The 121,896-nt window shown below is 53.0% G+C and overlaps 3 protein-coding genes across 12 annotated transcripts; all 3 read left to right on the forward strand.

The window, feature by feature from the left end:
* Positions 1–42,201: 42,201 nt before the first annotated feature.
* Positions 42,202–46,584, forward strand: RPL38 (ribosomal protein L38). 3 transcript variants are annotated; one of them, XM_082371336.1, is made up of 5 exons: positions 42,202–42,297; positions 42,509–42,542; positions 42,706–42,766; positions 45,640–45,762; positions 45,852–46,584. In XM_082371336.1, exons 2-5 carry the CDS (start codon positions 42,540–42,542, stop codon positions 45,854–45,856), a joined length of 192 nt encoding a protein of 63 aa, XP_082227462.1. In that variant the 5' UTR covers positions 42,202–42,297; positions 42,509–42,539; the 3' UTR covers positions 45,857–46,584. The 3 variants fall into 3 exon arrangements, with proteins under 3 accessions (XP_082227462.1, XP_082227460.1, XP_082227461.1); XM_082371334.1 differs by having other exon boundaries at positions 42,204–42,297; positions 46,510–46,584; XM_082371335.1 differs by lacking the exon at positions 42,202–42,297 and adding an exon at positions 42,320–42,391 and having other exon boundaries at positions 46,510–46,584.
* A 5,309-nt stretch (positions 46,585–51,893) lies between these two features.
* TTYH2 (tweety family member 2) lies at positions 51,894–90,549 on the forward strand. Of its 5 annotated transcripts, none has more exons than XM_082372510.1 (14): positions 51,894–52,071; positions 59,575–59,747; positions 65,147–65,258; positions 69,590–69,810; positions 74,472–74,567; positions 75,062–75,134; positions 79,499–79,568; positions 79,837–79,892; positions 80,382–80,474; positions 80,692–80,784; positions 82,373–82,515; positions 83,160–83,342; positions 83,808–83,886; positions 86,725–90,549. In XM_082372510.1, the coding sequence occupies exons 1-14, from the start codon at positions 51,943–51,945 to the stop codon at positions 86,755–86,757; spliced, it is 1,554 nt and encodes a 517-aa protein (XP_082228636.1). In that variant the 5' UTR covers positions 51,894–51,942; the 3' UTR covers positions 86,758–90,549. The 5 variants fall into 5 exon arrangements, with proteins under 5 accessions (XP_082228636.1, XP_082228635.1, XP_082228638.1 ...); XM_082372509.1 differs by having other exon boundaries at positions 88,762–90,549; XM_082372511.1 differs by lacking the exon at positions 59,575–59,747 and having other exon boundaries at positions 51,916–52,071; positions 88,762–90,549.
* Positions 90,550–94,859: 4,310 nt separating this feature from the next.
* Positions 94,860–121,469, forward strand: DNAI2 (dynein axonemal intermediate chain 2). 4 transcript variants are annotated; one of them, XM_082373083.1, is made up of 13 exons: positions 94,861–94,960; positions 99,986–100,179; positions 101,681–101,842; positions 102,822–102,943; positions 105,830–105,972; positions 106,965–107,078; positions 110,920–111,059; positions 111,961–112,083; positions 115,245–115,468; positions 116,907–117,042; positions 117,715–117,861; positions 118,675–118,902; positions 120,728–121,469. In XM_082373083.1, the coding sequence occupies exons 2-13, from the start codon at positions 99,997–99,999 to the stop codon at positions 120,830–120,832; spliced, it is 1,827 nt and encodes a 608-aa protein (XP_082229209.1). In that variant the 5' UTR covers positions 94,861–94,960; positions 99,986–99,996; the 3' UTR covers positions 120,833–121,469. The 4 variants fall into 4 exon arrangements, with proteins under 4 accessions (XP_082229212.1, XP_082229209.1, XP_082229211.1 ...); XM_082373085.1 differs by having other exon boundaries at positions 117,751–117,861; XM_082373084.1 differs by having other exon boundaries at positions 94,878–94,960; positions 99,989–100,179.
* The last annotated feature ends 427 nt before the right edge of the window (positions 121,470–121,896 follow it).

Raw genomic sequence — 121,896 nt, forward strand, 5'->3', positions numbered from 1 at the left:
CACAGGACTGTTTGTGCATCCTCATGACATGGCAGCTGGCTTCTCCCAGACTGAGTCATCTAAGAGAGAGAGAGAAAGAGAGAGGGAAGGAAGCTTCAGTGTCTTTTGTGACATAGCTTGGGAAATCACACACCATCATTTCCACGACATCCTATTGGTTACACCCATATTCAGTGTGGGAGGGACTATACAAGGATGTGAATACCAGGAGGTGGGGATCACTGGCTCATCTTGAAGGCCAGCTACCACACCACCTATTAACTCTACAGATCTTGAAAACCACTAACCCGGAAGCTACTCCTTGGGGATTAAAATAGACCTGAGAAAGGTGTGACTATCCCAGATCCTCAACCTGTTGTAACTAAGATGAGATGCCATGGATGGCTTTGCCTGGCCCCACTTTCTAAGGACCAGACCCCAGCCCTGTGCTTCAGCCTTCAGTGTCGTCTGGTTCCACCCTTCAAGGAGACTCTCTTCTTTCTCCCTGCTGGTCCAGGCAGACACCAGGGCCTGGAGCCTAAAGTGAGCCAGTGACCTCCAGCCTCCAAGGCAAGGCCCAAGGCCAACATTCTCTCTACCCAAGGTGGGCTCCCAGCCTCGGCTAAGGCAAGACTGACTCCTGTTTTCCATGTGGAGAGCCTCTCACTAAGTTCCTGGTTCCAGTGTGAAGGCAGCTCCAATTATTTTTCTTTAAGAAGAATAAAAATTGTGAACACTTATTAAGTGCTTATGGTTTGCTAGGGACTGTGCCAACTGGTTTACATACGCTGTATTATTTAATTCTCAGTGACCTCAAGAGGTAGTTTCTACATCCCCACTGGATAGATAAGAAAATTGAGGCTCTGACCAGTCAAGAAATATGGCCAACGACAGAGCTGAAATCGGCATAGCTGAGGCTGAGCTGGGACTATCTGGTTCCAGAGCCCAAGCTGCTGACTATCAAAGCTATATTACCGGGACTTCCCCGGTGGCGCAGTGGTTAAGAATCCACCTGCCAATGCAGGGGACACAGGTTTGAGCCCTGGTCCAGGAAGATCCCACACGCCGCGGAGCAACTAAGCTCGTGCGCCACAACTACTGAGCCTGCGCTCTAGAGCCCATGAGCTACAACTACTGAGCCCGCAAGCCACAACTATTGAGCCCGTGTGCCACAACTACTGAAGCCCATGTGCCTAGAGCCCGTGCTCCACAACAAGAGAAGCCACCGCAATGAGAAGCCTGCGCACCACAAAGAAGAGTAGCCCCCGCTCGTCGCAACTAGAGAAAGCCCGCGTGCAGCAATGTTGACCCAATGCAGCCAAAAATAAATAAATTTCTTTTAAAAAAAAAGACAAACTCATGTCCTGAAAGACTAATTGTTTGAAGTAAAAATGTTAGCATTGTAAGTTGGTATGCGTTATAAATGTAGTTGTAATATATGTAATAACAGTAGGACAAAGGAGTAAGTATAATTTTCATGTTGTAAGATTTTTTTTACATTTCATGTTAAGTGTTATAATATTAACTCTAAATATACTATGATAATTTAAGGATGCACAAAACAACCACCCCCGTGCCTGGCATGGTGGGTAAGGAGATGGAGCCTTTTCCAAAGAGTGTTGACCTGCCAGGTGGGAGCCAGGGTGTAAACCCAGTTTTTCTCTCCTCCCTCCCTCCAGACTCAGCCAGTGCTCCCCACTGACAGACTCATCAGCACTCAAAGGGCAAAGGAGCCCTTTGCTGCAGGCCAGCCCCCTGGACAAGGGTGGAAAAAGAATCTGGGGGAGCAAACGATATCCAGCATAAACACTGTTGCTGGCTTCTGACTTAAACAGACACTCTGTCACATTCCCACCCACTCCCTTTTTTTTTTTTTGGCCACGCCACACGGCATGTGGGATCTTAGTTCCCCCCCATGTGGAATCTTAGTTCCCCGACCAGGGATCGAACCCACGACCCCTGCATTAGAAGCGTGGAGTCTTAACCACAGGACCACCAGGGAAGTACCCACATTCCCTCTTTAATTTCTCCATGGAACATATCACCATCTAAACGCATCTTCTTTACGTATTTGGTTACATGCTTGTTGCCAAATTACTCCCCTCTGAATGTAAGCTCCAGAAACGCAAGGACCATGTCTGATTTATTACTGTATCCCTAGAGCCTAGAACAGAGCTTCCTATTAAAACAGATGCAGAGTGGTCCCATAAATACTTCAATATTCCCAAGAAAGTAGGTGAGTATGTCACAGACGCCCCCACCAGGCTGGAAGAGCCTTGTAGGCAGGTACATTCTCACTGTCATTTGTTTTTTTTAACTAATGGACTTTCCTTTTTTTAGAGCAGTTTTAGGTTTGCAGAAAAATTGATGGAAAAATACAGAGCATTCCCAAATACCTTTTCTATCCGCCCCACAGTCTCCTTTATTATTTCTCTTTTGCATTAGTGTTGTATATTTGTTTCAAGTGATGAACCAATATTGATACATTATTGTTAACTAACATCTCTAGTTTACATTAGGGTTCACTCTTTGTGACAAATGTATAATAACAGGTATCCATCATTACTGTATCACACAGGATAGTTTCACTGCCCTGGCAACCACTGATCTTTTTACTGCCTCCATTGTTTTGCCTTTTCCAGAAAGTCATATAGTTGAAATCATACAGCATCGCCATTGTTTTTGATCCCTGTGGCCTGGCACTACAGATGTCCCGCAAAGATTTGCCAAATACAGAAATGAATGGATGTAAGGACTTAGCGATGCCCACATCCTATGGGGCTTTGAGTACATCAGGAAGGAGTGAGCCCAGGCCCCTTTCCTATTTGGGATGAGAAACCTTCATTCCATTCCGTTTTTTGCTGTCCTCTCCCCCAGCCTCACTCACGTTCCTTATTCCCTTTAAATTATACGAGATTTCCTCATATGAAACCTAATTTAGGCGCCATAACAGAGACTGTATTTAATGTAAATGGAAGAAATAGAAGCAGAAGGATTTATGGTAATAATATCCTTCTTGTAGTAACACAGAGTGGGTCACCTGCTTACGAAACAGTAGATTAAAGAGAAGGAAATTTACCTTCCAAAAGAATGTGGTGTCACCAGAAATTTGCCGTCGCATCAAGGCTTGGATGATCTTATTAAATCCCATAGATCTTATTGTGCTTTCCTATGGGAAGAGGGCTACTGCTTTCCCTGGCTCATAAGAATGACCTTAGTGAGACCTGGAGCAGAAGTGAGGGAGGACGGTAGAGGGCAGTTCCCCTAAAGGTCAGTGCCTGTTGGGCTGAGGGCCCCTGTCTATACAGAGCCCCGCGTGGGACCACATGTTGTCGGGCACAGCGTGGAGTTCTGAAGGTGGGAGGGAGATTCCTGCTGGAAGGAGATGGGAGAGTAGAGAAGGATTCAGGAAGCAGAAAGCTGTCCGCTTGTGAGGGATGGCTCTGACGTCACTGATCCGACCTTGTACTGGTGTGGGTAGCAGGGAATCTTTCAGAATGCTAGGATGCAACAAACGCCATGCCTCAGATGGCAGTTAGCAGTGGCAGGAGGTTCTGATGAACTGGGGAGTTTGCACATTTAGAGAGACCTGGGTTCAAATTCCAGCCCCACTACTCACAACCCACATGATATTGAGCAAATTGTAAAACTTGACTTCATGCATTGAGAAGCACTGAGTTGATTCTCAATCTGGGTTTATTCCCTTAGGAAATTGGCCCCAGAATCCAAGTTGCCCTAGCGAGGAGGAGGGAAGCCTCCTTGCTGGTGGCCAGATTCAGAGCCTGGATGTCCTCTCGGTGATAGAGGGACCAGTAGACCCCCTCCTTGCCTCATCAAGAGACGCCAGCTGCCCAGCTCTTGCCTCCACCCCAACTTGTAGAAGCAGGAGAGGATGAAGAACCATGTCTGCGGTTAGCTTGAGCTCTGCGGCTGGTTGCCCCCTCCTCAGCTCCCCTCCCTCCCCCTTCCCTCCTCCCCTCCCCACCTCCTTTCTATGTTAATGGTTTGTTAGGAAATGGGTAATCTGGGGAGGATCATTAATGCAGTGAACAGAGATATTGCACAAAAGGATTAAGGCAGCTTCCCTGGTGCACTGCGGCTTTTTTAACGTGTTTGCATGAAATCACCTCATTATGAGAATGTCCTCATCGGGGGAGATGGAAGGAAGGGGCACCATGCCTGGAATGAAGGCAAAGCCACTCGTGCTGAGGGAAAGGGTTGTCTTCCAAGAGTCCGCAGGAGCCCCGTCTGGGACCCCTTAAACGATGATGTCTGCTCTGAGGTCTCAGACCAAGGTGGATGCTGCGACGTCCAGGACAGAAGACCAGTCACCTCGCCGCAGGGAAAGGATCCGAACCTGAGTTCCTCTTCCCGGGGCCTGGGGCCGGGGCTGTGAGGTATCATTTGCCAGGAAAAAGCAAAGGATACGCCAGCTCCAGAGCTTCACAACAAATCACCACTCACCTCCTCCAAGTCTTTGCTCATTTCTCACCTTCCCACTGGGTCCTCCCCTGATGACCGTATTTAATCTGCAAGCTACTTGCCCCCCATCCCACCCAACCATCCCATTCCTCTTAGTTTCCATTCTTTCTTTTTTTCAGTAGCACTTACGGCCTCCTAACAACCACAAAACTTACTAAGTTATTACGATCTTTATTAGGTTCAGGTCCCCACTAGAATGCAAGCCCCACGAGGGCAGTGACAGCTGTCTGTTTGTTTTTTTTAATAAATTTCTTTCTTTATTTATTTTTTTGGCTGCGTTGGGTTTTCCTTGCTGTGCGTGGGCTTCCTCTAGTTGTGGTGAGCGGGGGCTACTCTTCATTGTGGTGCGCGGGCTTCTCATTGCAGTGGCTTCTCTTGTTGCGGAGCATGGGCTCTGAGCACGTGGGCTTCAGTAGTTGTGGCACGTGGGCTTCAGTAGTTGTGGTGCACGTGCTTAGCTGCTCCGTGGCATGTGGGATCTTCCCGGACCAGGGCTTGAACCCGTGCCCCTTGCATTGGCAGGCGGATGCTTAACCATTGCGCCACCAGCTGTCTGTTTTGTTCACTGATGTATCCCAACAACTAGAGCGGTTTCAGACAGTAGATGCTCAATAAATGCTTCTTGAATGAAGGAACAAATTTTAGCCTTTAAGGAAAGAGTTGGGCTTTGTCCCACCTCTGAGGGTGACTCTGGGGCACCCACACACTCAGAGGCCCTCTCGGGATGCCTGCAGTCCTAGGGTGACCCCGCAGGCAGCCCAGCCCTGGTTCCCTCATTCCACTGACGGAGGCCCAGCTTCTCCTCCTGCAGTTTTCCCATCATCCCAGATTTCTTTGCACTTGTTAATTAACATTAGCCTTGGAAGAGCTCCTTTTCACCAGGGCCTCCTAATGAAGCCATTGTTCCCAGCACCACACACAGCCCCCACCCACACCTGCCGCCCTGTGCTGTGGGAATTGGCTTCTATCTGGGCTCTCGGGCTGTAATGGGGTTCCCGCTGGAGCCAGAGAAAATGATACAGAGCTCCAACGACGAAGTCACATGGACAGGACTCCACATGTACCCGTGCTTGTCCCGGCCAGAGCGCTGCCTTTCCCCAGAGTCTCGTCTTGTCCAGCTTCAAGGGACCAGGTCATGGACCACCCTCTGTCACCACTGAGCCCAGGTCCACTGCCACATCCTCTCTGCCTCCTCCCAACCCAAACTAGAAGAGGCAAGTAAGGTCACCCTGCAGGTTTTTCATCTCCTGCTTGCCCCGTTGCCCCCAGGACTGAGACCTGACCTGGGACCTCAAAACCTTATTTTCCTGTTCCCCTTGGGGGGTCCTCTGCTACATGGGTGTCTTAGCCTGGGTTCTCCCCAGAGCAGAGCCTGAAATGAAGAAAAGTGACTCCAGGGAACAGGAATGAAAGAGAGGGCAAGGCGAGCCAGGGACAGAATGAAGTCAACACAAGGCAGGCTATGGAGAATCTTGGGACCCATTTCCTCCAGGACCTCCTGAGAATAGAGGAGAAATGCCTCCTGGGATCAGATCCTGGCAGAATGAGGGGCAAAAGCCTGACCCACTGCTCTGGCATTCCGCCTGCACTTCCCAGCCGGAAACCAGCGCCTGCAAAGCTCTGCTGGCATCTTTCATGGCAAAGAAGCAGCCGTGGGGCAGAAGTGAGGATGCATGCATGCCCCTGCCTGAGGCACCACCTTATGAACACAGAGGAGGCCTGCAGGCAACTGTCTCCGGCTGGCCCGGATCAGAGGTGGGGAGAACCGATATGGGTCAGGCACCAGACTGCCTGCTCAGTAGATAAATCTTCCTGCAGAACTTTGAGGAATGACTCATCACTTATACCCAGGTGGGGAGTTTGCCTTCTCCTTCCAAGTCTGAGTAAAGAAAGAAAGAGAGAGTGGTACATGTCTGAGCATTTTTATATTTTTTCCCTGTGTTACAAACCCAGTGGCCAGTCGGCTTGCATAGGGACAGCAGGAGAGCGACCAGGAGACCACGGTCCGCTTCAGCGGGGGCTGGAGCAGGGAACCCATCACCAGGGTTGGCCGGAAGGAGACAGGTGATACGGACATCCCCGCTCGCCTCTACCTGTGTGTCTTTCTGAGCCCAGAAACCAGTACAGGCTCTCTGTCCCCAGCCTGCAAATAGGCTGGGCTCCAAAAGTGCTTTGAAAAGTCCGCTGTTTAGAGCTGGAAAGCTGGGAATGCCTCGTCTCGTTGAAACAATACTGTGCATGGCTCCTCCGGTCCCAGCCCAGCCCACGGGAAGCTCAGTGAGCGGGCCAGAGCGCAGCACCATGGACAGGGTCAGAGCATCAGGGTCCCCGCAGGAAACACAGTGAGGTCAGGGAGCGCCCCTCCTCCCACCCCCTCACCCACTGGGCAGTGGAACCAGGTGATTCCTAGAGCCAGATCAAGGGCTTTAGCAAACTGGGAGGCACGGTGGGGAGAGACTCAGGCGAGGGTGACATCGTGGCTGTGGCCTGGGCTGATGGGGGTGGGCCCTGCCCGAGGACTTGTGGTCACTGCACACTCAGCAGCTCCCTGTGGCTGTTGCTGATTCCTGGGCCTCCTGGGGTCTCCACCTTGCTTGCTCGGCTCTCGGTTCCTGAAAGCTCCTCCTTCGAGATCCGTGTGCTCCGCTGGGATTCGATCCCTGCCCTCCTTACCTCCCCAAGCCCCCAGCACAGCCTCCATTTTTCAGATGGCCAAACTGAGGGTCAGAATCAGCCAGCAAGTCGGTGGCAAGATCTAAACCAGGACACACAACTCCCAGCCAATCTACCTACTCGCCAAGAAGGGGAAAGGGAACCCTGGGGTTATGGGGTAATGAAGGCTACTGAGCCTCTGCCCCGGGATGGGAGACTGGAGTGCATCTTGGGGGAAATTATAGGCATCACTTTATTTTCCAGGGGAAAAAATAGCCATGGAAAACGTCTGCAATTACAGCACATCGCTGCTGACTGTGTAACTGCAGTCTAAACACCTGGTAATCAGAAGACCAGAGACAATGAGATTTTGGCTTTATTTAGCACCTTTCCACTCCCCTACCTCAAGCCTTCCTGGCTGATGTCACAGTGGGAGCCAGGTTCGCAAGCACTCAAGGCAGACTTTTCCCAGTTTTTCTGTACAAAGATCAGGCCACTCACCCTTGGCAGGCCACAAAAATATCTACTTCTTTTTTTTTTTTCTCCAGAGGTCAGGCTGAGTATCGTTGGGCTACCTGACCCTTCTCAGCCCCTCTGTCTTTCCCATTAATCTCTTACTCAACATTTATTGAGTGCCACCCATATGTCAGTCATGGAAAGAGGAGTAGGATACCCAGCTGTGGGCAAGTCAGGCAACGCCCTGTCCTCATAGAGATTATGTTCGAGTCTAGGAGACAGACGACAAACAAACCAACGTATGAATAAAAGAATGACAGCATGTCACAAAAGTGAGAAGTGATGAGACAGAGAGCAACACCGGGAGGGCACTTTAGGGTAGTCCACAAAGGCATCTCGGAAAAGGTGACATGTCAGCTGAGACCTGAAGGATGAGAAGGAGCTGGTTATGATAAAAGGCGAGGGAGCAGCAGGTGCAAAGGCCCTGGGGCAAGAAAGACTCTGCCTGGTTCTAAGGAGTGTGGGAAGGCCAGTAAGTGCCTGGAACGCCGTGAGAGAGGAAGGAAATGGCATAAATGGGCTTGAACATGCAGTAGAAAAGGGGCCATGTCAGACAAAGGAGCTTGGATTTGAAGGCCATGGATGGGTTTTTATCAAAGGAATGACACGATCTGATTTCAATTTGCAAAATATCATTCTGGCTGCTGGGTGCAGAATGGAGGGGAAAAAGACAAGTGTGGAAGCAGGGTGACAATCTGGGAGCTGCTGCAGTGACCCAGGTGGTGACAAAGGAAATGACAGGACAAGAAAGATATTTATGCAAATAGAATCTGGAGGTAGAACTCCTGGGAATGGCTGATGAAGTAGACGTGGGGATGTGGCAGAGAATGGAAAAGATGCCTCCCAGGTTTCTGGCTGAGCAGCTGGGTGGGTGAGCAGGCAATTTACCAACACAGGCAGGTTGGCCAACAGCATACACGAATAAGAAGTGCTGGTCTGCAGCCTGTTTGCCCTCAGACCCATTCCTCGTCCTTCCCCGACCTTCTCTGTATCACAGGGCTTCTGACCCTGGCAGACCCCAGGGTCTGGGTCAGCTGGGTTCAGCCAATGGGAGACACAGGCTGGAGGGCAGGAGGAAGTGAGGAGCTGGGGCGTGTCTCTCCCTCTCTCTGTGCCTTGGGCAGAGTCTCAAGGAAGTTGCAGAAGCAGCTGCATCTCCTCTGAGGCTCCAGCTCCCACCAGGCAGCCCTCCACGACTGCAGCTTTCACTGAGTCACCCCAGCCCTGGGTTAACCCTGCCTCTCTCCCTTGTCCCTCCATCCCACAAACAGTCCAGCTTCCTGCTCAGCTGATGCCTGGGTTGCCTCACCATCTTTTACTCAACTTCTCAGATCTTCTGTGGCCTGTGCAACCGAAGTCGTATAAAAATATTCCCTCTGTATTAAAGGTTTAGAGTGGCTTATGGGCTCCTGATGGGACCCTGACTGGTACATGAAATGCCTGGCTGAGGTGGGAGGTGCAGTGCTGGTCCACGTCAAGCTTAGAATTTTATTCTTTTATTGATTCTATTCCCTAGGATTCCAGCCTCAAATAAGCAGAGTTAACCACAACTCCCATTGGAACATAAAACCAGAGAATCTAAAAGCTCAAAGACACCTTAAAGATATTCTAGTCCTAACACCGGCCTAATGCTGGCATCCCCTTTATAATGTCCAACCAAATGGTCTTAAGCCTAGGCTGATTGCCTTCAGGGATGATGTATGAGTTAGCTATTACACCAATAATGCTGTGTAACAAACCAACCCCAAAATTCAGTGGCTTAAAAATAACAAGCTTTTATTTTTGGATGGTTCTGCTTCAGGCTAAGGGTCGGTTAAACTTGGCTCCAATTGGGTTCAAGTCTGCTCTATATGTCTATACGTTCTCCTTGGACCAGATTCTACCCTGAGCATTCTTCTAAGAGCAGACCACAGGAGCTCAGGAAGGTAAACCAAACCAAACGAGCATATAACAGGCCTCTGTTTAAATCATGTCTGCCAGAGTTCCATTTACCAAAGCAAGTCAGATGGCCAAGAGCAACAGCAGTGGGGCAGGAAAATATACTCCAGAAGATCACACAGCAGAAGGAAGGCATGAAGAAGTGAGGACAATAATCCAATCCACTGGAAATCTTACTCTTGCCTCTTTTGAGCTGAAATCTATGTTGGGCCAAGTTTTCCCATTAGAGACACAGGAAATGTGTCTTTCTTCCATGTGATGGATAACCTTCCAAGTGTCTGGAGCTAACTAGTTGCCCCTTTGGGTTCTCCTTCTCATGAACCTCTCTGATTCCTTCAAAGACTTGATTTTCATTCCATTCATCCTGGTTGCTTCCCTCTGAACATGGTCCAATTTTATTTTTATTACACCTCATAGCTAATGTCTATAAGTGCCCTTGATGTTTTCTGACCACAGCAAAGTGGATTCTTTTCCCCTCTGGCAGGGAATCCACACCAGTGGACACTCAGCCCACATAAGCAAGAGAAGCCAGGCTCCTCCAAATCATTGCCTCCAGAGAGTTTTTCTTACTTTTTGTCACCCACCCAAGTAGTTTCCCCTCTTACCCTGAACCCCTCAGTCCTCATGTATGTTCTAGGCCTGTGTTTGTTGACAAGTTCGTTCTGGTCCCCAGCCTTTGGTCCATGGATGGAGGTCATATCTCTATTTGGACCATGAGAACCTGGAAAACAGAGTGTCTGTCATCTCTGCCCTTTGGATCTTTCCAGGGATCACAGTACCCGGTACCAGGTTCTGGGAGCCCCTCAGTCCATGTCTGGTTGTGACTGAGGGGCTCAAGCAGCTTTGCCCACACACACTCAACCCCTCTTTAAGGGGCAAGGTCTGAGCTTTTCCTAAAACAGCCCCACCTGCACACAAAGCTGGGTGAGGAACCCTGGCACCAATTTGAGATTGCAGGATAGGTTTACAGGGGCTGTCCTCACTGATGTGGGCTGACCAGCTAGAGGGCCTCCCAGATACACACACACACACACACACACACACACACACACACACACACACAAGAATGCAACAGGATTTCCAGGGCCTTAAGCAAAGCTGATAGCTGATCTGCAGCCTCCTGTAACTGACCTGGTAATCCTCATATCCAGGGAGGGAAGAGGCAGCTGTATCTGGGAAACAGCATGGGGAGTGTTTCATTAAGAGAAGAATGGAATTGGGAGTTCACTGGTTGCCTAGTGGTTAGGGCCTAGGGTTCCACGCTTTCACTGCCATGGCCCGGGTTCACTCCCTGGTCGGGGAACTGAGATTCTGCAAGCCATGCAATGGGGCCAAAAAAAAGAGAGAGAGAGAGAGAGAGAAGAATGGAATAGCAGCCACTAAAATCAAAGCAGGACTTTCCTCCACAATGTTCATGGAACCCCTGGCCAGACAGCTTCTCCAGCTTATTAGTCAAGATAGCACAGGATAGGCTGCAGTAACAAAATTCCCCAATATCTCTCTCACTCACAAGACACAAGCAGCACAGATCGGCAGCCCCTTCCTTCTCATCGTGGTCTCTCAGGAGCCCAGGCTGATGAAGGTGTCAACTTGTACTTCCCACAGCAGTGGGAAGGGCATATGTAACAAACCATGTATCAGCTCTTAAAGTCACTGCCCAGAAGTGACATATGTCAATTCTGTTCATATCGAATTGCTTGGAGTGAGTCTCACAGCCACTCCTACCTTCCAAGGAGGTGGGGAAGTGCATCCTCCGTGAGCCCAGAGGCCAACAACACCAATAAGGTCAGGGAGGGGTTTGGCCCAGGGACACAGCCTCCATGGGGGTATAGCCACGCAGGGTCCCAGATCCTCTCCATCAGGCCTCTTCTTAGCCCCTTCTTGCTCACTCGCTCTCCCCCTTGTTCTCTTTTTCCATTCATTCATTCATTTAACAAATATTAATTGAGACCCTACTGTACACCCGGCCTTGGGACTACAGCAGACCCAGCTCTGAGTTCATGGGCTCTCAGGCTACCAGAGGAAATCAACAACCAAGCAAACCCACGTCCACCCAGTCTCTCAAGGCACAGCCCCACAGGTCCTCCTTCATCCCTCCCTCACTGCCCACACCTAAGCCACAAGCACCTCTCATCAAGTCGACTCCGAAATCATCCTGAATTAGGCTCCACCCTCCATCTCCACTGATGATCCCAGACCATCATCCATCGCCTGGACTCTTACAGGGACCCCCTAGCTGCTCTCACCTACCCCACCCTTCCCACCTGAAGCCTGTTCTCCACGCAGCAGCCAAAGTGATCTCCTTAAAAAGCCAATATGAGTGGGGAAGGCAAATTTAAAAATCAGTGAACAAATGTAAAATAAATACAAATTGGTTAGGACTTCCCTAGTGGTGCAGAGGTTAAGAATCCGCCTGCCAATGCAGGGGACACGGGTTCAAGCCCTGGTCCGGGAAGATCCCACATGCCTCGGAGCAACTAAGCCCGTGCGCCACAGCTGCTGAGCCCACGCACCTAGAGCCCGTGTTCCGCAATAAGAGAAGCCACCGCGATGAGAAACCCGCGCACCACAACGAAGAGTAGCCCCCGCTCGCCGCAGCTAGAGAAATTCCGCACACAGCAACGAAGACCCAACACAGCCAAAAATAAATAAATAAATTTATTTTTTAAAAAATACAAATCCGTTAAGTGTTATGTGGGAAGTGAGTGAGGTGCTGAGATAGTGGGTAATCACAGGGACCATGTGGAGACATGTGTCAGGGAAGGTGTTTCCTGCACCTGCCGGGCACTACTTTGTTCTTACCTCCAACTCCATCACCTGTTGCCACTACTGGTTCTGCACAGACCAGCCTTTTGAAGGTCCAACATGGCAGTGCATCTCACCTCAGCCTATGCTGTGACTCCTAGCTTCCTGCTCCAAGGCTCCTCTGTCACCGTGGAGGGGACACCTGAGGGCTTGCAGTCCCAGAGGGCAGAGGACTTCACGTCCAGGAGCCAATAGATCAATGCTTTCCCCCTCCATCCCCCGGGCGGACAGGTCTGAGACACACATCCTACCGTCCACGACACCGAGGACCAGCACCTGTGGCTGTGACCACCCACTCCCATTGGTTTCCCCTCCTTCCCTGTTTCACTACTTCTTCCTCACTCCTGCTCCCAAGGACCACTTTCCCAAGTAAACAACCTACTCACAAGCCCTGGTCTCAGGACCTGCTGTGAGGAGGATGAGAGGAGAGGGAGGAACGTGAGGCAGAGGGAACAGACACCCAAGGGATGAGAGAGGTTGGTGCGTCTGAAGAATCAAAGAGGGATAGTAAGACTGGAGTCTTGGGTGAGGAAGACAGTAGCCCGAGAAGAGGGTGGAGAGGTGGCAGGACCCACAGGACCTTCCACCAGAAGATGAGAGAGTTTGGACTTCATCCCAAGGAAAGTGGGACGCCATCTGGGGGTTGATTCAAGTGAATTCACGTGACCAAATTTGTCTTTTGGTTGAGATCAAAGAGAAAACCAAGGCCAGAGAGTTTGGACTTCATCCCAAGGAAAGTGGGACGCCATCCAGGGGTTGATTCACGTGAATTCACGTGACCAAATTTGTCGTTCGGTTGGGATCAAAGAGACGACCATTGCCTGTGTTTGTTCAATTGAGTCTCTCTGCATCTTTCCCTTCTTGTCTTCTTTCTTAACCTGGCTCCCCTCCACCTTCTTCTCTCTTTGCTCCCACCAACCTCTCACACCTCTCACTCTGCCTTCAGACTTCAGCCTCAGTTAAGGAGACAGTGAAGAATGGAGCAATAATTCGAGGCCGTGGAGTGAGGGTGACCATAATTTCCTAGCTCGTTCAGGGCAAAGGTCTGAGAAGTTCAAGTGCACTTGCAGGGGTGATGGGGCAAGTTTTGAAATTGGGGTTGTCGGGAGAGTTCTGAGATGAAAGTTTGCCATGACTGTGCCAACTCGGCTTTGCAGCCAACACACCTGGCTCTCTCCAAGTTGCACCTCCCCTCACTGAGTGACCACGGGCAAGTTACTCAGTGTCTCCAAAACTCAGATCCATCATTTGGAAAAATGAGACAATAATAACAAAATTCACATGAGCGAGGACTCTTGGTTGCAAGTAACAGAAACACACACAAACTAGCTGAAAAACACAGAGGGGAATTTATTCTCACAGAACACAAGGAGGGAGATTTGGCAGTTTCCAGAAAGAATAGGACAAGGGCTCATTTCCCTTTTGCTCCCTCCAGGCCAGCAACATCTTCTTCTTCCCAGCTGCATTGGGGAAAAGCCAGAACACTGAGGGAGCTCCTGGGTTTATAGGTTAAGATCTGGCTTCCTGGGAGAGACTGGTGATGGCTGTCTCCTGCCCCAGTTCCAAAATCTCAGACGGCATCTGGCCCAGAGCAGGTCATGTGACACTCGCAGACCAATCATCATTGGTGAAAGTATCATCATCTCCAGAAGGAATCTGGGTGACTCAATTCAACTCAGATCAGCCTGAACCAAGAAACTCCAGCCGTGAGTGAGTTTCTGATGTGCTGACTTCACTGTAAGATCCCTACTCTGGAACTGTGTGTGCACATACTGTGTGTGTGTGGTGTGTGTGTGTGTGTGTGTGTGTGTGTGTGTGTGTGTGTGTGTGTGTGGTGTGTTGGGGTGGAAGAGGGAGAAGAAACATTCTTCCCAGAAAGGGGGGGATTGGGCACTTAACCAACAGGTGCCCACCACGTAAACCTAATCCCAGAAATGGGGTTACTGCTCCAAGTGGGCTGAAACCACACCTCTGAGATTGTGGTCAGCAAAGCTCTTCTGGTTCTCCACATCGCCAAGCTCAGAGGGACTTCTTCTGTACTTGCCCACTTTGCCCTTCTTGAGATCCTGCCTTCATTGGTCTTTGTGATGCTACCTTCTCCTGGTTTTCCTCCCGCTCTCCTGGTCTGTATTTCTCTGTCTCCTTTACTGGTTCTCCTTGACCTCTCAAGATTGCTTAAATGGCTTCCTTTAACACTCAGAATAATATGCAAACTCCTAACTTGAACTGGCAGGGCCCCAGATGATCTGGCCACTGCCGACCTCCTGTGCTACCTCACACCATTCTCCCCTCACCTGCTCGGCTCCTGGCCTTCTTTCTGTTTCTCTAAATCATCAAGCTTCTTCCTGCCTTTGCAGTCACTGTTTCCTGTGCGGGGACTGCTCCTCTCCCACCCCACCCTGTACCACATCCTCCAACCCTGACTTCATGTGACTGGCTCCTCCTGTCTTCCAACTCATGGCTGAAAAGCCACATCCTTGGGGAGGACTTCCCCGACTGCTCTTTCTGAAAGAAGCTGTTCAGTTGCTCCATACCCATCACCTCCTTATTTCTCTGCAGAGAACTTATCACCATCGGTGCTTTTTACATTTTCAACTGCTTACTTGTTTATAGTTTAACTCTCACCAAAATTTTACCAACTCTATGCTAAGCCAAACTATCCTTGAAGGAAAAATAACACCTTGGACACCCAAAAACTCGGAACATTTACCTCCCTTTCTAAAGAAATTACTAGAGGAGGTACTCTAACACAATGAACAAGATACTGAGAAAGAAACTTGGATTCAAGAAGAAACAAAACTCCCAGTGCAAAGGAAATCCCAAGATGATGGCTGGTTAGGAGATGAAATCAGTGGACTTCACGCACAAGATCTTTAAGAAGAGCTCGATGTAGTCTAAGCAATAGAGGGACTTTTAATAAGAAACTGGAAGATATTTGTGAAATGATGAGGAAGGTAATTTTTCTTCTCCCCAAAAGAATTTAAAATATGTACTTAAACACTCCAAGAAAAAAAATTGTACCAAACAATTGTGATCTCAATAGAAGCATAATTTTGAAGAACTGATGGAGAATACAAAAAGATAATCTATTTGATTTTTTTTTAATAAATTTATTTATTTTTGGCTGCGTTGGGTCTTCTTTGCTGTGCACGGGCTTTTCTCTAGTTGCGGCGAGCGAGGGCTACTCTTCATTGCAGTGGCTTCTCTTGTTGCAGAGCACAGGCTCTAGGCACACAGGCTTCAGTAGTTGTGGCACGTGGGCTCAGTAGTTGTGGCTTGCGGGCTCTAGAGCACAGGCTCAGTAGTTTTGGTGCACGGGCTTAGTTGTTCCGCGGCATGTGGAATCTTCCCGGACCAGGGCTCAAACCCGTGTCCCCTGCATTGGCAGGCGGATTCTTAACCACTGCGCCACCAGGGAAGTCCAATCTATTTGATTTTGATGTGAGTCTCCTTTAAATTTTTGTACAAGTGTTGTGTACAAGAGTGAGAGAAAAGGAAACATAATCCCTCTATATTACCTAGTTCCCTGGGGAAATCAATATTTACATCATCATCAACATGTAAAGGCTGTTGATTGGATTTCAACTTTTAAGATGAATCTATAGATAAAACAAGGGTGACAGATGTGGTTAAAGAACAGAATGTAAATGTCATCAATTTTGACAATGTAAAAGTAAAAAAGCCGGCAGAAGTTGGGAAGTTAAAAGGGGTGGAGAGAAGAGGAGACCGGAAGGGTAGGAGATATAATAATACCCTCATCTTACAGAGTAAGCACTTGAGAATTTCTGTCTCATATTAAGGGAATAAGAACTGGATATTTTAAGTGTATTACAGGTTACTAGTTAAGGTAACTAGTATAAGAAGTAAATATAATTCCCAAAAATAGGAGGATATGGATGGGGGAAGTAAGCTACATCTTTCACAACAGGAAGTCAATACAGGTTTAAAATTAATAAATTGAAAAATAGAAATATTACAATATTAGAGACCAACAAAGACCACAAAAAGTAAAAACATGGTGGTTGCCTTTGAAGGATAAAACTACATATGTGGATTCCTAGGAAGTTCTTTATCACCAGTTGACTGAAAAGGAAAGAAATCAGATCAGTTTACAGATGATTCTGCATAATATGTTGGCACCAACCAGAAGTGAACTGCTACATGGCAACCCCAATCAACAGTGTCTCTGAAAGACAGTGGTTAAGGGAAATCCTCCCAATGGGCAGAAGTTCAAGCAGTACCTTTGGTTTTCCAGTTTGGCTGAACTGAAAGATAGCCAGAAGTAAAGATCTACAGTATTTTGTGGGCTGTGGTCAATTGTTTCACTAAGATGGTCCAGGATTTGAAAAAAACAAGATTGGAAGATGGTGACAAGGAAGATGGTGGATGGACCTCCTGGAGTGGGTACAGGGTACAAATACCCTTCTGAACGCTCACCAAAGGGTAGTCACTCTGGAGGAGGTTTTGAATAATCCCATGGAAAAGAGAACACATTTTGTAGCAGTCCATCTGCTTTTTCCCAGCCATCCAGTGGTTGCGCAATACAATTCTGCACCGAATGGCCATGGTGGTGGAGATGGAGCCTGTGTGTGGCCTTAACAAGGTGGACCACCTCTCACAAAATCCACCTGGCTACCTCTGCTGCATGCCTAAGCTAACAGCAGAGACCAATGCTGAGCCCTCAATGTAGCGCAATGGCCCAGGAGGATCATCCAGACATCTGATGGCAGGTTGGTTATATCGAAGGAGCAGCAATTTGCTCTCCCTAGATTTGCCTTCCCTGCCTACAAAGCTTCGCTGGCCCTACCATCCATGAACTCACAGAATGTCTTATCCACCAGTCGTGACATCCATGTAACAATGCTCCTGATCAAGGAATTCATGTTGCAGAAGAAAGGCGATGGGCTCATGCCCGTGTTAATCAGTGGTCTTCCCAGACCACCCAGAAGCAGATGGTCTGATAGAAAAGGGAAATGGCCCACTGAAAACTCAGGTATGATGCCAGCCAGACAACAGCATCCCAAAAGGTTGGTTTTACAGGATGCTGGACATGATGTGACTCAACGGCCAATATATGGTGATGCCTTTTTCTAGGACCAGATTACACAGACCAGGGAAACAAGGATTGGAAGTGGGAGTTCCACCTTCACTATTATAGCTCACAGCTCTCACGGAACTTTTAATTCCTGTCCCCACAAACATTACTGGTTTCAAGGTCTTAGGAACCAAGAAAGAAATGCTTCCACCAGGACTCAATAATGATTCCTCTGAACTAGAAGTTGAGACTGACACATGGTCATTCTAGGCTCTTTATGCACTGAATAAACAGTCAAAGAAGAGAGTTACTCTCCTAATTACCAAGGAGAAACTAGACTTCCGCTACATGAGGGGGACAGGGAACCCAAGAAATTCTCCAGTTTACTACCTAGTACTTCCATGTCCAGGAGAAGTACCATGGATATGGAATGGGCAGTGGGAGACAGAAGTTACAAATATCAACTATGGCCTCACAGAAACAAGAACTATAGAAATGGGACTTCCCTGGTGGTCCAGTGGTTAAGATTCTGCACTTCCACTGCAGGGGGCACGGGTTCAATCCCTGGTTGGGGAACTAAGATCCCACATGTCATACGGCCAAAAAAAAAAAAAAAGAACTGTAGAAACCATGAATCTTTTCTTCCTTGATTGTTACTTATGTACCATATACGTATTTGTGGAGATAAACTAATTTCTTTTCTCTCTCCTTCCTCTTTTTGATTTTCTATAAGGAAGACGGTGATTCACTTTTTATTTGGTCTCTAAGTTATAGAATATTCCGATGGGACTGTGACCAAATGTGAGGGGTAATCAACCTCACTCAGAAATGGATACCATGACTGTCACCCAAAGATGGATGTAATGGCTGTTGGGATTTTGTGTCTCCTCTTTTTGAGAACAAGATGAGAGTCTGTACAAAGGTTGCACCTGGTAAAGTAAAAGCATAAGTCTGGTGTTGTTATCATGAGATGGAGTTCAGATATATGTGGAAGGGTGTATATGGAAGCTAATTAGCCAAAGGGGTGGACTGCATCAGTCATTAAGCTATTATCTCTCAACTCCAAGTTCATCCTTCTAAACTTGGTTTTGCACTGGGGCTCGGGCTGGGACTTTGCAAATCCTTTGTCAGCTGGCTCCCTGTTAGGTTTGCCAGCAACAGGACTAGACAGAAGCTGGAAGGCTGGAGGGATGAGAATGGACACACTCTTCCTATTTGCTCACTCTCCTTTTCCACGTCACTCCAGCAACAGATCTGTACCCCAGCAGTAGCAGGTCACACCAATATCCAGTTTTTTATGCCACCACGTCATCATGAGCCTTCAAACACATCAGCACTAGTCAGCCGGTGCCCCTTAGTGGAAATCTGAGCCCAGCTCCACGCAGCCTCTTCTTCAAGCTTCTAGGGTAAGACAATCCCAACCTCTCCCTTTTATTCTGCCAGCCCTAGAAGTGATGGCTTCTTACCGCAGTTACTATATCTTTGTTACTTCAGTGTTTTCTTTTTGCCTTTTCAGTCTTCCAGTTCATGTTTAGCTAATACTCTATATTAAATTCTCTCTGTTAAAATAAATGATGCAGTTTCTATTTCCTTGGCTGATGCAGGCAGACAACTGTAACTTTTTATTATGAGCCTCTGGAATTGTTTTAACTCTGCACAGGTACTACTTCTTATTAATCTCTTAAAATTCTGTGATATATATGAGAGTGCAGCAATAGAGAGCTGCAGGATCATCTAGAGGAAAACCTCCTCTACATTGGGTGGATCATGGAGGACTTACCGGAGGAAGTGACATCCAAGCTGAATTTGCATAATTAATTGGGATTAACCAGGTAGAGTGTGGGATAGTGAATCAAGCATAGAGAACAAACAGCAAGTGCAAAGGGAAGAGGCAATAAAGGTCTCATTTTACACTCAAGGAAGAGTTTGGCTGAAGCTTCTAGAATGTCAAGACCAGAGAAAGACAAATATCGCCTATATGTGGAATCAAAAAAAAACGATACAAATGAACTTATTTACAAAACAGAAACAGACTCATAGACACAGAAGACAAACTTACGGTTACCAAAGGGGAAAGGGGGTGGGGAGGGATAAGTTAGGAGGTTGGGATTAACAGATACACACTACTATATATAAAATAGATAAACAACAAGGGCCTGCTGTATAGCACAGGGAACTTTATTCAATATCTTGTAATAACCTATAATGGAAAAGAATCTGAAAAAGAATTATGGAAAATTCTGAACGAAATTTTTGGCCAACACAATATATATATTATATATATATAACTGAATCACTTTGCTGTACAACTGAAAATAACACAACAGAGTAACTGAACTATACTTCAATTAAAAAATAAATAAAGGAAAAAAATAGAATATCAAGACCTGAGGCTGGAGGGGTGAGACCAGGCCCAATCAGGAGGCCTCTGTAACCCTGGTGAGGAGTTGGGACATTTTCTTGAGGACCACGGAGATTGTTAAAGATTTGTCAACAGAGGTGGGTCACGATAACATTTGTTGGCTGCAGACACCCCCAATGTCCTTGGGCTGACCTTGAGCCTGCTCTCGGCCAAGTCCCAGCCTCCCCGGGCACGTGCCTGAATTCCAAACCTCCTTGTCTCCCCAGGCAGGTCCTCAAAACACATCTGTGCTGCATTTCTTCCCCTCAGAAACCTTGTGAGGGCACTAGTTAGCGTGTTAAACTAATTCACAGCAAAGTGTTAGGAAATGCAAATGGTTGATCCCTCCTCGGGGTATTTCCATTTTAATGGAAGCGCAGTTGACAAATATTTACTGAATGCTCTATTACATGCAAGAAACTATGGGACGCTCCTAGGGGGAGTCATGGCTTGACTTAAACAAATCAGTCTCTAATGATAAAATTTTAGTTCATCGGAAATATACTGTAGGCAGCAGATAACCTTTCTTATCTCTGATTAAACCACAGAAGCACCTATCTCGGTCTGCCCCAAGATGCTCCAATCACCCTAAGCCCCACCCCTTCCCTCCAATGGAGGGGCGCAGAGGCTGTTTAACTATAGCCACCCTAAGTGGGGCTCAGAATCCAATCCCTGCTCTATATTCTGGGATCCCTAGGTCTCCCCACATACTAGGGAGCTCCAGCCCCCTCCTCTATCACTCAGTCTCCGAGAACTCCTCCCAGGCACACAGATCGAGGGTCTCCTGGGCTCCCGGCACCGTGCCAGGGCTGCAGGACATAGGAGAAGGGGGCGAGGAAGGGCGAACTCCAGACAGGAATGACACACAGCCTGCGCTTCAATTCGGTGTCAGACGGGTCTCCTTTGAGAAGCGGAGCCTCTCAGCCTGGCTGGTTCTCTTGTCCTGTCTCTCCTGCTGCCTTCTTGGACAGCAGAGCCAAAACAGAGGAGGATGAGAGGCAGGAAAGAAAGGAGGAATGCCAGGAAGGATGAACAGGGTTTTTCCAGCCGTGGCCCCTCCAAGCCTTCTGTCTCACCCCCTTCATTGTCAGGCCGCCCTCACCCCTCCCAGGGTGGATTCTCCAGTACCCCTCCCACCCCCGCCCCGCACCTTCGCTCTCACCTGTCTGCAGCTCCCCTCCTGGGCACCCCAGGAGAGGCAGATCCTGAAGAGGCTGAACCAGGGAATAGGGAGTCAGAACCTGGGAGGTCTTTCGACTGATTCACTACGTATTACCCTGTGGAATCCTTACCTAAGCCTTAGCTATGTTCCCTGGACTCACTGTTCCCATCTCTAAAACGGGCACGATCCAGGCACTTTCATCCCCTCTCCATCACCGCGGCTCCAGACTCCACTTTCCATCCATTAAGAAACACCGCCATCTAGTGGTGCCGTAAGGAACGTGCAGCACAGACTCACCCTCCAAGGAGAGGAACCATAGAAGTATCTAGAAACAGAAATCCCCCCCCATTCCATGCTTCCCTTTGCAGTTTCCCTCCCTCTCCCCCGAAGTGCCCCCAAGACTCCCCAGACAGCCTGAGAATCAAGAACCAATGTTGAAATGGCCATGGGGTGCCTGGTTCTCGGTAAAGATGGCCCGGAAGCATCCTCGGTGGCAAGGGGAGAGAGACCTTGGGTAAAACACACCATGGGTAATCCACATAGTGAGTCAGAAGAGCTGGGTACAAGACCAGATTCCAGGAACCAGGCAGGGCCACCCCCCGCCCAGCACTGCCACATCTGGGAGGGCCCCAGACAGCAACATGGATGGAGGTAGCTTTCTGCCAATCATTCATCCACCAGCCACTCCATCATGTGGACCACAGGTGCTTACTCAGCTCTCCCAGATGCCCAGCGTCATATCCGGCAGCTGACTCTGTGTGTGTGTGTGTGTGTGTGTGTGTGTGTGTGTGTGTGTGTGTGCACGCGCACCCGCTCACTGGCTGGAGGGCAGGTGTGCAAAGGAAGGAGGGGATGTACACAGCGTGAATCGCTGGCAGACACAAGCAGGGGAACCATCAAATAATCTAAACTCACTTATTCAACAAATACTTCCTAAATACCTGTGGTGCACCAAACATAGGGAGCCCCTCCAGGGCTGCAGGGGGGGCCCCCATCGACCACCTGGCAGCTGCCTGAGCCTCGCCTCCCCCTCACCCCATCCTCTAATTGACCTACTCTGCACTGATGCAAGACAACTTCACCATTGTCTTTCATCTCTATACCCCCAGTACCTAGCATACAGGAGGTGCCTAATATGTGCTTATCAAAACAGTTAATCCAGTCCAGCCCCCTGCCCAAAGCAAACAATTAATCCAGTCCAGCCCCCTGCCCAGAGCAAACAATTAATCCAGCCCAGCCCCCTGCCCAAAGCATGACTCCCTCCTAATAGTGTCGCGGATGGTTGCTCACCCAGCCATCCTCAACACCGCCGCTGACAGCTGCTCATCGTCCTTTGATATGCTGCTGTGTTAGAGCTCCGTGGCAAGTGGCAGAAACAGAACTCAGACTTACTTGAGCAGAGAAGGGGAGTCGGTGGTCCCTATGACTGTGTAGGGAAAGGGAGTTGATGTGGGCAGCCTGGATTCCGGGATGCTGGCGTCTGGTTTTTCCCGCTTTCACTCAGTCTGTTTTTCTTAATCCTGACCATCACATCCCCGTCTCCAGGTTCTGCTTCTTTTTGCCACTGGCCTTGTTCTGTCCTTCTGCAGCCAAGCTTCCTCCACGCGGCAAGAGGGAAAGAGACGGCCAAGGCCCCTCCAGACATGCGTGATCCTAGCTCGGGGGCCCAGAGGGCTCTCTCCCTCTCCCACTGAAGGGGTGCTGAGGAATGTCTGAATCTCCAGGACGCCTGACAGCTCAGACCACTTGCCCCCCGGATCCATTCCCACAGCCTGGGAGACAGGTATAATTTCCCAGGGGTCTCAGGTCTGCCTCTGTGGCCAGGCAGATGGAAAAGGATATTGTCATTGCCCACCCGAATTATGGGCAAAGATGGGGGGGTGGGACAGAAGAGTTTTCCAAATAAAGGAGGGTACATTACCAGGGAAAGGAAGGGAGAGAGGCTGGAGGGGTGCAGTTTATTGAATGGTGTCTCCCAAAACATTTGGTTCCACCCAGAACCTCAGAGTGTAACCTTATTTGGAAATAGAGTCTTTGCAGATGTAGTTAAGGTAAGGATTTGAGATGACATCATACTGGATTAGGGTAGGCCCTAAATCCAGTGAGACTGTCCTATAAGAGACAGAAAAGGACACACACAGACACAGAGGGAACGAGGCCATGTGAAGACAGAGGCAGAGATTGGAGTGATGGGGCCACAAGCCAAGGGATTCCAGAGCCCCCAGAAACTGGAAGAGGTAAGGAAGGATTCTCCCCTAGAGCTTTCAGAGGGAACAGGGCCCCTGGCCTCCAGATCTGCAAGAGAATCCATTTCTGCTGTTTTAAGCTGCCCAGTTCGTGGTCATTTGTCAGGGCAGCTCTAGGGAACTAATACAGGAAGCAAGGCCAAGAGGTGCCCACCGCCATCTGCTGGGTGGTACATGGGGCTGCGGGTTGGAAGGTGCTCGATGAAGAGCCCAGACCACTTCCCAAATCCACAGCCACTGATTACAGTTCTGCTGCCTGCCGGAGCCACGGGTCCAGGGACCCCTTCCTCAGCCGTGTGTACAGGACGAGGACACAAGGGTGCCATGCAGAGGTTCCTAGAGGTTTTCAAGTTTAAGGCCCCCATCACCACCCCCGCACCCCACTACACATAAACAGACCCAGGAGGCTGAGTAAGGGGAGGATCCTTCCGTAAGACTGATAAATGATCTATTTCTTCTTTTTCTAATCTGATTAATTAGGAAAAACTGGAGCGTTTAGTAGGCATTGCTGAAAACATTGGAATTGTCAGGAAGCTAGGTGATTCTGGATACATGCGAAGCGCTGGAGACACAGCTGCCGGGTTTTTGGTCCAAAATTATGACAGGGTCAGGAGGATGTAAAACCCCTACAAGGCCTTCATCTTCCTCCTCATTGAATGTGATTGTTTGGAAGTTAGAAAATGCAGTCACCCTCTGGTTTTTTCTTCTCCAGCCTGAAATTTCCAGTCCTTGACACAGCTTTCTTTCCTTGCTATGGTGTCCGGAACCTCCAAACGCTAGTTGGCAATCTGTACACCCTCACTGTGGCCGGCAGGGCAGGACAGCACCCCGAGGCATGGGGGAGGGGGTGTGCTGAGGTCAGACCCCTCCTCCATCCTCTCCATTGGCCCCCAGCCCCAGGAGCAGATGTGACCATTGCTTGTGCAAGCCCAGCCTCGGCCCTCACCCCTGCCAGCGGCATCCCCCATCTCAGCCATCCTGGCATCCTGCTAGATAGAAATTCGAAACCACTGGCCCTGCAGGAGGAGTTGGATTCAGGACCTCTGATCTGGGCCCAGTTCCCAGTTCCCGGGACTTTGATGTGCTGACTCCTGTGTCCCCTCCACCCCCCCCCACCCCCCCCCCCCCGCCTGGGAAGCTAGGAAGAGGGCGGCCCTGTGGAGCCGGCCTCTCTCCTTGTTCTCAGACATGGCAGAGTCCAGCCTGCTTTTCAGATGATTTGGGAGCCTTCCTGGGAAACACTTTGAAGTCTCTACAAAGCCGGCAGCATTGTGTACAGTCACCAAGTGGCAGAGAGGCTTTGCGCCCCTGGGCCACCTCCAATTACCAAGCCCCACGGAGGAAGAGCTGCCGCTCGCCCCCACACTGACCCAAGTGCGGGGCCCAAGCGCGGGATCAGTCCATCGGGGACAGAGCCGGGGCTGGGAGGCCCCAGATTCAGGAAAGCACGTCCATGGCAGCCTCTGAAGCCAAGCTCCCCATCAACCCCCATCCCCAGCCACCACCCCTGCAGAGCAGGAAGAGCGGAGGGGCCCTGTGCAGGGAACTTCTTCCAAATCACAAGGAGCTTCAAAAGGAACTGCTCCCAAGGAGTTCCCGTCTGGAGCCACACTGGAGCTTGGGGCCAAGAAAACCGAGGCGGGATCTGATCTTTATTAAGCACCGGCGGTGACCACATGCCGCTGGAGCCCCGCACAGCATGGGATGCAAACATGCTAGGCACAACCTCCGCTCTCCCAGCTTCTCTCTTCTGTGCTTCAGCCTCCCGGCCGCTGAGCCCCCTCCCGAGGTGGCCTCTGGTTCCCGCAGCCCGGGGGAGGGGCTCAGCTCAGTGATTCCCCACCGCAGGCCCGCGCAGCTCTCTCCCCTCCCCGCCTCCTGTCTCTGCCTCATTCCCCCAGATCCTTAGTTAAGATGCTAAGGCTTCTTCTCCACTAGTAGAATAATTTCAACAGATGCCTGCAGGGCAAGGGCCCCCAGGCCTCCTCCCCGCCCACCCACCCCCCTCCCCGGCCTGCAGATTTTACTTTGCCCCTCACCCCATTCCCCAGCTGTGACAGCAAAGACTGGTGTGAGGCACTGGGCCAGCGAGGGGACATCCAAGGCAGCCAGGAGCCCTGGAGCGATAGCCCCCCCTTAAGAACCCAAGCCCCCTCCCCACCTTCCGGGCTGGTGTCTTCAGAGCAGGGGTTGAATCTCATCAACAAGAAATTTGAAGCCATTAAAAAACACAATAAAAGAGAAATTAAGTATAATCGCTCTGTAAATTATAACTAATTGAAACATCAATTGTAATTTTTATGATCTGCATTCAGAGTGAGTGATGCCTGCAGTTACAAAATGAAAGTTAAATGACAGTGGAGGTGTCCTGGAATGCCCCCTGCCCCCAGCCTCTACCCCCTCCACCAGCTGGCTTCCTTCCCTTCTCTTCCAGACCCCACCCCAAAGTGCTGTCTTCTAGAAGCTTCGCCCATGGAGCCTCGGCTCAGGCCCTTGGAGGTCTCAGCTTGCTCTCGTTGGCAGTGCTTTCTTTATAGGGCCTCCACGTGCCCTCACGTTTCCCTGAAAACCCCGAGAAGATCTGGGTCTCCTACATCTTTCCTGGTTCGCCACGGTTGGACCAAGACACCAGGTCCACCCAACACGTGTCTGGTAGCCAGACTGCAAGCATGGAAACGTCAGGAGAGAGCGCCTGAAAGCCCAGATTCTGGGATGCTCGCAGAACTTCCCTTGTGTCAGCCACACAACGTTAGACTCAAGGACTGTAGGTCATCTCGCCCATCCCCCTGTCTCCCTCCCAGCTGGGCCCCGCGGTTGTTCAGCACCAGGGCCAGCTTTCCGCCATCCATCTACCCAAGCAGGGCTGTGACAGGGAAGATGTGGGTGATCCCCCACCAGCGAGGGAACCCCGCCACGTTCAGGTGGCTCCTCCCACCTCGCTCTTCACCTCTGCAGGCTTCACTCCTCTCCGTCAGCTGCTCCATCCACCCGGCGTGCGGGCACCGGGAGGGCACGGTGGGTGCAGGGGTGAAGGCAAGCAGATCTACATTCAAGGCCCCTCCACAAAGTAGCCGTGGGGCCCTGGACAAGCCACTTAGCTTCTCTCGAAGATTCCTTTTTGTCAGTAGTAACTTAGAGACAATAACAACACCCAAAGAGGCTTGGGGACATCTGGTGACAGCATTTGTAAAGCTCTTAGCATAGAGCCAAGCGTGGAGGGGGCGTCCGTTACTCTGGCAATGATCGCTGTTCTGCTTGTCAGGATGCACCCTGGCTCCAGACAGCTTCTGCTTTGCTCGCGGCCCAGCGGGCCAGGTTCTCATCAGGCAGGTGGCCCTGGCTGTCAGCTCTGCCCACAATTCATGGCTGCAGGCCCCTCGGATTTGGCAGGAATCAGGGCAGGAAAACAAGCCTCCTCTGGTCTCCGCTTCTGCTGGCAGAGGCAGGCTGGCCCCAGATCCCAGCAGACCAGCACACCTTCTGCCTGATGGTGGGGACCGTGTCTCTGGGGTGGCAACTCCCAGCTGAAGTGGGAGTAGAGACAAGGTCAGGAAAGCCGGTCCACCCACCCTCCCCCAGAAAAAGTCTTTTCTTGTAGAAGTTTTATTTCCAGGTGTTGGGGGACTGACTTTCAGGGCTGTCGGGACGCTCCCAGTGCCCCGTTTCTCATGAACTGACCAATGCCCAGAACTGCCCATCACAGAGCGTAAGGGATGCTCGCTTGATTATCCTAATGCTGAGCTGCTGGCTGGGAGGCGGGGCCCTGGGCTCCCTGCTGTTACAGCCACGGGAATGAATCTGGGTCCCTCCTGCCCTTGACTGGAACTCAGTTCCCTCCTCTGAAGTGATTCTCAGTGATTCTCAGCTACCTGCACTGCAGGACCAGTGCTTTATTAGTTTCCAATTAGTAATAGATCAATACTTTAGAAAAAGTTTTAAGATATAATTCACACACGATAAAGTTCACTCTTTACAAATGTGTGATTCAGTGGGTTTTAGTATATTTGCAGGGTTGTGCAACCATCACCACGATCTAATTCCAGAACATTTTCATCACCCCAAAAAGAAACCCTGCATTCATTAGCTGTCACTCCTCCCCCCCCACCCCAGCTCCTGGCAATCACTAATCTACTTTCTGCCTCTATGGATTTGCTAGTTCTGGACATTTTATCAACTTGGAATCATACACCTTTTGAGTCTGACTTCTTTCACTTGGCATGACATTTTCTAGATTCATCCATGCTGTAGCACGTGTCCGTACTGTATTCCTTTTCATGGCTGAAGAATATTCCATTGTAGGACTAGATCACATTTTGTTCATCCAGTTCTCAGTGGATGGACACTTAAGTTGTTTCCTTTTTTTTTTTTTTTTGGTTACTGTGAATAATGCTGCAATGAACTTTCATGTACAATGTATATTTTCAATTTTCTTGGGTATATAAATATAAATATGTATATATATATACCTAGAATTGCTGGGTCATATGGTAACTTTAAACATAGGGATCATATGTTCTACTTTTTTAGAAACTCCCAAACTCTTTTCCCAAATGGGTATACCATTAATATTCTGTAAAAGTAATATAAAAAGGAATTATTAGAAAAATGAAATTTAACTAACTCACCAAAAGAAGCCTCATTTTTATTACAATTAAATCATCAGCCATAAAATGTCTTTGTCAGTTGCTATGAAAGTTTCTAAATGCATCCTCTCAAGGTCTGCAGTTACTTGCTGGTGGACAAGTAAGTTACCATTCTCAAACTGGCACCAGCCACAGACCACCCCCTCCACCATGGTCTCTCCAGCCTTGTCTCGTGGCCACGCTGTCCCCAGGTGTCCTCATGGCCCCCCTCCCATGTAATTGAAGGTCTAAGTCAGAATATCTTTTAGCACGAAAGGGGGAGGCTTTAATTATCATGCCAGGACATGAGGCATAAACCTGGCCAATGAGGATATATGGTCCCTCAATCAAGGGACCTCAGTCACAGGGAGGATCTACAGAAAGGACGCGGGAAAAGGGAGAGACAGGAAGATGGCAGGCACCAGAGAGGGTGAGAGCAATGGGTCCCCTCCCTTGGGGCCCAGCTGCTCCTCTACAGGCCCTTGTTCTGGTCACTCCCCTGGGAAACTGCGCTGGTGCCACTTTCTTTAAGGGTGGGACGTGTTGCCCTGCTGAACGGAGTCACCTCCTGGGCAGGTGACCTTCCTCAAGTCTCATCTGCACGGTTCTTTGGCTGGGATGTTGGCCCGGGGTTCCAACAGTCTTGGCCAGTTTTCTGAACCATGGAGAACACAACGCGAGCAAAGAGGGGACCCCAGAGACCCCTCATTTCAGATGGGGACAGGATTGGACCACGCACTTAAGAGTCTTGCAGACTCTCTGCTAGAACTGAGTTACTCTTTGTACCCCCAGCACCCAACCTGGCAAACACTCCATGAGACAAAGATTCGTGGCTTCTCACGGGCTGGGGGGAGTTAGGCGGACAGCCAGGGAGTCATCTTTCCCTGCTAAAAACTGGAGAAAGGAGCCGTGAGAAGCAGAAACTGTAAAGATAGTGGCTCCCCGTGTTCCTGGGTTACAGAGTGGCAGGGTCTCTCGGGGACTGAGATTTGTGATTCCTAGTTAAATGCCAGGTTTAATGGGCTTGCTAGGGAAAAATGTTTTCAGTGAGCAGTGTATGTCTCCCTGGTGCCTGCAGCGGTAATTACTTCAGTGGGACAATCTCTCCTTTACATGCTCCTGGCCAAAAGTGGGAGGGGCTCTGGACAGGGGTCGGATAAGTGGATAGACTGTCACAAGTTATTTTAGCGTAAGGGTCCAATAAGCATCCTGAGTTTCTGGCAGATGGTCTGGGTTGACTTCATCGTGTCAAAAGGTCAGACTCCAGCCAGGCTGAGACGTGCGTAAGTCACACCTCCTGGATGGCCTCCCTGCTCCATTTCAGAGAGCTCTCTTAGCAATACTGACTTCATTTTGATTTTCCTTTCCCAACCTCCACACTATTTATTCACATTCGGGGCCAGATCATCCTGTGTGCTGGGGCCCATCCTGTACCCTGAAGGGTGTTGAGCAGCGCCCCTGGCCTCCACTCACTAGATGCCAGTGGAAATTCTCCTCCCGGCTTGTAATACCCGAAATGTCTCCTGTCACCACCCAATATTCCTGGGGGAGGGGGACAGATCCGCCCACCCCCTCCTCGAGAACCAGTGGGTTAGCTGATAAGGAGAACTGCTCGGTGGCCAACAAGAGCAGAGAATAAAGGATTCAGTGTGTTTGCCCAGGGATCCTGGCAGAGACTGGCCTAAATCATACCTGGAGGCAGGGGGATACGTTTAGCTCAGCAGATCCCAGCACCTGCCGGCATCTCCCAGGACTAAAAGGGAACCCAGGAACTCGCAGGGGGTCAGCCCCAGAAAGCAAATGTCCCTGAGCAGCCCCAAGCCAAGGACAGGATTCACCTCCTGCTCCGCCACTCAGAGAAGCCTTCCCGCTGCTGAGATTGGTTTTCAATTAAAGTGATTAGCACCATTTATTTAGACTTCACCGCTGCCTACGAACTACCGTGCATTACTGTGAGTTTGAAGAAATCAAGGGGGGGCGTGGGGGGGAGGGGAGGAAATTCAGCCCAAATTGAAAAAGTCCACCTGTAATTACGAGACTGGAGAATATCCACTGAGGAGATCAATAATGGGAAATCTAAGTGCCACTGTGTGCCGAGATTACAGTTTTTGAATCGCTCCATCTTGGATTTTAATTTTCTCTCTCATTATCACATCGCCATGAGCAGTGATCGCAGCCCCACATCCCAGCTTGAGAGAGGCAGGCGGTGAGGCTGGACCAAAGCAGGGTCAGTCCAGACATACTGGACCCTATGTATGAAATTTTTACTGCCGCATAACAAATTACCCCAAATGCCGTGGCTTAGAACAAGACACATTTATGATATTAAAGCTTCCATGGGTCAGGGGTCTGATCACGGTCTAGCTGGGGCCTCTGCTGGGGTCTCACCAGGCTGCACTCAAGGTGTGGCTGGGATTGGGGTCTCCTCGGAGGCTCAGGGTCCCCTTGCAAGCACATGTGGTTCATGGCAGAATTCATTTTTCCTGGCAGCTTGCTTGTTCAAGGCCAGCAGGAAAGGGAACCTCTGATTTCCAGTCCCTCTCTTAAAGGGCTCGTCTGATTAGGTCAGGCCCACCAGGATAATCTCAGGTTTTTTTAAGAGGTTTTCTGGCTTTATTTATTTATTTATTTATTTTTGGCTGTGTTGGGTCTTCGTTTCTGCGCGAGGGCTTTCTCTAGTTGCGGCGAGTGGGGGCCACTCTTCATCACGGTGCACAGGCCTCTCATTATCACGGCCTCTCTTGTTGCGGAGCACAGGCTCCAGACGCGCAGGCTCAGTAGTTGTGGCTCACGGGCCTAGTTGCTCCGCGGCATGTGGGATCCTCCCAGACCAGGGCTCGAACCCGTGTCCCCTGCATTGGCAGGCAGATTCTCAACCACTGAGCCACCAGGGAAGCCCTGCACCTTTATTCTTATGTTTGAGTCTCTCTTTCATGATAGCGCATATATTACTTAGGATTAGTTTCAGCTGAGCATTGAAACCTAAAATAACAAAAGAAAAGGTTAGAGATTCATTTCTCCCTCCAACTGTAATCTAGATGTTAGCAGCCCAGGGCTAGTCTAGAAGCTCTGTTCTGCAGAGTCCTCAGAAGACTCACTCTTCTTCTATCATGTTGCTTCAAACTGGCTGGCTTCCAAGTCTAAGATGGCTGCCCCAGCTCCAGCCATCACCCCCACAGTTCAGCCAATAGGAAGGAGGAAGGGAAGGAGAAGGCCATGCCCCCTCCATTTACACCATTTCTCCTTACACCCCATTGGCTATGAATTAGTCACATGGCCACAGATATCTGCACGGAATGCTGAAATGTGTAGTTTTTATTCTGAATAGCCCTATATCATGGACGAATGGGGGGTGGGGGATAAGGGAATTTCTGGAAATCTCTGTTCTAACTTCCCTGTCCACCTTGTGCAGTCTAAAGGATGGGATATTTCTTTTATATCCAAATCTTTACCCACTCCTTCAATAGCCTGGCTGTGATTCTATATCCATTGATTGTTTCATTGAACACATTTTTCATGCATTCTTTCCCTCACTCCCCCATCTACTCATTTATTCACTGGTTCATTCATTCGCTCATTCATTTCTCAACAAATTCTCTCCCTATGCCTTGCACAGTGCTGGGCATGTGGTCAGGATTCAGGATATGGAGAGGATAATACAGACCCTGCATTCAAGTTGCTTACAAATTAGTAGGGAAAACAGCCAAGGAAATGAAGCATTTAAGCACCCTGACGTAGGTGCTAAGAGACTGTGCAAAGGTTGCCATGCTGACACCATCTGGGGCTACACTCAACATTTCCAAAGGGAGGTGACGTCCCGTCTGAGGTTTGGAAAAGCGAACTTTATTAGGGAGCAGGAGCCTGCATTCCTGACTTCTGGGAACACAGAGGCAAGCTGTCCCCTGTCCGTGGTGCTGACCCCCAGGCCCAGACAGGAGCGCACGAGGTGTGGTCAAGCCAGTCCCTGCTCCCCACGTCTCACTCCTTCTGGGTGGGCAGGTGGGGCAGCAATGGCGTGCCACATAGCTACATACTTCATTTCCGTAACGACCTTCCCGTCTCCCCTCTCAGTCTCGCTTGGCAGCCTGTGACCATTAAAATCCTCATTAGCAAATGAGATTTGGATGGACTTATTAGGATGAGGGATGGCCCCGCGGCACAGCTGGCTGCGGGTCAGTCCTCTTCTCCCTCTCTATGTGGGAACAGTGCACCTCGCATTCGGTGCACCCCTCTCCAGGTCCAACACCAGGCCCCAACAGACTCCTTGGGTTTGCTCAGGGGACCAGCTGAAGGGGAGGTCAGGCCACAGCAGACCACAAAGAGCCTAGATCTGCTGATTCACACGTCCACCCAAAGCACCCAGTCAAGGCCTGGGTTTCTGCCAGTTCAGACTGAAGCTCAAACTCCCAAACGTGACATTCGAAACCCCTCCCAATCCCATCTCCACCCTCCTCTCCCACCTCCTGTCCTCCCCACGTGGCCCCTGCATCTAGGCGCTGACCTGCTGACCTGATGGGTGGTCTCCTGGAATTGGCCCTACCAGCTCATGGGAGCCGCTTGTTCCGCATTCAAAAGTTGACGTCACATTGGCAACCTGAAATTGATCACGGTGGGAGGATTTACACCATGGGAATCAGCACATGCTACAGATGAGGAATTTATTTATTTATTTATTTATTTATTTAGGTCAGAAAGCCAGATTTTAAACATTTGCCAGCATACCCCTGTTGAAAGGTCCCCGAGCATGTCACCCACTTGCGTATCTGCCCATCTTTGTGTGGGCTGTTCCCTCTGCCGGGCTCTCCCCCCACTCCCTGGGCTGCCCCTTCTGTCTCCCTTCTCTGCCCCGGTCATTTGCTGAGGCCCCGGAAGGAGCCCAGCCCCCTCCTCTGTGCACCCAACCTGGACTTTCACCTTGTCTTCTACCCCAGGGGTCATTTGTTTCCCCAAATGAAAACCAATTCAAAGCAGCTTCAGGAAAAGGTAGAAATATGCGGGAATGGAAGGGGGAGGTGAACTTCACGGGACCTGGGGCAGAAAGTTTAGCTGCTGTCACAGTCGCTAGGAAGGTGTCCAACAGCTGCTCTTTCTCTGAAGCCCTAGTCCCTGAATCCTGCTTACATGTACCCATTGTGGCTTCCCCCAAAGAGCTGAGAAACTGGCCCACCTCACAGCTGGAGGACAAGCTCCATGAGGACAGAAAACGTGTTTATTCATGTCGAGACCCCCAGTCCCAGCATAGAGCAAGGGCTCAATACGTATTTGTAAATTGAAGGAATCACCTCAGTTTGGGCCTTCTCTCAGCAACCTCTGACCCAGTTGGTCACTGGAGAGGGAGGCAAAAGGCTTTGAGTATTTCACCAGGGAAACACTCCATGCCCAAGTAACAAGGCATCCTTGGACTCCTCTGGTGGCGCAGTGGTTAACAATCCGCCTGCCAAGGCAGGGGACACAGGTTCGAGACCTGGTCCGGGAAGATCCCACATGCCGGGGAGCAGCGAAGCCCGTGTGCCACAACTACTGAGCCTGTGCTCTAGAGCCCGCGAGCCACAACTACTGAGCCCGTGTGCCACAACTATTGAAGCCTGCGCGCCTAGAGCCCGTGCTCCACAAGAGAAGCCACCGCAATGAGAAGCCCACGCACCGCAACAAAAAGTAGCCCCCGCTCGCCGCAACTAGAGAAAGCCTGCGGGCAGCAATGAAGACCCAACGCAGCCAAAAATAAATAAATTAATTAAATTTTTTTAAAAAAGCCAACTGCATCTGTCTTGCTCATTAATAAGAGAACAGCCTGCCCCGCAAGGGCTGAGGGGGAAATTCTGAACAGGTAAGAAGGAAGCAGAGTAGGGGAGGGGGGACGTTGACCCAACTGCCCCCCCCCCACCCGTGCACACCCGCCTTCCCCGAGACTCAGCCAAGCAGGAGGCTGGTCGGGGCCACTTCTGTCTCCATCCTTCCGTCTCCAAAGATGCTGCGATTTCCGCCACGTGGGAGGGATCCGACTTCGCGCGAGCCTTTGGGAGGAGGCGGTGGCAAAGGTTTCTCACCATGGAGACCCCGGCCCATTCGCGCCTCCTCCCGCACAAGCAGGCAACGCGCCCCCCTGTCCCCCTGGGATGGAGTCTAGATTCGCACAAATTGTTTTTCCCTGCTTGTACACACCAGAGAAGGAAACAGGAAGGACAGGGGAACAGAGACCCAGTTCCCACCCTGAACCCGTAGGGCCGCCGGCCTCCTTCCCCCCAGCTCCGGCTTCCTCCGCGGGACTCTCTCCCTCTCCAAGGGCGCACGTGCTCAGAGGCAGGTAGACGCGGAGCCTCCCTCCTCTGCGGTCCGCAGACCCCTCGAGGCCGTGCTTCCAGCCGCCGCAGCCTTGAGCGCTCTCCTTAATCTCCTCACCTTGCGAGGCAATGCAGCACTCCATAATTGCTCCTGGAAATGCGGTCACCAGTTTAATTGGTAGAACTTGTCCTGGTTGATATAACCTAGTGAAGCAACCTTGAGCCTACCTGCTTCTCGGGAAGCGCGGCCAGTGTGTCGCTGTGCCGGGCGCGCGGCTCCCCTGCGCGTCGTAGGATGTGCGCCGGCCAGAGCGCAGAGCTCGTCTGTGCTTGTTGCCGGCACGTGAGCCTGCAGACGTGGCCGGGGTTCCGGGGATCAGGGAGCGTGGGGTACGCTGGGATGATGGACGGGACGGAAGGGAGCCCGCTGAGCCCTGGGGACTCCTCTGCCTCGGGACCACGAAGAAGCCAGGCGGTGACACGGCCACATTAGGTCAAGAGGCCACCCCGAGGGCTGTTGTCGATGGGCTCCCTGCTCTGTGAATATACGATGGCTGGTCCCTACAGGTCGGAGCCTCCACCCTGCTCCGTGTGCCGCGGGTGGCCGCCACGACCCTGTGGAGTTCAGCCAATGGGGTGCCCTGGCAGGAGATGGGAGGGAGGGAAAGAAGGAGAGCTGGAGAGAAGGAGGGATGGAGGGAGGAAAGACAGTGAGCTGGGGGCACTCATCCAAGCTCTCTCCCGGACAGGCTGCCGGAGGTCTGAGCGTGTCCTTGGCGGAAGGTCTCAGCCCTGGTCAGTGAGGCGGCCCCTCCCCCCATACAGCTTTGCTGTCCCGGGTCCAGGTGCCGCCCCCTGCCACCCCCAGGCCCAGGGGCAGGTCTCCCTCCTGCTTCCATGTACCTGCTGCCCGAGCCTGCAAAACCAGTCCCGTGGTTAAAATGATCCTCCAATCAAAGTGGCGGTGGTGGGACGAATTGGGAGATTGGGATTGACATGTATACACCAATATGTATGAATAGATAACCAATAAGAACCTGCTGTATAAAAAATAAATAAAATAAAATTCAAAAAAAAAAATTATCCTGCAATCACTCAGTCTTGCTGTGCTGTTTCCGGTCAGGATCTGGGCGGCTCCAGAGGGCGGTGGGCGGCGGTGTTCGTGGGCAGTGGCTCTCTCCCGGAGCCAGCACCGTCCTGCCCTTGACACCTTGATGGGGGCGGGGCGGGGGGGCTGGTTTTCTTCTCTGTTGGCCCACCCTGGGCAGGTGGCCCCTTGGGGGGGGAGGGGCACGTGGCTTCCTGCGGGGGTGGGGGGGAGGGGACGGGCGAGGCGGGCAGGCTCTTCACCCTATGCACGGGTCTTTCCCAGCATTCCTAGGTCTTAAGCCAGGGCCGGCCAGCTCCGGGAAGGACACGTGGGCCATCCAGGCTCCCCGACTCCCTCCGAGGGAGGGGGGATGCAGCCCTGGGGGCCACTGTGAGGGAAGCAGGAGGCCAAAGGCTCTGAGGCTGAGGGAGATGCTGCACCCACCAGCCTGCCCCCCGCCCAAAGGACCCACACGGCCCAGGTTGTGAGGCTGTCATTCACTTCATCTTGCTTCCCCACCTCTTCCACCCCTCATACCCCAGTCTAGCCCGACCCCCAAGGCCCCGGCATTAACACCTTTAATAGGGGCTTCCCTGGCGGTCCAATGGTTAGTACTCTGCGCTGCCGTTGCCATGGGCCCGGGTTCGCTCCCTGGTCGGGGAACTAAGATCCTGCAAACCGCGCATCGCGGCCAAAATAATTAATTACATAAATAAATAATTTAAAACACCATCAATACTAGAGGCCTCTCCACACTCTCCCTTCCCTCCCTGGGACCCCCATCTGGCAGAGGGGGGTCCAAGACCCGACATCACTGCTGATGAAGGTCTCCTGTCAGCCACACCCAGGATGCTCTCCAAGGCGCATGATTTATGGACTTTAATTTTCCCAGATCCTCAGTCGTGTCACCTCTTTCCCTCTGGTCTGTCAGGGCGTTTATCTCCCACCCCTGCAGCCCTTCTCCCCCTTCCCTGTTTTTTAATTTGAAGCATCTATCTGGAGCATCCTGAGATGGGACCGTCTGCAATACTGAATGCATTACACTGCTGACAGCTCTATTGATTTTCTCTCTCCCGCTGCATAATGCAAGATATATACAAGCCGATAGGCTGACCCCTGTCCCTTGATTTGAAGGGACCGTGCCCTTTTTCTTTCTCTCTCTCATGTCCCCCTCAGCCTGGCATACTTTGATATATAGGAGGGGTGTTTGTCCCTTACGCTCAAGATGGATTCTCCTCTGCCCCGATATTATTTTCCTCTCTTCTGGTGGACGCTGTCTAATCCATCCTTTTTACGGTAGCAGGTTGGACACCGTGGAAGCCGTTCACGGTGCAAAGGGGTTGGTGGAAGCAGGGGAGTTGAGGAGGTGGCATCTGTCAGAACTGGCTGTGTCCCCTCTGGACAAGACCAGGCAGACTTTCCCAGGGGACCCCTCTGCCTGCCTCACCAAGTCTAGGGCCACCCCAGCCCACCTCCTCTTCTCTGGGTTGTAGTTCTCCAAATCCACTGGCAACTCTTTTTTTTTTTTTTTTTTTAAAGAACAAGTTCTCTGCTCTCTTTTTTTTTTTTAATTAATTAATTAATTAATTTTTTTTATTTTTGGCTGTGTTGGGTCTTCATTTCTGCGTGAGGGCTTTCTCTAGTTGCGGCGAGTGGGGGCCACTCTGCATCACGGTGCATGGGCCTCTCACTGTCGCAGCCTCTCTTGTTGTGGGGCACAGGCTCCAGATGCGCAGGCTCAGTAGTTGTGGCTCACGGGCCTAGTTGCTCCGTGGCATGTGGGATCCTCCCAGACCAGGGCTCGAACCCGTGTCCCCTGCATTGGCAGGCAGATTCTCAACCACTGCGCCACCAGGGAAGCCCCCCACTGGCAACTCTTGACTTACATTCGGTTCACAGTCCCAGAGCCAGTTGCTGGGCTAAGCGTTTTCTGTTGTGGTTTCTGCTAAGCAAGGCAGGGAAGTGGCAGACAGTCATGTGGGCTATACCCAATTGGCATAGGGGTCTGGAAGGCTTGGAAGGAGGGATTAATATCCCTCCTCAACGGAGGCTGAGGCTCAGAGATGCCAGGAGACTGGTTCAAGTTCTCCCAGCCAGACACAGGATTTGAATCCAAGACTATCTGTCTCCAGGGTCAGTTTTCCTCAAGTCCTATCACAACACCTCCTCCAGGAAGACCTCCTGGACTGAGGCCACCTAATCCGATTGCTTCTTTATTCTTGTCCCCCCTGGAACATATTTGCTTTGAAGGTTTGCTCTTGCCAGCTGGCTGCTGAGTGTGTTGGGTGGGTTCTCTCTGTTGTGAATCAGCATCATTGTTACTTCCTCTTGGCGGGTTTCCCTGCGCCCAGCCTGTCCCCAGCCCAGATCAATCTCCCACGGTCCCCATCTGGTCCCACAGTGAGAAGCACTTACTGCCTTATCAGTGCCTCTCCTGCTAGTCTGTGAGTCTCTGGAGATGGGGACAGAGATGCAGACCGGATCTTATTTCTGCATCTTCACCGCCTGGCCGACAGAAGGAGCTCTCTAAAAATGGGTTGAATCCGTTTAATCAGTCAATGGGCCGTCTGGGCGGGTGGGTGTTTGCTCTCTTAGAGGCCCCTTAAAGGCAGGCTCTGCAGGAGCTTTTTCTGCCTTCTCCCCTCCACCCCCCCTCACCCAACCCCCATCCCCACACAAGGCCTCCCACTGGAAACGGTCCTCCAGCTGCTGAGGAGGAGAGCACCATTCCTAAGGTTCAGGGCTTCTGGCCGATGGGGCTGCATGTGCTCCTGGTGACTGACCACCTGGCCACACCCATCTTGCCAGCCAGCCAGAGACCCACAGAGAAGCACCAGAAAAGGATGCTGAAACTTTGAGCATCCCAGAGCAAGGGCTGGGTACCAATATGAGCAATGGCTGTGGGGTGCAAAGACAGAGGCCTGGGCCCATGAGTACCTGGCCACAGGTGCAGGATAGACGTCATTATAATAAAGAATATCCTCTTGGTTTTGTCCTTCTGGTCCAGTGGCTCTCAACGTGGAGTGATTTTGCCCCCCAGGGACGCGTGGCAATGTCTGGAGATGCGTTTGTCTGTCACAGTTGTGCGGGTCCAGCATCTGGTGGGTAGAGGCCAGGGAGAGCTGAACATCCTACAATGTTCAGAACACCCCTCCCCCCAAAAAACAGCACGATCCCAAAAGCCAGCAGTGCCGAGTTTGAGAAACCCTGTTCCAGTCCGACCAGCCATGCCTTGTGGCTTTTAGCACAGCAGCTGGGAGAATATTGAACCTGCATCCCTCGGGAGCACCTGAGATTCTCCTGGACTCCTTGGGGGCTGGAGGAGGGGAGAAACCTGCGTTCCTTTAGCCCTCTTGGGCCCCCCCAAAAAGCACCAGCCCCCGTGCCCGCACCCTGACTCCTTCCCTCCCTCGTCAACCTTTTCCCAAGTAACCAGATTCAGCCAGAGGGACTCACTCTCCCCAGCTGAAAACCTGTAAGGTTTAATAAACATCCCCCTTCCAAGATGGTTTAAAGGACAGCCCTGCCGCCAGACAAAGGCGTGGGCCTCTTAGGTGCCTTTTGGAAATTATATGAGATGGTAGATATGAGAGCACCCCGTCAGGTATGAAATACCATACAAATATTACCTCTAATTTATGTAAGTGCTCTCAGCCGGGGGTTTTAGGATGCAAGGCAGAAAGGGGCCAGAATCTTCACTTTACATTTCCAGTCACGGTCTCAGCGCCCTCGTGTGGTCACTGATGGAAACTACACCCAGGTCCGGGCAGGGATTTTCAGACCCGGGGCGGGGCAGGCAGGATGGCTCCGACTATGGCTTTTCTCGTTGTCCCGTTTGGGCTTCACAGCAGCACCCGAGGGAGGAGAGAGAGAGGTAGTATGACCTCCCCCGGAAAACCCCTGGAGCCAGCCATGGGTTTTTGCAGAATGATGCCTGCCGTGGACAAGCCCAGCCCTGCAGAGCAGCTTAAAGTGGGAAAGGCAACTCGGGGAGCCGCTCCTCTCCCGCTGCCTCCCTCGAGCTCCCCCACTGGCACCCCCAGGAGGCCCGTCGTACCAGGCACAGCCCTTGCTGCTCGGGACTTGGCTTGGATGAAACACCAAACCCCAGCCTGGTTATTCCCAGCCCGGGGCCTGGCACAGAGTAAGCGTTCAGACCATGAACGTAGGAAGGGACCATCCTACGTTCCTTCCCCCCCGGCCCCATGAAGTCAGTGCTAGTTTTTTTGGCCACTCCTGGTCCTACTTCCAAGATGCCCCAAAAGCTGAAGAGGAATCTAAATTCAGGGGTGGCCAGGTACCTGCTGGGGGGGCCAGAGGCCGTGTGCCTTAGCTTCTAGGGGCCCAGTCGGGCAGCCCTGGGCCCGGCAGGGTGATGGAAGGAAAGGAGAGAGGATGGACGCTTCCCACAACTCTAGACGTGCCCTCCGTCCATCTCCAGCTCTCTGACCACACAGACGCCACCCTGGTTGAGACCCTCCTCCGTGATCCTTAGACAGTGACAGTAGCCCTCACCATTCCTATGGTCACCAGTCTTGGACATTTCCACCCATCCTCCACGCTTCACGGCTGACCTGTAACGGCAAACTGGTCCATGCTATGTCCTGCTCTCAAGTCTGGGGGTCTTCATCTCCTATGGGGTCCACCCTGGGTTCCTTGCAGAGTTTGCTCTCTTTCATGTATATCAGCATCACCAGGGAAGCTTCTGTCGAATGCGGCATCCTGGGCTCCACCCAGAGACGCAGGCTGTCTCACTCAGGGCCAGGGCTTTGGCCCTTGTTTCCACTGTGACATGTGGGGCTCATCTTCCCACAAAGGAGGGAAGCCTTCCCTCCAGGCTCCTTGCTTCACCTTTCAGTGGCTGCAGTTTATTTTGCTATTTGTCGCCCTGGGGGAGCCGGAGAAAGCCGTTGGTACCTGAAAAAATATGTCTCTGTGTTTTGTTACTAGACATCTATGTTCTCTTCTTATGCAGTTCAAGAGGCAAACATCTGTCTCTGGGATCACTGCCAAAAGGAAGGTGCAGCCCCTCACCCTGTCCCTGTCCTGTAGGTCCCAGTGGGGAGAAGCACCAGGCATTCACTCAACAGATATTTTTGTGGACCTGTTATGTGCCAGGCACTGCTTTGTCCGAATTAATCACTCCATCCCTCCCTCCCTCCTTCTCTTCATCCCTTCGTTCATTCATCCAACCATCCCTCCATCAATCTATCCACCCTTCATATAGTGAGTGATCTCGGATGCTGCAACCATCTCGAGGATCCTGCATGTCAGCACTGAGCACCTCTGTATATGTATGAGCTCTGCATTTTGAGAGTTATCAACAGAATGCAGAACCTCGTTCTTGCCTTTATAAAAAAAAGTCGGTGCAAATGTATGAGAAGTTTAACATTGCCGCACAGTCTATGGAAAGGCACGTGGGAGTAACTACTGCATGAGTGACGAGTGACAGGAGGCAGAGGTGCAGGGTCCTGCCCAGAGGAGAGGGCGGAGCTGAGCTCTGAGAATGAGCAGGACTTAGTGTCAGAGGGGAGGGCACAGGCAGATGCCTGGGGTCAGGAAATGCCCTTAAGAAACCGGTTGGCTGGGCTGAAAAGGTCGTTGCTTTTGGCGGTGCAGTGGGGGAGAAAAGACCAGAAAGGCATCAGCCTGAGATGGAGGGGTACTGTCAGGTCAGGCTGGGGGATTTGAGAGTGTCTTTCTCAAGTCAGAGCTGAGGCATCCTGACCTTCAGATAATCTCACATTAAGCCCCTACCAATTAACTTTTCTCTTTGTTAACACCCAAAAGCATCAGTAGTCACAGAAACATAGTTTGGCTTCTTTTAAAAGGCTGTCTAGCACAATTAGAGGATTTCGTGATCTCCCAGGGGCAAGGACTGTGGGTTTATCCTTCCCTGTATCTCCAGCATCTCTAGGAAAATGCTCGACCTGGGCTTGTCTAATGGAAGGGAAGGGGGGAGGGGAGTGGGTTCAAAGCGAAGTTCATGGTAAAGGACTCTTTTCAGGTGAGCTGCTCCGTAATAATGCACACAGGGCAATTACATTCTGTTGTGCAGTTATTAAATTGGGGAGGAAACAAATATAATAAAATGTAGACTTTTGTAAGGAGGTTAAAAATAAAATTAAAGTGGAGGATGAAAATAAAATCGATAACCTCAGGTTTCCCGGAGCCTGCCTGCAAAGACGTTCTGGAAGAGCTGAGGGTAAATTTGTGCCGAGAAAATAATGCCAGGGATGGGATGGAGGCTGCGAGGAACCAAAGGGGCAAAGGGAACGCTGCCTTCCCAGAGCTGCCGGCCCGTTTCAGGTGGGCAGCCTAGTAAGGAGGTGGTCAAGAGTCTGGGAGCGTGGGTTCGAGTCCTGACTTCACCTCTCCCAGCAACTGACACGCCTTCATTCTCTGCGGGTAAGACTGGGGTAAACGACCAGAGCCACCCGTCACAAGCACGCCCGAGGATCACAGAGGCCCTATGGGTAAAGTGCTTCGTACAGGAGATGTCCGGTGTGAGTGTTCCACAAACGTTAGCTATTCCAAGTTTTCACTTGCTTTTATGGTACCAGTTCTTAAAGGAATTGGAAGCAGCCAGTGGAAAAGCTCCGTTAAATAAAAATAGGCGAGCAAGAGGGCCCTGCCCATGACAGATTAGATGTCCGTGGAAAAGGAGACCAGAAGGAAAAGGGAGGAACCCCTAGAAAGAGGTTATAAAATGTAAGTAGGAGGGTCCCTCCATTTAAAAGAAGAAAAAATCTCTGCGTAGATGCCCAATACACAGGTCTAATGAAAGTAGTAGATAATAAGTCCTAACACAGGTCTTCAAACCGGATCTGAAATAAAACCTAGCAAAGCCAAGGTGGGGTTTGGACCGGAGGATAGAGGAGGTAGGGAGCGGTGGAGGGAGGTGGCCCATTGCTTTCTGGGAGCCGCGCTGTTAATCTAGGGAGAGACGCAGCGATGGAAAGGGCGAACGCCTGTATCATTCTTGACCCGTTGCAGACACCGTACCCAGCTTCCTCTGGGGGAGGGTTTAACTGACCGGAAGCGGAAGTCTGGTTCTTTTCCGTTCTCCTCGCTTCTGGCTGCTCGCGGTGAGTGTTTCTCGGGCCCTACGTGGGGAGTGGGGGATAATCCGTAGTAATCCACGGCCGGGTGACGTCTGGGGACCCCGGGCCTGGATCAGAGGTGCGGGGGGAGGAGGATGGAGTGCGATGGGGCCGGCATTTCGGGGGTGCGGGGAGGGGAAGCGGGGTAGCCGCCGGTTCCTGCGTCCCATGGACGCTGACGCTTGTTTTCCCGCAGGTTCCGGCCGCGCTCTCCGCACCTCGTCGCCATGGTGAGTACGACCCCTGCCCGGGGCCTTTCCGGGGTTGCGGGGCGAGGGGCGAGGGCAGGGGCGCCTGTGCGAGGGTCTCCGGAGCCCCGAGAGGGGCTGGTGGGCTCGGCCATTCCCGGAAAAGCGTGTTTCTATAGTTGATTCTTTTTGCTTTGTGTTGCAGCCTCGCAAAATTGAGGAAATCAAGGACTTTCTGCTCACAGCCAGACGAAAGGACGCCAAATGTAAGTGAGGGTCTAGACGAGCGAGGGGAAAGGGTCGCGCGGGCGCGGGCCGGGCGGCTGTTTAAGCCTGTGCGTGCTGTCGAGGAGCAGTGGTTTTAGCGGGTCTCGCGTAAGAGAAGCTGGTTGGCCAGTGTGTTCTCTTCCTTAGCTAACCGTGGACGTTTAAGAAACGTCCTAAGGTGTTTTGTTCGTGTGTGTCCTCCTGTATATGGTAGGTGCTCTGAACGGAACCCGTACTGGGTGAAAATCTGGAAATGCGCGTGTCATAAACCCCGACTTAGTGCTGCATGTTAAGCTCTGGGCTGAGAACAGGCCCTGCTCACAAGGAACTAAGTCATTTCCCTTCTACGTGTGCTGGTGTCCTAGCTTGTAAACGAAGGGAAAAGTAATTGATGCATCAAAAACATAAAACAGCGAGTTTTTGAGGGACGTGTGCCAGCCCCAGCTGCCAGCGTGTTGTCTCTACACTGTGGGAGGGAGTTCTGCGGGTGTGCCTTTGTTGTAGTTGAAGGAGGTTTGGGGAGCTTGTGCTTTATACTAGATCTTGAACTGCTTTAACCCGGAGTCATCTTTTTTGTGCTGCTCCTTATAGCTTTCTTTCCCTCCCAGATTTGTGCTAAAGAGAAAATCGGGTAACTCGTGAAAGTGGAGTACTCTCGGGCTGACTTACTTTAAGGTGGGCTAAGGCACCAGCCGTCTCTGACGCCCTGTGTCAGTGGTAGGGTGAAGCAGTGGCATGCAGGAGAGCTTTTTAGGGAGTTCACGGGGCTCCAGGAAGAGTCATGTTTGTGTCCCCTTTACCTGAAACAGCTTGTTGCCTTTGATCCCCTGGTGCCGTGTGAACTGGTGACCACCTGTGGGAACAGGTAGCATCTGGTGGGAATGTCTGTCCTGCCGGGTGGTGGGGACCGCGGGTGACAGTGCGCTTGTGTTTTTGTATATACTGTGGTGCACAAAGGAAATGTGTCAGGTCAGCCTTAGTCCAGGCCAGGGAATTTGCTGTCACTGCCTGGGTTCAGATCCCAGCTCTACCAGCAGCTAGCTGTCCTTAGCAAGGTAAACACAACCCCACTGTTTCCCTTCTGTTGAAGAGGGGTTGATGACATCTGTCTCCTAGGATTGGTGCAAGGATCAGATCAGACGATCTGTTAGAGACTTTAGCACCTTGAGCAAGTGACACCAAATCCATCAGATTGCTTTGCATTTGAATTCTGTTTGGGAGCTTGATTTTAGACAGTGACCTGTGAGAGCAGGGGTCACGTTCCCCTGGATATGATAGGGTGCCCAGTGAGTGTTTTTTGAATAAACCTTTAAATTTTTCTTTATAGTTTTAATTGTAAAATAAAAATAAAATTTTTGGTGTGCAGCTTACTGGCTTTGAGTACGTTCACATTGTAGTGCAACCATCCTTTTCCAGAAATTTTCATCTTGCAAAACTGAAACTCTGTAACCCATTAAAACAATAGGTGTCCATTCTCTCCCTCCAAGCCCTGGCCACCACCATTCTACTTTGTCTCTATCAATTTGACTCTTCTAGGTGCCTCATGTAAGTGAAATCATCTGGTATTTGTCCTTTCATGACTGGCTTATTACTTCATTTAGCATGATACCTTCAAAATTCATCCATGTAGGAGAATTTGTCAGGATTTCCTCCTTAAAACTAAATAATCCATTGTGTGGACATGCCACATTTTGTTTATCCATCCATCCATGGACATTTGGGTGGTTTCTGCCTTTGGCTCTTGTGAATAATGTTGCTGTGAACGTTGTACAAATATCTCTTGTTGCTGCTTTCTGTAATTTTGAGTATATTCCTGTAAGTAGAATTGCTGCATCATATGATGTTGAATAAACATTTTTAAGAGATGCATCTGCCTTATCTTGCGAGGGTTCAGTTAGTTTATAGATGTACAGCAGCTACTAGGGACGACGCAGTATACTTAGCTTTGGGAGGAATGTTAAGATAGCAGAATAGGTTGGTTTGAGTAAATATCCATGTGCCTGATTTATTAAAACCTGAGCCAAGGCAGCCAGTGCCTTGGGCAGGGCCACAGAGCTTCTGCTTCCTGTGACATGTTCTACCGCTTTAGCAGTTATCGGCAGAGATGGAGCTGTGGGTTGAGTCCAAGTTAACTGTGCTGTAGAAGTCGGAACGAGGAACTTGACGAAGCGGATGTCTTCCTGCCGCCAGAATAGGTGCCGGCCTCATAGAAATGCATTGACGCTTGTACATAACCAGACTGTTTGCTAAATTTCAAACCTTGCACTGTTGAATTTTGAGCACACTTGGGGCTCTTTATTGTCTGAGCTGTGTTCCTCAGATAGAATTTTAAAGCAATAAAGAGCCCAGAAAATGTGTTCTGCTCAAATTTGAGGAAAAGCTTCAGTACGTGCTCATCATGGCGGGGGCGGTCCTGAAGGAAGAGCCTCCGCATCGCCCCCGATGGCATCTCATATGCAGAGTTATTTCTAGAAGGGTGGTGGAAAGTTCTTGATCTCAGCAGATAATCCATCTCCTTACTTTATGAACTACTTTCATCCCTTAAAAAAATAATAATACTAATAAGATGGACACAGGACTTTCTAGGATGTGTTCAGTGTACCAGATACTACCTGTGTTTTAAATATAAACATTAAGCTCCAGGTACTTGAGTATTAATGTAAGGGAAATGAAGATTTCTGACATTATTTTTAAATACTGAGCTCAGAGGAGGCTGGGGGGGGGTCTTGTTTTCTGTTTCAACAGAGTGACAGTGGAGGGAGGCAGGCACAGCTGTCACACGTGCCACTTCCTGCAGAACTATAAAACAGGTGGACTTTGCGCCCTCTCTTTTCTGTGATACAATTTAATTGTTAATTCTGGTCTCTGATAGCGGTCAAGATCAAGAAAAATAAGGATAATGTGAAGTTTAAAGTTCGATGTAGCAGGTACCTGTACACCTTGGTCATCACAGACAAAGAGAAGGCAGAGAAGCTGAAGCAGTCCCTGCCCCCAGGTGAGTGAGGCGGAAACCCCGGGGAGGGGGAACAACCCGGAATGTGGAGGGTCCCTGTGTCACCATCTTGTTTCTTGACTTGTCCCCAGAATGAGGAAAGTCCATTCTGTGGTTTGTCTGAGTATCTGCTCTTGCTGTGGGTGTAGTGCAAGGAACATGCGTGGTTCTCAGAGGTTAGATCCCATACCAGAAATCGCTTCCGTGGCCAGAGGAAAGTTTGTTTCACCCGCTTCAGTGCTTTCCTAATGCAGCATCATAACAGCTGATGCTTATTCTGTGTCACTCATTTCATCCTCACCACAGCCCTACAAGGTAGGTAGGTGCGGGTATATTGATGACCCCCATTTTTATAGGTTGAGAGACTTATTAAATGCAACAGGCCATGCGCATAGGTTAAAGCATAGGGGCCTGTCCTGGTGGTGGAAGGCTCAAAAGGGCAGCTGGGAGGAAACTGCCCCAGGAGCCCAGAGGGGGTTCTAAAGGCTGCTTCTTCACAGTGAGAAGTCAGCCAGCACCACTTGCCTTTGTAAGACTAACTGGAACATCTTTAGAAAGGCTGAGAGAGGGAACGTTTTTATTATCAAACACTAACTGTTGATGTTTTAAGCAAAACCATCCTGGTGGGCTTAATTTCTGAGCTTTGCGAGCCCTCTTTAGCTTAAGTACAAAATCCAGACAAGCAGTAGTAACTCAAATAAAATGAATAATCTTCTGAATGGCTTACTTTTGGTGTCTCTTTTCCTCTAGGTTTGGCAGTGAAGGAGCTGAAATGAATCACGCACACCGATTTGAACTGTATTAAAATTTTTTTAGTTCTCAAAATGGCCTTTGTCTTTGAGGATGGGGGGTGTGGGTGTTACTTGGAATGGCTTCTGGTGGGAATAGGATGGGGGTCCTGGTGGCTCCCTTGTTGCATCCCTAATCTTGGGCTGTGATCCCAGCGGACAAATAGAGCCATCTTTTTTTTTTTTTTTTTTTAAGCCTAAGTTTGAAAATAAGTAGATGGAAATAGGCAGTTAAAAGAGCCAATTATTGGTGGAAGTGAAGCCAGTCTGCACTCATGAGATGTAAACGTCATTTAGGTAAAACAAGCTCCGTGGTCATGAAAATGATAGTTAAAAGGAGGAGTTGATTAGCCTTCTTGGAAATGGCAGTAAATGAAGCCGTCTCTTCCTCAGAAGGTGGTGGCGCTTTTGTGTCTGCCATGTTGAAATATTCCTTTCTTTCTTTCTTTCTTTCTTTCTTTCTTTATTTATTTATGGCTGTGTTGGGTCTTCGTTTCTGTGCAAGGGCTTTCTCTAGTTGCGGCAAGCGGGGGCCACTCACTATCGCGGCCTCTCTTGTTGCGGAGCACAGGCTCCAGACGCGCAGGCTCAGTAATTGTGGCTCACGGGCCCAGCTGCTCCACGGCATGTGGGATCTTCCCAGACCAGAGCTCGAACCCGTGTCCCCTGCATTGGCAGGCAGATTCTCAACCACTGCGCCACCAGGGAAGCCCTGAAATGTTCCTTGATGTGGAGGTGGATGTGTGATTCCCTCCCCTCCCTTGACTAAGACACTTGTGTTCTCAGGCACAGGAATGAAAATTCACTCTTGTGTTTCCTAAGTGCTACTCAGGATTAAGTGGAGCTCGGGAGTGGTACTTGGTGCCATGAGATGAACGCAAATGAGAGGACGGTTTAGATGAGGGGCTCTGAGAAGAAGCCTATGAGCTAAGCATGGAGATGAGTGGATGTTAGCCCAGCGAAAGGAACCCCTGGAACCCAAAGACCCGGTGTGAAACCCAGTTGACATTTAAAGGGAGGAGCCAGAGATCTGACCCCGGACCTTGAGGCAGTGCAGTGGTGGGTGTGAGGATAGGACATGCTGCTCAGGTGTGTGAAGGCCCAGATCCCCACGTAAGGGGTGTAGGTCCCAGCCAGGCCTGGCTCCTTGGGGATTCAGTCCTGCTTCCACTACTTGCTGACTTGAATGATCTTGAGAAACTACCTCCGCTCCCCCTGCGCCAGTTACCAATCCCGGGGAGGACTCCAAACAGGAGACAGTCAAGCACAGATGGGGCAAGACTTAGAAGGCAGAATCGCCTTCAGCAGTGGCCGTCGGTCCCCTGTGGCCAGCGAGTGCACAGTGGCAGGGCAGTTCGCTTGCATGCACCCCTCCTGCCTCATGGAAGGACCCCCATCCCTTCCCCACAGAGAGCAGTATAGAGGGCCAAGTGTTTTAGGAGGCACACATTTTTAAGCAGGGAAAGTCATTGAGCTTGAAATAAGGAAAGTTTCCACACCGGTGACAATGACGAGCCCAGCACAGGTCCTGTGGGCTCATTACCCTCTGGCCAGGAAGTATTCCCCAGCCCGAGGACCAGCCTCAGGCAGCTGAGTGGGGGTCGCCAGGGTGCTTTCCAGCACTCAGTTGCCATCAGGTTATGGCAATACCCGTTTCAGTGGTTTCAGAGTCCAGTGAGCTACAATCGAGGTTAGGGTCTTTCTTGGCACGGATGTGCAGGTGCACCACGAGGTGGCGCCAAACTACGGCAAATGAGAGCCCACGGCCAGACCTTCCCGGGCCGCGGGAAGAGAAGGTCTGGCCGTGGTTTACACTGAGATCTACGCCCAAGTAGCCAAGTGCCTGAGATCGTTTGTAGGCTTTTTTCTATAAGAGTTCGAGGCATGTGAGGTCCTTTTTCAATCTAGTCCTGAAGAGTTCGGGTTTTGTTTCCTCCGGCACAGGGGTCCTCGGGTGCTCAGTGGTTGGCGACAGACCTAGATGGGGTGCCTTCAGCGGCTCCCAGTCTTGCCCGCCCTTTCATTGGTCCAGCTTCCCAGGAAGAGGGCGGGTTTACCACTTGGGCTCCCTTTGTCCCAGCACATTTTGCAGAGACCAGCCCCAGTTCCTAGGATACAAACCCCGCAGGCATTTGTCTAGAGAAGGCGTCCTTTCAGGCTGTGGTTCTCAGCCCCGGCCTGTGCCTGCCAGTCATTTAGGGCACTTTTTAAAAGTTTGCTGAGGCCAGGGCTGATTCCAGAGATTCTGTGTAAGTTGGTTTAATGCATCGGTCTGTGTTCAAGCCCTCTGGTGCCCAGGGCCGACACTGCCTTGCTGAGGTCAGCCGGTCAGCTTGGGTGAGCTGGTTCCCGCCACGCCAGATGAACGGGGAGCTGCGTGGGCAAGAGGGCTCTTCGACCCCCTTAACGAGGCCCTGGGAGGTCTCACGTTTCTCTTCTGCTTCTCTGCTTCACTGGCGTCCTGTCTAGGTCAGCAGGCCTCCGGGGAAGCAGCTAGAAAGGTCACTGTCTAGCTGGGTGCAGACCGGCCCAGCAGGTTTGTGTGTTCCAGGCTGCACCCCGTGGCTGCGGCGATGGCCCTGAGGGTGGGCTTGTGCAGTCAGCGTCTTCAAGTGTGGGCTGTGGGCCCGTCCTTCCCCCCCCCCTGCCCCCCCCCATTCTGTTTCTGGGCCCAGCCCCAGCTCCAGCAAAGTCGATGCTCAGGGTTCACTCCATGCCCTCCCCCTCCCTTCTCCCCTAAGGCACTTGCAGTTCGCAGTAGAGACTCTAATCTTCCTAGAGGAATGCCAAATCCTCCTAACTTCCGGGTCATTGTGGCGGGGATCTGCAGCTGCAGCCAGAGCTGTTGACAAGGGGGGGGCGGGGGAGGGGAACGTGTATGTGGCACCAGGCGGTGCCTATCCCGGAGGTCCCGGGGCTGCGTGGGGGCTGCGTGGTCACGCTGGTTATCGGCGCCACCAAGGGCCCTACGAAACCGCTTCAGGTCCGTCTTCCTCAGCTACCAACACGGCCGGTTCAAGACCAAGACCCTGACCAGGGCCTCTGGGGCCATGTGTGGTCTGGCCCGGGCCTACCTTGACAACTTCTTTCTCTCTCTTTTTAAAAATACCTTTATTTTGGGAAATTCCCTGGCAGTCCAGTGGTTAGGACTCAGAGCTTTCACTGCCAGGGGCCGGGTTTGATCCCTGGTTGGAGAATAAAAATATATATATATTTTTTTTTTTTAAAGTAAGGCTGAGATATAATTTACAGTGAAATTCACCCTTCTTGGTATGCAGTTCTCTGTACTTTGACAAACATGTACAGTTGTGTAACCAACCCTGCAATCCAGAGAGAATATTCCCACCACCCCAAAGTTCCCTCTTGCACCCCAGCCCCTGGCAGCCTGCCACTGATCTGTTTCTGTCGGTGCAGTGTGCCAGTCTCTCCTTCTTGCCACTCCCCTCACTCCGGGGTTTGCATTTACTGATTCCACTCCGTCCCCTGTGGACCTTGGTCCCTGACCTCACAGTGTACTGTCCCCCTGCTCCGGATCCATCCTCCCCCAGGACGCTGGGAGTTAACCCCTCCTCATCCTTCAGCTCTCACCTCACGCGTCGTTCTTCAGGAAATGTCCCACCCTCCCAAGACTCTGTCCCGATTCACACACCGACACCGGGCTCTTGAAAGCACTTTGGCGTGGGGGGGGGGGGGGGCGGGGGGCGCTGGGCGGGGCTGGGGTTGTAGTTAATCACTGTGTGGGATAAAGGCTGCCTCCCCTCACCTATTAAACTTTCCATGCAGGCAGGAACGTGTGTTTTTCTCATCACTGTATTCCCTAGAACGGAGAAGGTGCTCAATCAAAATCTGTTGAATTAATGAAAGGAAACCCCGATGACAGGAACGGTGCTCTCCAGCTTCTGTGCCTCAGCTTTGGGCCTGCGCAGATCGGACGGCCGCAGTCAGGCTCAGGGAACCTTGACCCGGACCGCGACCTCCCGGAGGAGGGAGAGGTCTCGACCACAGAACAGGACTCCCATCTCCCAGCCCTGGATCCCTGATAGGGGAAGGGGCGTGTGTGGTCTCTCCCCCTCTAGCAGCCACGCTGGAGTTTCACCCGCATCCACCCCGTTCCCCAAGCCAGAAACCTAGAAGTTTCTCCCAGGTCTCTTTTCTCACCGGTGTCTCTACCCCCTCGCTACCACCTCTCAGACTGTCTGCAACTCAAGCCTGATCCCTTCAGGACCCCTTAACCGCCCCACACCCACCTCACCGACCTCAGGCGGCCCTTTACCCTGCCCTGGACCTTGTCCCAAGCCTTCCCCCTCCTTCCAGCCCCGCGCGTCCCGCAGTCACGACACGCTGTTCGGGTCGCAGGACGGCGCGTCCCTCCGCGAGGCTCTGTCGGATCCGGGACTGCCCCCACCGCATCCCCCGCATCCTGACGCGCTGACCCTGCTCTGCTTTCCTCCAGAACATCGCTAACCTAGCACGCTGTCCGTCTTCACGTGGGCACTGCTACCACCTGCCGCTCAACTGCGATCGCCTCCCAGCCAGAGCTTCCATCCTCTTTTGTTCACGGACAGAACAGTGCCTGGCACGTAGTAGGCGCTCAGTAAACTTGTGTTCTCGACGGTTCTGGCGTCTCCCTGGGATGTCCGGCCCTTCCTGGCACTGCAAGTGCTCCCTCCCCTCCCCTCAGGACAATTCCAGGGTCTCTCCCCAGGGGACCCGCCCGGTCCCGCCCCGTCCCGCCGGCTGGTAAGAATCAGCTGCTTCTCTTAATCCCCGGGGCTTTCCAGGAGGCACCCGTTAGTTGTTTGGGCAGATGGGCTGGGCGCTCCCGGGGCAGGACCATGTCTTTGAACCCACGTGGCTTACAGAGTGAATGCTCAATCACGGTTGAGAGTGAATTCGGAACTAGTGACCCAGGACTGGGTCCCTTCCTTCCCCAATCAGTCAGTTCGCTACCCTCTAAGAGCGCTAGGAACGGCCGGCCTCGCCTCTCACGCCGTGACTGCCCGCGGCACTCAAAGACCCCCTACATGCTTGCTTTGATGATAAGTGACCAGAAGCCCGGGGACCTAGACAGTGCTGTTCAGAGACAGATTCAGAAGCCTTCTGGGGGCTGTTTCCACTGCTCCTTCCGCCTCTCTCGCCCGTGGGGCCAGGACAGATTCCAGACCAAAAACACGCTTCAGGCTCTTCGGCGTGACCCCTTGCAGCCGGAGGGTGAGCACAGGGCGAGGAGCACCCCCAACCACGGAGGGGGCGGGGCGGGCGCGCGCGCTCAGGGGGCGGGGCCTAGTCCGGGGCGGGGCCCGGGGCGGGGCCCGGGGCGGGCGGGCGCGCGTCCCGGGCCGGGCGGCGGGCGGCGGGCGGCGGCCGCAGCGGGCGGGCGCACTCCGGCAGAGCCATGCTGGCGGCGCGCGTGGAGTATATCGCGCCCTGGTGGGTGGCGTGGCTGCACCGCGTCCCGCACGTCGGCTTGCGCCTGCAGCCGGTGGACAGCACCTTCAGGCCCCGCGATGAGAGTTACCAGGAGGTGAGTCCGCGCCGCCCCCGACCCGGCGCCCCAAGTCCCCGCGCCACCCCTTCCGCCCTCCCAGCCCGCCGCTCTCCACAGGCGTCCAGACCCCGCCCCCCCCTCTCCCCGCAGCCTCTTCGCCCCTCTCCCCTTTCGCCGCGAGTCCTTGGCCCACGGCCCTCCCGTCTGGGAACCTCATGGGCCGGGACAACTGGAAAGATGGGAGTTAAGCCGGCCGAGGGACACGGGGGGGAAGGGCGCAGAGGCTGCCTGCGGGGGGGCGGGGAGGCCGAGCGCCGAGGGGGAGGGCAGCGCCGCGGGCGTAGGGGCATTTGTGCCCGTACCCGGGGATTCCGCCGCGCCGGCTGCGGCGATGCTGAGGAGCGCCCCGCCGTTTTCCTCCTGCGGTTACACGACGCGCGCTCTCTGGGAGAAGTTTGGGCAGAAACTGACCGGAGTCTCCCGGTTCGTCTCCGCAGCAACCCTCCTCCCCAGCCCCTGCTTGCAGCGTGGAAGCCGCTGCCAGCACCTCTACTTGGGCCCCCCTGGAAGGCGACAGAGCTGGGGGAGAGGGGTGTGGACCCTCAGCTACGTGTGGATATTTGGGGGAAGGAAGGTGGCCCCCATCAGCCCCATCTCACACCGGCGCACCCTCCTTCTCTGTACAGACACACCTTCTAGGCCCTGGATTCCTGGGGTCTTAGCGGCTTGGCCAGCCACTCGCCTCATCCCTGCAATTCTCCTCGCCTTGCCCTGCTCTGCTGGCCTCCGCGGTTTCTGCACCCCTGGGGAGAAGGGGTGCTCGCCAGGCTTCCCCGCCCAGACGAACTGCGGAATCTCCCAGCCTTCCCAGGTGTGGCCCAGCCCCCTCCAGCCCCTGTGGCCAGGCTGAGTAGTTTTCTCAGCTTGGGGCAAAGATTCCAGGGCCTGGAAGTCCAAGATGGGGCCCATTTGTTCAGCACTAAGCGCCCGTCTCAGGACTTTGACCCCCGGCGGCCTCTGCCTGCGTGTCAGGCTCTCCGCGGTCTCCCGGTGTGAGGCCAGCCAGGGCAGAGCGGGGCCTCCGGGGAGGCTGAGCAGGGAGTCGGCTGTTCACCTCTCCGCTGCCAGGACTCTCTCCTGCAGGGCGCCGGGGATCCTGATCCAGTAGGGGGTGCAGGGCGCCAGCGACAGGGAGTCTAATAATAACCCCGAGTGTCCCCGTCACCCTCGGGCCCCAGGCAGATGGTGCCTGCCCTTCCAGAAGGAGGAGAGAATCAGGACCCCTTCCTGCTCTTAGGCAGGGATCCGTCTCCCGGTTTGGCTTCCCCAGTTCGTTTCCTTCCCTGTCCCCAAGCCCTGCCTGGGGAAGGCAGTTCCCTGAGAATGTAGCCACCTGGGGAGAGCTCCAGGGAATCTTCCGCTCCCGATGAATGCATGAAAAGAGGCGGATATGATTTCAGAGACAGCTGTGTTGCTTGCGTACTGTGTGTGTGTCCGACCCCACGTCCGTGTGTCCCAAACCCCGCGTCCCAGATCCTGCCCCTGGGGTCTCCAACCATAGCTTTCCCCTTTCCCCTGGAGGAAAAGTAAACTCTCGGCCTGGGTGGAGAGGACCTTGGTGTGTGGGGAGGGGTGGTAGGGCACTCCCCCCGCCAGAGACAGCTCCCGTCTGGCCAGCAGCTGTGGTTGGCAGGGCCTGAGTCTGGGCCACCCCCCTCGGTCCCCTGGAGAGGTGGCAGACGAGCCAGAGGGACCCACTCACAGCCCCTGCCCCTCTCCTCCCCGGGTTCAGACCCTGGCACACTGCTGGCATCCCCAGGGCCGCCTAACACCCAGCCCCACCCCTACCCTCCATGTCCTGCTTAGGCCGCCTGAGGGCTCTGAGTGGGAGATGAGTCTGGTGAGCCTGGATGGGAAGTCTGGCTCTGGGTATTTATTTAAGGCGGCTCCTATTTTGGTAAGTTCCCCTGTTGTCTGACCGTGGGTCTCTCCTGGACGTCCCCATCTTCGTCCCCTTCCTCCTGAGCGGCGATCACCGCCCGAGTCAGGGCACCACGTCAGTTAACGCCCTGGATTGGACACTTTCTGCTGTCAGTCATCTCAGTACTCAGCACACTTGCCTGGGGAGAAGCCCAGTGCCAGGCGGGTGGGCGGGGGGGGGGGGCAGAGAGGTCACGTGATAACCAAGGCCTTCTAGGCCCAGCGCTACAGCAGCTGAGTAGCTGGGACGGGGTCTGTGCTATCCAGCTATCTGTGTTGGAATCCCAGTTTTGTCACTTGCTGTGTGACCATGGGAGGTGTCTGTACCTCTCTGAGCCTCACTTTCCTCCTCTGCAAGTATTAAATGAGATGTCCCTTGAAACATGCTTAGTACGTAGAGGGTCCTATAGCACGTGATAGGACCCAGTGACGCAAATCATTACGCAGACCGGGAGACTCCTTGAGGTTCAGAAACGTGTCCAAGTACAATAACCCATGGAGAACACAGACGGAAGATCTGTGTCTACACAGATCAGGAAGGACTGAAAGACTCATGCAGAGGGGGCTTCAGCTCATGCCCCAAATGTCCACCAAGTGAACAGTACCGTCCTGTGGTACTGTGTGTGTGTGTGTGTGTGTGTGTGTGTGTGTGTGTGTGTACACAAAGATTAAGTGGAACTGGGAACAGGCAGTGCGTCCTGGAAAGCTCCGGGGTGGGGACAAGCCGTGCAGGGGATCTGGAAGGCAAGGAGGTCTAGGAGTGAAAAGCAGGTCGCCTGGTGACTGGGACATCCTGAGCAAAGTCAGTTCCCAGAACTTCCTTGAGGAAGCAGAGCTCCCAGTCACTTTCTGGGGTCTTGGGGAGCCATGGAAACCCCCTGATGGCTGTCCTTCCATCCCTCCCTGCCAGTGGACTTGACCCTGAGTCCTCGCTCAGGCTACCTGGGCTCCATCCACCAGGCTCTTGGGGAGGTCGTGCCCGGTCTGTCTGCAGAGGCAGGTGAGGCGAGCCCCAGGTGGAGGAGGGCGCCCCGGCCCCGCTGGGCCCCCAGCCCCATCCAGGGAAGCAGCCCAGACCTCTCAGCCTGAGTCTGCTGACCTCTACCCGGGGAGAAGGAGTGGAGATGGAGCGGATCCCTGCTTCAAAGGGCTACTAAAGGGACCCGATCAGTTAGTGGGTGTAAAGCATGTGGCCAGCGCCCGGCACTTCCTAAGTTGTCACAAGCCCTGCTTGGCAAGGAGGAAGCCCCAGCTGGCCAGGTGCCCATTGGACAGAGTTGGGGACAACAGAAAGGGCCCCTGGCACTGCCCCCAGCAGTGACTCCCAGAACAAGCCACTTCAGTTTCCTCCTTCAGTTGCCACCGTCACCACGCACCCACCTCCCTGGAGAGGTGGGAGACCAGACACTGAGGGTCTACTGTCCTTGAGAGGTCTGGAAGCTCCAAAATGCTGCGCAAAGGTTGACTGTTGCTTCTGCCGATGTGCAGGAGCCTCCTGTGTGCTCCCTGTTCCGTCTTTCCTAGTCCCACATCCATAGCCCAGCCGTTCTCTTGGGACGCGCATGAGGAAGTAGAGGAGACACTCTTAATTTTTTACACGGAGGCACGGATTTCCGTGTGTTGACCTTAGGTGGTTCCGCTCATAGACTCCCCAGAGAGTCCCAAGTGTGTGTCCTTAGGCCGGGGGAGGCGGCGGGGGAGGGGCTAGACCCAGAACTATAGGGCTCCCCCAACTTGGGGGGCAGTCCTCAGGAGGAGAGGCCAGGCCGGGAGGCCCGCCGGCAGGATTTGAGAGGAGCTGAGCTTGGGAAGAGGAAGCCGCCTTCGCCCAGTCTGAGCCCTGAGTCACAGTCAGCGGGACAGTCACGCTGCCCCCTGCCCCCAGGGGTGGAGGGACTTCACCCTTATCCAGTCACTGCCTCTCCCTCCAGCTCCTCGCCCCCTGGCCTCACCCCTAGGCTGGCTCACTCTCTGTCTCCTGGGGTCTCGGGGCGAGGGGCGCTCGGGCTGTTGCCCACTCCCACCACCCCAGTGCAGGAGCCCCTCGGGGTGCAGCTGCAGCCTCGGCGTTCCCAGAATGCCAGTCGGTCACTGCTGCCCCCAGCTCGGGTCCTGGGTTTGTGCTCTGGTTTCTCATCACAGACTGACAAACCAGAGCTAATGGAAGTCACTGCGATGAGGGGAGAGGCCCGAGCCCTGACACGGGGGCTAGGGGCCGGGTGCTGGGCGGGACGGCGCAGTGGTGGCCACAGGAGATGACCTGGAAAGCTCCTTTCTCGGCTCTGTCGGAGCAGGAGGCCGTGTGAGCAGAGCTCCTGGCTTCCTCTGGACGGGAGGTCCTCCCTGTAACGCCCTCCCCCCACCCAGGCACATGGGGGCCTGCAGTGTTAATTAGGGGCTGGAAAATAATTGCCCGTTGGCCGGTGGCCGGTGACATCAAGGTAGCCGTGGGAGATGGCTCTCCAGGCTCCTCTTCCCTCCCCCCTCCAACTCCTCCTTCCTCTAACCCTAACCCTAACCCCTCTGCCCCTGCCCTCGTGCTCCCAGCGCCCGAGGAAAGTTCTGGAGGGGAACTGCTAACAAAAGGGCCTCCACATTTGGGTTTCCCAGACAGGGCCTCCCCAGGGCTGGGCTGCATCAAGGGTAATCGAACTGAGGCCAGACGCCCAGCTTGGGGAGCCCCCCCCCCCCGCCCCCCGGCCTCGGAATCCCAGGGCCCTGCACACGAGACGGGGCTTGCAGGAGGTCAGGAGGCCGGAGTGGGCTGTAAGGCGTGAAACGGGGGAGCCAGGGCAGGGGCTCGGGGGGTGGGGACGGGCTGTGGTTTGGAGAGATTGAAAGGGCGCCAACCCAAGTCGAGATTACTTCCTGGAGGTCCTTCCTTGGTGGATGGGGACCCATGATAGAGTCAGTGGGTTTTCCTGTTTGGGGGGAGATTGAGGGTGAGGCTGTCCAGGGCAGCTGGGAGGAAGTCTGGCGGTTAACCAGTCTCTAATCTATACAAAAGCTTTATCCAGCTTTTTGTTACTTTCTTTTTAATTAGGATTAACTTATAGGGAAGTGCACATCCTTAAGTGTACACCTCAATACGTGTGTGTGTGTGTGTGTGTGTGTGTGTGTGTGTGTGTGTGTGTGTGTGTGTTGTGTGAGTGTGTGTGACACCATCCCAGTCAAAGTGTATTCCTGACCCCCCAGGAGGCTCCATCCCACTTGATTCCCTCCCAAAGGTAGTTACTATTCGGACCTCTGTCACTACAGATGAGTTTCTCTGACTTCGCATCTTACGTCAGTTAAACCACACAGTCTCTGCTGTCATCTGGCTTGTTTCCTCCACCATTACATCTGTGAGATTCTCCCGTATCACTGGCTGTCGCCGCAGTTTACTTTTCATAACTGCGTCGTATTCCATTGTGTGGCTCCAATCCCTGTTATCTATCTGATCTCTTGTTGGTAGACATTTAAGTTGTTTCTGGTGTTTGGCTATTACCGCAGTGTTAGGCTGCTGTGAACATTCGTGCATGTATCTTGTGGGGGACATGAGCCCTCCTTTCTGCCAGGTGAGTATCCAGGAGTGGGGTCGCTGGCTCTTGGGGTATATGCACACTGCACAGTGGTTTGCAACTTGTGAAGGGGGTCCTGGGCTTTAGCAGAGGGGCCTCAGGCCTGCGAGGGGGTGGCCAGGACAAAGCTTGGCATTTACGTCCACCCGCAGCCAGGGGTGCTCTGTATATCAGCGCTCTGCTAAGCGAGTCTGAAGAAAAGGTTTAGCTACTATAAACAGTTTGAGAAAGTCTGTTGATACTAATCAGTGCTTCCCCAACTTCAACGAGATACAGATCTCTTGGGATCATCTCTTGGTGCAGTTCTGATTCACTGGGTCCAGGGTGGGGCTTGAGATGCTGCAGTTCTGCATTTCAGAAGATGTCAATGCCGCAGGGTTGGTGAACTTCACTTTGAATAGCAAGGCTCCAAACCCCCATCCTTGCCTTCTTCCCCTTGGCCTGGGGCTACAGGGCCTCCAGTGAGGGGCATGGGCTGGGGGCCGGCTAGTGGCAGCTTCTTCCACCGTCTCACCAGGCCAGCCTCCTGGCACAGTCCATGGGACAGGCCCAGTGGCCCTGGCCCGGGAGCCCCAGCGCCTGCCACCCAGGAGGACTTCCGCAGGGGGGGTGTGGTCAGGTCCACTGGGCCTTCCCAGCTACCTGGAGGAGGAGGGCTTACGACCCATGCTGCTGAGTCGGTGGTCGGAGAGCAAGTTCCTGGCAGTACCTAAGACATATTTATCCCAGGTGGAGGTGAAAGCCACACTTCGTCACATCCACCCTGAGCCACCTCTCCTGTCCTCTTCTGGGCTGTCCCCACTGCTTTGGCCATTTGTCCGTGAGGCTCAGAAACCTGTTGGTCCAGGTGACCAGCAGAGCAGGTCAAGTCAGGGGTCCGCAGGCCGGCCCAAGCCCTCACGGGCCTGAGCGGCTGAGTGGGCTCAGCAGATACCCTCTCCCCTGTGAGGCTCTGCCCACCCCCCTCCAAGACGACCCCGGGCCTCGGGACTGCAGACCCCAGCCTCTGTGTTCAGGGTTGTCCCCTGGTGTGCGCATGCTCCTGCCTGAGTCTTGTCTCCCCCTTAGACCAGAAGGGTCCCAGTGTCTCCCCGACTCTGCCGATCACCCTGCCCCGACAGCCCAGACTGGAGCGCTGGGGGCTCTGGGCTGGGAACGACTCGGGGCACGTGGGCAGCGGGGCGAGGCTGTCAGCTCAGGAGCCTGACTTAGAGCCAGGCCCAGCCCTGGCGGGCAGCCAGCAGTCCTGGTGCCATCTGGTGTCCATCTGGCTGAATCAGGAGATTGGAAGGCAAGGAGTGGGGGGCTCTGGGCCTCCTGACAGATAGCGGCTCCTTCTGTAGGACCCTGGGTTGCTCGGCGGACCTGAGACGGCATTTCCTCCCCCCTTCAGAATTCTGGGCTTTGCTGCCACAATTGGCATCTGGGGGTCACCGTCCCTTTCAAGATGTGATGAGAGGGATGCCCCAGGTGCATCTCCTGACGTCTCCCCCCTCCCCCAGCGCAGAGTTGGCCTCTGGTTGAGGATGTACCCCGATACCTGGAACGAGGCTCGGTGGGGCAGATCCGCCAGGGCATCCCTTCCCTGCCTGCGACAGGCCCCACTCAGCTTCTGAGACACCCCGCCCAGTCCCGTGTCCTCCAGGAGGCCTTGGATGCTCTGATCCCATGGACGTCCGTCTCCTTGTCTCCCTCGGTCACACAGAGCACTGCCCACAGACCTCACTGTCCAGGGATGATTCCTGCCTTGTCTCTTGAGCAGCTCAGAGCATCCATCATCAGACAGGGCCTGGTCCACACCTGCATCCAGGTGTGTAAGCCCCGGACCTGGGGGCCAGGCTTGAGCCGCTCCTCCTAACGCCACTTGTCTCGTGTCCTCCCCCACCCACACCTAAGCTCCTCTGCCCCCCGCTCCCCACCCAGCCCGAGGACAGGGCGCTTCCCAACACCGCTGCCACCCATGGGAGCGAGTGCTGACCCCAGGCCTCTCCCTCCTCAGTCGCTGCTCTTCCTGGGGCTGGTGGCCGCTGTCGGGCTGGGCCTGAACCTCGTCTTCCTCGCGGCTTACCTGGTGTGCGTGTGCTGCTCCCTGCAGACCAGTGCGGTGCAGACCAAGCGTCGCCACCCCTGCTGCATCACCTGGACGGCCGTGGTGGCTGGGCTCGTCTGCTGGTGAGTGTCCCTCCGCGCCGGGCCCGGCGTGTGCGGCTCGGGTGGGGTGGGGGGGTCTCCGTGTGAGGCTGCGAGGCGGACACAGCGGAAGAAAAGTGGGCCTGACCATCTGGGTCTTGCCAGTGGTCAGCCTGATGACCAGGACACCCCTTCCTCGCCCTCCACTTCCCGCACCCCCCCCACCCCGCCGCTGGCAAACCCCAAGTGGCTCATCAACTGTCTGGCCACGTTCTCCTGCCTGAGCTCCGGGTACCCGGATGGGAGGGCCTGTCTCCAGGGTGAAAGCTGTGCCTTTTCTCGCCGAACAGTGGGAATCAGATGCCCTGGATGGCGAGGGGAGGTTCCCGAGCAACCCTAGCCCCTGCCCCGGGGCGGGCCTCTCCAGCCTGGCAGCGAGCTCCCTGAGCAGTTGACCAGCGACGTCTCTGCTCTCTGCGTCCTGTCCCCTCCCAGCGGCCGCCCGGGGTCTGCGATCAAAGTCTGACTCCAGTCCGGATCAATGCCATCTTCTCACAAGATCAATAGCTCTTAGCGCCATCAGCTGGGTCTTCTTTGCTTCGGATGGTGAAGTGAGGCTTTCTAACTTTGTGTCAGAGCCACGCTGCCCAGGCCATGTACACACACACACACACACACACACACACACACACACACACACACACACACACACACACACACACGGGCCTTGTGTTCACCAGTTCTATTTGTCTTGTTTTTGTATCTACAGAGGTTTTTCCAAAAGCCCCAGTTCCTCCTGAAACGCTCCAGGGGGTGGTCCCGCTCAAGGGGTGGAATGCCTCGTGGCTAATTGTCCATTGTATCCAAGAACCCACAGCACTGTCTCGGCAGCAGGACAAGAGGCAGATGGGGCTCATCCCTAGCGGCTCACCTCATCCCCAGGGCTGTCTTCTCCGTTAGATCACGTTCAAGGTCCTGTCCTGCCTGCAGTAGTCAGGAGCGTCTAAGCCAAAAGATAGGCAAGAACTCAAAACAGCTTTGCAGGGGTGACAAAGCACCAAGCACGTGGAAGGGGACCAGGGCTGGGTGAGACATGCGGCCGGGGCTTAAATCATAAACTTAAAGGAGAGAGATTGAGCCACGGTCACAAGTTCAAAGACAAGTATGACTCCCAGCAGAAAGGAGCCTCGTGCAAAGTACCTGGTAGTAAACAGCCCCCTCCTGAGAGTAAGGTGTGCAGGGCGGGCAAGGAGAGACAGGATGGAGACGCCAAAGAAACCAGCAGTGCTTTTGCTACTCAGGCGGCCCTCTCTCCTACGAACTCAGATTTTTCTGAAAAAAATACTGCAGATGACAGAAGAATACTTTGGAACAGTAAGAATGACTTCGGGAGGTCAATTCCCATAAGTAATCATTACCTGCCGCTTAAGGAAGACTCAAAACGGGAGTGTATGTGGCACAGCTCCTTCTTCAGAATTCTCCAGGCTACCTGTGCCAGGCACGAGGGAGCCGGCGATAAGAAAAACAGCCACCAGTTCTGCCTTCTTGTAGCTCTTGGTCTGTTGGGAGAGACAGAGGATCGTATGCTTGTCTGATTTGAGTACTTATGAATTAAAGGGTAATTTTGGAGGCAAGACATAGGCGTGAAGTCGGATGGCCCACTCGAGTCGGGCGTTAACTGGGTGACAAGGGCACCAAGACCCACGGGATGAGAAGGCGTGAACTAGGCAAAGGTGGGGGCAGGCTGGGAGGAGATACTTCCATGCAGAGGGAATTGGAGTGTGTGCAAAGGCCCTGTGGTGGGGGGGAGAGGGGGAGCAAAGCTTTTTGTTTTTAACTTATGTTATTGAAGTATAGTTGATTTACAATGTTGTATTAATTTCTGCCGTACGACAAAGTGATTCAGTTATTCTTTTTCATATTCTTTTCCATTATGGTTTATCCCAGGATATTGAATAGAGTTCCCTGTGCTACACAGTTGGACCTTGTTGTTTATCCATTCTGTATATAATACTTTGCATCTGCTAACCCCAAGCTCCCAATCCATCCTTCCCCCACCCCGCCTCACCCTTGGCAACCGCAAGTCTGTTCTCTGTGAGTCTGTTTCTGTTTCGTAGATAAGTTCATTTGTGTCATAGTTTAGATTATTCCACATATAAGTGATATCATATGGTATTTGTCTTTCTCTGTCTGACTTACTTCAGTTAGTATGATAATCTCTAGGTCCATCCATGTTGCTGCCAACGGCATTATTTCATTCTATTTTATGGCTGAGTAATATTCCATTGTGTATATGTACCACATCTTCTTTATCCATTCATCTGTCGATGGACATTTAGGTTGTTTCTGTGTCTGGACTATTGTGAATAGTGCTGCTATGAACATAGGGATGCATGTGTCTTTTTGAATTATAGTTTTGTCCGGGAATATGCCCAGGAGTGGGATGCACAAAGCTTTTAAGGCACTGAGAGAAGCCAGTGTGGCTGGAGCAGAGGGGCGGGCGAGGGGGCTGGGGTAGGGGTGCAGCAGGGTGGGGGTATCAGCAGTAAGTGCAGCGGAGGTCCACAGTTACCTTCACTGGAGCTGTGCCCACATTGGAGCCCAGTTGGAGTGAGTTGAGGGAGACAAGCGGGGAAGGGGGTCAACAAAAGCAGAAGGAGAAGGGATACGAGGTGAGGTTGGGGGGATTAGGAGGGGGAGGTCTTGCTGAGCTCTGACAGCAAGGATCCCGGAGAAGAGGGGAGATTCAATCCGTAGAAGAAAGAATGAACAAGGCAAAAGCGATATGAGGAGAGCTCCCGTTGCTCCTCTCTTTGGGGGGAACAGTGGTTTAATATTTGAGAGAGTGGTGCTGTTATACCAGAGAGGGGGCAGAACCACAAACTTGTCTCAGAAGACCAGGTGCAATTATACAGCCCCTCCTGAGCCATCATTTCCGATAAATCCATAGACTATGAGAAGACGCAAAAGTAGAATCCTCCGTCGTTGAAAACAGGGAAAGGGAGATTTAAAAGGATGGGAGAGCATTGGCTTGAGGCCGAGTCCCCAGAAAACACTGGATCATGACACAGAGAACCAGCAGAGAAAGTTAGAAACACAAGGAGCAAACGAAAGGTATTTTTCAGAACATACTGAAATTTAAAAGATGGAGTGACTAAATAGAAGCTCATGGAAATACAATACGTTTAATGTATGAATATTTCTGCATTTGATCAAGGTCCTCCCAGTCTCCCTGCGGATGCTGTATTTACAGATTGTGTGGTGGTGCGGTTAAGTGGATTCAAAGCTGGTTGAACAGTTCTGGTTGAATGCAAAGAATACTGATTTACTCATGAGTTCACCAAACTGTAGCTGGTGCGTGCATGCGTGCGTGCGTCAGACACGTGAAGCAGATAGGAACCTTGTTTTAAAAGGCACATTCTCAGACCATACTGGTAACAAATGGGTGCGGTGTGCCCCCCCACCCCCACCTGCGCTTTTAACAGGTGATTCTGTCCTGTGGTCCATGGACCACTTCCTGAGAAACCCTGAATTAGGGGTCAAGGGCACCCTGGAAGGAGGTTTCTATAACAGTCTCCCAGGGGATTCCATCCCAGGTCCTGCCCTGTTGAAAGAAAAAGGGTAAGCGTTTGCACACGTGCCTTCATCTTTCCCCCTTGCAAAATCAGCGTTTTGGATGAAAACTCAAGGAAGCTGTTTAATGAATCTTGAGAGGACCGCCAATGGTGTGAGTCAGATAAAGTATGATCAGTGACAGAGGCAAAACTTCGGATGATTTGTTCAGGCTGGAATGTTGGGCTAAAACCAACTAGATGAAATTTCACAGGGATGGATTTAAAGTTCCGCTTTTGTTTAAAACAAACAAAAAGCAATATGGCAATAGAGGAAGAAGGGACGCCTGGGCTTAGCGGCAGTTCCTGGGGAGAAATCCAGGGATATTAATGGACCACAAGGTCAGTGACAGGGAGGGAGGACCCCAGGGCATTAGCCCCCAGTGCTCGGAGCTGGAGGGACCAGCTGGGCTTGGGTGCTTCACTCAGAGGCCACGTTTAAGGGTGACATGGACTGATTAGAGAGAGTTGAACGAGAGGATGGTGTAGACCGGGGTCTGGAGGACACATCTGACTCGTAGAGCAGAAAAGGGGTGACACGGAGCCCCATTCAGATGTCTGACAGGGTGCCTTGCAGAACTGGAGGCTTATTCCAGTCTGGCCCCGAGGACAGCCAGGAACCAGCAGGTACGTGATTGAAGGTGGTAGGCTTCAGCTCAACCTAACTCAACCTAACAAGGGACTTTCTAGAAGCCGGAACTTTTCAGTAGGACAGATGCCTCTTGGGTGGTGTGGGGAAGTGGAGGGGAAAGGATAGAGAATGGAGGGGGCACCCCCAGCCCTTGGAGGGTTTGGGAGAGGTGAGTGTGATTTCATGAGACCTCAGTGGTCCCCAAGCCCACGTGTGTCAGAGTCACCTGGGGAGCTGGCAAAGGTACAAGTTCCTGAGCCCCTCCCAGACCTACTGTAGCATCAAAATCCCTAGGGCCCGGCCAGCAATCTTCCACCCTTCAGAGCCCCGGGACTGGAGAACAGGAGTATTTTCTTGTTGGCTGAATGAAATGTGCTTCAGAGCTAGTTGGCCAGGCCAGAGACCGCTGCCCCAGAACCTTCCTCCCTCCCCCGGCCAGCCCACCTGCCAGAACTCTAGACCACCCCCTCTCCCCTACCCCCAGGAAAGAATTCCTCAGCTAAAGTCAAAAACCTGCTCTCATGGATGTTTAAAGGCGCTTTCATCATAATTGCCAAAGCCTAGAAGCGACCGAGAAGTCCTTCAGTAGGTGAATGGCTAAATTGTGTTCATCCAAACAATGGAGTATTATTCAGCGCTTAAAAAAAGAAAAATGAGCTATCAAGCCATGAAAAAACATGGAGGAATCTTAAATACATATTACTAAGTGAAAGAAGCCCGTCTGAAAAGGCTACATACTGTATGATTCCAACCATATGACATTCTGGAAAAGGCAAAACTATGGAGACAGTAAAAAGATCAGTGGTTGGCATGAGGGATGAGGGAGGGATGGACGGGCAGAGCACAGAGGATTTTAAGGGCAGTGAAATTACTCTGTATGATACTGTAATGGCGGATACATTTGTCCAAACCCATAAGATTGTATTACGACACCAAGAGTGACCCTAATGTAAACTGTGGACTTTGGGTGATAATGATGTGTCCATGTAGGTTCATCAGTTGTAACAATTGTCCCATTCTGGCGGGGACTGTTGATGGTTGGGGAGGTGGTCTGGGCATGTGAGGCGCCACAGGGTATATGGGAAATTGCTGTACTTTCCATTCAATTTCATTGTGAAGTCAAAACGGCGCTAAAAAATAGTATACTAACAAAGTTTCTCCTCTGGGTGTCACCTCTAACTTTGGGGTCTTGCCCCTAGTGCTGCGGTGGGCGTTGGTTTCTATGGAAACAGCGAGGTCAACGACGGGGTGTACCAGCTGATCTACTCCCTGCACAATGCCAACCACACCTTCTCTGGGATCGATGTGCTGGTAAGGTCGCGGGCAGCCGGTGAGGTCAGCGTGGTGGGAACGAGAGCCCCAGTCAGAGCCCAGCCAGCTCGGCTCCAAGGGGGCCGGACTCCCCTTGGGGGGCTGCCAGGTGGTCCCGCCAGGAGCCAACCGGCAATTTCTGCTCCCCAGGCTGGGGGGCGGGGGGCGCGGCAGGGGTAGGAGTGAGGACCGAAGGAGAAAGGCTGCGGGGTCCTGGGGGGCAGGACGGCTGTGGGACCAAAGCCCGTCCATCTTCGGCAGAGCTGAGCAGTGTGCCATTTGTTCAAGAGGCCCCTGAATGTGGGAAGTCAGCCCCGCGGTGTTTTCTGTGTTCCCTTTCAGTGCTGGGTGTAGAGTATGGTGGGTGGCATCCAGGAGATGTCAACACTCTTCAGAAACAAGTGAAGAGCCCCAAACCCCGCAAGGTGTCCTCCGGGCTCTGGATTCCATGCTCCGTGACTCCAGCTGGGGGCTAAGGGTGAAGGATGTGCTGGGCTGGCCAGAGGAGAGGTAGGAGTTTTCGCCCAAGGAAGAGGTCCACTTGCTGAGCCTCGAGGGCGGGGAGAGTCAGGGTCTTCAACAAAAGGTAGCCCATGGCCCCCAGTGCTTGTCACTTTCTCTCTGGAAGCGCTGGCTCTTTCCAGCTGATTTCCCAACAGCCCCTGGTGCCCTAGGAGCCAGGCGCCAGGGCAGTTTTCAGAAATGCCAGTCCTGTCCCCCATCACCTCTGGGCCAGTTCCGCAGTAGAGGGGTGACCTCAGCAAATGAGCAGTTGTGTCAGGCAGCCTCAGCCACACAATCCAGCCCCGGCCGGAGCCTGTGGGCTTCATCCCCGTGCCGCTGGAGGAGGATTCGACCTCATTGCCCCTCCTCTCCCTTAAGCTCCTCTCAGGCCTTAATCCCCCAGCCCGGCTCCTCCCAGGAGGGACTCCCTTAAAGAGACAGCTGTGCTGTTCCTTGGGGGTACGGCTGGGTGCTGGGTGCCATGGCTCTGGCCTCAGAGAAAGTCCTTCTGGGGAGCCGAGGGTCACACGCCAGAGCAGGGGCCCAGCTCTCCTGCTGAGCTCATCCAACCACCCCCTGTGTCGACTGGGACCCATCCCTGGGGACTGAGAGCTGTCTGGACACTGGGCTGGAGCAGCTCTAATGGGGCGAGGATGGGGCGGCTGGGATGGGGGAGCTGAGAGGCCGAACGCCACCTGACCAGCACTGGGTGGGGCCTGGGTATGACCTGCCCTGGGGAGAGCTCACTCCCTGGGGACCCCCGCCCTCCCCTCTGCCCTGGTGGGGAAGGGGCTCCACCCACCAGCACCAGAACCACTGGAGGAAGAGCCAGCCCCTGAAGGAGAATCCCTTCCCCGGGAAGCCCCAGAGCCATGACCTTCACTGGCTGACTTGTGACCATTGTAAGGAATGACCCGTGACTCCCCAGGGCTGAGGAAGAAAGTCCCAGAGCCGTCCTGATGGGAAGATTCAAGTTTTTCATGTCCTTATCCCCCGTAGATGAGCTGGGCCTGAGACCCCCAGGCTGGGCCCGTCCACCCCAGCTGAGAGCTCCCCAGGGCCAGGGGTGGACATTCTGCAGCAGACCCCAGGTCTCTAAATGCCCCCGTGTTCCTGAAGGGAAGGGTTCCGTGTGTCTCTGACGGTCAGCCCCTCATCTTCTCTCCACCATTTCTGAAAAGTGAAGGCAGGCGTCCCAGGCTCTGGTGATGGTCCAGCCGGCCAGGAGCTGCTTGGGTCCTGATGGCCACCTCCTGTGTTGACCTGCGTCCTTGGCTGGGCCTGTGGGGCTGGTTTGGGCCTCGGGTGGGCACGCAACACTCCCAGTCCCGAGGGCTCCAGGGGAGGCAGCAGATCTTAGAGGGCTCCCCATATTGGAGGGGTGAAGGCCAAATATCAGATAAATGATGTTAGATGAGATAATGCCCATGAAAGTGCCTGGTAATCTACAAAAAACGCTCCACATTGGGAGAGGGGAACCTATGCTAATGGTGCCATTATTATAATTACTGTAATTGTGTATATTACTGTAATCACCACGAAAGAGAGAGGAGGCTTGGATTGGGGGGCGGCGGCACTCGAGAGACAAGTCAGGCGACTAAGACCTGGGCCAGAGCCAGGTGGGCCCTCCCAGGCTCCCAGACCAGAAGCCCCAGGCACTGCGCCCTTCCTCCCTGAGGGAGCCCTGTGCCTCCGTGGGCGGCGGCAGGGTCCTGGATCAGCTGCACACTCTGATTTGGGGGGTCACAAAGGGTCATTTGGGAGTGCCAGGTGGGTCCTTTCTCTGGATCCAGCGCCCCCCATCTGGGCCCCAGTGACTCACTCAGGGCATGTTGCACACCTCTAACCCACTGGCGTCTCAGCTTAAAACCAGGGCCTTGGGCTCTACAGCCCCCGGGAGCTCAGCTGGCTCGAGTTTGAGCCACGTGTTCTGGGGGCCACTGAGGCTCCTGGGGGTTCTCCTCTGAGTTGGCATCAGGCCTGTGGGCAGCCCTGGGGAAGGAACTGGGCACAGAGAGGTCGTATTGCTGCTCCAGGGTAGGGAGCTGGTATGTGTTAGAGCAAGTACTGGAACCCAGGGGTCTGGTCTTAGCCCTTCCCTTCAAGGCTCTGAGATGGGGGCCCTGCCCCCGGCCTGACAAGGCTCCACCCCTTCATCTCCTGGCACTTCATCCCCTGCTCGTCTAGAAAACCTCATTAACTCCCTCTCTAAGAGGGAGCTTCCTCCTTTCTCAGAGATTTTCAAACTTGAGCTTGCATCAGAATCCCCTGGAGGGCTTGATAAACACAGATGGGCCCCCCCCCCCAAGACTTTCCAATTCTGTAGGTCTGGGACCAGGCTGAGAATTTGCATTTATAATGAGTTCCCAGCTGATAACACCGATCTGCTGGCCCAGGGGCCACAGCTGGAGAACCACTGCTCCATCCTCTGGGATGTTTATAAGAACCAGCAACAAGCCGGGAAAAGGAACAAGCCGCTGACACTGAAAGAAATAAAATGCAACAAAGGGGGCCATTCTCTCTTTTCCGGAACCAGGAACTCCTAGCCTAGCGCAGATGTGAAAGGCCACAAAGTTGCTGTCAAGTCCCCCCTAATGCGGAGAAACAGCGTTTGCTGCCAAGAGTGGGGTCTGATCACCTCTCTGCAGAGCTCTCCCCATGGGACGCTCCTAAAGCTTTTTCTGGGTCTTTTTTTTTTTTTTTGGCAGTTACCACAAGGCTTGCGGGATCTTAGTTCCCCGACCAGGGATTGAACCCACGGCCCTCGGCAGTGAAAGCGCAGAGTCCTAACCACTGGACCGCCAGGGAACTCCCATTCTGGGTCATTTTTCTCTCCCTTCCAGACCTGGGGGAGCTGAAGGCTGCCTGGACGAATAGCACACACTTCCCGCTTCCAACCAGCTGTGCTTGTTGCTGTAGCCTGACAGCTTCAGAGCCACGAAGCCCTTCTTCCCCTCGTGCTGACACCCAGGCTCAGAACGGGCTTGGCAGGGAGGTGCTTGGGGGTCCCAGGCTGGGTCTCCAGCCCCTGCCGGGACCCTGCATCTGGGCTATCTAGAGGCACCTTTCTAATTCTTGTGGTCCTTGTTTGCAGGCCCAGGAGAGTCACCTCCATTGACCGTCCCTCTCTACTTGTGAGCAGAGAGATGCTTCCTTCAGGGTCTGCTCAGCTCCAGGCAGGACAAATGTGGTGGGGAGGGGGACAAGCACAGAGAAGGCACCGATTTCCTCCTCCTGTCACGTGTCCCGGCTGCTCGGAGGCAGGATCCCGTCTGCCTGTATTATTTCAAAGTTCCATTGTTCTGACGCTGTGGGCTGTCGTTTGCTCTACAACAAAGCCTTTCTCTTGTGAGACGCTGAGAAAGCCTATTGTGGGAACAAAAGGTCAGGTAGCAACAGAGGGACCCTTCAGTTTAAACATTTCATTCCTCACCCCCCAAAAGAATTCATCACCCAAGGTGTTTAAACTTTGAAGAGAATCTTCAAGGAAGAAAAATGGCTTCTCTTGTTTGTTTCCCCATCTGGGTCTGTCTTTCTAGGAAAGCACTGTGTCTTGGAGCCCAGGTCCTGGTTAGGTAGGGCCAGATCGAGCCTGTCCCCTGGATGGAGGGACCCACGGGCTGGGCGGGTAGTGGGAGCCTCCGCTGCCCATCCTCCGTCTGGACCACAGCCTCATGACTCTTCAGGGCTGGGGGTGGCGCCCGTAGGGCACTCATTCAAGGCCAAGCTCTTCTCCTCCAGAGTTTGAGGCAGAGGGTTTACCTCTCTGGCTTCCCCCCCCCCCCCCCCCCCCCGAGGCCAGACTCAGAAGCCCCGCCCCTCCCCAGGTGTCTGGAACCACCCAGAAGATGAAGGTGGACCTCGAGCAGCACCTGGCCCGGCTCAGTGAGATCTTTGCCACCCGGGGAGATTACCTCCAGACGCTGAAGTTCATGCAGCAGATGGCGGGCAACGTCATCGTGCAGTTGGCAGGGGTGCCCGTGTGGACAGAGATCACTGAGGAGATGACCGAACTGGCCAGCCAGACTGGCTACGTGGAGTACTACCGGTGAGGGGCCCCGGGGAGGGGTGGTGGGGCTGCACCAGCTTCCTTCATCCAAGCCAGCGTCTTGGGGCTTGGGCTGGGAAGTGCCACCAGAAGGTCTTAATAACCCTTAATGACTGAAATCCCTAGGGCATGAGAGCTGGTGGGGGCCGAGCGGTGGGCATGTAGTACAGCCTGCTTGTGCAGGCAGGCGCTGGGCCCCCGGGAGGGGCAGTGATGTGCCCAGATCTCAGCGCAGGAGGCTGGACCTGGCCTCCCACCCCGCACACAGCAGCGGGCTCCTCCGGGACCAGCATCCTCTGTGGCTGGCGCTGGGTGAAGTGCTGGTGGTTTATGGGTTCCTCACCTGCCCGGGTTTGTGGGACAGGGTTCCCTGCACCTGCATTCTCAGCCACAGAGGTGCAGGGGGTCGGGGAGATGGCAGCCTCTTTGCCTCCCCCCGATGGCAGCTGCTTAGCAAGCTCAGAGATGTCTCCAGCCTGAGTGATGTGGGCTGCGGGGCGCCACCCCACCTTTGCCGTATCAGGTATGCAGGTTCATACCTGTGTCATCGAGCCTTTGGGGTTTCACTTACGTCCCCCCTGCCTCCCCATCACCCAAACCCCATCCCAGGTGAAGGCACTGGACACAGGCCAGCTGACCAGGGACCGGCTGCCCTCCCTCCACGCACAGGGTCTGGTGAAGGTCACTCTGGGGACAGCCAAGAAAGGAGGCGGCAGTCCCGGCTTTGGGGGGCTCCCAGCCGAAGGGTGACACCCACTCATGGCATACACGTCCTTGCGCACCCAGGGCAGGGCGCCTGGCACGGAGGCAGTGCTGGGGAGCAATGGACACGGGAGCCCTGAAGAGGAAGTATCCGCTCTTTGGATGCCCCTCCCGCCCCGCCTCCCCCCTCCCCAATTTGTTACCTCCCCTTCAAGCCATTAGCAAAGGTCAGAGTCTTTACCACAACATTGCACAGTTTACTCTGGATTCATTTCCCCTTTATGAGAAAGCCCCATCCCAGGCTGAACTGACCCAGAGAAAATGCTTCTGGTGGCCTCTGGCCAGAGACCTCCCCATCCAGGGCTCTCCTTTCCCCGGGGTAGGAGATGGCCGGGCCCCAACCAGGGGAAGCTCATTAGGTCCCCTGGCCCTGGACAACGCTTCTCGTCCCTCCCCTCCCCGCCCATCCAGCCCCTGCCTTTCCAGACGTCACCAATGCAGCTTCCCACCAGATTTTTTTTTTGCTCACGTGCAAAAGCACCTTTCTCCCAAGTGACCAAAAAGAAACTGCAACTCTAAGGACTGCCAACTCACTGACTTGTGACCCAATACAGTGGCATCTGATTAGTCCTGTGACATGAGGGACAGTCATTGCCTGAGCCTCCTAAATCTTTTTGTCGTGGAAAGTAGGTATCCGTTTTGACCCTGCCATTCTCTCTGAGTGGACCTAACCTGGGCCCATGTACACTGAAGGGCCTAATGCGGGCATTTTGAGAATGACTATGGTGAAATAAGTCAGAATGTATGTATCAACCGGGACTTATGTTTAAGATGATTTTATGAAAAAATGGGGTAAGTGTGGTGACCGCTGCACAGTATCTATTTCAATGTGGGCGACTGAGAGCGTCCCCTGGAACCCCCATCCCCGACTTCCACCCCTTGTTCAGGTCTAGTTCAAGGTTAGCACCTGTGGCTCTTGAACGTTAGTGATGTTCTGCCCCTTCCCCTCATCTGCTGTTTACTCCCGCCTCTTGCCTGAGCTGCCCTAAAACAAAAGCCTTATTTTATTCTTCATGACCTAACCAGCCTTAGGGGCTGGGTCGCCTTTGGGCGGCCTCCTCATCTTTGCTTTCCATATGGCTCTAGAGCACAGCCATCCAGCTAAGCAAATTCTTTTTAGTACTTTTACACAAGGCCTGGCTAAGTATTGGAGGCACTTAAAAAGCCACGAGACTCCTCTCCGGAGATTTACAAAGGGTGTAACAGCAAGCGCATCAACACCGGATATGGGAGGAGCTGAGAGAGTAGGGGCCTGAGCTGCTCCTGCGAGAGCCAAGTTCTTGGTTAGAAACACATCCCCAGGTCATCCCCGGGCTCCTCTGGGAAAATGCATCCGCCTCGCAGAGCTGTTTCCAGGAACCCTTTACTGCACAAGGAGCCGTGGATGCCTTGAAACACAGTCGTTGTGGAGAGTCGATTAGAAGCAGGTCCTAACTGATTTCCTGCTAATGTGCAGAGGAGAGGAGAGGGAGGTAACAAGAAACCTTTAGGTTGGAAACGTGAAACCAAGACTTTGAGAGGCGCCTGGCGGCTGGCTCTGTCTCTTGTAGGAAGGCTCCGAGACATGGAGAGTCTGGAATTCCTGGGCCAGGCTCTTCTACCACGGGCCTCAGTTTAACAATCTGTAGAACGAGGTTCTTTTTTAAAAAATTTATTTAATTGATTTTATTTTTGGCTGCGTTGGGTCTTCGTTGCTGCGTGCGGGCTTTCTCTAGTTGCGACGAGTGGGGGCTATTCTTCCTTGTGGCGTGTGGGCTTCTCATTGCGGTGGCTTCTCTTGTTGCGGAGCACGGGCTCTAGGCACGTGGGCTTCAGTAGCTGTGGCGCGCGGACTTAGTAGTTGTGGCGCACGGGCTTAGTTGCTCCACGGCATGTGGGATCTTCCCGGACCAGGGCTCGAACCTGTGTCCCCTGCATTGGCAGGCGGATTCTTAACCACTGCATCACCAGGGAGGCCCTGTAGAATGAGATTCTAATGCTAGATGTTCCTGAGGTTCTTTCAAGCTCCGACTCTGATTCTAAGAAGACTGGCTCTTGGTGGCCTCGTCCTAGTGGAGGGCGGGGCGGGCTCTGCACTTCGCCAGAGCCGCTAGATCCATTCCTGGGAGCTCCAGAGACTACAGTGGCTGCCCCAGCTCCGCTCCAGGCAGGGAATCGAGGATTTTGATTAGTCCCCTTTTTGAGGCGTTTAGCCTCCATTCGTAAAGGGGGAAGGAACCTCGTTTGGCTGCCAGGCGGCTTCCAGCGTGCTCTCCCCGACTTGGAGCTTCTTTGTCACTTTCTTCCAGCTCCACCCCACTCCCTACCCACACTCCAGGCTCTTTCTTACCCTCCTTGTGGTATTAGTGAAGCAGAAAACCTTTGCTGGAGAGAAGTCAACGAATTTACTTGGCTTTTGCATCAGGAGACATAATGATCAGAAGACTCCCCTCTTCTGGGACTAGGAGAAGCCCCTTCTCTCTGCTCCCTGCCTTCTCCGGCCACCAGTTGCCAACGCTCACATTGGTCCCCCAGCGCAGGGCCGACGGAAGCGGCTGCTCAGCGAGGCTGGAGCTGAGCTGTGCGGGCGCCTTGGGATCCTGTTTGGAAGGGAACGAACCAGGGCGCTTTGCTTGGGGTCTTCTCAGCGCCCTTGGACTTGGGTACCCTGGGCTCTGCAGCCCGTGCTTTGCAGAAGCAGAAAAGCAGGGACCCCGGAATCCCTCTGCCTTTCTTTGTTTCCCTTTTCATTTAGCGAGCACTTAATCCTCACAGAGTTCCGGCCTCCTTCACAGGTTTGCAAACTGAGGCTCAAGGGGGAGGGGGGTGCAACTTGCCAAGTTCTCCAGCTGGTGTGTGACCGCCTTTCCCCATCACCTCAGCCCTGGGTGGGCAGCAAAAGGCCAGAGGAGTGAGGGGCTGGGAGGCCTGGAGGTTCTTGGTGCCCTGGGATGGCCTGGTCTGGGCTCCCTTGCCCCACCCCGAGCTCCTGATGGTCTGGGGATGAACCCACTCATCCGAGAATCCCCTGGCACTAAGCTCGGTGCCTGGCACAAAAGGTGCTTGAAATCAAAACCTAATTAAAAGGATATATGTATATGTATAACTGAATCATTTTGCTGTACACCTGAAACCAACATTGTAAGTCAACTACATATACTCCAGGACTTCCCTGGCGGTCCAGTGGTTAAGACTCCGCGCTTCCACTGCAGGGGGCGTGGGTTCGATCCCTGGTCGGGGAGCTAAGATCCCACATGCCGCCGGGTGTAGCCAAAAAAGAAAGAAAAAAAACTATACTCCAATATAAAATAAAATTTAAATTAAAAAAAATAAAATAAGCTACAAGGATATAGTGTACAATGTAGCCAATATTTTATAATAACTATAAACGTAGTATCACCTTCAAAACTTGTGAGCCAGTGTATTGTACACCTGTAACTTATGTAATATTGTACAGCAACTATACTTCAATTTAAAAAGAAAGTTTAAAAAAAGGGAAAAAAAAGTAAATGAAAGGAGAAATGTATTTCCTCGGTTGCACCAGCCATGTTTCACATTCTCGTGGCCACACGTGGGTAGTGGCAGAGAGAGTGGACAGTGCAGAGGTGGTCCACTTCCATCACTGCAGAAAGTTCAGGGGCCCGTGCTGGTCCAGACCTTCAGCCGGGGCAGGGAAAGGTGACTCCTCTGTCCGGGCAGAAGCGGGTGCAGCTCCCGGAGCCCAGAGGAGCTGTCGGCCGTGCACGCCGGCTTCTCCTGTCCGGGGCAGGGACGCTCCCCTGGTCTAGTTTGCTTAGCCACTGGCTGTGGGCAGTTTGTATCACGAAGGGTCCAGCGGGCCTCGGACAGTGGTCCAAGCCTCCCTGGTGGGCCCCAGGTGGGCAGATGCTCCCCCTGACCATCCCTTCCCGTCTGCTCAGGTGGCTCTCCTACCTCCTGTTCTTCGTCCTGGACCTGGTCCTTTGCCTCCTCGCCTGCCTGGGACTGGCCAAGAGCTCCAGGTGCCTCCTGGCCTCGTGAGTAGCCCCGCCTCTGGGCCTGGGACAGGAGCTGGCCAAGGGTGTAGAGTGACAGTGCCACCATGAGAGAGATGAGGGCCTGGCTGGGCTGGGAGGATGTCGTGGGGGCAGCAGCCGCCGACTCACCATCTGGACACCAAGCCAGCTCCAGGCTTTCTCCCACGTGTCCCCGCCCTCCTGGGCCTGACTGTTGAGCAGCTGAGGCGTTAGAGCCACTCGCCGCCTCAGCTTGCGCCCTCACTGCTGTGTCTCTTCGGCTCAGGGACCTGTGCCCCAGGCATCGGTCCCTATCCCTCTGCCGGCAGTCAGCGGGGCGATGTCAGGGCAGGGGCTGAGGCTGCCCTCAGGGCCACCGCAAGAGTCTGGGGGTCGGGGGGACAAGATCGTAGCCGAGAGGAAGGGCGCTGAAGGTTGGTGGGGTGACAGCCATCACGGGGTCCCCCGCCTGCCGGCCTTGGCCTGGATCCCACCGGCAGCTGCCTCTCTCCTAGGGTGCTGTGCTGTGGGGTGCTGGCCCTGCTCCTCAGCTGGACGTCCCTGGCCGCTGACACTGCTGCGGCAGTGGTGAGTTGGGGGGCCTGGGGGTGCTGGGTGGTCTGACCAGGTGGACCGTCTGTCTAGTGGTGCATCGATGTGTCCCGTCCAGCGTCCCCGGGGCAGGGCCACCTGCCAGTCTCATTCCCTAACCTAGAACCCCAGAGTCTCAGGACTAAAGGGGCTGGGCTCATCTGTGCCAGCCCCCTCCCCCTTCAGATGGGGACACAGGCCCGGGGAAAGGAAGGGGCTTGCCCAGGGTCACGAGGCATTTGGGGACAGAGCCAAGATGAGACCCCTGAAGCCTGATCCCTTTCCCGCCCCGCTGGCCCATTCCCAGCCATGGCTTGTGAGGACGGGCACAGATGACCAGGTGCCTTCTCTCTGGGTATAAAGAGCTAACCAGGTCTGGTGGGTGTGGGCGGGGTTTGAACCTCAGGCTGGAGGAGCCCTCCAGCTTCAGAAGCACACTCCTGGGCCGACTTCCCCGGTGTCAGGAACAGGGAAGGTGGCATTTCACCTGCTTCCCGTCCCCTTGCCCTTGGACTCACACACACCATCTAGAACGCAGTGGTGTATGTTTCCCGATGGGGTGCCTCAAGATGTGAAAAGAGCAAAACCAAGCGCACGCGCGCACACACACACACACACACACACACACACACACAAGTAGGTCAGGAGTGTAAGGGGGAAGCTTCCTATGCAAGTATGTTTGGTCTTTAATAGACCTAATGCTCTAGAGAAGCTGTGTGTGTGTCATTCATTCATTCGTTCGTTCGTTCAGCTGATGTTTGGCTGTGTGGCACTCAATGGTGCGGGGGCCTGGGGATGCAGAAACAGGAGGGCGTGATGTTTGCTCCTGACTACAGCCCGCAGAAGAAAGACATGCAGGCAGATGATTGCAATCCCATGTGAATCGACACATGGCGGTGCACGGTGTGTGTGTGTGTGTGTGTGTGTGTGTGTGTGGCACAGGGGGCAGGATGTACCGAGGGATTTCCGGTAACCCCTAGCTGACTTAAGGGCCACAGAGTAACCCCGTGACCTGCATCCGTTCTGCCCTTTCAACCTGGGGAGAAAAGAAAAGGGCTCACTGGAACCCCTCTACCCAAATGCGTGCCTGGCCCAGTGACTTGAGGGCTGGCTGGTGGCTCTGGCCTTGACCACTTTGCATCCATGAGGCCCCCAGAATGAGTAGACCCTGGTGCAGCTTGGCTCAGAGTAGCTTTGGGCAAAGCTTGTCCGGAAGTGGGAGAAGGTGGGCATCTCCTGTTTTGTCTCCCCTCCCCCCATTCAGTGTCCGCTTTGGGCAGGAGGGCGCACTGGACAGGCAGGATCCTACATCCCCAGGGCTGAGGCCGCTCCAGATACGGGCAAGAGCAGAGTAGGAGAGCGCAGGTCATGCTCAAATGCATCCTGCCGTCATCTGGAGCTGGGCGGGCTGTACACGGTCTGGGGGGAGCGGCTGCTGGCCGGAGCCCCTCGCACAGCTGCCTGGCGACAGCCTCTCCTCCAGGGACAAGCGTGGGCCCAGAGAAGCTTGCATATGGTGGGCCCTTCCCCCGTCTGCCTTCTCAAAGCAGCGATGGCCTCCAGCTGGCCACCGCGGGCTGCCTTTTGGGAGACAGCTCCGTCCCAGAGGGGACCTCAACTCCCAGCTGAGAGCCCCGGGATGACAGGGAGCTGGAGAGAAAGGCCGTTTCCCTGATTCGATTAGTCAGGCCCTTGTGTGAGAGAGAGAGAGGGCCAGGGAGTGAATGGGGCTTTGATGGGGCTGCACATCCTGCTGCATTTTAATAGGAAGTGGGGGGAGAAGGAGCGAGGCCCGCAAAGGCTATTGTGGGGAGCTTTTGTGCGGCCACTGCCCCTGCTGTCTGAGCCTGTTTTTTGGGGGGTGTTTTTGTTTTTGAGATCTGTGGAACCAGAGCTCCAGCACTGCCTTCCCACTGCAGGGGTGGCCTCACCCCGTGCCTTCCCCGTCCCCCAGAAAGGGCCTCCATGAGACAGGAGCGTTGCCCCTAAGAATGTGATGGGGAGGGAGCTGGGAGCTGGGGAGCTGAGGCTTATCTGCTCGACCACCCCCTGTGCAGTCAGGAGTGTAAGGCAGAGGTGAAGGGTGAGGGGCAGAGAGGAGAGAAGGCGCCCAAGGAGAAGGAAGGGGGAGAAGTGGATTCTGGGAGAGGAAGGAGGAAAGGGTCACCCAGGTGCTTTGGCCGCAGGGCACCACTGACTGAGCCGAGGTCTCCCTGGGAATCGGCCACGGAGGGACGGCGGGCCCACCTCACTGGGCCCTAACCCAGTGAGGGTTCTTTTTTTTAAATATTTCATATAATAAGCTTATTTTAATAGTGCAAAAGATAATCTGCTTCCAATCAATAAAGGAAAAACTTCCAGAGAATTTTATAAAAATAGCCAGTACTTTGAACAAATACAAAAGCAAATAACTAGGTAAATATTACAATTATATGCTCCAAGCCCAAGGAACCTGGCCTCTGGAACCCCCTGGCTGGGTCCTCATCCCCTCCCCGCCTCCCCAGCAGGGGGCCCTGGGGACATAACTGAAGTTCCCCAGGCCTCCGTCTCCTTGTCTCCTCTTGTGTAAAATGGGGAGAACAGCAATCTCCTTGAAGGGTTGTTGTTGGGACGAGATGGGTTGGTTGACCCCTGGGAGGCACATAGTAAGGGTCCATTGCTTTACTGCACATTTACTCCCTTTCTAGGAGGGTCACAGGGTGACTTCAACTGTGCTCGGCGCACCCTCCCCCTCCCCCGCCCCCATCCCCATCCCCGTTGCGTGAAGAAAGCACACGCGTGCACACGCACATACGGGCCCTTGTCTTCACCGATAGGAAGGCTGAATCCTCACTGAGGGTCTGAAGAGCAGGCCTGGCCTGAGGAGGGGGGTGAGGGGCGCATCCCTGGTGGAGCCTCTGCCAGCGGCCTCCTGTCCTTCTTTGGATCCCAAACTTGTTGGGGGTGACCCAGACCAAGATGGCGGCCTCGCTCTTCATGTTTCCCAAGGCCTCCCCATCCCCCTGCTTGGCTCTGGCTCCCCTCTCTCTGCCACTCCTGTAACGGGGGTGAGGGTGCACCCCTGGGCCCGCTGGTGCAGCAGCTCTGATTTATAATAATAAACCAGTCTGATGATGGACCCTAGTGATTTGAGTATAATATGGTTCTCCCAGGGTCCTGAGGCATGTGGTTGTGTGAACATGTATATGTGTGCATGTGTGCATGTACTGATGTGGCTCTGTGGAAGCTCTGTATCTGGAGGGGCATTTGATTCCCCAATCCCACCCAGACACACACTTTCTAGACCGTAAGTGCCATAGTACAGCTTGCCACTGTGTCTCATGCCTAGAACATCGTGTGGCACCTAGTAGTACTCAATAAATATTTGTCAACTCGGTGAATGAATGAGCGATGCTCCAGCATTGCCCCCTGAGGCAGCCCTTCCTGAAGGAGGACAGGGCATGGGCAGGAAAGGGCCGTGGAGAGGAGTCCCCGGCTTGGAGAGCACGCACTGGAGCAGGGGTGCCCCTGGGAACGGGCCAGAGGACCAGAGCTTCCCCTGGCTGCTCTGAAAGGTGGACGTCCCCCCTCTACCCAGTGTCCCACTGCACCCCCCAGGCCAGATCTGGGGAGGGCCTGGCTCAGAGGATGGCCTCCTTGCCGCTGCCTCTTCCAGGGCCCAGACGTGCTTCCACTCAGCCCTGTGGGCCCTTGGTGGTCACCTAGCCAGGCCGCACTGCCATGTCCCAGTCCCCCAGCGCGGCAGTGGCAGAGCCTGGAACCCGTGTCCTCAGCCCCGTGCTCTTCCTGGTCCCCCATCTCATCATGACAGGACCTGCACCCAAAAGCTCAAAGATGGATTCAGCACCAATGTAGTTCTTTAGAAAGAGATTCTGAGGGAGCCTTCATAGATGGACAGCCCCAGAGCAGGGGTGGACTTGGTAATAGCGAGACAAAAAATAAAATAGAGATGAGCAAACGAGGCCATGGTGCAAATAACTCTCCAAAACTCATTCCGCAGCTTACCCTTGACCCAGGTCCATCCCAGAAGAGGCATTTGGAAATAAGAGTTAACCGTAGTGCCTGCTGTTGGCCACTTTTCTGAGTACTTTATGTAGATTAATTCATTAGGTGAATAGCGTTTTTCTCTCCATGTGACTGACGAGGCCGCTGAGACACAGGATAAGGCATTTGTCTGTAAAGTTACAGAGCTGGGCGGGGGCAGAGCCAGGATTCGAGCGCAGGGAGGATGGCTGTTGACTGTTCTTGCCCACCGAGGTCTGAGCTGCGGGGTCCCCGTGCCTGGGGCCAAGGGCACCCGATTCCTCCCAGGGCCCCGGTATGTGACTTTCCTCCACCCCTCCCGTCTCTCCACGGCTCAGGGCACCGGCGACTTCTGCGTGGCTCCCGACGCCTTCATCCTGAACATCACGGAGGGCCAGCTCCGCACAGGTAACAAGCTCTGGGGCCTCTGTGGTCAGAGCCACTCAGGATGCTCAGTCCAGGCCCATGGTCAGCCAGACTCTGCCTCTACGTACCCCTTTCAGCACTGTAGTCACTCAGTGCCTCCCACCCCTGTACTTCAGGTCCAGCTGGACCGCTGGGTCATTTCTTAGAAGCTACCTCCTTTGGGAGCTCAGGTACCGGCTTGGCCGCTGAGGATGGATGAGCACCCGGTCACATGTGAGCGCCTGCCTGACCCAGTGTCTTTGCCTTGCAGAGGTGACCCGTTATTACCTGTATTGCAGTCAGAGTACAAGCAGCCCCTTCCAGCAGGTACGGCCCACCCAGCCCAGCCCTCACCCTGCCCCCAGGCCCCCTCGGTGGTCAGCTCGCTCCTTCTTGACCCCAAGCCCCAGCACTGACCAATAAGGTGGCAGTGGCTGGGTGTTCTTTGCTTCTTTGGGGTCCTCTGCAGGGGACAGTGCTCTTGGTCAGAGGGCTTGTCCATCCGTCACCCTGAATGCTGGTTACCAGGCAGAGGCTGTGTAGTAGATCTGGGTTGGGGCCCAAGATTCTGCGTTTCTCACAAGCCCCCCCCACCAAGGCTGTCCCAGCAGGACATTTAGAGTAGCAGGAAGCAAGAGAATGGTGCGGCTCTCGAGAAGCCTGAGGGCTGAGGGGAAGACCTCCTGTAAGCCGGAAGGGCCAGGATCCGGGCAGCGACTGCGGCTGCAGACGGGGGAGGGGCTGCCAGGGAATCAGGCGGCTGCGGGGGCTCCTGGGAACCAAGCTCACGCAGGACCTCGGTCTCTCCTGACCCAGGCACTGACCGTCTTCCAGCGCTCGCTGAGCAGTATGCAGACCCAGGTGGCGGGGCTGCTGCAGTTTGCGGTCCCGCTCTTCCCCACGGCAGAGGTAAGGCGGCCGGCCACCTCCCACAGGGCCGGGCTTCGCAGACCAGGCTATGGAAAGAAAGTGTCCCCTCCCAGCAATCTAGCCGCTTCCTTCGGCTTTAAAGGCCTCTCTGCAAAAGCCGCGGTTTGCGGTTTTATCCACAAGCCCTGCCCCCAGCGCTCATGCTCTGCCTCTCCGTCTGTCTGCATGTTCGCCTCTTTCTTTCTTCCGGCTTCAGAAAGATCTGCTCAGAATCCAGCTCCTGTTGAATTCATCCGAGTCCAGCCTCCACCAGCTGATGGCCATGTTGGATTGCCGGGGGCTGCACAAGGTGCCGGGGTGGCCCTGGGGGCGCGGGTGGAAGGCGGGGGGGTGGGACACCCCAGCAGGCCACATCTTCCCAGAGAGAAGACTGCCGAGGCTGGGAGAGTGATTGCCTGGGCTCCCTTCAGGCTCAGGGAATGGGGTAGAAGAGGTGCCTGGCTTCTGGATTCTCTCCAGTAGCCGAGCCGGGGAGCCTCAGTGAAAGGTACCAGGGGGTGCGGGTAGGAGAGTTGGATCCGTTTACCTCTAGAACGCTGGGGGGCCCCGAGCTGTATGAAGGAGGCTGTTCCCCGTTGCCCAGACTCCCAGCCATCTGGTCACCTGACCAATTCCTGAATTGCAAGTGGACATCCCATTCTCATTGCCAGCGTCATCTCTAGGAGTTTGGAATATCAGACGATCGTGCAGGGAACACACTGGGAGTATGTGAGGCCCTCTCTCCCCTAAAGCAGAAAGCCAGTGCACGTCGATGGCTTTCACATCCCGTGTGGATTTCGAGCAAATATTCGTAATAATGTTCACAGCTGCCATTTACTGAGTCCTTGGTTCTGTGTTCAGCCTTGTTCTGTGCAGTTTATATCCAACATGTCATTGAGTCCTCACAGTTTTACTGTGAGATACATGTTATTTCATGGGAAATTTTATAGATAAGCAACATGCGTGTGTGTGTCTATGTATGTGGATGGATAGATGGATAGATAGATAGGCAGATAGACAGATGTATCTATCTACCTATCTATCTATCTATATGTATACCTAAAAAGTAGCTTACCGAAGATCCCAGAGCTATCAATTCAAGGGCTTGGGTTTCCGACCCCAGCAGTCTGACTTCAGAGCTGAGAACATGGGAGTCGCCCCAGTACCCTCCCTCCCCGTCCACATCCAATCCCTCAGCAAGTCCTCACAACTATACTCTCCGATATATCCTGCTCCGTCCACTTCTCTCTCCCTCCACAGCTCCTGCCTTGGTCCGAGCGCCCTCCCGCTCCCCTGGGTGACAACCGTGACCTCCCAACCGGTCCCCACTTTCTCCTGCCCCCTTACCTTTCATATATGGCAGCCAGGGAGCCAGAGCGGTCTTTTAAAAATGGATAGGATCACATCCCTTCCATCCCCAAACCTGCCCATGTCTTCCCATCACCTTGTGTAAAGTTCAAACTCCTCGCCTGTCCTGCGAGGCCCAGCATGACCTGGTACCATCTCACCCGTCCCCTGCTGGCCTTTTTCCTCTTTCCTGAGCACACCAAGCTTGTCTGCTTTGCCTCAGGTGATCAAGGCACACTCCACTCCTTGCCATCCTGGCCTCAGATTAAATGCCCCCCGCCCCCTGGCTCCCCCACCCCGCAAGCTCATCTGTCCTGTTCAGAGCCCAGCACACAGTAGGTATTCAGCAAAGGCTTGTAGAGAGAACCCGAGAAGCCCCATGGTGTTGGGGTCCCGAGCATGGACCCTGAGTGGCTGTTCTAGGTGCTTGGGATGGGGGAGGGGCAGAGATCCCGAGTCCAGGCTGGGGGAGAGGGGCTTTCAGAGACCAGCTCAGACCCCAGGCTGTGTCCCACTCCCCCTCCAGCTATGTGTCCCTCTTCCTCCGCCAGGACTACCTGGACGCCCTCACTGGCATCTGCTACGACGGCCTCAAGGGCCTGCTGTACCTCGGCCTCTTCTCCCTCCTGGCCGCCCTCGCCTTCTCCACCATGATCTGCATGGGGCCAGGGGCCTGGAAGCACTTTGCCACCAGGTGGGCTGCCTGGGCGGCTTCCTGGGGGAGGAGGCGGGAGGCTCAGCTCTGTGACTGAACCGAGAGCTGATAACCTGGGATGGAGAAGGGCAGCAGGGGGACCAGGCATTCAGCCCCAACAGGCTGGCTGGATTTCTGCCCAAGCGTCCCTGGAAGTCCAGACAGAACCCCAAAAGGAGGTTGGAGGGGGCCAGGGCAGGAGCAGGGCCGAGGATGGTGACAGCGTCATGCCACAGCCTGGCATCCTTTGCTTATCGCCTCTTCCTCTGCAGGACTTTGTGGCGTGATGCTGCTGCTGGGAGGGGTGCCTCAGAATACCAGAAGGACACATTGTAGCACCAGGGCGCCTATAGTCTCACTGAGGAGATAGACAGAGACAAGATGGTATTTCAGTGTCTTGAGAGTAGATGAGAAAAGGAAGCAGGGTAGGGAGGGTCCGTGTGCCTGTGGTCAGCATGGTGGACTGCCTGGAGGAGGTGGATGTGCAGTTGGGAATGGAGCAGAGTAATATCAAAGAACCTCAAGGAGACACCTGTGGCCAGAGGGAGAGTCCTGAGAGGCAAGATTGGGAAGCGGGCCGGGACCCCACTGCCTGGAGCCTGCCTCGCCCCTCACAGCTGGCCATGTCCTACGTGTCATTCCAGGGATAGAGACTACGACGACATCGACGATGACCCCTTCAACCCCCAGGCCCGGCGCATCGCCGCCCACAACCCCCCTCGCGGGCAGCTTCGCAGCTTCTGCAGCTACAGCAGCGGCCTGGGCAGCCAGACCAGCCTGCAGCCCCCGGCCCAGACTATCTCCAATGCCCCCGTCTCGGAGTACATGTACGGCAGGGTTCCCAGGGCCTCCCCGGTACCTCCCCCGACACATCGGGCTGGATCTGCGGGCAGCACGTTTGGGTCCAGAGAGCCGGGTGGGGAGGAGGCATCCGAGGCCAGCGCGGTCCCCTCACTGCAGCCAGGATGCCAGTGGGAAGGCCCCCGGGGAGCATCTAATGCTGGAGGAAGAGCCCCTGCAGGTGTCAGGTCTTTTGCCTCAAGCTTGCAGGGCAGGTTGAAGGCCCGAGAAGCTGCATTTCTCCAGGCCACACTGCTCCTGGCGCCGTCACCCCATCTGCTCCTTCTCCCCAGGCCTCCCTGTCTTCCTGCCCTCACTCCCTCCCGTCTATCCGTGGTCCTTTTCCATCTCCCATCTGCACACCCCCGGGACCCTCCTGTAGAAATCTGAGCAGACACCCCCCCACCCGGCCTCCCCAGCCTGAGCACTCCCCGCTCCTTTCGGCCCTGCAGGAACCAAGCTGTGCTCTTCGGTGGGAACCCACGCTACGAGAACGTGCCACTCATTGGAAGAGGCTCCCCTCCGCCCACGGTAACCTGGGCTCCCGGGGCAAAGGCACTGCCCTTGTGGGGAGGGGGGAATAATTGAAGGAAAAAACCTCCTGCGGACCCAGTGACTCCCCGCCACAGAGGTAGAAAAGAATGAAACAGTCTTGTTACCAGATAAGCATTAGACCAGACTGCCATGCACATCGCAGGCTATCTGCTAAGGGGACTGTAAAGTCAGAGCTCATCCTCCACACCCAGGTAGGTAGACGCACCGCATTCCATACCTGTCCTCAAGATAAACGGTTCCTGTCCGCCAACAATAGGACTCGGCAGCACCATTTGTCACACTGGTTCATCCTAAATCCACCTGGTAATTGTGTGGCCATCAGGGCTCACTAACTGCCAGGGAGATGGGGAACAGTCTTCCTGATGCTACCATTTCAGAGATGGCTCCCAGCCCCGGAAGAAAACGTTCCTGGACTGTAAAACTGCTGAGAGCCTTCGTTGGCCTTTAAAAGGTTTATACACCTCTCAAAGGGACAGAGGAGTAATTTATGATGATCAGCTTTCTAAAGGAAATGCTGCTCAAAGAAGCATTTCTTTCCCTTTTTGCACCGGGGAAATTTTTTCTTTTTAGATTTACGTTTACCTTGACACCCTGGGCTAGAGGGTCAGGGGCCCCTGTGGTGCCAGGTCTGGGAGGGCTAATACCAGACCTGCCTGCCCCAAGTCCTCCCCGCAGCTCCTGACGTCCCCAGGCTGTGCCCAAGTGGGGTCCGCACTTCCCACCCACCCTCCACCCCAGCCAGGGGACCTAGACGCAACATCAGGGTGTGAGGGGTGTGCCGGCTGTCTGCCCCTGGAGAAGTATGAGGGTCGCCTCATACTACTGGCTGAGACAGAGCTGCAAATAGAGACAGCTGAGGTTCAAAAACACAGACTCCACTCTTCCACTGCCACGGCCCAGGTTCCATCCCTGGTTGGGGAACTAAGATCCTGCAAGCATCGTGGCACAGCCAAAAGAGAAAAAAAAAACAGACTCCAGTACCAAATGCCTGGGTTCCAATGCCAGCTCATTGCTTATGACCTCTGTGGCCTTGGGCGAGTACTTTACCTTTCTGTGCCTCAGTTTTCCCATCTGTAGAATGGGGATGTAATAGCACACCACATAGGTGGTTGGAGCATTGGAGAAACTGATCCTTACGAAAGCATGTTTGTGTGAAGCAGTAAGTGCCGTAAGACTGAGCCGCCTATTTATTTTACCCCCTCCTTCTGCTGTCACTCAAGCTTCCTCCCACCCCACCTCCTCCCACCCCACCTCCTCCACGCGTGGCCTTTGTAAGAAAGAGGGGGCTCTAAGACCAGGTTGAAGTCTGCATTCTTGAGCCAGGGGTCTGTCGGGGAAGGAGCCCCTGCCTTCACTGGGCTGGGCGAGGTGTTTCACCTGCCCCATCCAGGTAGTTTGGAAGGAGCCGTCCAGTTGGTGAACTAGGAGCCCTGGAGCCCCAAGGACGGGGGACTAATGAAATAGACCTTGGCCCTGAGAACCACGATGTTCACGTGCACTCAGGGAATCCAGCGAGTGCTCCTGGGGAAAACCACAGTGCCGGACCCCGGAAAGAGAGATGGGGACCCAGCCCCCATCTTCAGGACGTGGATCGTCTGCAGGAGCGGGGGGGCGGGGGGAGAGACTCAGAAAGCTGTTGTAACAAGTGCCATACGGTGCTTTAGGACCTAGAGGGAGGAACTGCTCCTTCGCGGTCTAAGGAGGTGACATTTGAGCCTTACCTTGGAGCACTGGGTCTCACCCAGGAGGGAGTTTGCTCCCCCAGGGGACGTTTGGCCATGTCTTGAGGCATCTTTGGTTGTCACACCGGGAGAGTCGCTGGTACTGGCATCTAGTGGGTGGAGGCCAGGGGTGCTGCTGAGCCCAGGGCACCGCCCACCACGCAGGATGATCGGCCCCAAATGTGTTCAGTGTCGTGCCCAGACCGACCCTCTGGCTCTCCCCACCTTTCTGGGTTTTGCCCAGAGCGCCTCCCTGCTGTCCTTTTACAAACAGCACTAGACCCAGGCCTTGCCCTTGCTCCCTGGGGGCCTGAGGCAGGGAGAGCGGCTGGTCCAAGCCTGCTTCCAGAGTTGGCACCTTTGAAATCCCAAGCTGGCTTCTCTCTAAACCAGAAGCCTCTTGGGTTCCTTTTTTCCTCCCGCCAGCTACTGTGACCCCAGGAATGCAGATTGATTTTAATATTAATCTCAGTACAACATAATTAGGGGAGATCCGCTGCTGTGAAAAATAAATTACTCGAGGCACTGGGATGCCAAATAAAAATGAATTTCGGATTACCTTCTGTTTTGAAAGATCCAGGCCACTCTCCCTGACATTAGCAGAGATAATCAAGAACTGACCTTATTTGCAAGGACAAGGAGAGACTAAACCTTCCCCCGCTATAATGGAGACCAGCCCAGAAACTCCAGTTGCTTTGGCAGAGTTGACTGCCCTGCCCTACCCAGCTCAACCTGCCCCAGAGATGACCCCCCTCCCCTCCTAACATGCAAGAGGCATGAAGAGACAGCTGAGCCTGCTGACCAAGGAAGCCACAGCGTGGAGGATACGGACGTGAGCCCCAATAAAGAGGACACAGCTGACCGCTCCCCACTCTCCCCCTGCACCTGCTCTAAATATTATTCATCAGTGCCCAGTGCATTCGGTGTACGGAAAATCCCTCCCCCTGCCAGCTCCATCTCTGGGACACTGGGGATTTCACTAAGGTGGGTGATATCAAGCCAGGCCATCGGAACCTACAGACTCCTCCCTCGTCGGCTAGAAACGTGTTTTCCCTTAGCTCTGCTTTCTAGGAATCACCTCCTGTCTTTCCAGGCACCGTATCCTGGGCCCGATGGACAAAAATGACCCAGGCACTTGTTTAAAAATACCAGGCCAGGGACTTCACTGCAGACGTAGCCCGGGTGAACCTCGTCATCAAGCAAGTTTGGAAAATACTGCTTCAAGGAGGAGGGTCTCACTCTTGAACATCCATCACCTGGAGGACTCGTGACAACACAGGCCGCTGGATATCTGGGGCGGGGCTCGGGGGTTTGCATTTCTGACCTGTTCCCAGGTAAAGCCTGAAGCCTGCTCAGGGGCAGGCTTCCTCACTCGGCGTACCAACACTTGAGCCAGGTCCTTGCGTGTCACGGGAGCTGTCCTGTGCGCTGCCGGAGGTTTAGCTGCGTCCCTGGCCTCCACCCACGCGATGCCAGTAGCACCCCCACTCCATAGCCCGCAGCCATGACAACTGAAAATGCCTCCAGACATTAACCAGATGTCCCCTGGGCAGGGGCAAAATTGCCCCTGGTTGAGACCCACTGGGTTAAGGAGTCTCAGGCCCCTACTCCCTGCCCCCCAGCTGGAAGCCTTCGTCCGTCTCTGGCGTGAACGGCCTAGACCTGGACCCCGGAAACATCCCTGGCGCTAGGAGACAGTCAGGGTCCTGTGGAGCATTGCTACTTGGAGTTAACTGCTCAGCAGCACCTGGAGCTTGTTAGAAATGCAGAATCTCAGGTCCTACGTGTGATGTGGGATGTGCTAACCTAAGAAGCCGCGTCTCTACTTCCGAGCAGAGGCTGGCTAACATCTCCTGTGAATGAACGCTTAAACTTTGTGTTTCTCCGACTTGGCTGCACTTGGAAGAACTTACAAAAAAATATTGGTGGCACTTAATTTATTTTTTTTTTCTGTAAGATAATTATAGTCTCATTTTTCTCACACCAAAAGGAGAAAACAACTTATCTCTCCTGTCCTAACATTTAATGAGCAGTTTGCCAGCGAATTTAAATGAATTTATCTTGTAATATAATCACCTTGACGATCTTAGATCATTCCAGTAGTGTCAAGCTTGTTTTACGAACTAGGACACTGAGTCTAAGAGGGTTAATGTGAATTGCTAAGAGCTACACAGCTAGTAATAATGATGATAATAAGCAATAATAGTGATAACGTTTATGGAGCACCTGCTATTAAGCTGATTCAGACATCGTCACTTTTATCTAGTAGTAGCAGATACTGAGCTGCTCGATTTGCTCTCCACCTCCTTACTTGTCTTAGGCAGGGTCCCAGGACCCAGGAGATATGTACCCACCTGCATGCAGGTGTAGCCCACAGCACGACTCTCCCAGCTTTATGGAGGGATTTGCTTTTGCACTACTCGATGCCCCGTTGGTCAAGGAGGAACCTAATGGGTCACTTGCCAGTGCTGGTGGCGGCACTTCAAAAGCCTTAATTTTATGTTACGTGTGTTTTATCACATAAAAAAAGTACTGGTAGGTGTGGCCTAGGTTTCAGGATGCTTTTAGACCCACCCCCGCCCCCGCAGTGTCTCTGATGCACAGCCAAGTTTGAGAACCCCTGTGTTAGGGGTCTTGCCTGCTTCATATCATTCCATCCTTTCAGTGGAAAAGCTGAGTGCTCTTAGGTCCATCGTGCAGGTGGGGCAACGGAGGCCTGGAGTGACAGGAGAACCTCCGCCGAGGTCATGGGATGAGCACGGTGCACAGCTGGGATTTGAGCTCTGAGTCAGTGGGCCTGTGCCCTCAGCCTGCCCGCTAGGCGGGCTCCTAAGCACAGTGGTGCATTACGGTGGCTGGTCGGCGTGTGCATCTTGAGTTTGAGGCTGGGACCCAGATGTCCTGACGGCCCCAGGGTTGACAGCATTGGCAAACACGAAGCCTGCCCAGGCCACTCGACTATCCTCTGATAAGCCCCACGAGGCCTTGACATTGAAACTTGGTGCCCGGCCGCTGTGGCTGGCCCAGCTCGCACTTCCTCAGAAGTTCCAGCATTTTTGCTAGTGCGGTGTCTGGTTTAACGGGTGATGTGTGACCCTGTTCTGACCGTCCCCTCCCCTCTCTCCCACAGTACTCTCCCAGCATGAGGGCCACCTACCTGTCCGTGGCAGATGAACACCTGAGGCCCTATGGGAATGAGTTTCCAGCCTAACACACTTTCGGGAGTTCCTGCCTCCTTGATCCGTTTTGGTTTTTATCTAAGGCAAATGCAAGCGTGTTTCTTTCATAGAAACCAAAGGCATCTAGAGACTGTGAGTGGACCTACAGGATTGGAAGGCTCCTGCTGGCGTAAGGGAGTGGCTGAGATTCAGGGAGAATCGGCCTGGGGTTGGCTGAGATTCCCAGGCAGACAGAAGACCCATGACTTGGACCAGCCTCTCCCTCCTTTGACCTCCCCTCCACACCGGAAATGCCCTCCAGGTGCTTGGCCGTCCCTAAGCTGGGAGCCTGGTTCAGTTTGCCCCTGCATCCCACCCTCACCAGGTGGTGAATGACAGTGAGGAGGGACCAGGTCAGGCTTGAGGGTCCCCTTGCCTGGACTGTGCCTCCTCCTGGCTGCTCGGATGGGTGCCATTTCCCCACAGGTAAAGGTGGAAGGGCTGATCAGGAGATGACATCCCTGATGAGACCCGACACTGTCCAAAGCAGTCTCCCGGGGACAGGTGGACTCTTCCTGTGCCACCAAGGGAAGGCATTGGCAGGCTCTGCATAGGAGGCTGGGGGACCAGAGCCTCGTGCCTGGTGGGCTTCCAGGTGGCAGGGGTGGGCCTGTCTTTCTGCAACCCTCTGTCGCCTCACCTCCATTCCAGAATCGCTGCTGTGAGTTTGCTCACTGCGGATAGGGACAGTCTCAGGTATTCACAGACACTTTGAAAGCAATTCTAACTCTTTTTTGCCAGTGTTTTAAAGATTTTTGATTATCCAAAGAATTGAAACTCACAGCACAGCCGGTTTTTACTATAGATGTGGGGTTCATCCCTCCCACCTGATTTGTCTACCAAAATAAAGATCAGTGAGACATCCTGTCCCAAGATGCTGATTGATGGGGATGTGGGTTCATCCCACTCCGAGGGAGGCATTGTGAGAGAACAAAGTCTCTAAGAGGCAAGTCTGAACATGAACAGAGTCTGGTCCAGGAGACTGGCTGAATGCCCAGGTCAACTGTCCCCCCTCCCTTTTGTCTTCAGGAAAGTTTGTCATAAAAGGTTTTAGCAGAATGGGCTGACTGTGTCTTGATATGAAGACAGGTGTCTTCCCTACCTCTCCCACCATCCCGTCCCCAACCCACTGTCCCCCAGCCCCTGACCTACACCTGCTGGGAGCTTGTAGACCAGGAGGAAATAATGACCCACGATCCTTCCCGCTGAGGATCCAGGGTTAGGGTCTTTGGTGCTTCCAACCTCCTGCCGACGAAGAGTGCACGGCCCGGGAGCCTCCGCAGCCCTGCACACCGAAGCAGGGGCGCAGGGTAGTGTGGCTGTGGACAAGGGCTCCATTTCCATTTTGGAAGCGCCGCCTTCTGGTCAGAACACCGACAGCAGAGTGGTTCTCAGCCCCCAGCCAAGCCTCCACGACAGCGGGGCCACGGGGCCGCCGGGACTCTGTCTCCCCCCATTCACCTGTACATACGTGCACCACGAACCCACCTTCGTGAGGCCCTGTCACGTGCAGACAGGACTTGGCGACATCAGGGTGATGCTTCTTAACACTTGTTGTTGGCGACTAGAGCTGTTTTTAATGCATGTAAACTAAACTAGAATCCCTGGGTGGTTCCTGAAGGGACCATGTGGGCACACCTCTGCTTGATACATGTGTGCCCTCACCTGGGGGAGAAATAAACCACTGGTACTAAAATGCACACTGTCTCCAACTTCCTCAACTTTGGGAATGACGAGGGTACCTGACAGCACCTTCTGGCTGGGTTATGCGCGGGGAGGGCTCCAGAGCAGGTTTCAGTATGAAGGATTGAAAGACAGGGCTGTTGAATGCATGTCACAGGGCCTCTCCGGCGGGTGACCTTGCTGCTCTTGGGGACCAAGGACAGGCCTTTCTGCTCGAGTCTCCAAAGTTCCCTTTAAAGGTCATCGCTTCTAAGGTTGCTGATAATGAGTGGCATTTATTGAGTATCTCCAGTGTACCAAGGACTGTCCCAAGTATTCATTAATTGTTAAACCTCATAATAACCTTATGAGGTCATTTTGTAAATAAAAGAACAGAGGTGCAGAGAGAGAGTAAGGACTTAGTTGGAGCTGAGACAGGCTGGACCTGGGGCCCTTTGCTGCAGTGCTTACACCTGGACACACGTCTCCTCAAGCAACAAAATACAAAGAAACTATAAGGGACTAAAAATAACTGCGTGCATGTGCAGTTGGGGCAAATTCTGGACAAAAAGACCCCCAAAAACCCAACCGCCACTTCTGAGGGGCTGGGAGCAAAAACCGTGTCAGGAGCAAAAGCAGGGCACTGCGCATGCCCCCTGCACACAGCACCACCAGTGGGGTGGGCAGATCACCTCAGCCACCCTTCCAGCCGGACCCCCGGACACACCCCCACCCTCACCCCATATAAGGAACCAGCTCGCCCCCCCCATCTTCGGGGAGCGAGCAAGGGAACCTGTTACCTGTTTTCGCTCTCTCCTGCTGCAGCAGGGGCTCCAATAAAGCCTTGCCTGAATTTCTTGTCTGACCTCTAATCAATTTCTACTGGTTGGGTAAGGCCAAGAACCCTGGTCGATAACAGAGAGAGTGTCAGAGCCAGGAGTGTGTAACCCAGAGCCCCGGCTGGGCACCTCTGTGCCATTACATGGGCTTGGGGCGGGTGTCGTGTGGCGGGCCACCTCTCCCAGCTTCGCAGCGGGGCCTTGCTGCATTCTCTTCCTAAACTCCTCACCTGCACGGGGTGCTTCTCTGGGCCTGGGCGCCTGGGAGGCGCCTTTCCAGCTTTCTTTGCAGCATCTCATTTGTCCGCTGAACACCCGGGCCAGCCTGGGAGGGCTGGGCAGGCCGACCCCAGCTCCCCGCCCATGGGCCTCAGCTACTGTTGACTTCCAGGCAGCGGCTGTGCTCCCAGAATCGACCGCGTTTCAAGCCTTTGCCGGGAACAGGCGTGTGTTTGAGGCTGTCATTCACACTTATCCCTATGGAGCGGCAGACAGAGTGGTCCCTTGTGCACTGTTGGTAGGAATGTGGAATGGTACAGCTGCTGTGGATAACAGGATGGAGGTTCTTCAAAAAAATTAAAACTTGGGACTTCCCTGGTGGCGCAGTGGTTAAGAATCCGCCTGCCAAGGCAGGGGACACGGGTTCAAGCCCTGGTCTGGGAAGATCCCACATGCCGCGGAGCAGCTAAGCCCGTGAGCCACAACTATTGAGCCCACGTGCCACAACTACTGAAGCCCACGCACCTAGAGTCCGTGCTCCGCAACAAGAGAAGCCACCACAATGAGAAGCCCACGCACCGCAACGAAGAGTAGCCCCTGCTCGCCGCAACTAGAGAAAGCCTGTGTGCAGCAACGAAGACCCAATGCAGCCAAAAATAAAAATAAATAAATAATAAAAAAAATAAAAAATTAAAAATGGATATTCTAGTAAGTAAATAGAATTACCATATGATCCAGCAATTCCATTTCCCAAAAGAATTGAAAGCGTGGTCTCAATATTTGTACCCCCATGTTCATAGCACCATTAGTCACAATAGTAAAAAGTGGAAGCAACCCTAGAGTCCACCAATAGATGAATGGGTAAGCAAAATGCGCTCTATCCATACAACGGAATATCACTCAGTCTCAAAAAGGAAAGAAATCCTGACACTTGCTACAACGTGAATGAACCTTGAAGACATTATGCCCAAGTGAAATAAGGCAATTACAAAAAAGAAACAAATACTGTGTGATTCCACTTCTACGATGTACTTAGTCGAAATCATAGAGACAGAAAGTAGGATTGTGCTTGCCAGGAGCTGGAGGAGGGGCGTGGGGTCTTATTGTTTAACGGGAGCAGAGTCTCAGATTTGCATGATGAAAACAGCTCTGGAGATGGATGGTGGTGACAGTTGCATAACAATATGAATGTACTTAATACCACTGAACTGTACACTTACAAATGGTTAAGGTGGTAGATTTTATGTGTACTTGACCACAATAAAAAATTGGAAAAAGAGGTTGGGGGGATAGCAGTGCAGTGGATTGCGGACTGACCTTGGGGATGTCCAGGGCCAGGGGCCACTCTCAGCAAAGAATTTCAGTTGCCAATTCTGCTGTGATTGAGCAGAGATCTGAGAGACCCTGCATTTTTTAAACTGGATCCTTGTGCCTACTTCTAATTATATGCTCTATTGCTGGCTTGCCAGGGTGGCCAAGACGGGCTTGCACATGGGTGGGTGCCACCTGTCTTCCCAGTGAACACAGCCACAGGTTGGTGGTTGGCAGCATGCAGGCTTTCTGCGTGGGGGGTGGGGGGTGGGGATCGGGAGCCTGTAATAAATCATTGCAATAATAGGAGAAAGGAGGCGGCAGTTTTCCTTTCAGCTTTTCCCATTTCCCCCTTTTCCACCTCCTCCGCCTCACTTCCCTGCCCGGGGCATAACGTGTGTGTGTAGGGAGCCTCAGCTTCCCAAAGCTGGGGGTGGGGTGAGGAGGGCACCAGTGATCGCAGCCCCAACCAGCCAGGGCTCCAGGGTGGAGCCGATCTTCTTGACGTTTTGTCCAGGTCTGATTCATATCTGACCACACAAAGCTGGTTCAGTGGGGCTTTCAGACGCTCCTGCACCCAGCCCCCATCACCCCCCTCGGCATCCACCCTGAGGGATTCCTTGACTCAGAGAAACTGGTGGCGGGAGTCGAGGGGGCGGTTGATGGCAGCAGTCACTTATGGGCTCGCCTTTGGTTAGTGCAGTTGGGCAAAGTGCCATCTCAATGGCAATTTTGTTGCACCTGCCCGGTAGTGGTGAAAGCATATTTATGGAGGAGATGGGGAGCCTGAGGGAGGGAATGTTTGCTTTCTTCCTGTACTTTCACAAAACCCCCGGGAAGCTGGCCAGGCGCCTTAACTGCCTCTCGGATCTCCCACAAACTGGCCCCAGCTGACCTTTGCAAATTCATCTCTCATTGTCCCCCTGCAGGGACTCCAGCCCCCCAAATGCCTTTCTTCCATGACAACCGCCCCTCCTTTGCTCACACAAGCCCCGCCCTCCCCCCAATCTGGAATCCTCTCCCCACTCCTTCCCCCCTGCAGCTCATAACCGTTTTTCAAGGCTTGGTTCCAACCTCAAATGCCACTTCTTGGATGACACATGGTCCGCCCCACTCCAAATCTCCAGCGCCCATCCCTGAACTCCGATTAGATTCCCTGCCGTCGGAGGTACAGAGCTGGCCTCCCTTCAGATGCCGGCTCTGCGGTCAGCTCCAGCCTGGGCACCCTGCCGCGTCAGCTCAGCTGGCCCTCCCAATTATGCTAAGTACTGCCACTGTCCCCTCCCTTTGCCAACGAGGATGGCTGAGTCAGAAAAGGAAAGCGACTAGCCCAAGATCATGCGATTAGTAAATGGCCAAACTGGGATTCAAACCCATGTTTTCTAGCCCCAAATCCCCTTCTTTCAGTTTACATTATTTCCCCTCATTGCCTTAACCCATGAGAAATTCATTTTATTCATTCATTCATCCATTCAATAAACAGCACGTTTACAACGCGGCAACCAAGAGCTAAGTTGTGGAAACACCCTGTCCCTACTTTCCAGGAGTTTCCATTCTGGTGCTGTAGTCAGACTTAAGCTTATTATACAACGAGTAGGACATATGGTGGCAGAAAGGAGGCTGGGGGTTATAATTCCCATGTAGCAGACGAGGAAGCTGAAGGAAGCGGTGGTAAAACGACCCGCCGGATCACGAGCAAATAAATAGCAGAGCCCCAACCAGGGCGCAGGACCCGGAGGCGCGCTGAGAACAATTTGCATTTTCCCAGGATCTTGCCAAATGCATATTTGTAGACTCGGATAAGCGCCTTGGCAAAGACTCTACACACGTTTATCATTACCGGTGCTTGACTAACTTGGGAGGGACCGGAGGCGCTTCCAACGTAGCGGGATGGGGGGGTCACGTGCTCGGGATCTCCTTTCGCGCAGCGCTGCGCAGCACCGCCCCGCGCCCGGGGCCAGCCAGGGTTGCTAGGCAACGGGTAAACACCAAGGCTCCGAGCCGTTTGAGAAGCCGGGAAGCCGGCACCGCCGCTCGGGTGCTTCCCCAGCGGCCCAGAGGCAACAGGAACGGACCGAGGGTAAGGGCGGGTGCGGGGAGGACGTCCGCGGCTGAACAGGAGAGTGGAGAGTGAAGGGGGGGAGCCCCCAAGTGTGAGAACCACCGCTAGTGCAAGAAACTCCTCGAGGGGCGTCCTTCGGGACTAGCTCTGCCGGATGGTGGATTCCTGGCCTAGCGCTCCTAGGGTCCCCCGCCCCATCAGTCCTCGCTGCCCTCGATGCTTCCCGAGTCACGGGACCCAGCAAGTTCTAAACACCCTGCTTCCTGCACCCCTAGCTGCCAGTCGGGTCCTGATGTGATCGGTCTCCTGGAGGGGACGGGAGACCTCTGAAGGGTTTACAGCTGAATGGATAGAAAATACAGCCTGGGGCTGGGGTGCCGGGAGGCTAAGCCCGTGAAGAGGAGAGCTTTCTGGTAAGAACGGAGGGCAGGGAATTATAGTGATTGAGCCCCTACTAGGGGACAGGCCCTCTGCATCAGTTCATTTATTCCTCAACCCGGGAGAGGGCATACTTATGCCCCTTAGGGTATCACGCTCAAGGTCACACCGTTAGTTCCTTCTTCCTGCAACAAGTTCAAACATTATCATGGTCTCTTGAACCACAGAAGTGCACTCTTCTCCAAGCTTTCAGAACCAGTGCTTTCCCCTCTTAAATTGTTACCTTTGCTGTGCTTTGTTTTTCAAGCCAGAAGAGGAGGAGTGGAGGGAGGAGAGCTCTAGGGGAGAGCCCTGGGGGATTGGGGTCACATCACACATTCAGCACGTGACAAAGGGAGTAGGGAGCCCCTCTCTGCGCCAGGCACTGGGGATAGGGATGAATAAAAGACCTCAGTCTTCATTCAAGGGGCCAGCACTGGTGGGCAGAGGATGTAGACAGGGTCCCGCCTCACCCTCCGGTTCTGGGGACCTCCTCCCACCTCTGGCTATCCTCAGCCTCCACCTTTTTTTTTTTTTTTTTAATAAATTTATTTATTTATTTGTTTTTATTTTTGGCTGTGTTCAGTCTTCGTTGCTGTGCACGGGCTTTCTCTAGTTGCAGCGAGCGGGGGGCTACTCTACGTTGCGGTGGGCGGGCTTCTCATTGTCGTGGCTTCTCTTGTTGCAGAGCACAGGCTCTAGCCACGTGGGCTCAGTAGTTGTGGCTCGCAGGCTCTAGAGCGCAGGCTCAGTAGTTGTGGCGCACGGGCTTAGTTGCTCCGCGGCATGTATGTGAGATCTTCCCGGACCAGGGCTCGAACCAGTGTCCCTGCGTTGGCAGACGGATTCTCAACCACTGCGTCACCCGGGAAGCCCCATCCTCCACCTCTTGGAGATCACTGCTGGTCGACCCAGTGGGAAGCAGAGGAAGGGATTCAGGGAGATCAGCTTCTTTTGAAGGCGAGTGAGCCCCTTAGGACTGCAAATTCCAGAAGGTGAACATACAGAAGAAAGAAGGCAGGAAGCCCCTCCCCCTGCAGTCCTTTGTCCAGCCGGACACAGCACAAAGACTGGGGGCTGCCCCAGGGACACGAGGAAGAGGAGACCTTGTGTCCTTCGTACCACCAGGGAGTCCCGTGGTGAGGGAAGGTGCCGCCCCCCACCTGCCTGCCTGCGAAAACCCCACACTGAACTTCTGAGCTACCCTCCGCTCCCTGGTCTCCCTGCTTGGGAAACACTCCTTCTCTTAAGCCAGAGGAAGTTCTTTTCCAGGAATTACTTTGCTCGCTATCACTGCACAAGACGAGTTTTGTTTTTATGTTTGGTTAAGGTTCTGATCTGACTGCTCCAGGATGCAGGAGGCGGTTGCATATTTGACATTCAGATCAGCACGTCTCCAATTCCGCGCGTTCTTGTGTTTGAGATGCCTGTGGGTCTGGGTCTGAGGTTCCCACGGGTGGACGATCTCCCCCCCTGAACTCCCAGAGGGCAGCGATGCTGGTCCTGCCTTCCTTGGAAGCCCCCTCTGCAGACAGCCCCGTTCAGGCGCTGCTTGGGGCAGCCCAGCCTATGAGACTTGTCTCACCAGGGCGGGAAGAGACCTCCTGAGACCCCCAGCTCTGACCTCACCATTCATCTTCATACTCCACCAGCTTGCGAGAAAGAGCCCGCTCTGGGTCCTTGAATGAGCTGTCTTCCCGTCACCCAGCCAGCCTTTAAATGTCCCCTCTGTCTGCCTCCAGATAGAAAACAATGCCTCTGTTCTCGCTCCTAGCTTGGCTTAGGAAGCACCCAGAAGGAAAGCAAAGCTGTTAAAGATGTGACCTGGGCTACAGAGGATATTTTTGTCTTCCTGGGGTTTCCTCATGCTCTTAGGACCCCTCGTGTCCCCTAGGAGCTCGCTGTCTCGTAGCAATTATCTTTTAACAGAGGGAGATACGGGCAGTCCTTGGGGGAGGGGGAGGGGGCGCAGGTGCAGCCTTGTTGTGCTTCAACAGTGTGCTGGCGGACAGGAAGAAGCTAACTGGATGTGCATCCTTCTTCACGAGGCTCTATCTTGTCCATGTCAAATAACCCGTGAGGGCAACCTACTGTAATTTGTGCTTCTGTCCCCACCCTCTGTTCTCCAAGCCATTGCTTTTACCCTTCCTGGGCAGAAGAGTTTCCAAACCACAAGAAAGAGCGGAAAATACTGCTCTCTGTGAGTCTGGTGCAGTTTGAGTTGTTCTGGGGCTGGGCGGTTGGGAGGGTGGTATTGTCTTCAAGGAACAACATAGGTGGATGCAAAGGGACCTAGGAGTTAACCTCGCACCTTCGTCGCCCTGACCCCTGGTCCCAGCTGCTCTAGGGCCCAAGGACACCCAGGCACGTGCTTCTAGGCTGTCACACAGCTCTTGGCCCTGCATCTCAGGGGACAGCCTGGACTCACCTGTCTGGTCCTTTGAAGCCCTGGAGGTGGGGTCAGACACATATCTGGTCCTAACAGTCATCTGGGGTGATTGTGTAAAACACATATTGCTAGGCCTCATCCCACGCATGTAAATCCGTGTTTGCAGGAGGGGGCCTGGGAATCTCTATGTTTTGAATGGACATCCCAGATGCGAGAAACGTTGGTTGAGAGATTAAGAGCCCTCACTTTATTTTTTTTTTATTTTTTAAATTAATTTATTTGTTTATTTTTGGCTGCGTTGGGTCTTTGTTGCTGCGCGTGGGCTTCCTCTACTTGCGGCGAGCGGGGGCTACTCTTTGCTGTGGTGCGCGGGCTTCTCACTGAGGTAAGAGCCCTCACTTTAAATCGGTGGTTCTCACCCTTGGCTGCATGCTGGAATTACGTGGGGCGTTTGTAAAAATACTGCTGAGAGATTATGATTTAGTTAATCTGCAGTTCAACCGAAGCATTGTGATTTTTACAAAGCCCTCCAGGTGTTTCTAAGTGGGTAGCCAGGGTTGAGAATCATTGCTTTGGAGCCGGATGTGTGTGGGTCTTGGCTCTGTTTAGGCTTAAGAAATTTGACCTTTGACCAGGTACTTTCTGAACATCATTTTCCTTACCTGTAGAATGAGAATTGTGATGCCTATTTGGGGCGTTGTAGTGGGCATGCAATGAGGGTGCCTGTAAGTGCTGTTCACAGCACCTGGGACCTGGTAGGTCTTTAGATATTCTGGACACAGTCCTTCATCAGATATATGATTTGCAAATATTTTCTGCAAGTCTATAGCTTATCCTTTCTTTTCTTTTTTTTTAAATAAATTTATTTATTTTATTTTATTATTATTATTTTTGGCTGCATTGGGTCTTCACTGCTGCGCGCGGGCTTTCTCTAGTTGCGGCGAGCGGGGGCTACTCTTCGTTGCGGTGCGCGGGCTTCTCATTGCGGTGGCTTCTCTTGTTGCGGAGCACGGGCTCTAGGCGCACGGGCTTCAGTAGTTGTGGCACGCGGGCTCAGTAGTTGTGTCTCACTGGCTCTAGAGCTCAGGCTCAGTAGTTGTGGCGCACAGGCTTAGTTGCTCTGCAGCATGTGGGATCTTCCCGGACCAGGGCTCGAACCCGTGTCCCCTGCATGGGCAGGCGGATTCCTAGCCACTGCGCCACCAGGGAAGCCCTCTCTTTATTTTCTTAATCTTGTCTTTTGGGGCAAGTCGAGAGCAATTTGTGGGAACAGCCCATGGCCTTTCTGAGACTTCCAGTTAGCATGAGTGAGAAAGCATTTCCTAGTGTTGCATTTGAACCCTGGCTCTGCTGCTGCCCGAGATCTTGCATTTCACCTTCTCGGCATCCTGAGTGTGTCAAGTCTTGGAATGACTGAGTGGCCCAGCCAAGGTCAAGCAGCTGGCGAGTGGCAGGGCCAGAACTCGAAGTCAGGGTCCAACCCAGCCTGCTTTTCAATTTCCCACTGTGCCTTTCATGACCAGTAGCACAAGTCAGAGGGTTCCCAAAGGCCTAACTATTCTGCCTGCTGGGGAAGTGGTCTGACCCTCTCTCCTTCTCAGCTGGACTCCCAGCCCTCTCCCCGTTGGAGTGACGTGGAGGGAAGAGGTTTCAGTGGGGCTCCCACAGGGTGATGGAGGGTGGAATCCAGTAACCTAGTGGGTGAGCCTTTCTGGCAATCACGTGGTTGGATGGGAGGGTTTCCAGAGAGGCCTGGGGCTCAAATCTGTATGCTGTATGATCAGGTCCAGTGTGTGGCAGGGAATTTAGTTCAACGTAATCGCCATCAGTATTTCTTCCTGCCTCACAATAAACATACTAGCTCAGCAAAAACTGTATCATTTGGTGAGTAAGAGCTTTGGAGTCAGGTAGACCAGCTGTACCACATGTGAGCTATGTGATCCTGGGCAAGGCATTCTGGGTATCTCCAAATATCGGATTCCTCCAAAGTAAAATGGTGATTTTATTGTCCACTTCAGAGGGCAACGGTAAGAACTGAACAAGATGATGCTTAGCCTGTAGTCATCACTCCATAAATTACTTTTTCAAATGCAGATGCAGCATCTGGATAAATCCATTAGGAACCCTTCCCCCAACCAGACTGGGAACCTGGAGCTGCCCCCGGTGGTGGGGTCCGTGGGGACTGGGAAGCAGCCAGCTGGAGCCCCTCACCACACACCCTCCCTCTGTTCCTGCAGCAGCTGGTACCATGGAGATTGTGTACGTGTATGTCAAGAAGCGCAGCGAGTTCGGGAAGCAATGCAACTTCTCCGACCGCCAGGCAGAGCTGAACATCGATATACCGCCCAACCCTGAGCTGGCCAAGCAATTCGTGGAGCGGAACCCCGTGGACACGGGCATACAGTGCTCCACCAGCATGTCGGAACACGAGGTGGGTCCCTGCCCCAGGGGCCAGCGCTAGTGGAGGTGTGGTCCGGCAGGGTGGCTGGCCAAAGCAGGCAATTGGGACCGGGTGACTCCATCCCCCCGGAAGCCAGTTAGAGTGGACCAGTGAAGATGCTGGAAGTATGAGGGCAGAATCGCCCCCACACCCACCTCGGTGCCCAGGATCAGGACAAGGCCCAGCACCAACCACTCCCTGGGCCGGGTGACTGTAAACCAAGATGTTCTCTCTCCCAGGGGCTCTGGCCTCACCTCTAAGACTCTTACTAGAGTTGTTTTAGGCATTGGGTACATCTGGGAGAGGTATCTGAGGGGGCCAGGGATTCACATCTACAGGACCTGCCTAGCTTGGGAAAAGGAAAGGGTCCCATAGAAAGTGCTGGTCAGAGGTGCCTCCAGGATAAAGGAACTGAGGGGCATGTTCCTGTCCAAACTCCCAGATTTCTCCTGGTCTGTCTGAACCAAGTGATCAGCTCCTGATTACGTCAAGAACTGCTGGGAGAAGATTAGACTGAAGGGGTTAACACAACCGTCATGTTCCCAAATCAACGGAGTGAAAATCACACTGATTTGGCCAAAACACTTTGTGGATGGCTCCAATAACTCACAGTTCAAACAAACTTGAGTTTCTTGCTTCCCCAGGGCAAGCTGCCGTCATGGCGACCAGGGTGGTTTTGTTCATGGTGTAGCCACCTAAACAAGAGGGCGGCCATGAAGGCCACACCACATCGGGGTCTCCTCTGTCAGCAGCTCCACCCTGTTGAAACTTTTAGCTTTTGTGAGAACTGGCTTAAAAAGGAAAAGGAGAAGGGGAGTGACTGCTCAATGGGTATGGAGTCTCCATTTGGGGTGATGAGAAAGTTCTGGAATTAGAGAGTGATCATGATTGCACAACGTTGTGACTGTTCTTAATGCTACTAACTTGTACATTTTAGTCAAAATGGTAGATTTTATGTCATGTGTATTTTACCACAATTTAAAAGATGGGGGAAAACTGGGAAGGAGGAAAAGAGGTAAGTTTAAGGGGTAAAACTACATCTATGCCATCCTCCCTACAACAGAGAATGGGCAAAGCAAGTCCACACTCTTAATTGTTTTTATGTTTCGATTCCTGTGACATTGTAAATGGTAGGGTGGAGAAAGCTCAGTCACGTTTTCCTTTGGGATCTCACAGAACCGATGGGTGGGCTCCTCTGGACCTTTAGGGTGGAGATCAGGTCAGAACTGGATTTTCCATAGCCACTGGCAGCATCAGCAAAGCTGCTAACTCCACAGGGGTGGCACTCTTGTGGCTGCCTGTGACCACCTGAGGACCAGAAAGTTCCTTGCTGGACCTGAAAATATTGTGGCTTTGGCCAGGGGCACCTCACGGGTCCATCCCTGAGCACTCAGAGCCCAGGGACCCGGGAGCCCTGGGACACTGGTTTGCAGGAGTGGTCAGATGCTTCCACCAGGGCCAGGCGTCTTCTCACCTGTGGCTCTCTGTTTAGGCCAACACAGAGCGGTTTGAAATGGAGACCCGGGGGGTTAATCACATCGAGGGGGGCTGGCCCAAGGATGTGAACCCCCTGGAGCTGGAGCAGACGATCCGCTTCCGGAAGAAGGTGGAGAAAGATGAGAACTACATCAACACCATCATGCAGCTGGGCTCGGTAAGGCTTCCTTCAGCGCCCGTGGTCAGGGCCTCAGCCATCACTCTGCTTCCCCAGCTGCGTGTCAAGCTCGGCAACTGTGGCTCCTCGGGGAAGGGCGCCAGCTACCTTATGGAACCTTCTGTCTGGGAGCAGGCAGGCAGGTCCACACGGCAGACCAGAAGGTCCAAGGACTGAACGGGCTTTAAGAGGAATCTGAAAAGTGGGAAATCCTCTGGGCAAAGAGAACCCCAAGGAACCCCACCCAGCAGCTACCTGCCAGTAGGGATCATTCATTCATTCGACACATTCGGATGGAGCTTCTAGTCTCTGCCAGGTGCAGTAGAGATTGCAAAAATGAAATTCACATATATTCTGCCCCAAAGAGTTTATAATCCATTGGAGGCCAGAAACAAATACAGAGGTATCACTGTATAATGTAGAAAGAAAGGCTGTAAGAGAAAAGATGCTCTGCCATTTGCCCCATAAGGAGGGAGAGTTGATTTCCTGCTGAAGGAATCAGGGGAGTCTTCCTGGAAGAGGTGGCACTTGATCTTGAGCTTTTCCTTGTTGGACATTTGGAATAACGGGGAATGGCCTTCTGGGTGGAGGAAACAGGAGATGGATGCCATATATGGAGTGGTTACTAATTCTGTTTGCCTGGAGCAGTGTTTCTTCACCTTTTTTTCATTGTTGTCCCCCAACAAGCCTTTTTAGACATCGCCCCACCCCAATGAAAATGTAATACCGTAGGTGTACTATATATTTATGTACTGTATGTATATCTGTGCTTTGTATAAAAAAGTAATAGTATTTTACCCCCAAGAACCAATTTCCACCCTTTTGGTGGGTAGATGTTGCCCCCAGTGAAAATGCATGGGCTGGAAGGATGGGAAAAGACTACTAGATATTTCTCGTCCCTCCCAGACTCCATCTCAGCCCTGATCAGGCTGAAAGGACCTCCCTTTACTGCTAAGAACTCCCGATGTGTCCTCCTCAGATCATGGAGCATTGCATCAAGCAGAATAACGCCATTGACATCTACCAGGAGTATTTTGATGACGAGGATGAGGTGGAGGTGATGGAAGAGGCCCCTTCAGCTAAAACCATCAATGTTTTCAGGTACCTCTATAGCCCGGCAGGTGTCTGGCCAATTTCTTTCAGCCCTATGCGTGGGTGCTTCCAAAGGTGACCCCTTGCCAGTCACTCCATGCCATGGGTACAATGCCACCTGTGATCCGAGCTTAATAAGGGACAGAGCAATAAAACGCCCAGCAGACAAGTGGTGCCTACCCTGAGGGCAGGCCTGGTTGGTGGAAAGGGAGGACAGAGTCTGGGGAAAGACTAAAGCAAATTTGCAAAGCTGTGTACAAGTGTGGTTGATTCATATGGTGTAGAGAATGTATCAAGTACCAAACATCAGTGATCCGGCTGCAGTGTGAGTAAACAAGACCCTCATCCCAGACTCTCAGGAGTGTGCCTGGAATAACCTCCAAGGACAGCAGAAATTTGACAAAAGAAATTTATCCCACAGACACATGTGTGAAGTCACTGGATATTCACTGAGGCAGGGTGTGTGCCAGCCAAAGACTGGAAGCAAGCAAAACCCATCGGTAGGGGGCTGGTTCCAGCAATTCTGGTATGCCCACACTGTTGAATACCACGCAGCCATCAGAACGAATGAGGCAGCTCCTTATGTGCCTATAGAGAGTTGCCAAGATTTACTACGTGAAACCAAAGCAAAACAAGGGGCAGAACAGTGTGTAGAGAGCACTACTTTTTGTTTAAAATACACCTATATGCATGTGTGTATGCATATGTGTGTACATGTGTATGTATATATATGCATGTGTGTGTGCATGTATACATGTATATTGCGTGTGTGTGTGTGTGTATGCTCATATATGCAGAGAATACCTGTGATTTCAGACGTGACTAGCCTCAAATGCCAACTCTGGAGGATTCATTTTGCTACCATGACCCACTGAGGGTCCTGGGAAGTGTTTTACCCAGCCCTAACGTGACCAGTAAGGACTCTTTTCTGATCCAGGGCTGAGTCATGGTGTGCCAAGCAGGCTTCTAGCAATGGGCGTGCAAGAGAAGGGCCAGGGTGGGGCGGGGGCTGTCTGTCCTGCTGCTCCAGCCCTGCTGGGGTCTGACCTTCCATGTGGATATCCAAGAGGGCTGATGCATTAGAAGTCATGCCATCCAACCTCCGCGTCTGACAGATGAGGAAACTGACCCTAGGGAGGGGATGTGCTCAGGGCTCACAGTGGGTGGGTGACCCAACCAAGGATGGGCTTCAGCCTGTGCTCCTTCTACTATGGCAGTGCTCCCAGGGGGGAGTGATGTGGATGAGTCACACGGCCAGAAAGTTATTGCATTTCCCACTTTCGTTCATTCCTTCCGGTGACTTCAGTGACAAAGTGTCAGTTTGGGGCCATTAAGTCTTTAATCCTTTTCTAACTCTTACACATTCTCCCTCCCCTTTCATTTTTTTCTATTAAGAGTTAATTTTTTTCTAGCAGTTTCTTTTTTTTTTCCAGAGAAGGAAGGATTTATTAATTGCAACAAGTAAAGAGAACACCTCAGATCTTTCCCGAAGCAGTGTCTCTCGAGGAGTTTTAAGTCCCCAGCAAAACTGATCAGAAAGTACAGAGAGTTCCCACATGCCCCATCCTCCCCCATCCCACACAGCCTCTCCCACCATCAGCGTCCCTCCCCTCCTCCCTCCCCGCAGGTGGAACATTTGTCACAGTCAGAGAACAGCACTGACGTCATTACACCCTGCCCTTGGTCTGTTCAGGCTGCTGTATCGAAGTACCGTTAAGTCAGGTGGCTTATAAACAACAGAAATTTACCCCTTACCACTCTGGAGGCTGAACGTGTGAGATCAGGGTGCCAGCAAGGTCAAGTTCTGTGTCCGGTGAGGACTCACCGGCCCCCTGCAGTGAAAGTGCTGAGTCCTAACCACTGGACCTCCAGGGAATTCCCAGGACTCAATTTCTAACTCAGAGACAGCCGTCTTCTTGCTGTGAACTCACAAGGTAGAAGGGGTGAGGGATGTCTGTGGACCCTCTTTTATAAGGGCACTAATCCCATTCATTAGGGCTCTACCCTCATGACCTATTCACCTCCCAAAGGCCCCACCTCCTAATACCAACCCATTGGAGATTAGGCTTCAACATATGAAACTTGGGGGGTTGCCTACAGCACACCCAAAGTTTATAGTTTACATTAGGTTTCACTCTTTGTGTCATACATTCCAAATGTATTATACAGAATACTTTCACTGTCCAAAAATCCCCTGTATTTTTTCCTGTGTATCCCTCCCTGCGCCCAAACCCTTGTCAACGACTGATCTTTGTACTGTCTCCATGGTTTTGCCTTTCCCAGAACGTCATATAGTTGGAATCATACAACATGTGGCCTTTTCAGATTGGTTTCTTTCACTTAGCAATGTGCATTAAGTTTCCACCATGTCTTTTCATGGCTTGACAGCTCATTTCTTTTTAATGCTGAATAATAATGATGTCTGGATGTACCACAGTTTATCCATTCATCTACCGAAGGGCGTCTTGGTTGGTTCCAAGTTTTGGGAATTATGAATAAAACTGCTGTAAACCTCTGTGTGCAGGTTTTTGTGTGGACATATGTTTTCAACTCAATTGGGCAAATACCAAGGAGCATAATGGCTGAATTCTTCACCCTCCCTCATAGTTTAATATTAATGAGAAATCAAGCCTCAGGCTCAGAACTTTCAGCCACCGAAGACATCAGGCTGAAATTTAATATTTTATTTCCATTGTCTTAATTTTTATTAGTTTTTATTTATGGCTGGTGAGATCAGTTTTCCAATTAAGGGAGTCCTGTCAGCTTTGTTTTTAAAATAAATTTATCTGAGCGGATGTTTAAATATGTATGAATTCTTTTAAGAAAAAATTTAGCAAATACGAAATTTAGGGAGCCTGGGATTTCAGTCTTCTGCCCTCTTGCCCTCCCCTAAAGGGATCCCCAGGAAATTAAGCGGCCAGCCACACACATCTCCTGGCACCCCGATGGCAACAGGAAATTGGCAGTGGCGTACTCTTGCTTGAATTTTCAACGGGCACCTGAGGGCATGAGCAACGAATCGTACATCTGGGACCTGGGTGAGAAGCAGAGGGGTCTGGTAGCCAGGGAAGGATGAGGGAGTGCGGCAGAAGCCAGTGAAAACTTGGGGGAGGAAGGTAGACGCAGCGGTACTCTCGTGGGGCTGGTCCCTCACTGGGATGCCCAGGGACCCAGGAAGAAGCCACTGTCTCGTCCCTTTGCTGTCTGGGTTCAGGTGCAGCCAAGCGAAGCCAAATCAGAACCAGGAACTCCCTTCACTTCCAGATCCCGGGGCATTCAAGACCAGACCACGTGGAGACCCAGCTCTGGGTCCCTGAAGAGCATATCAGAAAGAGCCCCCAGCAGACTGAGAAGGGACCCGAGGGGCCCTCACAGGGACGCAGGGACTCACCTCTGTCCCACCTGTCCTGGCACTTTCCCCTAATTCATGGCCAGTAGGGGCAGTGTGTCCACTCGGGAGCACGGACCACTGTTGACAGAAGGGCTCACTCCAAGGGCAGAGTCTGGCAGGTAGCAGGTGATCGTGGGCTCCATCCATGCTCTCAGGCGTCCCTCATTGCTGTCGTTGTGAAAATAAACGTTACCTTTATTAGCAGGTGTAGGTGCCACACACGGGACTGAGCACTTCACACTTCTGAGCAGCTCAATGGGCTCTTAGCGCTGCCCCGTGGGCCGGACTCCATCATTACCCCCGCTGTACAGACAGGGCAGCTGGTTCACACAAGTCAGGGGAGAGCTGACTTCTTGTAAAAGCCTTGAACCTCATTTAACACCAAACCTGGAAAATGGACTAGAATGACAGTCACACACACACAGTCCTGATTCCCAAAAATAAAACCAGCAGAAGAGCCTCCAGGGCTAGATGCTGGCCACTGAGGACCAGAGCTTGCAGCCCGGAGAGGGGCTTCCAGGCTTCCCCCTGCAACCCCCCACCCGTAGAAAGGGTTAAAGTGTTTGACCCTGTCCTTTTTTTTTCCAGGTCTGGTAGAATATATATATATATAGTCGTTGTTGTTGTTCTGCTTTGTAGAAAACCCCAACAGGCCAGAAATTGCCCTAAAGCCGTCTTCTCCTCTTGTCACCTTGGAATACAACCCCAAAGATTCCCACGTGCTCCTGGCAGGCTGCTACAATGGGCAGATCGGTAAGGAGGGACCCGCCCCCCCCCGGCACGTAACCAGCAATCAGCCCAAGTCCCCTGCAGGCTCTCAGGCAGCTTGGCCCCTGCTGCTGTCTGGCCAGGGCCCACCTGCCAGGCCAGGCTGGCCACGGAGGACAAAGTGGGGTGGGGACTTCCTGTAGCTTCCAGACGTCAAGGTGAGACAGGTTTTGCTGATACTTCAGCCGTGTCTTCAGTTGTAGAAGTTCAAGTGAGTCTAAAATGAGTTCAAAATAAAAAGTTAAGAAAATTATGGGCCAAGTAAAGTCAAGAAACATTTACTGTACACCTACCCTGAGCTAGGCTAGGTTAGCTAGAGGCAAAGGGGTCATGAGACCACTGGAGAGCTCCAACTCAGGAGATGCAGTCGGGGCAACCTATATGGTAAAGGGTGTGAGTAATACCAGCCATATAGAGTGAATGGGGGGAAAAAAAGGAAAAAAAAAAAAAAGAATTATAGAACTGGCTAAAACAAGAGGTATGAAGACCATTTACAGGGGGATTCGTTCAGTTTAGAAACTGATTCTATCAAAACTTGTTTAAAACCAGCTTACCGTCTTGCTTGTTCTTTCATTAGTGAGTTAGATAAAGCTTCATACATTAAAAAAAAAAAAAAAATGAATGAATGGGGAAGTGTTAGTTCTCTTCTGTTTTTTTTGTTTTTGTTTTTGGAAGAGTTTGTGAACAGTTGATAGCCATTCTTTTTAAATATTTGGTAGAATTCACCAATGAAGCCGTCTGGTCCAGGGATTTTTCTTATTGGTATTTTGAAAGTTGAAAATTCAACCTCTTTATTTGTTACAGGTCTTCTCACGTTTTCTGTTTCTTCTTGAATCAGTTTTGATAGTTTGTGTTTTTCTAGAATTTTTCCTTTTCATCTAGGTAATCTAATTTGTTGACACAATTGTTCATTCTCTTACAATCATTTCATTTCTGTAAGATTGGTAGTAACATCTCCTATGTCTTTCCTGGTTTTAGTAATTTGAGTGTTCTCTCTTTTTCACTTGGTCAGTCTAGCTAGAGGTTGGTAAATTTTGTTTTATTTTCAAAGAACCAACTTTTTATTTTATTGATTTTTCTCAGTTTTTAAACTCTCCATTTCATTTATTTCCACTCTAATCCTTATTATTTCCTTCCTTCTGCTTGCTTTGGGTTTATTTTGCTCTTCTTTTTCTAAATTTCTTAAAGTGGAAGGTTTGATTATTGATTTGAGGTTTTTAAAAATACAGATATTTACAGTTATACATTTACCTCTAAACACGGCTTTAGCTACACCTAAGTTTTGGTATGTTGTCTTCTCATGTTCATTCATTTCAAGGTATTTTCTAATTTCCCTTTGACTTCTTCTTTGACCCATGGATTATTTAGATGTATGTTGTTTAATTTCTCTATATTTGTGAATTTTCCAGTTTTCCTTCAGTTATTGGTTTCTAGGTTTATTCTATTATGGTAAGAAAAGATACCTTGCATGATTTCAATCTTTAAAATCTACTGAGACCTGTTTTATGGCCTAACATGTGGTCTATCTTGGAGAGCGTTCCCTGTGCGCTTGATATGAATGTTTTCTGCTTATTGTTAGGAGCCAGTAAATCTCGCAGACTTTGCTGGAAGGCTCTGTGTGCGTACTTGAGCATACCTTCAACACTCAGCCAGGCAGTCGTCAACTCTGCCTTAGCTGCTGCACCGAGCCTTACGGTCAGCCAGAGGTGAAAGTTTAGGGCCTTCTCAGTTCTTTCCTAAGTATGTATGCAGCCCTGGGAATGCACACAGCCATACCCATGCATGTGACCTTCTAGGTTCCAGGAGCTTTTCAAAACCCCTATGGACATTCTCCAGCTTTTCCTCTCAAGCTTTTTGGTTAGCCTATTGTTTGCCCCACTTGTTATCCACCACCGTGGGACACTGCAAAGTTAATCAGTTGTCTGTAATTATAATTATTTTCAAAATTGCCTTCTTAAAAAGACCTTTTTCACTGGGCAAGCTCCAAGTCAAGGTGAATATAGACAACCTTGCAAGTGGGGGGTCTTCCAAGGAACCACCAGACAGACAGGTCAAATAATGACAATTCTTTGAATAGGAGACTTTGAAAGAGCTCCAGCTCCATTCTGCTCAATCCCTCGGCTGCCAGGCTATTGGTTTTTTACCAGGTAGGCAGAATGTTATTTTTCAAGGCTCCCATAGAACTGGAGAGTATAGGATCCTAACTAGGGCAAGTCAAAATGCAACAGAACTTACTGTTCTTACCAAGATTCAGCCGTTGTTCTCAAATAAACACTCTGATTTGCTGCCAGCCTTCGGCTAATTTCCAGAGTTCTGAAAAAGTTGATTCTGACCATTTTTGCCAATGTTCTCTTGGAGAGAATTCTCAGAGGTCTTTACTCTGCCATTTTTGCTGGTGGGACACCCAGAAAACTGATGTTGGTATCCCTGGTGAGCTCAGAAGAAACCTGCCCACGTGGGCCCTGAAGGTTCCTGCCTGCCCTTCACCTCTGGCCTTGAAGTAACCAAACAGTTAATCCTGCTCTCTGCATCCGAGGTCAGACTCAACCAGACATGAAAAGGGTTCCCCTTCCCTCCTGCCTTCACGAGCTCTCTTATGTTCCCCTCTTGCTCCAGGAGTAGGGGCCGGAATGGCTGGGACACTTCTCAGCAACTCCCTGTGGCCAGGCTGCCTCCTGGCCTCCTGGCCTCCTGAGGCCTCTGATCTCCCTCTTAGACCTGCTACCTCCTCTCCAGGGGAGCTCCTGGGTTATGAAATAGACGTGGGCTCCCATAAACCTCCTGCAAATTTATCTGTGCGCCCAGGCTCTAAAAGGCTGAAGCAAAGCCACTTGGCCACGATTTATTCAGGAGCCCTGCCTCGCTCATCATTCATAACCCCTTTCAGTGGTTTTGCATGCCAGCTCGGACCAGCCCAGGCTCTGGGGCTCTGCTATCTGTAAGACAGACATGGTGGGACCCACCCTGGAGTACTACTTTGCCCAAGCAGAGCGAGCTTAGCTAAGAAAACCTGTTTCTGGGCCAGACTGATCCAGGGCCAAATGCCTTGGACTTGGATTCCATAAATCAAGACTTATGGATCATGGACTTTTGTTGTTGTTTTACAAAACCAGCTTTCCTAGAAACAGCTCTGAGTAATAGGGTGGGTCCTTGCTATACACTCGTGGGAAAATGAAAACAGAATCCACTGGGACAAAAAAAATAAGTAAACTTTGAGTCTTTCTTGGTAAAACAGAAGAAGCAACATACTAATGATGAATCAGAAGAAAGGACAAATCTCCCTCTGTGTGTTTCTTTCCGATCAAATGCAGCAAAGGTACAGAGGCGAAAAGGGAATGAGTGGATGCAGCAGGAGAGATTTGCATAGATGTTTTTACTTCCCAGAGCCTTTCCCTGGGGTGGAGGTGCTCCTCTCTCTTTGCCTGGCTCACTCCATCCCGAGGCTCCTCCTCAGTCTTCGTTCCTTCTCACTTCCTCCAGGAAGCCTTCCCTGACTGCCTCCATGTGTCTCCCTCTGGAGCAATCACGGCACGGGCTGTACTTGCAGATTTCCCTTCCTGTCTCCCAGGGACTGTGGCTGTCTGAATCCCAGTGGCTTCCCCAGTGCCCAGCGTGATGCTCAACACGTGTTAGGGGCTCAGTGGAATGAACGAAGCATGCTTTGGGGGCTGGTAGGAAACTCAGGCGGGTTTGAAGTTAGCCCTGCTTCTAAAAAACCACATACCTGCCAAACCAAGACAAGCAGCATCCCTCTATCCCGTGCTCCCTGCACTAAGAAAGGAAGCCTGTGCCTCCATCACATCCCCTTCACTTTCTTCCCCGCCAGCCTGTTGGGACACCCGGAAGGGCAGCCTGGTGGCAGAGCTATCCACCATTGAGTTCAGCCATCGAGACCCTGTTTACGGCACCATCTGGCTGCAGTCGAAGACGGGCACCGAGTGCTTCTCGGCGTCCACGGACGGGCAGGTACCGACCAGCCAGGCGCTGTAGGGGGCGAGGGGGTGGGGCTCAGTAGCAGTCTCCCGGCCTCCCACTGAATTACCTAAGAACGTTTCCTTTTCATTCCATTCTTAAATTGAATAACAGGTAATCCACGCACATGGAACAAGATCCCAAAGGTACAAAAGGGCAGACAGTGAAACGCCGTCCTCCCACCTCTGCCTTCTAGCCCCCCGGTACCCCTCCCTGTAGGCGCCCACCCACATCAGCCTCCAGGGTCCGTGTCTGCATACAGAAGCCAACGTGTCTGTCTTTGCTCTCTTTCTGTACACCTGGCACGTTGATCTGCACTTGACGTTTTTCATTTAGCGTGTCTTGAAGATGATTTCATATATCGTAAAGCGCTGCCCCATGCCTGCTAAGGACTTAATAAATTATGGGTATGCTGTAATTTGTTTAAGTGGATTTTAATATTTTGTAGTTACCAAAAAAATGTGGCAAAGGGTGTGTTTGTATATAGATTACTGCACACATGTGAAGTATACATTCCTGGCGGTGGGATTTCTGGGTCAAAGCATGTGTGCATTTTGAATGTTGCTGTATATTGCCATACTGTGAGGAGCCTTTAAGAATACAGACTCCAGGGCCCACGTCTGGCAATTTTCCTTCAGTAGGTCTGGGGTGAGGCCCTGGCATCTGGATTTTTAGGAAGCTTGCTCATGACTCTGATGGTCAGCCAGGCTTGGGACTGTGGACCAAAGGAGTGATTCTCAAAGCATGTCTGTTCCCTCGGGTTGCCGGTAGTCTCTGTCAGACACCCCTTTGGCCCCAGGGACTGGCCTCAAAAAGGTGGAGGGGGTAAAGAAGGCAAAAAAGTCAGGAGAATTGCGGGACCTCAGGTCTCAGAGTTGGCCCCTCCTCCCATCAGGTCATGTGGTGGGACGTCCGGAAGATGACCGAGCCCACCGAGGTCGTCATCATGGACATCACCAGAAATGAACGGTTGGAGCATGCCTTGGGGGCCATCTCCCTGGAGTTCGAGTCTACTCTGGTGGGTGTCCCTTCCTCTCCCTTCCCTGACTTCCATTGCCAGGGCAGCCAAAGCCAAGGGCAGACCCGTGGCTACTGAGTCAGATGGACCCTGAGGCTGCTTCTCACCTTGTGCCCTGGACCATCCTCCTGTGGTCCTCCGAGACCTGTGTGGTCTTTACAACCACTTTCCAGCAGGGGGCAGCAGAGCAGAGGAAGGAGGCCATTCTAATTCCCTCAAGAGTCGCCGTTTGGCTAGTGTCCCGGCTGATTAGAAGGCAAGCTTTCTGAAAGGACGGGATTCCAGAGAGGCCCCATTCTATGAGAAGAGCCCTGTCCACAACCAGCGTTCAGAGGCCAGGCTGCAGCTCTGTCCCTGCCTCACGTGGGACCCTGGGCCGGTGGCTTCACTTCCGTGGGGAAAGAAGAGGTGTTGGAGAGGAAAATGAGATCAGAGGAGGCTCCTTGGCAAACCAGAGCACGGGCCTGTGATGGCATTTAGTAAATGAGAAGGAAAAGTAAAGAAATATCAAAGTGGTAATGTGGTTGTGTCCGAGGAGGGAAGCTTCTAGAAGCTGCAAATGAAGACTCCCTCCAAAGCAAGAAAACGACCTTTCCAGATGGCTCTTGGCCTGGCTCCCCCTTGGGATTGTCACTGGTTTGCTTCCAGGCCGTGTGACATCATTCCCAGGCCCTTAGGAGGTGCAGGTGCTCTGGCCTCACCCCTGCCCTGGGAGTCCCCCACCACCACCCCCCAGGCTGGGGGATCAATGTGGTGGATGAGGTGGAAGACAGTTTTACTGACCCCCTCAGCCCTGGGCGTGGAGTCACAGTGGGGAGGACTCAGAAAAACATTCTGTCCCTGAATCAGAGATTTCTAGGCCAAATGCTAGATGCAGTGACCTCACTGCCACTAGCCCTCACCTCTCCCACACTGTGTGCTGGACCCTCGTAACTGCCTTACGTTGTGTGATCACCCATGACCGTCTTGTGAGGTGATGTGATTATCCCTACTTTGCAGATAAACAACTTCATCTTAGGGAGGTAAGTCACATGCTCTAGAACACGGGGACGCCGGGGCTCAAACCCAGGGCTCTGACCCCAAGGCCCAGGCTCTCCACCCCATGCCCCACCAAGGAGTCTGAGGCATGATGGGACACCGGGACCTGGGCAGTTTATCTCCCTTACTAGCTTGCAGAAGCCCTGGAGTTGACTTTATTCCTTACTTTTCTGGGACTCTCAAGCTGTGTTTCTTTCCTTTCCCCTTTCCTTTTTTTTTTTTTTTTTTTGTTTAATTTTTATTGGAGTATAGTTGATTTGCAATGTTGTGTTAGTTTCTGCTCTACAGCAAAGTGAATCAGTTATACATATACATATGTCTACTCCTTTTTAGATTCTTTTCCCATGTAGGTCTTTAGAGTATTGAGTAGAGCTCCCTGTGCTACACAGTAGGTTCTTGTTATCTATTTTGTATATAGTAGTGTGTATACATTAATCCCAATCTCCTAATTTATCATTTCCCCACACCTTTCCTCCTTGGTAACCATAAGTTTCATTTCGATATCTGTGAGTCTGTTTCTGTTTATAAATAGATTCATTTGGGGTTTTTTTGTTTTGTTTTGTTCTTTAAATATTTATTTATTTAGGCTACACTGGGTCTTAGTTGCGGCAGGTGGGATCTTTAGTTGCGGCATGCGAGCTTCTTAGTTGCAGCATGTGGGCTTCTTAGTTGCGGCATGAGGACTCTTAGTTGCGGCATGCACGTGGGATCTAGTTCCTGACCAGGGATCGAACCTGGGCCCCCTGCATTGTGAGCGTGCTATCTCCCTAAATAGGTTCATTTGTATCATTTTTAAATTAGATTCTACATATAAGTGATATCATAGAATATTTGTCTTTGTCTGACTTACTTCACTTAGTATGATCATCTCTGGGTCCATCCATGTTGCTGCAAACGGTATTATTACATTCTTTTTAACGGCTGAGTAATATTCCATCGTATATATGTATCACATCTTCTTTATCCATTCCTCTGTTGATGGGCATTTAGGTTGCTTCCATGTCTTGGCTATTGTAAATAGTGCTGTAGTAAACATTGGGGTGCATGATTCTTTTCGAATATATGCCCAGAAGTGGGATTGCTGGATCATGTGGTAGTTCTATATTTAGTTTTTTAAGGAACCTCCATACTGTTCTCCACAATGATTGCACCAATTTACATTCCCACCAACAGTGTAGAAGGATCTTCACTTTCCTTTGACCTTCCAATTTGTAGCCCAGTTGTTCTTTTTAATTGTAGTAAAAACAAAAACAAAAACAAAAAAACACACATAATGTAAAATGTACCATCTTAACCATTGTTAAATATATTTACATTGTGGGCTCTCCGGAACTTTTTCGTCTTACAAAACTGACACTCTGTACCTTTTAATCAACAAACTCCCCATTTTCCCCTCCCTTCAGCCCCTTCAACTTTCTGTGTCTATGAATTTACCTCCTCCGGGTACCTCATTTTAGTGAACACTTCCTGCATTTGTCTTTTTGTGATGAGCTTTTTTCACTTAGTTCAATGTCCTCAAGGTTTATCAACATCGTAGCACGTGGCAGAATTTCCTTCCTTTCTGAGGCCAAATAATATTGCATTGTATGGGCAGAGCACATGTCGTTCACATGTCGATGACACTTGGGTGTTGTGAATAAAGATGCTATGGGCACGGGTGTACAATGTAGACCAGTTTTGCCGGGAGTAGTAGTTGGAGGCTGGAGGGAGCTCTTCTAGATCCATGTTTTACATTATTGATTCAATCATTTACTTTATGTGTAAACGTTCAGGATCTTTATGGCAAAATGCTTAGTGGACACAGTGAGGCTACATGAAGAGGGCTGGTGATGAGATTCTCCAGGGACCAGAAGAGTCAGGGGGGGCTTCATTATTTGTGGGGCCCTTGGGCAGGTTTAAAGAAGTGTGGGACCTGATCAAGCGCAAGAGTGGGCGCAGCTACCTAGAAGGGGCCGGGGCACAGCGTGAGCAGAGGCTTAAACCGAAGGCACTTGCAGTACCTTTGGACCCGCAGCCGCCCTGCCGCTCCGCCGCCCTGACTCCGGAAAACCGCTCGCCTTGCCAGCTAAACCCTGAGCTGATGTTCCATGGAGCCTTTCGCTCACGTGTCACCCCCTCCACAGCCGACCAAGTTCATGGTGGGCACGGAGCAAGGCATCGTCATCTCCTGCAACCGCAAGGCCAAGACATCGGCCGAGAAGATCGTGTGCACCTTCTCAGGCCACCACGGCCCCATCTATGCCCTGCAGCGAAACCCGTTTTACCCGAAGAACTTTCTGACCGTCGGCGACTGGACCGCCCGCATCTGGTCAGAAGACAGCCGGGAGTCGTCCATCATGTGGACCAAGTAAGGGGGGAAGTTGGGGGGGTGGGAGAGGGGTTCCGGGGGTGGAGGGGACCGAGGGGGCCCAGCCCAACCCAGGAGTGCTCTGAGCCTTTCTGTGTCCACCCATAAAATGGAGAAAACACTTCTCCACAAACAGCCAAGCTTACGCTGGGAAGTGGCTTGATTCGGCCACTTCACAAAGGAAGATGCTTCAAACCGCACATGTTTGGCTACTGTGAATAGTGCCGCAGTGGACATGGGAGGGCAGGTGTCTCTTCGAGGTCCTGATTTCAATTCCTTCGGATAAAGACCCAGAAATGGGATCGAGGACCCTCCACACTGTTCTCCACAGCGGCTGCACCAATTTACATTCCCACTAACAGTGCACAAGGGTTCCCTTTTCTCCACACCCTCTCCAGCACTCATCTTTTGTTTTTCTAATAATTTAGCCATCCTCACAGTTGTGAGGTGATATCTCACTGTGGTTTTGATTGCATTCCTCTGATGACTAGTGATGTTGAGCACCTTTTCACAGGTGGCCTGTTGGCCATCTGTATGTCTTCTTTGAAGAAATGTCTGTCTGGGTCCTTTGCCCATTTTTTTAATCGGGTTATTTGGTTTTTTGCTATTGAGTTGTATGAGTTCCTTATATATTTGGGCTATTAACCCCTTATCGGATATATGGCTTGAAAATATTTTCCTTAGGTTGCCTGTGCATTTTTAAAATTTATTTATTTATTTATTTAAAAATTTTTAATGGCGTATAGTTGATTTACAATGTTGTGTTAGTTGCCTTTTCATTTCGTTGACTGTTTCCTTTGCTGTGCAGAAGCTTTTTAGGTTGATGTAATCCCATGCGTTTATTTTTGCTTTTGTTGCTTGTGTTTTTGGTGCCATATCCAAAAGGTCATTGCCAAGGCCAATGTCAAGGAACTTTTCCACTGCATTTTCTTCTAGAAGTTTTATGGTTTCCGGCCATATGTTTTAGCCTTTAATTCATTTCGAGTTGATTTTTGTATACAGTATAAGATAAGGGTCCAATTTCATTCTTCACTGCAGAAATCGTTGAAAATCTAGGTTAAACCAAGTAGGAAGTATAACACTCTCTTCATCTCAGTAGCATGAACTTTTCTGGGCAACTTTTCCTTCCTCCGACTCCTTTCAAGTGAGTCTCACGGCTGGGGGACTGGGCCCAAGCCTGTGCCCTGGAGTTGGCTGTGGAAAATGCCAGTGACCAGCCCCTGGGAAGGACCCCACCCCAAACCCTTTATAGTGCAAACTGTGAGCTGTGGGTGGCGAGGCTGGTGCGGCTAGAAGTCAGACACAAGAAAGAACTTCCTGCCCAGCAATGAAACCCTGGAGCCGGGGCGGGGCTGGAGGAGTAGGGCTGCGGCCCCGCAGGCTCTCCATCCCTCCCACCCACAGGGGTCCCTGACCGGTGACACCTGGCTCCCAACAGGTACCACATGGCTTATCTCACTGATGGTGCCTGGAGCCCGGTGAGGCCAGCGGTTTTCTTCACCACCAAGATGGACGGGACCTTGGACATCTGGGACTTTGTGTTCAAGCAATGTGACCCCGCCCTCAGCCTGAAGGTCACGTGCACCTGCCTCCCCATGCACCCAGGCCCTCAGACTCTGGTGGCACAGCAGAATCACCTGAGGGGAATTAACAAAGGAAAAAAGCAGATGCCCGGCCTTTCCTCCCGCCAGGCCTGTTCCTTCAGAAGCCCGGGCGCAGGCTCCTGGCAGCTGACCCCTTCCAGCCTGAGCTAACGTTATCCTATCAGCAAAGCCAGATCAGAGACCTGCAGGCTAGGGCCGAGGAAAAGCGCGGGGTTGGGGAAACTGCAGAATGAAAGTGGGGCTGAAGGGACTTCCCCGGCGGTCCAGTGGTTAGGACTCTACGCTCCCAATGCAGGGGGCGCGGGTTCGATCCCTGGTCGGGGAGCTAGATCCCACATGCCAACAGTGCAACAAAAAAAAAAAGAAAAAAGAAAGAAAATGGGGCTGGACTGAAGGGGTGGGTGTGGGGGGCCGGCTGAGGTGGAAGATGCGGCTGGGGGTGAAGGGCTTTACAGCCAGTTGTAGAGTGTGAACTTCATCTTGTGGGTTGAGGCTGGGGTCCCCCTCAGTCGGGGGAGTCACCAAGAGTGTCTGAATGGGGCTGCTTGGCTAAGTCTCTCCAAGAGCCAGATAATCAGACCAACAAAGGGTGACATTGCTCCTCTCTCCTCCCTCACCCGGGTCTGCCTGACCCTCCAGCAGGTGTGTGACGAGGCCCTCTTCTGCCTCCGGCTACAGGACAATGGATGTTTCATTGCCTGTGGCTCCCAGCTGGGGACAACCACGCTGCTGGAGGTCTCGAGTGGGCTGTGCACCCTCCAGAGGAATGAGAAGAACACGGTTTCCTCGGTAGGTGCGGGCCCCGGGCGAGGTGCTCACCAGCTCCTGAACTGACCTGGTCCCCAGGCCGAGCGGGCCAGTCAGGGAAGGACAGATGCCCTTTTCTGTCACCTCCTGGGAAATGGATGGATATTTGGGGGTAGATCAGGAAATGAGCCCGAGAAATGGGTGTTGGGAATGTCTGAATCCACCCTGGCTTCACTACTCGGTAGCCAAGCGGCCCTGGGCAAGTCACTTTACCTCTCCAAGCTTCAGTATTTTTCAGCTGCAAATCCAAGTGGTTTGACTCGGTCAGTTTGTCTAGTTTCAAACAACATACTTTTGGGGCAGCAGAACCTGTCCAAGGAAGGCTTAGCAGAATGCCTGTAGAGAAGACAGCTGGAAGGGGACCGTCCTGGGGAAGGGGCCCTGGGGGCTGAGATCCATCACCCCGGAGGCGCCTCCCCAGAACCGTGGGGCACGCAGAGAAATTGAAAACCCCTGGTGCCGAGACCCTGGGAGACCCTCCCGGCTCTGCCTGAGATTGTGGTCCCACCAATGAACTCGTCCTCTGTGGGCCCAGGCCGTCATGTTGCGCAGCCCCAGAGGGTGTCCTTCACGCCTGCTTCCGTGTTCTTGGAATTCCTTGGAACTGAGTAACTTGGCACCCCTGCTCCCGCCTCCCAACCCCAATATTTAGCCCCCCTTTCTTGCCGTTAGCCCGGAGTACAGGCCTCTGGGTGGGCTGCTTGGAGTCGAGCAAGGAGAGCCCGCCCGGCCCCTGTGCTGGGAGCCAGCGCTGCCTGCCCGCCTCTCCCACGGCCTCTTTGTCCCTGTGCACAGATGTTTGAGCGTGAGACCCGGCGGGAGAAGATCCTGGAGGCCAGGCACCGCGAGATGCGGCTGAAGGAGAAGGGCAAGGCGGAGGGCAAGGATGACGACCTGAGGGAGGGAGAGCCCGCCTTGAACCTGGAGGAGCTGGTCACCAAGGCCGAGGAGGAGTTCTTTGATGTTATCTTCACGGAGCTGAAGAAGAGGGAGGCGGAAGCCATGAAGCAGAAGCCCAAGCCTGTAGGGGCCTCGAGCGGGCTCGGGGTGGGGTGGCCGGGAGGGAGGCACGGCGCCCGGGCCGCCTGCTTGCTGACCTCGGGCGACCGCGAGCAAGTGGCCTCGCCAGGCGGGCCTTCATTTGTCCATCTGGCAAGTGGGAGGAATTACTCCCTTCCTCCGGAGGAATCCTAAGTCTCCAAACAGACTTCAGGCTCCCTGAGCACAGGAGCCGTACCCTGTGCTTCTTGAAATCCTCCTCTCCCCACCGCGATGGGGACCTTGAACATGCATGTGACCCGCGCTACATGAGCCACCAGAGAAGAGGGAGCCTGGAGGCCCCGGGAGGAGGGGGCTGTGAGATCCGTGATGACCCCTCCTGGCAACAGGGGGTGAAATTTGTCCTGAGCTCAGCCATCCATGGCCCCGGCTCCAAAGCACCTTCTAGCTGCATCACCTGGGCCGGTCACTTCACTTCTTGGTTCCTTAATTTTCACCTGGAAACTGAGGAGATGGAGTGATAAAGGTAGTGTCACCTTCCAGGCCCTCTTCGGTACCAGGGGACGAAGAAAAAGACATGGTCTGTCTGGGCCATGTCTTACCCACCGATAAGACGCTAAGATGTGAAAGAGTGAAAGCACAACACGGAAGGGAAAAGAACAAGCGAGTGTGGGCCAGCGTCTGCCCTTGTAAGCAAGATTGGCTACCTAGTTAGGGAAGGAAGGAAAACATGGGGCCCCTAGTTCAAAAGTATTGAGAAGTTCAAGGGGCTTCCCTGGCGGTCCAGTGGTTAAGACTCCGCGCTTCCACTGCAGGGGGTGCGGGTTCGATCCCTGGTCACGGAACTAAGATCCCTCATGCCTCGCAGCCAAAAAAAAAAGTGTTGAGAAGTTCAAGACAGTGGCAGCAGACACTAAAGCAAGCGTGGAGCTCTGGTCAGCACAGGCCGCGTGGCCGCACAGGGCGCCGGCCCATGAAGCCGGCCCTGGCAGCAAGAGGGGCTGTGTGTCCAGTTCTCGGGCACTGATGGAGTGACAGGGGGACGGAAGGTGGGTAAGCACACGGAGGAGCTCACCGGTTCCATCCCGTGACTACTCACCATTTCTGCCTCTGTCCCACTGGGTCCAGAGACAGGCTGTGATTGCTGTGGGCGCATTTTGCATTTGGAAGTACTCGGATCTGAGCGGCTTTATTCTCACACCATCTGGTGGTACCGGTGGGGCTGAGGCGAGGCTGGAGTCCTGCCTTTCTGACCCACAGCCCGGGTTCCTCCCACCCATCCCCCCGGGGCCCTCCAGCCCTCCAGCAGGTGATGCTGACACCACGCAATGCGGCCACTGACTCCGTGTCTGGTGCTGGACATCCCCAGATGTGCTCCCCACAACAGCGTGAACACTCTGGATGGAGAAGCTGATTCTCAGAAGGGGTTAAGCTACACAGAACTTGGCCCCCTCCTTCTTCTGCCCACCACACGCTTCCTGCCCATCTCTGCGTCTCTGCAGTTGGCCAGACCTTCTGGGGTCAGAGCTGAGAAAGCACTGCTGGATCCTCACATGCATTATCTCTAATCCCAGCCACAGCCCTGCAGGGAATCATGTCCCCTTTACAGGGGAGGGGACCAAGGAAACTCAGGAGGAACTAGCTCGAGGTGGCCCAGGCAGCAAGCGGCAGGTGCCCGAGGCCGTTCCCACTGTCCATACCCGCAGGTGTCGAGCGCCCGCTAGGCCCTCACGGCCGTGGTGCTGGCAGCGTGGCCTCCTGGGTGCCCAGCAAGCTAGGCTCAGGGGTTAACCTCCCGGGTGCAGGGAGCCCTGCCCCCCACCAACAAGTCTATGCTGTCTTTCCGTAGCTGAAACAACCAAGTCTGGAGACAGAAGAGGAGGTGGAGGGAGAGGAAGAAGGGGCGGAAGAAAGAGACGGTGAAGAGAGTCCAACCTTGGAAGGTCAGCCTTGACTGGAGCCCCGCTCACACACGTGCTTGCTTCCCACCTCTCGGCACTGCCCTGGTTTTACAAGTCGGGGTGCTGACCCCCTCCCTTAAAGGGTCTCCGGGGTAAGGGAGGGCTGGAGGAGCAAAGGGGCCCCAACCCAGCCCCCATGCCCCACAGATCCCCGGTCCCCGGTGACTCCCTGAACCCAGTCCCAAGAGACGCCTCGGGGGGAGGGAAGGGGCAGGGTTCATCCCTGGGCTGGTCCCCTGGTCTCAGCCACACCCCAGCCAACCTCACCCAGGTCCCCTGGCCCTCCCTGTTCCCTTGGATTGAGCTTTGCAAGGGCTTTCCCGACAAGCATGTTCCTTCACAAGCTTGCAAAGCCTCCGCTGGGCTGGCCACGGCCATGGCCGGGCCTCGGGAAGGCCTGTGGGTGCGGGAAGCGGTCTCTCCTTCTCTCTTGCTCACGCTCCACACCCATATATGACTGGGGAACAGAAAGTCTGTCCACTTCTAAGACGTCTTTCCAAGCAGCTCCTCTGGGGAATGTTGACCTCCAAGAGGGTGAGAGTCAGTGGATGAAATGAGCTGGGTGTCTCTTGCACACGGCGAGCTTTCTGCTGTCTTCTTTCTTGTAAAATTAAATTAATAATAATAGTGCTAATGGTTAGTGCTTATTATGCCTCCCGCACGAAGAGCTTTTCATGTTATCTCGTGTCACTCTTTTGATAAAGTCCCTGGAAGGTTTCTGCTCTGATTATCCTTCCTCGGTAGAGGAAGAAACAGGTTCTGGGAGACATGTGGGGACCTGCCGGGGTCACCGGGCTCATGAGGGGCAACACGGGGACGGGAGCCCAGGCAGCTCACTCCCGACCCTGCGCAGGGCCCGAGGGGGCTCCAGCATGGGCAGTGGGATGCCACAGCAAAGCAGAGCGTTTGGTGACCAGAAACATCGGTAGGGCAAGAGGGCAATTCAGAGGCAGCTTTTTTTTTTTTTTTTTTAACATCTTTATTGGAGTATAATTGCTTTACAATGGTGTGTTAGTTTCTGCTGTATAACAAAGTGAATCAGTTATACATATACATA

Source organism: Balaenoptera borealis, assembly GCF_965194805.1.
Source record: "Balaenoptera borealis genome assembly, chromosome: 20".
Classification (NCBI taxonomy): domain Eukaryota; kingdom Metazoa; phylum Chordata; class Mammalia; order Artiodactyla; family Balaenopteridae; genus Balaenoptera; species Balaenoptera borealis.

Coding starts and splice junctions, on each gene's coding strand:
- RPL38 (XM_082371334.1), top strand. Junction 42,767..45,639: donor CAGACGAAAGGACGCCAAAT/GTAAGTGAGGGT, acceptor GGTCTCTGATAG/CGGTCAAGATCAAGAAAAAT. Junction 45,763..46,509: donor GAAGCAGTCCCTGCCCCCAG/GTGAGTGAGGCG, acceptor CTTTTCCTCTAG/GTTTGGCAGTGAAGGAGCTG.
- TTYH2 (XM_082372509.1), top strand. CDS start 51,943: ATGCTGGCGGCGCGCGTGGAGTATATCGCGCCCTGGTGGGTGGCGTGG. Junction 80,475..80,691: donor CGCTCTTCCCCACGGCAGAG/GTAAGGCGGCCG, acceptor TTCCGGCTTCAG/AAAGATCTGCTCAGAATCCA. Junction 83,343..83,807: donor GCCCCCGTCTCGGAGTACAT/GTACGGCAGGGT, acceptor TCGGCCCTGCAG/GAACCAAGCTGTGCTCTTCG.
- DNAI2 (XM_082373083.1), top strand. CDS start 99,997: ATGGAGATTGTGTACGTGTATGTCAAGAAGCGCAGCGAGTTCGGGAAG. Junction 100,180..101,680: donor CCAGCATGTCGGAACACGAG/GTGGGTCCCTGC, acceptor CTCTCTGTTTAG/GCCAACACAGAGCGGTTTGA. Junction 117,862..118,674: donor AGAAGAACACGGTTTCCTCG/GTAGGTGCGGGC, acceptor CCCTGTGCACAG/ATGTTTGAGCGTGAGACCCG.